Source organism: Pan troglodytes, chromosome 10 (assembly GCF_028858775.2).
Source record: "Pan troglodytes isolate AG18354 chromosome 10, NHGRI_mPanTro3-v2.0_pri, whole genome shotgun sequence".
Taxonomy (NCBI): Eukaryota; Metazoa; Chordata; class Mammalia; order Primates; family Hominidae; genus Pan; species Pan troglodytes.
Genome location: NC_072408.2, coordinates 12562409 through 12692569, shown reverse-complemented (window position 1 = coordinate 12692569; position 130161 = coordinate 12562409). Strand labels below are relative to the sequence as shown.

Sequence of the window (130161 nt, the reverse complement as noted above, 5' to 3'; positions counted from 1 at the left end):
GCTCGGATTTTGCATCAAAACTTATCCACAGAGTGATTTTCTCTGGCCTCAATTCCTGGGCAGAATTGACCTTCTAAATCCTCCTCCTGAGACAGCAAAGACTGACTTGGCCTTTTCTGGGCCTCAGTTTTCTCATGGATAAAATGGAAGTAACTATAGTACTTACCTTTTCGGTTGGGAGGGGAGAGGGATGGTTTTACTTACTTTGAAGAAGGAAAAACAAATGCTCAGAGAAGGGAAGTGAGTGGTCCAAATTGTTTTCTTTTTCTTAGAGAAGCAATGGGATTTGATGTTCATGTCCTGAATTCCAAGAGTGATATTGTTTGAGCTATATGATAGACTTGCCCATTCACTTATTTTACAAAATAAGATGTTTATAAACATTAGCAGAATGAATGTGAACACTTAGGGATTCATTCCACAAACATTTATTACGTAGATGACAAAAGCAAGGTACTGTTCAAATACTTAACATATGGTAGCACACCAGCCAGCCAAGCAAGACCCCTGCCTTTAGGGATCTCATCATGGCAACGAACAAGTAAATAAACAAATACATGGTATAATACAGGGCAGTGGTAAGTGCTATGAAGAAAACTAGAGCAGGGCAAAGGGCTAGAAAGTGAAGGATGTTGTGGGGTAGTGGTGATGGTGGCTATTTTAGCTCTGGTGGTCAAGGAAGTTCTTTCTAAAGAGGTGAAACATGAGCAAAGCTTGAAATGCCATAAAAAAATGGTCCATGAAAAGGTCTCGGTCAGGAGGGTAACAGGCACCAGTGCAAAGGCACTAAGGTAGGAATGTCTGGTGAATGTAAAGAAAAGCAATACTGCCCATGTGACTAGAGCAGGGTTAGAGAGGTGGTCAGGGCCAAGTCATCTGGGGCCTTTGATTTTATGTTAAGTGTGATGGGAAGATAGCGGAGGGTTTATGATCTAAGGATTAACCTAATCTGACTTATGTTTGAACAGGATCTTTCTGCCTGCTGGTTAGAATAGAAGGTGGGAGAGAAGGATGGAAGCAAAAAGACCAGTTACCAATTTTTTTGCAAAAGAATAGGTGAGAGGTGCTGATGGCTTGCACTGGGATGGTGGAGGTGGAGGTGGAGGTGGAGGTGGTGCGAATTGGCGGGATTCTGTGTATGTTGTGGGGGTAATGCTACAGGATTTGCTATGGATAAGATATGTATAGAACTAGGTGAATGAAGGTATATCATGTATAGAGGTGAGTAAGACAGAAGGATGCAGTTGGGGACAAGACTGGAAATCATGTTTGGCTTTGAATATTAATAGTACTTGCAAAGAGAAATGTAATTTGAGTAAAACTTGAAGAACTATAAATACATAAGTAATATAAACATCACCCTAATTGATTTTTCTAATTGTTGATCATTGATTAATCTGGTTTTACCTCCTGACTTTTAGAAGAAAGAACTGAATTCAAATCTAATGATTTATTGGCATATACTTGTAGCGGTATTTTGCACCTTCAGGATTATGAACTAGTAAGTTCCTTCAGGGCAGGGATTCATTATTTATCTTTGTCATCTCCTGGGCTTAGCTGATGCCTGCTTGGTTTACAATAGACTTCTAATAAATGTTAATTTATTAGAGAAAAATAAAGTACTTGCACAAGAAAACAGGGTCAATCCTTAGCAAAATTATGAGTGTGGGTGTGCCTGGGGGCTCTGCTTCCAATCCCTGCTTAGTTCCGGTGACCTCACGGAGGCCTCTCCTGGAACACTCTGTCAGGTCTGCATTCCCACAAAGCCTCCTTCCCAGCCCCATAAAGGTCATTCCTGCACCCGATTTCCACTTCACCTATCATGCCACTGAGACAGGAGGTAGGATGTGTGCTCCTCTATATGACATGTACTATGTGTGATGTAATTCAGAAGACCAAGTCTTTGGGCCACGGTTCAGATACCATGGCTGGCCCAAGTAGCTGACACATTATGGCACCCAGTTTTAGAGAGACCCTGAAAAATAAAATTCTCTCATGTAAGCGATTGCCTGTATGCTTCTATACACAGGGCCGGACTTACAGGAGGGAAGAGATATTTTTAAGACATAAACTAGGCAGTACAGAGGCAGAAAGGGCAGACCACGTGCAAGGATGCTCAAGAAGGCAAACTAAGATGTGGGCTGTCCTGGGGGTAGATCCAGGGTGTATTGTCAATTAGCCATTGCCGTGTAACAAACCATCCTGAAACAATCGGTGATCGTGACTCAGGAGTCTGTGGGTCAGCTGCACACTTCTGCTGATCTGAGCCAGGCCCGCAGATCTTGGCTGGGCTTGGCTGGGACTCATTCGTATGTCTGGGGCTCAGTTGGCTAATATGGTTGTTAATCTAGTATGGTGTTGGCTGGGTCAGCTGGCACTGCTCCATGTGTCTCATCCTCCCACAGGCTAGCCTCGGTGTTCCTTCATGGCAGCTACAGGGGTCCGGGAAAGAGAGAAGGGTTGGGCAAGGCCTCTTGAGACCTGGGCTCCACACCTACACCTTGATACTTTTAGTGCATTCTTTTGGCTAAAGCAGTCAGAAAGCCAATCCAAATTTCAGGTGTTAGGGGATAGGCTCCAGCTCTTGCTGAGACGAGTGTGAACTCAAAAGGCGAAGGACTAGCATGCAGGAGTGGAGAACTGGGCCATTTCTGTAGTCTGTTTACTCTGGGGAACAACCCTGCGTTTCCACTCTTGATATCTAAGGTCCTCATGATGCATTGTAGTGGCATAGTCCAGGGGAAGGATGACAAGGGGACAAGCAGACAAGGGCCTGGGTGCTAGAAGGAGGCCCTCTTCTTCCTGCCCTTCCCAGGAATGCTTGGCCACACGCTGTCCCATTGGAGGGGAAGGCAGTTCCTTTGTGGGTGTCACTGGGGGGTGGGCATCAGAAGCTCACAGCCTTTTAGAGCTGGCATGGACCTGGACAACAGCCAGCACCATCTCCTCCTCCCTTTACAGAAAACTGAGCCCCAGAGAAGGGAAGTGACTAGTTCAAGGTCACAGAGCTACTGTTGGCTCCAGGGGGATCCAGAGGGATAGGAAGCGTTTCTTTTTGACTTTTAAAATGTAAAATGACAACCTTTCCAAAGGCAAAGGAGCAAGTCAAACTCATTAGGTTTTAGGAAAACATTTTAAAAATGAGGGAGGGATTTCAGGAGCAGACAGATTAGGGATATGATTTACAAAGGTATCAAAAACCGAGGTCAGGGATGTTGGGAGGCCATTCCTGTGTCTCCAAGCTGCCTGGCAGCAACCATAATGGGCTTTGGTCTCAAGGCGCTTATCTATGGGCAGGTTGTCCTTGAGGGAAGGAAAATTGGAATTCTTTTTCTTTGCTGGTCCAGATTCTTCTCCTCAATCTCCCTTCTGCTCCAGCATGCTATGTTTTCTCCATCTCTTCATTAAAGAAAATGCATAAGCCAGGTCTTAAACATCATTCATTTATTCCAACTAATAAAATATACGTATTGAATGCACACTCTCGGTTGGGCACTCTTCTCTGTGCAGGTAACAGTGCAGCCAAAAGAACAGACACAGACTCTGCTCTTAAGGGACTTTGCATTTTCATGAGCAGAGCTCATCCATCAGTGAGCACAAAAATATCAGGCGAAGAGGATCGCCAGGAAGGGGTTACAGCAGGACAGTGACGTAGTGCCTGGGGAACTACGCTGGGTGGTCAGAGAAGGCATCCTTGGAGAGGTGACCCTTAAAATTGCAAGTGGAAAGACAGGGAGGCGATGGCCAGGTGTAATCTGAGGAGGTGCCTAGTGCAAAAGCCTCCCTGAGCCAACCCGGGAGGGGGTCCTGTCTGCAGCACAGCCTAGCTTGTCACCTTTAACACATAGCAGGTTTTGCTCTCCAAACAAAGAGTTTTTAAAAAACGCTTTTTCCTATTTGAAAACAGACTGTCAGAGTTGGCTCAGAACCCATTTGCTGGGCTGACAAGGGAATAAACACTCAGGCCCTTTCATCTCGATGGCCTTAAGTGGAGCCAGCGCCCTGGTGTGTGGGGCAAGAAAGATTTGAACCCTGGAACCGCATCCAATTTCCCCCAAACCCCAGTAACAAGATCTCGTAGACTTGACAAGCGGGCCCTGTCCCCACTTCCCTCTGGCCTCCCCTCATTCTCCTACCCGCACCGTCCCTGCCCCCTGGAATTCATGGGCAGAACAGCTGCGCTGGGGGCTCAGTTTTCAATGAAACAATAAAATACTCCTGCGTGTCCCTAAGAGTATGGCATTTATGACTGGGGTGGGCTGGCTTCCCTTCGCAGACGCCCCCTCCCCAGTTCCCAGACTCACCAACCCAGACGCCCACATGTCCCGCAGCCGTCCTTAAGCCTCTGGGAACTGCAGCATGGGTGCCTCAGGAGGTCCTTGCCCAGAACACAGTCCTGGAGGAAAAACAAATGCACGTCCAGTGCGGGGATCACCTTTGCCAAGCGCATGCGAGTGCACATCTGCGTCGAGGGCCATGCAGCACAGCACCCTCCCGGAACCCCCTCCTCCCCCCATGCACACAGCTGCCTGGGGGCACTGTCTGCTCTCTTGTTCAAGGACAGGAACATTGTCTCTGGCTCGGGGAGGAAAGCTAGCGGGTGTGGCCCACATCCCCATCAGCACTGCACCCCCACCCCTGCCCTCGGGCTCTTGTCTAACAGGCCACGAGGTCCTTGACTTTATAAGTTTCTCTTTTGCACAGCGCGTACATTTGGGCACTAAGCCTGGTCCCCCTGGGCTGCTTTCCAGGGGCCAGATAGGAACTTCCGTGCCTAGGGGGCCAAACCTTGCAAGCTTCCACGTGGGGGCGCAGCGTGCCAGCCGACGGTTCCGCGTCACCAGGCACCCAGCACAGAGTTTGTGCAGTTATTTTGCACATTTCATTTAATTTTGTCCTTACTGTTTTATAAAGATGAGTGGAAAGCTGGAGTAGAAAGCACAGATCTCATGAACTTAATATAAATGAGACAAAGATAGGAGTCCTTAGGCACGCCCAAGGAAGACCAAAGAAGCCACAATCAGATGCTCACCAGAATTAAGCTGTGTTCAGATGCATGCCAGGCACGTTCGCACCTTAGGGCCCTGTACCCAGAATGCCCTTTCCTTGATTTCCACGCGGCTCATCCCTCACCTCCTTTCCAAGTCATTGCTCAAATCTTAGTGTATCAATGAGGCTTTCCCTGATCCTCCTGTTTTAAATTGCAACCTGCACTCTACCCTCCACCTGCATTCTGGATCTTCTCTCTTCGGCTCTGCTTTTTTCTCCCTTTTTTTCCTCCCCATAGCACTTATCACCATCTAACATTTATGATGTGAAGTTTTCATTATCCATCTCCTTCTATTATTAGATTGTGCACCCCACGAGGGATATATTCTGAATACCTGGAATGGTGTCTGGTACCTAGGAGGTGCTCAACAGATATCTGTTGAGTGACTGCATGTTGAATTGTAGCAGAAGTAAATGAATGAATATGTTCAAAATATGGTTAGTATATTGCAAAAATTATGCATAAAATGTGGATATAATTACGATTTTACAACCTTTTTTTAGCTCTCTGGGAAAATACACCCCTATGCCATATAAATCTCTGGTTGTGCTTTTGAACATTTGCTTTTGGCTCACAATTCGAGAAACACACTAGCCATGGTTAGCAGGGAACAGCTTTTGGACAAGCTGAGCCCAGGGTTACAGGAGACACAGGATATGGGCAGAGTTCAAGGCAGGGCAGTGAAATCTAGAGAGGCTTCTCGGAAGAAGCAGTGTGACCTGTCCTTCTTGTGATTGACATTTGGCACACCCCAGGGCAGATTTTGCCAGATTTAGCAGGGAAAGCCTGGGAATTGCAGCCAGGGTCTGTCTAGAATACTCTCTAGGTGTTTGCTAGCTGACCTTTGAGGCAGGTAAAGCCGCCTCATACACTGCAAGGAAGGCGTTGGAGCCAGAGGAAACCCTCTCTGATGGGAAACAGGAGACAAGACATCTGGCTCTTTCCCAGGCCAGAGGAGCAGAGGGTGCAGCTCCCAGTGAGGCCTGGAGAAGAAAGGAAGGGAGGAGTTCCTGGCATAAGGACAGGGCCCTTGCCCCCTCCCAGTTTCCTCCAGTTCTGTGCATCAAACCCTTAATAAACCCTGTTCCCTTTCCCGTAGTGAGCAGTTATGAAGTGCTAGGCCCTGTACAAGCACTTGAGCAGCAACGACTCAATTCCCACAACTCCCACGTGCTGCTCATCACTTTTCCTCTGCTCTACTGATACATAATGGGAAGAACGGAGGGGTGAGTTTGTCCCGGGACTATGGTTGGAGGGAGTCAGTGTCAGAGCCCAGCTGTTTGGTTCTGGTGCTCACACTCTTAACCACTGCCAAGCCCAGGAAGGCCCCAGGCCATGCTGGGGGGCCCAGTGGGATTCCTCTCACCCACCTCTAAGGATTCCATCACCCTACATTCCATCCCAGAATGCAGAGGTTCTGTGGGGAGTGGGTAACAGAAAATAAACCCTTTAGGACCAAAGTGGTAAAAAGACAAACAAAAACAGCTTACATGCAAAATCAGAGAAAATCTTGTTTTGGTGAACCAGATGGCTAGTCGCCCAGAGACAACCTCATCTCGGGTTGAGGAAGTTGTTTCTCTCTTTCTCTACATACAAACAGAAAATGTGCATAATTTCACCTTATTCTCACCTTAGTCTCAGAACTTTGCTGTGGCCTGGGACCATGGACCTGAAGAGTGGGTGTCGCTGGCTGGGATGAGTGTGTACAGCTGGAAGTATCTGTTGGTTCAGTTCTTCTGAGCCCCACCTCCAACCTTGACCAGGGTTGACTCGCCACAAAGCTAATGGAGCTTCAGCTTCAGGTTTCTTCACTTGCCCCTGTCCTTCCAAAGACTGCAAGGCATCCTAGCAAGGTATTCACGTGGTTATTATACGGTTTTAACAGTTCTGTGGAAGTAAGGTTAAAATTATTCTCATATGAAGAAATAAATTGTAACAAAAAATCTTAGATCATACTAAAAGTATTAGTTCATTAAGAGGAAGACATACATTTCCAATCTTTATGATACATTTCCAATGGAAGTAATAAGTAGGCTCTTGGATTATAATATAACCCAATTAAAAGAAAGGGATGAATTATAAGCTCACGTCAGAAAAAAGATTTTCCTTTTTTTGCTGACTCAACATAAAATCAGAACATTGACCAGGATAGCATAACTATGGTGCAGACATTGGTGACCGACTGGTTAATGAGTGTTGGCAATTCAAAGAGCATTTAAGATTAGTCACTGCATTAATAGATAATGAAAATGTCCTGACATTTATCAGCCGATCTATGAAAGAAACTTGATAGACATTTTCCCAAATTTGGTACCAATTCTGAAAATGTATGTGATGTTACCGCTGATAAGTTGTGAACTTCAGACTTTTCCATATTGGAAAAAAATCTGATCAACCATGTTACAAGAGAAGTTAAATTATCTTTCTCTTCTCTCTATGGAAAAGAATATTATAAAACTATTGTCACATATGAAGATTATTCAGCCAAAAATATGGGAAGTAAAGTATGACAGACAGTTAATGCAGCTATGAATATCATGTTATTCTTCCATATTTCCAGATTTTTCAGTGGTATCTATCAGCTTTTGAGGTTTATAATTGGTTGTGATTTATTTTATCTCTAGGTATTTGTACTGGTTTGCTGGGGTTGCCTTATCAAAGCCCTACAGACTGGGAGCTTAAACAACAAGAATTTATTGTCTCACAGTTCTGCAGGCTGAAGTCTGAGATCAAGGTGTTGGCAGGGCTGGTTTCTAAGGGATCTGAGGGAAGGCTCTGTTCTAGGCTTCTTGCCTTGGCTTGCAGATGGCCATCTTCTCCCTGTGTTACCACATCGTCGCCTCTCTGTGTTTGTCTCTGTCCTAACCTCCTTTTTCTTATAAAGACATGAATCCTATTGGATTAGGGCCCACTCTTACAATCTCGTTCTAACGACTTCTTCAAAGACCCTACCTGCAAATACAGTCACATTCTGAGTAGTGGGGGGAGGGCTCTGACATACTCATTTTGGAGAAACACAATTTCAGCCCATCACGGTATCCAATCTAGTATTTTGTTTAAAAAGAGGAGTCCACAATTTTTGTTTGCTTGTTTCAAGCACCAGAAAATTTAGACCTAGACACATGGGTATCTCTTTTGTTCTTAAAATCACCTATTCTGAAATTTACAGTCTCTCGTCTACAAGAAATCTTTCCAATTCAACACACGTTATTGAGGGCCTACTGTGTGCTAGGCATTGCTGAGCCTGGGGCTTCACAAGGAAAGCTAGGGATGGTGAGTGCAGGCCGCGAAGCCCCAGGAAGGTGCGGGGCCACTTCATGGGTATGGGACCTGGGCGGCCCCACTGGGTGCTGTGTGTAGAAGAACCCTGAGCTTGGGCTTTAATGTTTGCTGCCACCATTTTGAAATTCTCCATCATTTATGAACAAGGGACCCTGCCTGCATTTGCATTTTGGGACCTGCAAATTATATAGCTGGTCCTGAGGAGGGGAATTGATTCAACTTCTAGTTACAGCCCAAGTTAGCCATAGAAGGCTTTTCCTTCAGAGAAAGGGAGGGCCAGCAGGAAGAGGAACAGTATGTGACGAGACATGCAGGCAAGAGTCAGGGAGCACTGCTCACGTGTCATCTAGCGCTCTCTCCCTCTACTGAGGGAAAGGAAACATGCTCTTCATGGAGAGCACTCTGAGGTTCGAGCACTGAAGCTGGAGTGCGTGGATTTGAATGCCAGCTCTCTTGTTTCCCAGCTGTGCCTTCAGGCAAGTTACTGACTCTCCCTAGAGTCCAGCATCCTCATCTGTAAGGGAGGAAAGTTGTACATTCAAGACTCAGGATTGGTAGGTGTGCGTCACTTTTGAGTCACAGTAAGGAGAAGCAGTTGTGTGGGCTAAAGATTGTGGTCAGAAAAGGATCCCTGGAGGATGGGGAACAGCCCATGCTGAGGCTTGGAAGTGGGGATGTGCAGGTCATGTATGAGAAATATGGAGAAAGGCAGTGGGGCTGTTCTCAGTGTCGGTGAGGGAGAAACAGCTGGAAAAGAGGCTGGGGCTACTTTGTCAATGACCCCAAGTGCCCAGCCAGGAAGCCAGGACTGTATGTAGACAGTGGGGAACTCCTGAAAGCATTGGGCTGGGGCCTGATGAAAGTGGTCTTTGATGAAAATCCCTGTGTGGGAATGTTCTCATTCAGCTCCTTTAGAAAGTCAGGTCTGGAGAGAGGAAAGTCAGCTATGCCGGGGCCTCCTGAAGGATGGGTGAGATCCCACCTCCAGCCCCACCAGGCGTGCAACACAAAGGCCCACAGAGGGCAGCAAGGAACCTTGTGCTCCTAAGGCCAGCAGCCCTGTTCTGTCTTCCCAGCCGCCTCAGGAATTGCAGTGTTGTTGCCAATTATGGTTGCTGGCCTGCAACAGGGCCTGTGGGGCTTGGAGGCTGAGCAAGGCCGCAAGACCCACCCTGGGGATGCTGACTTCATGGGGGTTGACAGTCACATTGACACGAAGCAGGGTTTGTGTCAAAAGTTCAGGAGGAAGCGTGACAGGATAAGAGGGAGAGGAAGCAATGTGGACAGCTCAATTATCCTGGGACCAAGATCCAGCATCTGGATTTCCAGCTGCAAAAGACCAGAAGGGACCGGAGCTGGTCCTTCCACCAGGGCAAGGGGATGAGTGAATGCTCAAGGTGGTTCTGAGTGTTGAGTCCCACCCAGATGAGGGGGAGGAGTGATGAAGCTGCCCCACCTTCTCCAAACCTGCCTTTCAACGCAGCAGCATGCCTGTCCAGGTCTCTCCCTTCCATCTGACTTTGAGCATGTCCATTCTCCAGAGGAGACGTCACAGAGGATCCTGAGGTCTGCACTGGAGCTGCCACATCTTCTCCCTTGTCTTCAGGCAGACCTGGATTGGTGTGGCCACAAACAAGCAGCAAGTGTAGATAACGCAGCACACCAGAGGGTGGAGAGAGAAGCTCACAGCCCTTCTGGACAGAAGAACCACTGGTGCCTATGGTGACCTGTCTATGAAAGGCCACTCTCCCGGGTCACTCCTGCATGGCCCAGGCTTCTTCTCTTTTGCAAGACTAAGTCCAAGCTATCTAGCACGGCACATGAGCCTCTGTGTGCTGACGCTTGCTCTCTTCACTCTTTAAGTTCCAACAATATAAACATATTTGTTGGCTCCCTTGTACTTTGCAGTATCTGGAATATCTTTCTCTTATTTCCTTGCAGGCATCATTAGCTCCAGGGATACTTACCCTCCCCTGCCCCGCTTAGGTGAGGCAAAGAACCCCCTATCTGTGCCCTAATAGCAAGCCTTCATGAAGGGAATTAAAGCATCAATCACATTGTATTATAACTGTTTGTGTCTCTCTCTCCAGGAGACTGGGCTGCAATCTGTATGCCCAAAGGGAAGGGTGGGAAGGTCTGACACACAGCTGGTGCCCAGGAAGAAGGAAATGGATGTGGCCCAGAGATGCCTGACTCACGTGAGCTCATGCAGTGACACTGGGGTTCTAGGATTCACGTCCATGGCACTTGCTGGGCACCAGGCTCCTGCTTGTCTACATGACATTTCTCTCAGCTCTCGCTATCCTGCAGTGGCTGATGGGGTCTGTGGGCAGTCAGCAAATTATAGAGTCCAGTGGCAATCAGCTCACCCAGTCTTCACCAGGGGCTGGCACAGACTGGGCGCATGAGAAGCTGAACTGAAAGGACGAGAGCAGGGGGCACTGCCCTACCCAGTGGTAAGGGCAAGCCTGCACCCTGCCGAGGCCACTGTCTGCCAGAGCACCAGGAGGATGCAAGGTTGATGTTGCAAAGGAAACCCATAGAAATCAATAGTCTTCTGCTTCGCGACCTCCTTTCCCATCCAGTTGGTGCCATGCTTTTGGAGCAGAGGGTATTTTTGCAAGCATTTAAGAAAAGTTCCAGATTTAGCCTGGACTTAAAAGTCAAAAGTCCTAGAACTGACTTGGGCTACAGTGTAATGAATTTTGGCAAGAAAGCAAGAAAGTTCCCTAGAAGTGGAGGTGTCATGAGCAGCAAGGTATTGCATGTGTCTGCACAGTGGGGCCAGCGGGCCATTTCCTCCTCTGGGGACTATAGGCACAGACCCTGTCTCTCAGGGGGAGGAGGCCAATGTTATTGAGCACTTCCTAGATGCCAAGCATTGTGCCAACGGCCTTACGTGTTTGTCCTCCATCCTGACAACCTCCTTGTGCAGTAGGCAGACCGGATGTCAGGCTGGAAGGTGGGCCAGTTAGCAATCATTGCTCTCCAAAACCCTTAAGTGATCTCTTACTACCTGGCTGCCCTGGCCCTTCCCCTGGAGACCTCAGGAATTCCTTATGAAGGCCCAGAGGAGGCACCCCAGGACCTGCTATAGCCTACCATGCTCTGCTGGTGTCCAGGTCACTTGTTCCAGCTACAGACAATGTAACTGTCACCCCTGGAGATAGATATTATTATCCCCATTTCATAGTGAACTTGAGAAGGAATGAAACCAGGGAACTTGCCCCAGGTCACATGATTATCAGTGGTGGGATCAGGGTTCAAACCTGGGTCTGCCTAACTTTGGCCACTGCGTCGCAACATCACAATATGCTTACTCCATGGATTAACAATATGTGAATGCAACCTCCTCCAGAGGTTGAGGGTCTGATAGCCATGAATTAAGCCTTCCATGTGCACAAATCCAGGTTTCTGAGAAGTCCCTGGGAATGTAGAGGCACGTGCTGGCAGATGCCAGGGGAGTTCTGCAGGGCACTTGCAGAAGCTCTTCTGCTGGCCCAGGGGAGGTGTCTGAACACCTCACATCACTCACTCCTGTGGTTTCATGTACAAGGGTGTCTCTTGTGGCAGTGTGGCATAATGGAGGGAGTTCTGGACTGGAGGACAGATCTGGTTCTCATTCCAGCTCTGCCCCACATATAAGCTGTGTGGCCTTGGCTGGGTTACTTAACCTCTCTGAAGTCAAGCTGGCTTAGTAGGTTGGGTTTGGAGGTGGTTCTAGTGGCCTTTTGGGGGGATTCTCGGAACCCCGTCTGTACAATCTGTACTTGACTGTACAGATTCTGTACTTGACTGTACAGATTCTGTACTTGACTCCCCTTCTGTACAATCGCAAAGCTCTCATCCTTGCCACTCATTCTTAAGGTAGCCGGGGTGAGATCCCAGGATACATTTTGTCAAATTAGAAATGTTTTTATATCCTATTTTAAAGAAGAAAAACTGATGGAGGGTTGTAGAGTACAAATGACTCAATTATAGTCCCAAGAAAAGTCCCAAGAGTAGTTTTCTTGATGCATGCCTAAGATGAAAAGAAAGTGCCCTTGGGGTGCCAGAGGCAGAAACCCAGCCCTGGGTTGGGCAAACCTCCCCACCTCTCCTTGTTGGGGAGCTGCCAGCAAGAGCCAGAGGCGCTGGAATTCAGAGGGAGTGGCCCTGCCCATCACCTGCTCCCCACCACCCCAGCCCCCGGGCCTTTTGGCATCTGGAGGGGAATCAGAGGGCCCACCCCTGACAGCAGGACAGAGTGACTGCATCTTGTTCCTCTGGAGTGAAACAGGTTTGACGGGGTGAAAAGTCCCTGGAGAGACAGAAGCAATACTCTGCGTAATGCCCGCCTCTGTTATGGGGAGAATGTGGTGTAACGTCTAAGGTCTCCTATAAAACATGTTACCTAGTGCTGAAGAACAGAGAAATAATTTGTGGATTGGGCCCTGTGTGTGCTACTGCTGAAACTTGGCTTTTGATTTTTGGCTAAAAATCCTCTGCTTTAATGACAACCATTAATTGCTCAGAGTTTATGAAAATGTGTTTGACTTCCCTTAGGCATACTGAGATTTCATGCCTCGAATTTCACAGGAGCAAGCATTTCAACCATGAAAATATACAGCATGCAACACCAGCACCGCTCTCGCCCAGCCCCCCTCACTCATTCTCTACCCTTTTACTGTATTGTATTTCTTCTAGGCAGTTACCACCACCTAAATCATTTTATCTACACATTTGCTTGTTTCTTTCTTCTTCTTCTTTTTTTTTTCCTGTCATACCCTCTACAAGGTAAGCTCCATTAAGGCATGAGCCTCATCTGCCCATGTTTGTCATCGTACTAATCAATACCTGAGAAGAGAGCTGGTGCATAGTAGGTTTTGATATAAATTAGTTGAACGAATGCATGGCTGAGTGGATGAATGACAGCTCAATCAAGACATGATGTTCTTAATCTAAGAAGTATAAGCACAGCCCTGGTTCATGATCCTGTATTTTGTTTCCCATAACTACACTTAAAAGTCTTCTTTCAGTTTGAGTCCTTTCCCCAGCGTTTTGCCAATGGAATAATGGAGCCACCAATCTTTGGACTAGAACAGACATCATGATTCTATACTGCTGAGCCTCTTGCCTGCCCTGACTCTCCATGGATGTCTAAAGAAGTAAACAGCAACCAACCTCCCTCCTCGCTAATCCATTCTCCCTGGGGCTTGACTCCAGTCCTTCTTCCTGTTGTAATCCCTGTTTATGAAGGGGATTCATTCACTCATTTGTACAACAAACATTATTGAGTGCCTACTGATGGCATAGGCATTGTGCTCAGCATTTGGGATAAAGTTCTGACAAAATTCGGCATGACTTAGGGACTCATGTAGATGACAGCCAAATGGGGCAACAGGGCAAACAAGAATGACACAAATAATCCCACAGCTGTAATTTCAGTTGTGTTATGTGATAGGATCATATAAATTGTGAGGAAGGGTCGACCATAAGTAACTCAGGAGGAGGCGTCGGGAAAGATCCCCTGAGGAAAAGGAAGGCTGAGCAGGTGGGAATCAGACAAACAGAGCCTAGCAGGAAAGAAGAGCATTTAAGGCAGAGGGAACTCCTGCCCGAAAGCTCTGCAGCAGAAAGGTGTTTGCCCACTTCCAGGATTTTCTTAAGAAGAAGGAATCTTTTTTCCTAATAGACCAAGAGGCTTTCAAGGAGTCAAATTAACAACTGAGAAAAGTTCTAGCCCAGAAAATACAACCACAATAAGTTCTTTTTTTGACAAGAATCTTTAGATCTCAGCTTCCCAATAGCTGGCTTTTTCCTTTAAAATACAACCTGAAATGTCTCTGATGGTGGTGTCTGAAGCTGGCTGCTAAGGCCTACGGCCATGCTGTGACACTTATCTGAAGATGCAGATGGTGTGAGTCTCAAAATGGTCATTTCTTTCTCCTCAGCAATCTCCAAGCATTTTTCCCCCCCAACTTCCAAAGTGATCAAGTGGGTGAGCACATAACCCTTCTGAAATGGAGGCCAGACCCATAGATCCCCATTGGGAGTCCAGATTCCCACACCCTGATTCGCTGATGAGCTTATGATTTGGGCTTCCACTGAGCTTAGACTAGAACCATTTGTACATGGAGAGGCTCACCTATGCTGGATTACTTCCAAATGAACAAGAGGTGTTTTTTCATAATTTCAAGCATACTTCTATCTTAATAACCAGCTGTCTATTGGATACCATTACTTTGATGTCCTCTGAGAACCTCACACCCAGTGCCTATAGTTCCTATATAGTTCCTGTCTTCCAATCCACTGTCTTGCTGTCTTCTTGCATTTGATTTAGAACCATCATGATTCGAGAAGTGCTAGAGTCATCTTCCTAATGCCTTCCTCTTTCGCCTTCCACATCTACTTGGTTACCTAATCTTGTTGACTGCATCTCAAAAATGCTTTTCTAATCCAATATATCTCCTTACTCCTATTGTCTTCTCTTTAGTCTAGGCCCTCACTTGTGATCAATCTGATCAGTCTGTCCCCAGTCCATCCATCAGTTATACTGCCACCAAAATTATCTTCTTAAAAAATGCCGGAAAAAAAAACCCTTATTGACTCCTCATTGATGAATGAATCAGTGATTCTCCAAGTGTGTAGCAGCTGCAGTATCCCTGGGAACTTGCTAGAAATGCAGATTCTCTGCCCCCACCCCAGACGTGATGAATCAGAAACTCAGGTGATGGGCCCCCCACCCCCCGCAATCGGTTTGAACAAGCCCTCCATGTGACTCTCGTGCAAGCTCAATTTAGGAGATCCCAAACAATCAAATCCAACTTCATAGCTGTTCCCCTCAGCCTTGAATTACTTGGTCTCAAATTCCCCTTTTCCACAGTCCTAAAGTCCTCATCACCCCAAACCTTTCACTTTTCTTTGCATACATTAGGCCCTTTCCCCATTCTGCACTTTTCCCCGAGGCTGTTCCTGTCTAGAATATTCTCGCCATCTTTCCCTACCAAATTCCTACTCATCCATGAATAGCCAGCTAAGAGGTCACCTCCTCATGGAGGCTTTCCTTGACTGCCTCAGGCGAGCATTTAGTTAGTTGAGCTTTGGTTGACAACCTAGTTATAGCTATTTTGTCTGTAGATGTGGCTTTAACATTGGAAGGGGCTTTCTATTATATAGTAAGAGCTGTTTCAAATTAGAGCAAGCTGCCTGGTGAGGGAGAAGTGGTTATCAAGAGGCCATGGGAATTGTCTAAGCGGCTATCCCTTAAGGTCCCGTCTTTTCTACTCATTACTCCTCCAGGAGTGATGGCTTCTCATGTGCAGAGCCCATAGAGTTGAGAAGAAAGCCTGGAGCCTAGTAGGGACTAGACAATTTTTTTTAAAACAGTATCAATGAATAAAAATAGATCTCTGCCTTGTAAGGAAGGATAGGTTACTGGATCTCAAAGATTTTGTCCAAATTTGAAATTTCTGCCTTCTATCTATTTGCAAAATCCCCAAAGGGATATTCCAGATGTGCTGATCCTTATATTTTAGGCAGAAGCAAAACCACCTTCCCCCTAGCACAGTGATTCTTCAGTCATTAGGTGGCGAATGAAGGGTTTGGGATAAGAGACCCACTCCTCCTCCCTAACCTCCTGAAAATGTCTGCTGCAGTAAGCCAGTTACCCATGAGTCTGGCATCTCCCTCAGGTAGAACAATTGTCGGTATCACTGCGGCATTGAACCTATGATCTCTTCCTGTGTGCCAAGTGCATGTCACCCTCCTCGCTCCCTCCAGCCCATTGCAGTTCAGCTGTCAGGGCCCTCTGAAGCACTTAAGTGTCCTCTTCTCCACTGCTGTCTTACTCACATAGTTAAGAGCATGTGCTTCCAAGCCATGTAGACCTCTTGGGTTCCTATCTGTGCATTTCCTTTTACCAGCTGTACAACTTTAGGCCAAAGTCCTCAGTCAAAAGTCCTCAACTGCACAAAACGGTTAAATCTACCAGGGTTGTCACTGCGTACCCATGGAGATGTGTACACAGTGCCTAACTTGGAAGAAGCAGCCACCAATAAGAATGTTTATTATTATTTATTCCTTGGTCTGATCTCATCTCCACCCCTAATCCCAGCACCAGCTTTGAATGCTTTTCCACCAAGTCAGAGAGCCCACAAACCCAGCTCCTTCTGTTTAGGCTGCTTGGAGTCTGCTGGATGCCTTTTCTGTCTATAAATCCTCCACCCCATCAGCCTGTTTTCAAGCCCCAAGAATGTTCACTTTCCATATGCTCCCCAGCTGGCCACCAGTGCAATCTCCTAGAGGTCAACCTTGTGTTCAGGAGCATTCTTTTGCAGCCATTACCTTTCCTTAAAAAAATGCAATGCCTCTCTGGTTAGGATATCAAAGCAGTCATGCACACACACACACGCATGCATGCCCACCCATTTGTATGTCTCACGTGAAAATCATCAAACTCATTAGGCTGTGTTTCACAATTTCCCAATAAACGTTCACGTTTTCTTGCCACAGAGACTTCTATAATTCACCTGGCAACGGCATTACTGAACTCTGCAACAATTCAACCCAGCCCAACTCATTGGTGGTAGCCAGTTCCTAGGAGAAAAGGCTTCTGACATCCTTGGAGTTTTCCCCTTCTCCACACTTCATTGCTTCTCCCATCCCTGGCCCCTACAACAGGCATATTTGTGCTTGTTTCATTGGCCTGCCATACCCTGCAACCAAACATAGGTTGAGGATTGTAGGAAACAAACCCATAGTCCCTCGGAGTGCTTCTAACCTGCTCTGTGGCTCTGCCCATTCAAGCTGGGCCAATCTCCATCTGAACCAAACAGAAACCCAGGGGGCTATGTCAGCACAGAGACGTCTGCATCTCAGCTTGCTGTGAAACAAGTGTGCTTTTTGAGAAGCCCACTCGCCCACTGTAACGTGGGCAGAGCATATGTGAGGAGTTTGGGTCTCCTTAGATTTGGGGGTGGGGTCTTTGAGAAAGAAGGTTAGGCTGGAGAAGTTTCCAGCTGAATCCATCTTCAGTGACTGCGGCTGTTCCTGGTTGTGGTCTTCAGTGACTGCGGCTGTTCCTAGTTGTGGAACAGAGCATGTGCGAGGCCCTGGGGCCAGGGCTGTGGAGGGTGGAGTGTTTGTTGTGGACAGTTGGCTGCTCCCCAGGCTTCAGAGCACCCTCACTGAGGCAGAGCCTATGGTGCAGCTGAGCAGGGCAGGAGGTCAGCGAGGCAAAGCCAGGCTTCACCGAGGACCTGGCATTGGCTTTGCCAGGTCCTTCAGAGTTTGAAGCCTGGGCAGGGGGTGCGTCTTCCTGGTGAAGCCAGACAAATCTCCAGGTAGCAATAAACTGACTACACAGCCTTCATTCCTGAACACATGTTCAAAAGCGATAAAATAAATGCAGATGGCTTCTCCAAGCCTCAGTAGAGGATTTTTACATTGACTAAATGAACTATAAAGCACATATAGACACACATGTGCTCACACACAACACAGGAAAGGGAACAGCAACAGAAAAGTCCTCAGAAATACCAAACCCTAAAACACCAACACCAGCCTGGAGGAAGCATTGTTGAACACGAGAGAGAGACAGAGACTGAGAGGCAGAAACACAAGAGAAAAGCCGTGCTATAATTTGCAAGGAGGAAACAAAAGATGCATGCACACTCACACACTTACACATGTACACATCAGAGAAGCATGTCGGCAGAACTTCTAGCAAAAAGTGACATTTCACTGCCTGGAAGGGTTAGAAATACCTTCCCTGGTTTGTCAACTGAGGATTAAAGGCCTTGTCAGTAAGACTGGGCCAGTAGTTTGGTTGAAGAGACCTGCAGAAAGGAAATGGGCAAATCCCACCCTAAGGTCCACCTCCCGTAAAGTCCATGATTAATACATGTTAATTATGACTAATCCTCCACTACGGAGCTTGGAAAGTCCCACCAAAATTACAGAATGAGGGATCCTGCAAACCTTGCAAACATCATCATCAACACTGAAGGAGGCTTCTTATGTGCCAGGAAATGGATGATTTTATTAGATTGCCAAACAGTCTTATGAAGTAGCCACTATCCCCACTTTACAGACAAGTAGACAAAGGCTCAGAGAGACTAGGTAATAAGCTCAAGGTTGCAGTCTGTAAGAGGGGAGAATTTTAGAGTCTCACATGTGGCAGAAAGGAGTCCCATCAACAGGCAACAGAGCTTCTCACCCTAGCATTCATTAAGGAAGTGAAGATTATCCATCTGGACTCTGCCCCTCTCTGCAATAGAATCTCATGATGTTGAAAGCCCCAGTTAGGACAAGGGAATTATTTAAGGCCATGCAGCTATTGGCAATAAAGTTGGCCCACAACCCATTTTCTCCTGTGCACTCAAGTTCTTCACACTGCAATATACCTCTGCTTAATGAAGCCCCTGCAAGAAACTAAGCACTAAGGGAAGATAAGGAGAGAGTGGAGTTTTTCCAGGAGCCAGATACTAGCCCTCCAAGCCTCTCCTATCTCAGAGATGGGTTTAATCTTCAACTAACCCCAATGGCAAATGTGTACATTAGATAGAAACAGGCCTCCTATCCACCTCGAGAAGGCTCTGCCCTGGGCCCAGAGCTAACACGTTGACTCTGGCAGCATCTGAATAAAGTTACTGACATGGAACCGGGTATTGCCGCATTGCCCTGGCCTTCCGAATGAGTGAGGCTGAGCCGTCAGATGGCCTGCAGCCCAGAGTTCCTTTTGGGAATATTTCTGTCTCATCCCCAAGTCTCTTCTCCTCAGAGCTGCACCTGCCCAGAAGCATGCTACTCCAGACTTGCTCTGGACAAGCCAGCAAACTCCTTGCATTCCAGGCAGAGCTCAGGACTCAGCTCTACTCCTTAGGGTCAGTGCCCCGCAAGGCTGGGTTCTGGGGTCCTGTCACTGAAGACCACCTCCCTAATAAACCAGACCACCTTCTACCATTCAGAAGTTCCAGAAGAGGACCTTAAAGGCACCTCAACTGTAGGCCTGAGGATAGAAAGAAAGGCCATATGATAGGCAGGTGAGGGAGCATTTGCGGCAACTCAACAGGTTTCTCCAACTTTCTAGAATCCACTGTTAACCAGGGCCATAAAACTGCTTCTTTACATTCTTGTGTTGCTCCTGCAGTGCTGGCTAAACAATTGAGACTCAAGCTTTATAGACATGCGTCAGCTGCAGTATCCCTCAGCCTGCTGTTTTAGGGGTGGAGGGCTTACTAGAAGCCCAGGGAAATGGTCACTTTGAAATGACGAGCTCCTGATAACTGGGCTTGGGCTAGTCCTAAGACTCTCCTTGTCCTATCAGCTGGTTTATTGTGTTCTTGATGAAGGCTCAGTGAAACAATAGGACAAAAGGTTCCCATGCAGAGGGCTGTGCTTTTCATATATCTAGGACTATAATACCCACTCTGAAATGTGATGCTGCTATGTGGGAGAGGGAGAGACTAGTGCCGAGGGTTCAAGACTGTGCCATCATTGCCACGTAGATTACAATCTTCACTCTGCCACTTACTTACTAAAGACCATGGGCTAGTTGAACCCACCAGCCTCAGTTTCCTCACCTGTAAACTGGAGATGATACTGGCTCCCTCAAAGATTTGTGACAATTAATGGTGGCAGGGTTTGAATATGCCTGGCCCATGATGGGCACATGGTCAATTCCTTATTTCCTTCCCCCATATTTTAGGCATCCAAGATCAAGTGCAGTGTCATGATGTTCCTAACTAAGGCTACTGCTATTTGCTGAGTCTATTTCAAAAGTTCATGTCCCATAAAGGACACATTCCATACAGGTGTGTGCTAAGGAGATGTCAGTGTGTAGGACAGGTGGGCCCTAATGAATGCAGGGCAATCCAGGTTGGGCAGAGGGCGGGGCTTCAGGGCAGTGCTGGATTAGCGGACACCTTGTACCTCCGCCAAGATGGGAGATGAGCATCGTTATGTTCCAACCCCAAGAGGATAAGCTGCTTCTCAATGGGAAATGGGCATCAACAAACTCCTTGATGGACATCCCTGGTGTCCCCTCAGTCCTGCCTGGGCATGACAGGTGAGGCCATCACCACAATGACCCCTTGGCTGTCATGGACTCCTGTTGGGACTCAGAAGGCACCAAGAAGTTCCCTTCCATTTCGGCATTTTACATCTCGGGGGGATGGAAGGGAATGGGTGAGGGACTAACATTCTTGAATGCCTGCGCTATGCTAGAAAGTTTCAGGGGTTATAACCTTCCTCGGACGTAGGCAAGGACCGCTGTCTGACTCTGACCCTAGGAAGCACAGGCTCGGAGAGTCTCTAAAACCTGGACAAGCTCACAGGGGAGGAGCTGGAACTTGAACCCAGGTCCGACTCCAAAGCCCTAGCACTTTCCAACTCTGCTCACAGCTCTAGAAGGGGCTGGCAGATGAGGAGGGGTGGTCACAGGCTGAGAGTCGGCCATAAATAAATTTATCCTCTATGTATAGATGATTCATGATCCATTTCAGTTTGCTTCTGGGTAGTCATGCAATTATTTTGTTACAAATAGTTTTAAAAAATTCCTATGTGCCTAAAAAGATGAAAGCACTTGCAAAAAGCAAAACAAAAACCAAAGCCAAAACAAAAAAATTCAACCCTTAAACAACCCCAAACCCCAAAACAACAAATGTGCTGCAAAGAAACTTCCAAAACTAAAATTGCCAGGGTCGTTGTTATTGTTCCAGGACCATAACATTGGAGCAAATCATAATTCTAATTTTCCAAGCTAACAGCAGAGAATTTGGTATAGAACTTGCTGGCCAGAGCTACAGGGTATCATTTTCAGTGGAGGCCATAACAGTTCTTTTAATTCATTAACCCAACATTAAATGTACCAGAAGAGGGATATAACTGTGTTTATACACAACTCTGACATCATCTGATTTTAACAAGTTTACTAAAACGACAGTCATGGCCTTGACAATACTGAATGCAAAATACTGGTGTACACAGATTTTACAGAGTGACTCCTGAGAGCCGGATCACAAAACAAGTTTTAACAGATGGGAGAGGCCTGAGGGAAGGCAAGCACACTGATTTTATTGAGAAAAAAGCTTATATACTGTAGGGTTGCTGAAGTTTAATAAATAAAGGTCAACTTATAATATATAAAAACAATATAAACATTTATATGCTACATGCATATCATATAATTTAAAGTAATAATTTATATATGGGGAGAGATGCCAATTCATGTTCTTCCGATTTTTCTCGACAAGGCACACACACAGGACGTGTCTATCCGTATCCACCGCCAGCCCACGAGTTTATTGTTTTCTGAAGTCAGTGCTCGGACGTAGGTTTGGGATGTTTTGCACTGAGAGTTCCAGTGTTTATCATCAATACCCCTGCAACCGTTTTTGACTGGCCTGGCTTCCTTACATCGCGTTTCATAAAAATATTGTTTGACGGGAGAGTTGCCCGTTTTGATCTCCCCCAGCACCGTGACCTGGTGTCCCCGAATGTCGATGGCCGATGACTTGTCGGTCACCCACAGACTCTCACTGTCACATACCGAGTACTCCCCTCGGTGACTCTTATGCTCCGCGTACCGTTTCCGCCGTGATGTTCTGTTCGCCACCACGGGGTTGCCCACGTAATCCTCCATAAGATACAAGGGCGGGGGCTCCAAGGGGGTGCTGTCGCTCAGCAGGACCCGCGGTGAGTTGTAGCGTCTCTGTTGTCGCAGCAGTTCGGTGTCCATTGCAATCACTGGCTGGAATTCTGACTTGGCGGGCTCCCCCCGCTCCGGCTCTCGGGGAGCCTCAGCTTTGGGCAGGGTGCTCTGGTAATTTTCCTTAACGTCCACCATCTGCTTGGAGAGCTTGTTTTTCAAAATATCTGCCTGGATCAGCTTAATAATCAGGGAATTGAGTGAGTCTTCTGGCAAACTCCTTTGATCCATGTTGTTACCTTGGATGCCACGGAGATAAGCGAGAAATATCACATAAAACAAGATGGACATCACCTTGTTCACCTGTAAGATCTGAAAAGGAAACACAGGTGTTAAGAGCAGGCTGTGGCAGCTGAGTCTGTGTTATTCTGGCACCAGCTACCTGAGGCTGAGTAGCCCTGGGAGGGCACGAGAGAGGGTACCGCCCCCCAGGTAAGCAACGCAACTCCCCTCTGGACATTCTGAAGAGGTGATTTCTTTCCCCCACCCCCGGGAAATACTGAGAATGCACTCCAGGTCTGCTGACTCTGCTTTTTGCACGGGTTGTATTTACATTCGATGTCTGCTTTATCCTGCAGTCTCTGCTTGTGGGTGGACGATGTCCTACCGCTTCTTTAAACATCCCTTGAGCCTGCAAAGACGCATGGTTCACTCTACCTTGGCAAAGCATGAAAACTTCAAACCTGAGAATTGTAAACATGGAGTAACTTCCCTTCAGCAGCAGCAGCGGTGGCCTTGTAATTGTCTCAAGAAAGAGTTCGACTGCTCCCTAGCTGCAGCCCCTGGAACACACTGAGGCTGAGGACTGGTTCAGTTGCCCCCATATTGCAGTGTCAGATGTGGGGTCATCCCTGGCCAGGCCGCAGCTGGAACGGTCTATTCTCCTGCCCTTGGAAATGAACATGTAGGGCCACTACCCACTCCGTGAGAGGGCCTACGTTCCAGGGTGCTCTGCCGAGCTTTCTGATAGACTCGCATCACCAACTGATCTGCTCCATCCCCGGGGACCCTCTCCACAAAACGCAGCTCTGCCACAGCACTACTTGTAGAAGACAGAGATGCAGAATAACCACCTTACATAAATGGGCTGGACTTGCCCAGAATAGAAGAGTCATTGTTGATTCACTTGCCTCCTTTAGATTTTTAACATTTCTGCTACAAAATGTTCCTTTTAGTGGTTATGCTTCTTCTAATTCTACTATTTCCTTGTTGAAATGGCATTTCAACCCATCCATGCTCTCATTCTGTTGCCATAGTAGAAGCTTAACACCGGACTCCGGTGGCGTCCTGGTGGAATTACAGTGCTGATCTCAAGACACCTTTATTGCTAGTGTCTCCCTCACTAGAGCAAAGCCCAGATCTTCTGAGGGTAGCACTGGAAGGAGATGCTCCAGGTGGAGAGGGGCAGCTGAGCTAGTGATCCCCCAATTCGTCCACCTCCTTGAGATATTCACTCCTTAATCACCATCGCTGCCACCTCACTGGCTCCCAGGGGGGTACATCATTTCCTCTTTAAAGTTCTGTCCAAACATGGAAAATAAAAACTCTTCCCCTGGTTCACCTTTGGTATTTTCGGAAAGACTTTACTAAGTCCAGGGGGAAAATAGAGAGGAAATAAACAAAGCCGACACAAGAAACAGAAAAGCAGTCCTGCTAACCAGCACCTATGTCTGAGCCTGCCAGTGCTCACTCGCTCCCAGGACTCACAGACAGCCTCTTTCCCAGCTTGTCTGAAATACTGCTGGCCCACTTGTCCCTAGAGGTCAACAACAGTGAGGCACTCTGCTCATACTGCCTCCTCTTGCTGCTGTGATAAGGAGACCATCTTCTTTCCATGGGAACTAGTCTTTGGGAAAACTGACTCCTTCAAGGTCAAAGCCAAGAGAGGGATTCTAGCTTTGCTGCTCACCCTTAGAGATGACTCTAAGGAATTGTACTATCCTAGGAAAATGGTTCCTCTACAGCATAAGGAATCTCCCTCCTATTCTGCATACAAATGACATTTTCTCCAATATTACAGGCCCAACAAAATGCGACTTGAACAATACAAAAAATATGGCATACAACTAGGATTACATTCCCTACTCCCCTCAAAAAGAATAATACAGCTGCAATAAAATCATTTAGGACTGACAGTCTATTGAAAAACAATTTATTAAACCTCCCAAAAGCTCAGCCACTGTAAGCTAAGAGTGCACACAATATCCGCTCTTAAGGAAATAAATCAAGTATGGTTAGTGAAGGGAGGTCCCAGGTAGAATAAGAGTCAAGGTACAGATTAGTGAGGTAATGACCAGGATGAACTGAGAGGGAGAATGCTGGCTGATGCTGATGGATTGAGGAGGAAAAAGTAGGAGTCTTTATGGGTGGTGGCTGGAATATGGAACCAAAGTTTATTAGAAGTAGATAAGCCATATAAAGAGGCCATCTCATCTTATTCCTTCATCTTATAGATGAGGACAATCTAAATGCAGTTTAAAGAAGAGGAGAAAGGCCGGGTACGGTGGCTCACGCCTGTAATCCCAGCACTTTGGGAGGCCAAGGCGGGTGGATCACGAGGTCAGGAGATCAAGACCATCCTGGCTAACAAGGTGAAACCCCGTCTAAAAAAAAAATACAAAAATTAGCCAGGCACGGTGGCAGCCTGTAGTCCCAGCTACTCGGGAGGCTGAGGCAGGAGAATGGTGTGAACCCGAGAGGCAGAGCTTGCAGTGAGCCAACATCACGCCACTGCACTCCAGCCTGGGTGACAGAGCAAGACTCCATCTCAAAAAAAAAAAAAAAAAAAAAAAAAAAAAGAAGAAGAGGAGAGACCCACAGGAAAGTGAGAGGGGTTCTCTGCACTCTGGCCCTCACCTCCCTTTTCCATGTGATGACTGGGCTCACAGGCCTCTTGCTCCAACCCCATTCACTACTCACTGCTACTCAAATCACGACCCATGTGCACTGCCTCTCCTGTTGAAATTTCACCCGTTTTTCAGTGCCTGGTTCCAAAGCTGACCTTTCTACAATGCTCCCCCAAGATCCCAACGGTAGCACCTGCCACTTCCTTGCAACCCCAGCCTGCTCTCCCAGTGGCTGACCATTTCTTTCTTACTTGCCATGATACTTTGTAATAAGTAGTGGGAGTAAGTCATCTGCAGGCTGGTGAGTGTTTCTAAACTCTTTAGAAGGCTGTCTTAAAGCCCTGCAGGCTTCCTGTGGACTCCATTTTAATAATCGACTTCTAGCTTTTTTCGTAGAGAGCAAGTCCAAGAATGTTGCTAACAGAACTCCCCAAAACACAGAGGTTTGCAGCTGGAAAGGACCCTAGACAACCTCCTCATTTATACAGATAAGGGAACGGAGGCCTGCAGTTGTGGTGAAGTGAGCTGTCTAAGGTCAGACTGCTAAACAATGGCAGAGAGTGACGGGGGCATTTGGTTCGTAGGCTCAACAAAAATCACATGGCTTGTGCACCATGAAGTTATCGTGAGGGGTAAACAATGAAATCCACATGGAAGCACCTAGTATAGCATCAGGCACAGAGTGAGCACACTAGAAATGTTAGAGAACATGAAGCTGAATGGCCTGTGGCCACGGGAGATGGTGCACACCTGCCCTTGACGCACACGGGCGAGGGACCCAGCGTCTGGAGAGCTCCCTCCTCTACATCTGGCTCACAGCAATCTGTACCAACATGGTCCTCACAAGGCTTTCCCCCAGATGCCATGGTGCCCGACTGCTTGGATCTCAGACCAGTTACACTGGTTGTGGGAGAAGAAAGGAATATTATGAACTGGAAGCCCAGAGAACAGACAAATGACGAAAACAAACACGGGCAAGGGAGAGGTGGTGTTTCTGAATTTGCTGGGGGCAAGAATAGATGCATTCTGATCTCTGGTCACTTTTTGGCCACCAATACCTTCATTTCTCACTCCATGTCTGGGGTGGGAGTCCCCCAGTGGGCCAGTTCCCTGGAGTGGGGAATGGAAACAGGAAGGCAGTGCCAGCTCCATCCGGGCAAGGCACAGCAGCGAGTTCTTCTATTTAGGGGGATGTCTATGCTCTTTCTCTAGGGGTCCCTGTCATCTGCAGAGAGCTTCATTTAAGCAATTGTCATATTGTGCTATTATTGTTGGTGTGCCTTATGTCTATGCTCTTTCTCTAGGGGTCCCTGTCATCTGCAGAGAGCTTCATTTAAGCAATTGTCATATTGTGCTATTATTGTTGGTGTGCCTTCTCTTTGATGACAGGGACCATGTCCTTTCCATCCACACATCCTTGACTCCCAGCATAGGGCTGGACATGCTGCGGAGTTTCAATGTCTATTTACTGAATGAGCGCCTGCTACGATCGAGACCTACCCAAGGCACCACTTACTGGCTGGAGAGCCTGCATGGGCTTTTGCCAAGCCTGGTTTTGGAAGCCAATCAACTCTGCCTTCTTTTCCCAAAGAAAATACAGGCCCTGGCTCTGAAGTCGGCCATGGTCCCCAGGCTCTTCTTGGCTATAATTAGAAAAAGACCTGTTAAAGACCTTAGTAAACCCCCTTTCTACACTCTCCCCAGTGCCCATTTCCCCTGCTCAGAGTTTTCCAAGATCCTGACCGACGTGCATGTGCGATTTTCCTCACTTAGAAACGCTTTCCCACATATGGTGTTTTCTCAGTCCCTGGAGCAACATTCCTACAAGGTTTCACCATCCCTCAAAATACTCAAAAGAGAGCAATTTCTGATTCCTTCTTTTGGGCTCAGTTTACAGCATCCACAGAGGGTTTGGGGGTATTCAAGAAGCAGCTGACATGGAAAAGGAAGCTGGGGTAGACAGTGGCACAGAATCTGAGCCCCCAGCAACCTGCGTCTGCCCTGTCACATGCAGAGACTGGGCTGCAGCCTTCATCCAATTCACCTCTCCGGGACCAGCTTCCCTACACAGGAGCACCTCCTGACCGTGTACCTAAAGACGCCTCTTGCTGCACATGTGTGAAGTAAATTTTTAGACTGCTTAGGGGTGAGATCACCAAGAATAAAAATGCAAAGTGCCAGGTACTGGCTTACATAAATCTTAAATCCTAGTAACAACCGTCCTGAAGTATGTACTATTATATTTCCCATTTTGAATGGGGAAACCAAGGCAAAGAGGGGTTCCACAACCAGCTAACAAGCAACAGAGCCAGGATTTGCACCTTCTGGCTCTAGAGCTCATGTTATTAATGATGACACTCGGCTGCCTCTCCGTCTGTCCTTGCTCTTAAACATTCTAGAGAGTTTACTTCCAGGGGAAGCCCAAGCTCCAAGCCTGGAGCCAGGACGGCTGCTGTCAGCAGGCTGTGCCCTTCCCCAAGAAGCCTCAGCTCTAAGCAGAGTTTGCAGAGATTTGAGGCCATCAATCCTGTGTCCTCCTCCCTGTATTCCCTATGAAAGCATTCCCCACAAAAGTAAACACAGTCCAATTCCCTCACCCTAGTCCCTCCTGGGCCTGATGCTCTCCAGTGCAGCCCATCTGCAGGTCACCTGTGCCTGCAGAGGCCCTGTGCTGTAGTGGACAGAACACGGAGTGCACCATCTCACATCCTGGGTTTGAGACCAGCGCTGGAAATCTGGGTGACTTACAAAGAAAGCAGAAAGGCTCTGTTTTAGCTTTCCTCAGAGAGGAGTCATGAGAGCAGAGGTGAAAGCAATTTTTAATTTGCCAAATTTTTAATATGCAAATTCAAGAGATTTCATTATTTCTGGTAGAGCCATATTCTCTGGAGGCAATTGCATTCTCTGGCTGGGGTCAAAGAGGACGCTGGCCAGCTGTGTCCAGAAGGGCCTGATTCTTTGGAGAATTTCTTCGGCTATGACATGGTCTCTGACTAATGCTACAGGCTCAGGAGACATCCTGCCAGATAACCCTAATGTCTTGTTCAGGGACTGGAAAGGGAGAGAGGTGGGAAAGTGATAGATTTAAAGTAGAATTACAAAAGGGAAAGGAATGTGGTGGAAATATTAAACTAAGGCCATATATAAAAGACTGGCTATGCTTGTTCCCCAAATCTTAATTGAAAAATTAATTCACACTGGCTTTTCTCTGAACATAGGTCTTGAGGCCTCAAAATTAGTCAGTGGGGCCACACGATGATGTTCTGACCCATGACAAAGCTGAGAGCTGGGAGAGAGAGATCCTGGTGGAGCCTCTGCTGGGGATTGGTCTGGTTTTGGTTAATCTCTTTATTAATGATCCGGAAGCAGGAGGGAGGAAAAAGTGGCAGATTAATTAAAATGCACAGATGACGCTCAAAGGGAAGGTGCTGCAGACACCAGTGAGGACAGACCAATTAGGCTGAAGCACCCCTGGGGGTTGGCAACCTGGAAATAGCATGATTAGATTCAAACTAAAACATGTAGGTTAACTCACCGGGGGTACAATGGATCCAAAACCAACAAGGGAGGGAAATGCTTGGAAAGGGATGAAGGGAGAGGGTGACTTGGAATTGCTACAAGGAGTAAATGAGAAATGAGCTCACATGAATAAAGCTGTGTGGGTTTCCACGGCACCTTCTTCCCTGCTAGCTCTGCGTCCTCCACCTCATTCACTTTAGCACACCTCTCGGGTAGTGGCAACCATGAAACTCCCTGTCTTATGGAGCACAAAAAAGACATAAATTGAGGGACAGAGCCAAGATCAGAAAGCAGGCCAGAGATGGTCCCCAAAACATGCTGACGCACATGCTCTAAAGTCACGGGAAACTAGAAGCAGTCAGTGAGCTAGAGAAGAAACAGCTAGTCTCTCTGTCGGTATTTGGTGAGGCCTCATTAGACAATCCCTGAACTCAGGACAGGTCTGTATCTATGCAGTGTCAAACCAGGTGAGAGAAGGGGCAGGGAAGTGGATTCCTATCCTGTTCTTTAAGATATCTAATTCTACTGTTGTTCCTCTCCTTAAAACTTAGCACTTAAAACTCAGGGCTCTGAAACTGACTAACACACATGGTCAATCCTCGGCCCAAGATCTGAAACAGGACAAGACACTCAATTTTCAGAAGATGCTGGCTTCTCAGCAGAAATGAGGCAAGACATGGTCAACAGTGAAGGCATACTCTAGGATAAAATAAAATAAAACAGAGAACCTCAGAAGACTGACTTGCCTCCCTAAGAAAGGAAGTACTGAAACTGGTCCTTCTGAAGGCCAGAAAGTGAGGAACAGGGACCCCTGAACAGACAAGAAACCTATACCCCAAAAGAAAGCTAAGTGGACCGAGATGGAGATAGAAAGCTGTGAGTTTCCTTTGCACAGCTGTTAGGAGAGGAATTTCACATTGTTCAAAGCATACCCTCCTCTGGCCCCGAGGCCGTGAAAGATGGAAGGCATGGCCCACGTCAAAACAGTGTGTGCCAGCCGCTCCAGGGAGGAAGGTAGGACAGTTATTCCCCAGGCCAAGGAAGCCTCTGGCTTAGCCCCGTCTTGGCAAAGAGAGATCTTAAAGGAGCTTGGTATGCCGACACAAGCCCCAGGAAACTCAGGTTTGCTTTATCCTTTGCATATCACAAACTCCCATGTCATGGAAGGAGGGTGGACTAGGAAGGATCTGCAGAGAAAATCTGAGTCAATCCAGCTACTAGCCATCATGGTGTTATCCTGCATTTAGTGGTATTTGTTTTGGTAATTCACACTCATCCACCACTGTGCATACAGGTGTGCATGCATGGGTTTGTGTGCCTACACACACACACACATACACACACATACACACACACACCACGTAACTACCTGAGGTGAGGATGGGCTCTAGTTGAACTATTTTCAAATTTTTGAATTTTGAAAAATTTGAAACTATTTTCAAATTATTGAATCATTTAACGTTCAGAAACATTTCAATTTTGGTATCATTTTCTGTGTCTGGATTACTCCAATCTCTAAGTGTGAAAACACACAAGGGGAAGTTGCTTCAGCCACATAGGCAGCTGAAGGTACAGCTGGAATTAAAGAATAACTTTGACCTCAGATAATAGCTGCCCAAGTCAATGTTTTTGTTTTAAATTTACGCTTATGTTCGAGTTGAGTTTATGGTCAAGTGTATATGTTGTCTGCAAAATGCTATACAACTGTAAGTGATACCATTACAAGGTAGGGGCTGCTGAGTAATTGATTTTCAATAATTCTAATTAATAATAATGATGATAATGATGAAAGTATTTATGTTATCCACCCCGACAAGCATGAGTCTCAAAATGGCAGAATAAAGAAGTTGGCTTCCTCTTCTTCCTCTTGAGGGTTGAAGGCTAAGGGAAATCCCAAAGCATGCCTTCCATTCAATTCTTACTTTGGTTGCCTCTTCCAAACCAAGACCACAGCTGGCTTGGCAATGGCCAAACCTTTTTTGTGTGCATCAACCATAGCAGCAAGTCGGGGATAAACTCAAACCATACTGATTTGGCCCCCAGAGGACTTGGCTGCAGAAAGTGTGGTCAGATGGCAGGCTGACTCCTTTAGACTTGGCCAGCAGGCCTGTGTCAAATATGGCCCCTCATGTCTCCCTGCTGCCACACAGACAACCGCCTTTCACAAGGATGAGGTATATTGACTGGCGGTCTGCGGCTATATTGATTGGCGGTCTGGTCTGGATCCCTTCTCCAGAAAACCATGGTGTCTGAAGACTGACAGCTGGGACTGTCTTTTGCTCCTCCAGGTGTCTCTCCCCTCTGTTCCCTGTGGCTGCCATCATGCTCTTGAGTACTTTTACAGACTAGGGAACTGAGGCAGAAGAAACGTGTCTGGTGCTTTTCTGAGTCTCTTCTCACCCACTCATGTAGTGATGCGGGGATGTGCACACAGGAAGAAAACCAATCTTCCATCAAAACTGGAGTGTGTGGTAGGCACTTAATAAACACTATGACTCCAGCCCCAAACACTCTAGTGACTCTGGGCAGCTGGGCAAGACTGAAAAACCAACCCAGAGCTTGTCCTCTGAAAGCAATTTTGGCACAAACACTCTGAACCCCAGGCTGTCTTTAATCACAGACACAAGTCATAATAATCGCTTGTAATAACAGCTCACATTTATTGAGCCTCCCCATATGCTAGACTGTGTGGAACACTTCACATGGATGATCTCAATTAATCTTTGTGGATACGATTATTATCCCCACTTTTCAGCCAAGGAAACTGAGGCTCAGAAGGATTAAGTACTTTTTCTTAAGAAGACACATCAATTGAGAGGCAGAGCCAGGGAACAAACCCCGGTCTCTGTGATCCCACAGGCCTAACTCTTAGCTAATACTGTGGAATATCTCTCAATTTCACTCCAAAGTCTAAGGCACCTGCCACTTCATTGCAGTAAACTAGGTAGCAAGCAGCATGCTGGTATATTAATGTTTCTTTCTTTGTAGAGTAAGAGACATTCAAGACAGATCCTCTGAAACATAAAGGGGAAATTTCCAGTCTAAGGCTTGCGTCACCAATTCACAGTAGCTGAAGAACGTATCTATGTGATATGGCGCTAGTGGGATCAATTGTTTATGGTTTAGTTTCTCCAAATGTAAAATATTCCTTTCCTCGTTTCTCATTTGATGGTAAAAAACAACCAAGAACCCAAAGACTCATTTTTAAAAATGGCTGGAGCGTTGAAGGTGGAACAGATTTCTGATTCTTTTGTTTTCACAGATTGCAGCACATTTGCAGCTGATGATGAGAAACAAAATAATGTAGGCTCTTGGCACATCCCCTGTTTTGATCTGTTAATAAAAACCAACTCTGCCACTAATGAGCTTTGTGGCCACGGGACAATCACTGTGCATCTTGGGGGCTCAGTTCCTGAGCAGTGTTTCTCCAGAGGGGTGCTACTGGGATTTCAAACAGGACAGTTTTTTATTGTTAAGTTTAATCCCCCACGCATGCAACGCAGGCCCCCACCTACTAAATATCCATCGTGACCCCAGTCATGGTGACAACTGAAAAAAAGGACCCACACGTTTCCAAATGCCATCTGTGGAGACCCCTCAGTTATGAATCACATAACACGATGCTGGGGAATTAATTGTTTTATGATCGTTGGCCCTTTTACAATGTAATCAATGCTAAGGAATCCTTCTGCTAAAAAACTGCACACGTGCCCATAAAGAAAAAATATTTTAAAAAATTTCAGGGTGATTCAAAGAGTCCATAAAAATCATCCTAGTGTCCCACAGATTTTAGGTTTAGAATTCTTGAACTAAAGATTTTCAAAGGTTCTTTCTAGTTGACATACCCTATGCTTCTATTAACCTGTGCCAACCCTAAGTCATTTCTTCTCCAGACCAAATAGAGAAGAAATGATTATTATCAGCCTAATTTTCTGGTCCTCTCTGTTTCTCTGTGTCTCTGTGAAGCCCAGGGTGCCAGGAACTGGCATCCAACTCTATTAGGATTGTGGTACAATGGAAAGGTTATGGGGGGAAGTGACTTGCCCAAAACCAATCAATCAATCAGTACAAGAGCTGGAACCAAGCCCAGCCCTCCAGATGACCAGCCCTACGCTGCTCATCCACAGTCACACACAGAGCAGTCAGTGTATTTAAGGACACATGGAGGGAAGCCTGCCCACACCTACCAATAGGGTTTCCTGGGGGAGGCACAGGGGTCCCAGGTGAACCTGACCAACACAGCATGTCTGACACTATGTGTGAAGCCTGAGGCCCCAGCAGCCCTACTCAGCCCATGGAGGCAGACTCTTTCCCTTCTTCCTTTCACAAGTGTCTGTGTAGCACCATCTATTGGCATCCACCTTCCTCATGGACACCAGGAATCAGAGCATTTTCCTTTCTGTCCATAAACCTGCAGTCACTCTGGGTGACTTCACTTCCAACCTGATGGCTTTTTCATTCCTTGGTCTCCATGTTCCTGCACATCCTCAAGACCTGTGTTCTCCATGATGTTTGAAAACACAAATGCGATTCCTCAAAGACCTAAGCAATTCCTCAAAGACCTAAAAACAGAAATACCATTCAACCCAGCAATCCCATTACTGGGTGTATACCCAAAGGACTATAAATCATTCTTTCATAAAGACACATATGCACATATATGTTCACTGCAGCACTACTGACAACAGTGAAGACATAGAATCAACCTAAATGCCCAACAATAATAGACTACAGGAGATGAGCCGTCATCTTGTAATGTCACCAAGGTCATTCCATTAAATTTGCTCAGAAGGGCCTGATTCAGTACCTGGATGAGGAATCTACAGTGGATCTCTAGGACGATTACTGATGTTTACCAACTACTCGGGGCTGGAACCCTGAAGAACACGGGAGTGGCCTGGCACCGCTGGTCTCCTGAAGGTGTGCGCCAGCGGAGGGTCTGCAAGCCCCACGGGTCGGACTGCAAAGTGGTGAAACAGAAAGGTGAAGCCACCCACTGCTCATGGAGACTTCAAGTAAGTGGGTGAGTGAGTGCCAGAGAGAGAGAGAGAGATAGAGAGAGAGAGACTGGGAGAGAGAGAAAGAGATAGAGATACAGAGACAGAGAGAGGCTGAGACAGAGAAAGGAAGAGACAGAGAGAGACTGAGGGAGAGGGAGAGAGAGATGGAGGGATAGAGAACAAAGAGAAAGAGAAAGGATAAAAAGAGAAAGAGACAGAGATATAGAGACTGAGAGAGATAAACAGAGACATAAAGACAGAAAGAGACTGAGACAGAGAAACAGAGATAGGGAGAGAGGGGGACAAAGATACAGAACCGAGAGAGGGAGACAGAAACAGAGATGCAGAAAGACAGAAAAAAAAAAAAACCCACACAGAGAGAAAGACAGAGGGAGAGACAGAGAGATAAAGAGAAAGGAGGAGAGATAGAGACAGAGATTGAAAAAAAAGAGCGATACAGAGAGAAACAGAGAGAGGGAGAGGCAGAGAGACAGAGAAGAGAGGAGAGAGACACGGAGTGAGGGAGACAGAGAGAGAGACAGTGAGTGGGGAGGAGGAGAGAGACACAGTGGAAAGGGGGGTCTCTTTCTTGTACAGGGGGTTTCAGCTGAGCCCAAGACACTGGGCGGTGGCTCTTCTACCTGGTTGGGGAAAATTGGAAAGGTACCAGAGAAGGACCCTCTGAAGCCAGCATTGCTGCAGGTCCAGAGGGCATGTGCACTTCCATTCACATTAGAGACCGCTCCACCCTGCCACCATCTCCAAAGCCAGTGACCTCCCTGCACTAACCTACCTTTCTTTCTACTGCCAGGGAAGTGAACATGCGGGTGCTATCGATGCAGCAGGTGGCCAAGAGCCAGCACCATGGGAAAGACGAAGGCACGGGCACTCAGTATCACACAGCGCTTCCTGGCTCAGGAAGAGGCTCTCAGAACAGGCCGTGATCACACTGGCCACCTGTACCTTGTCCCAAGAGGGGTGGCAGTGCCTGGCACCCTGGCCAACACAGGCTGGGACAGGAGGGCTACAAGCGACAGGCCAGTACCCGTCTTGTGGGAAACAAGTCAGGCAGTGTGTGTGTGTGCGCGCTCGTGTACGCATGAGCACACAACATGTGTCTATGTGTGTCTGTGTGTGAGTGTGCGTTGTATGTCTCTATGTGTGTAGTGCCTGTGTATGACTGCAGATGTGTCTGTGTGTAGTGTGTGTATGCATGCATGTATGCCTGCGAGTGTGTCTGTGTGTAGTGTGTGTATGCATGCATGTATGCCTGCGAGTGTGTCTGTTTCTCTGCGTGTGTGTGTGCTGTGTGCATATCTACGTGTGTGGTGTCTGTGTAAGCCCGTGGGTGTGTCTGTGTGTTGTGTATATGTATGCATGTGTGATGTCTGTGTATGTATGTTTTTGTGTGTGCATGTGCATGTGTGTAGTATGCATGTGTGTGCGTGTGTCTCTGTATGTGTGTGGTGTATATGTCTAGGTGTGAGTGTGTCTCTGTATGGTGTGCATATGTGTGTGGTGTTATTCTGTGTGTGTGTGTGTGTGGTGTTATTCTGCTTGTGTGGTGTATGTCTATACGTGTGTGCATGTGTGTATTCTGTGAGTATATCTGTGAGTGTGTCTGTTTGGTGTATGTGTGTGCATGTGTGTGTATGTCTGTGTGTCTGTATGTGTGTGGTGTTATTCTGTGTGGTGCATGTATGTATGTGTGTGTGTGCATATATATATTCTGTGAATGTGTCTGTGTGTGTGCATGTGTGTGTGGTATTCTGTGTATCTGTGTGGTGTGACTGTGTGTGCATGTGTGTTATGTTATTGTGTGTGTGATGTATGTATGCATGTGTGCATGTGTGTGTGGTGTTATTCTGTGTGTGGTGTGTGTATGTCTGTGTGTGTGCATGTGTGGTGTTACTCTGTGTGTTTGTGGTGTGTGTATGCGCGTGTGTGTGGTGTTATTCTGTGTGTGTGCGCATGTGTGGGTGGTGTTATTCCGTGTGTGGTGTGTGTATGTCTGTGTGTGCATGTTTCTGGTGTTATTCTGTGTGTGTGGTGTGTGTATGTTTATGTGTGCACGTGTGTGTCACGCTATTCTGTGTGTGTCTGTGGTGTATGTGCATGTGTGTATCGTGTTATTCTGTGTGTGTGGTGTTATTCTGTGTGTATGTGGTGTGTGTATGTGCATGTGTGTGTGGTGTTATGTCTGTGTCTGGTGTGTGTGTGCGTGTGTGGTGTTATTCTGTGTGTGTGTGCATGTGTGTGTGGTGTTATTCTGTGTGTATGTGGTGTGTGTATGTGCATGTGTGTGTGGTGTTATTTCTGTGTCTGTGGTGTGTGTGTGGTGTTATTCTGTTTGTATGTGCATGTATGTGTGGTGTTATTCTGTGTGTGTCTGTGCTGCATGTATGTCTGTGTATGTGTGCATGTAGGTGTGGTGTTATTCTGTGTGCATCTGTTTGGTGTGTGTGTCTGCGTGTGTATGTACATGTGTGCGTGGTGTGCTGGGCAAGGGATGCTGAGAAGGGGAGATGCCAAAAAGCAGAAGGGATCAAGAGCCTGCGTCTACTCCCAGGCTCCCCTTTGGCCACTGTGAGTCCCTGGGCAAGTCTGTTTTTCACTCCCAGTCCGGCATCAAATTGCTCCTCCAGCAAGCGCAGGAACCGGAGTAAATCATCCAGAGACCATCCCGGCGCTAGCAGCCTGCTAGTCCACAGGCGTCTAAAGCCAGGCAGGGCTCTCGCTCTCTGGGTCCCTTTCAGCACAGAGGAGCGAGCCAGCTCTGCGGGTCCTCCCTACCCTGCCACCCACACCCCCAGTGAGGTGCACGTGGAGTCAGGCACAGTGCTCCAGTGGCCTTCCTGGGTCCCCATGAACTGGAAACATGTGAGGACAGGCAGGGGAGAAGCCGTGAGATGGAAGGAGAAACTCTGGGTCAAGTTTGCATTTCTCATTATTTCTCCAACCCTTCTCAAATTCCTTTTGTTTAGAAACCTCCTTGAGTTTCTGAAGGCTTCCCCCTCCCCCACCCCACCCCCTGAAAAACTCTAGGAGCTCCTCCAGCCTGTAACCCTTCCGGATAACACGTTCCATATGTCGGTCACTCTCGGCATGAAACGTTTGCACTCACTTTTCTGGTCACCTCCTCCGTGGTCTCCCCACACTGCCTCTCCCCAGAGTGGCCCCACCAACCCCTTCTGTAGCCCTCTGTTCAAGAAGCAGGGACTGGGATCAGGTTGGAGGGTCCTTTGGTCTCCCTCCCGGGTCAGCTCCCATGCAAGATTCCTGCCGGTTCGCCTCCCGAGTGCCCCAGAGTGCGCCTGCCTTTGCTCCAGCCCGCCCGCCGCCAACAGCTGCAAGGAGACCCCCCTTTAAGCACTGGGGCTAATTGAGCAGGGCTCGGACTGAGCTTGCCACTTTATTTGCTTAGAGCAAGCTTTTACAGCAAGGCAACACAGCATTCTATTGTCTTCCTTTCCCACCCAGCTCCCCCTCCTCCCGAGGCTACCCACTGTGGTAAATAAAGGCCGGTGGGATTGTTTTTCCACCCTAACTTCCAATGTTCCCGTTGCGAATGCAAACAGGCATTCTGGCCTTCCTTGCTTGACCCTCACCCCAGGCGCCACCCCCTCCACCCTCCTGATGCATCTTTTGATGAGTGAATTTGATGCTGGAAAACCACACAGAGCACAACCCCATGCAAGGTTTTGTGGGTTTCCCGAAAGAGGAAAAAGGTGGCGTTCAACAGCTCTGGAGGGGCTGCACTGGAAGAGCTGAAGATGACTTTGAATTGATCAAGGGAGCCTGAGAACTACTTATAGTTCTTTTTCCTTGAGACCACAGGAGTCCTTAAAGGCCTCAGACTCCCAGGGATGCTCCAGGGATCAAATAGAGGCCTCCTTGAAACAGGTAATGAGGCAAGCCCACGACCCAACACTGAAGGCAAGAGCAAGTGGGAAAACATGAGGCCTAGAGGCCAGTCTGAGAGCAGCAAGGCTTTCCCAAAAGACACGGAGAGACCTGTCTGGAACATATATGGCTAGGCCATCGGCTATCTTGAAGGACAGAAGGATGAGAGATTGAGCACCTACTATGTGCCAAGGACTGGAATTTAAAACTTACATCTCCAGCTTTTTGGGGAGAGATGGAGTTAGGAAAACTATAAAGAGAGGCTTTTGCTATGTTAAAGCCAAGAAATCCAGGGCACAGAGTAGGTGAGGGATGGGCTAAAAGTTGTTACTGCTAGATGTAAAACTACAAGCAGAATCCCTGCTTCCCGACTCCTGATCCTGCAGTCTTCCTAAAAGATAGCCTTCTCTATGTTCAAAGTCCTAGAGCCCAGCAGGGTGGACCACATGCCTGTGATCACCAGGTAAGTGGAGCTCCTTCATCCGGCTGTAAACCTAAGGGAGAGCCCTCATATCTACAAAATGCAGACCATGCTGTATCAGTATCTGTGAGATACTCTAACAGTATCTGTGATGCACTGGTTTACACAAAGTAGATCATTTCCAAAGCGGAACCACCTCTGGCTGCAAGAATGTCCTCTTGACTAGGGAGATGGACGGGTCCATTATTAGCCCAAGTTCTGCATCCACTTCTCTCTAATTCTAACCGGAGGGAAGCTTCACCAGCCTCAACCACTATCTCCTCTCTCCGGCAAATCTTGGCTCTATTTAGGATTGTATTCTGGAGATCAAACAAGTTAGGCAAAATTGTATCTAAAACAATCCTTTTTCAACAAGACTGGTATTAAGAAAATGACAACAATAATGAAGGAAAGCACGTTTGATGATGAGTTTGGATGATGCATGAGGGCTAATGAGACAACTGAACTAATGTAATTGAGGTATCTGACTTCAGAAGCTCTGATTGTGCTGACGGGCTTGGCAAGGAACCCTGCAATTTGGCACTAACGAATGGATTAACACGGAGGATCAGCTGGAATCCAACATTGTGTAGAAATGTGCCCTGACACTGTGCCGGGCACATACAGTAGGGGACAATGAGGACCTGATGAGCTGAAACAGAAAAAGATTAGAGCCCTCCTAAAAGGCAACAGACGAGCTCTTCTGCCCCTGGACCCATGTGCAAAATGTTAAAGTCGTTTATTTGAAGATTTATTCCAGTTTACTACTAAAAATGCTGTAGTGTTTCCAGACATGCAGTCTAAATGACCAGATTAAAACTGGGTTTAATAGAGGAAACTCCAAAAAGTTCCTTCAAGACCTGAGGGTCTGTGATCCTAAGCTGATTTTGAAAAGGCTAAATGCTGCCCCACGGGGAGGCCTATCGGGCCGCAGGCCCGTATGAGCCACGAGTGACCCTCACCACAATGCGAAGTGAGTCACATGGCTGCTGGGGCGGGGATCCCTGCCGACTGTAGTCAGACGGAAGGGTCTGGACATTCTTTTTATACTGGCATTGATTCAGAATGTGAAACTTTTGATCCTATAACATGATACATTTTAATTCCTCCTGGTGATGTTAATAATGTAGTTGGCTGATGCCACACGAACAGAATTTACAATGCATGGATGCTTCCAAGAAAAAGAGGAAGTAATAACTGTAGTCTTGCAGGTGGACCTCGTTTTGCACTCTATTTAGGCTTCTGCAAAACGTTGAATGCAAATCAATGTTTGTGAACTGAACTGCATTTTAAAGATACTAGGAGGGTTTGCAATGAAAAAATCTTATTGTGGATTCCTACGGAAAGCAGTAAATAACCACTTTTCAATTAAAAGCACAGGGAGTAAGGGTTACTCCTCCATTAGCTCTTCAAGTATTTGGGTGTCCTGTTAATGTGCATTATATCCTACAGCTAATTCCCCAGAAAGTGAGAAATCTGGAATAAGAAAAGAGGCAGGAAAATATCTGTGCTGGAACTTCCCTTTTTTGCAGTCCTGTGTCCTAAACAATGCCATCCTAAATTCTCATTATATGTGATACATTAATCTTCTCAAACATCCCAATAAAGAAGGAAATGGAGGGAAGAGGGGCAAGCAGAAATCATGCACTCCATACTTAGTGAAGGCTCACGAATAATTATAGCATCGATAGTGATGATAACTCACTTTGTCAGTACTTACTCTCTGGCAAGAACTGTGCTAAGAACCCTGCAATCACAACCTGACTTCATTCTACAATAACCCTATGACGCAGATCCTGTAGTTCACAACTTACCTGAACCCTGCGTATTATCTCATACCCTCCGTGAGATCTGGGCAAACATCCAATGATTAAACATGTTAATATTTCCACTGCAAAATTATATTCACTGAAGTGAAATAAAGACTAGCTCTATTCAGGTTAGGTTTTATAGCCAAATGAATTTGCTGTCACTTTAAGAAACGACTCTGGGTTTTCAGGGCTTTTTGGGTTTCGGAATTATAAAGAAGAGACTGGGGATGTGTATTATTCCACTTCATAAATAAGGATAGCCTGCTTGAGATCATACCATGGCAATACTATAGCTCAGCTTAGCGGAGCTGGGATTCAAACCCAGGCATGTCTGATATCAAAACCCACGTTCTCAAACACTAGGGCCATGCTGCTCATCTTCCCCACCCTGGGGAAACTAGAGAATAAAAACTCCCTACAATGGTTTTCTGAGAAGGCCAAATTAAACTGTGATTACAGACACCCTTTTTCATCTTTATTTTTTCCTTAAATAATTTTTCCTAGAGAGATGTTTTTTCCTTATTATAAAAGTAATATAATGAACTTATTGAAGAAAAATTTTAAAATACAAAAATATATCATCTATCAGCTCCCACAGGTATCATTATGGAATATTTGTGCCCAACCTTTTAAAAATAAATCAAAAAATCTCTATGCATTATAGGCGAGATGGTTTAATATACATCATTCTGTAACTTTCTTATTTCACTTACTATTACAATCTAGGCTTTCTCTCCTTATATTACAATTCTACCTAAACAAAATCTTGATGGCCACATAATATTCTATCACGTTAATTTGCCATAATTTACTGGATGACACCCCCTTGTTGGACATTTACTATTTTGAATCCTCTGCTCCCATAAACAGTGCTGCAATAAGTATCTCCATGTGCAGAGCTTACTACGGGTGTGCTATTCTCATGATCCACCACTCCAGCCACTTCCTTACCCTCTGGCCACATCTGCCCTGTGCAGCTCCAACCTCAGATCGGTTTATACATCTATTCTCCCAGCAGACACGCAGGCTGCTAAAGACGGGGAAACGCGGACTATGAACTACTCGGTGCCCAGCAAATTGATGTTCTCAAGGGTCTGCTCTGCTCAGCCCTTACTGTAGATCAACAATTTGCTCTTTTTCTCATTTCAGGTCTTCCCTCCCCTCACAGCTGCTCCTATCTCCTCAAGCCTCTTGGAACATCATACAGAGAATCCTGCTTCCTGCTGCACAGAGTCCTTCAGGTAGGAGCTCCCTCAGCTGTCTAACTCTACCTGCGAATCTCCTTAGATGTATACTCTGAGGAGACCAGATACTTTATCACCTAAACTTTCAAAAGTGAAAAGGGGTGTAAGCAATAATTTTGTTGGGGTAATGGTTGCACGGTAGGACTGCTCTGGGTCAACCAGGAAGTGTGATTACTGTGAGTATAACCAGAATTTCTTCTGAGTGGCAGGGCTGACCTTATCATACTTGCTCTCTAACAGGCCCTATACTGACACTCTGGGACCCACACCCATTTCCTCAGAAACCTTCTTCCATCAGGGCCTCCATCCCAGGCGTATTTTCTCTTTTCTTTTCTTTTCTTTTCTTGTCTTCTCTTTTCTTTCTTTCCTTCCTTCCTTCTTTCTTTCTTTCTTTCTTTCTTTCTTTCTTTCTTTCTTTCTTTCTTTCTTTCTTTCTTCTTTTTTCTTTTTTGAGGCAGAGTCTCATTCTGTCACTCAGTCTAGAGTGCAGGGGCATAATCACAGCTCACTGCAGCCCCGACCTCTCGGGCTCAGGTGATGCCTCCCACCTCAGCCTTCCAAGTAGCTAGGAATACAGGAATGCGCCACAAGCCCAGCTATTTTTTTGTATTTTTTGTAGAGATGGGGTTTTGCCATGTTGCACAGGCTGGTCTCAAACTCCTGGGCTCAAGTGATCCTCCCACCATAGCCTCCCAAAGTGCTGGGATTACAGGTGTGAGCCACCATGCCTGGCCCAGACATATTTCAACCTACCCCTCCATAAAGGTTTTCCTTCCTCTGTAGATAATGTTCAGATGTTGCCAGTATTAGAGAAATGAAATAAAATAGTTGTCATCTAACTTTGTAACTATCTGATCCCAGCCACATGCTGTCTCCCAGAGAGCAGAATTCCCTATGTCCATCATCCCCACCTGCACCACGTCCCTAAAAAAACAGCCCCACCTAGAATAGCATTCTTCATTTCAACGTCAGGCAGGTGTGCCACAGCCCCTCCTCCCTCATGCTCTCTGAATCACTGGACACTCCGATCCCTCCTCCAGACGGCACCTCTCTTGGTCTTCCTCCTACCACCACCAGCACTTCCCTTGCATTCTTTCCATATTCTTCTCCAACATTCTGCTTTCCCTTCTCATCTGAGGATATGACTGTGCAATCTCATCCACCCTGCTGATATGTAGATACGTCTATGCTCACATCTCCAGGCACAGACCTCCATCCTATACTCCAAACCCATAGACATCCATGGGACATGTGTGGCCTACTAGACATCTCCACCTGAACTGCAGAGGAATCTCAAGGGTGCTATATCCAAAGCTGAAGTCACCATCCTCCCCCAAACCCTGCTCCTCCTCCAGCCTCTCGGATTTTCTCTCTTGGGAAAAGGCAGCACCAGAAATCATGTTTGAGTCCTCTTTCTTCCTTTCTTCCCTGCCCCCACATTGAACTGATCTTTAATAATTCCAGTTGACTCTGCCTCCTCCTATTTCTCAAAATCCACCCTCCTTTTCTCTATAGTCCATGCTACCTCTTTTGCCTGGATTACTTCAATAGACTCTTAAATGGTTTCCGAGACCCTATTTTGCCCTCTCCCAGCCTTCCCTATCATTTCTTCCCCGCACTGGAATGGAATTGGGTCATTCCTCAGCTGGAGAAATTTCTGTTCTTCTCTATAACCTCCAAGATCAAGCTAAAATTCCTCAGCATTGTCTGCCCTTCATCATCTGGCTCCTGGGTGCCTCACTTGCCAGCCTCATCTCTTGCCAGCCCTCCTCTCCCTGTGCACAGCAGCCTCAGCGAGGGACCTGGGTTTTCCAAACACACCATGTATACTCTCACCTCTGCCAGGGCTCCCCTGACAACTCCCTGTGCCAGGAAGGCAATTTCTCCCTTTCCTTCCCTGGCTAACTACTATTTGACTGTCTGACCCTGCTCATACATCACGTCTCTGAGAAAGACTTCTCAGCACTTACCGCATTCTTTTACAACCATCGTTTTTCTTGCCTGTCTGCTCCACTTAACTGTGTGCTCTCTTTTGATGTGTTTTGATATCCTTAGCACCTGCAATGGTGCCTGGCTCATGGTAGGTACTCCATAAAAGATTCCTAGAAACAAAGTCACTGGATCAAAGGGATGAAGCTCTTAAGAAGCCTGAAATATGCTTTTGTCCTGGCATCATTATTGTCAGCTCACCCTTTCACTCTCGAGTGTCCCACTTTGGATAATAAATTCCATGCTCTCTCTTCTCTGAAGGCCTTCCATATGGATACCTGTACCCTTTAAAGATATTTATTCAGAGCCAAGAGCAATAGACCAACTAGGGTGAATCAGAAGGGGACTGAAGATGCGCATGTGAGGCTGAGAGAGGTAGGAGGAGTTTCTGGGTGTCCTGAAGATGATGGATGACATGGGTGATCTCACACAAAACTGCATGTCAGCAACTGCAAAGGAAGGATTCAGATGCCAAAGGGAAAAATAAAAATCTCAATTCCAGCAGCCCTTGCCCACTGCCCAGAATGGCATGGTTGCCTCTCTTTGGGAAGGAGAGGCAAGAAGGAAGGCAGCTCAGTAGGACATGGAGAAGGATAGCTGCACTAGGATGGTAAGGGACTTGCCCAGAATTCAGAAGCCCCTCTGGCCTGAGTCTCCTCTCTCTCACACTCCACCTACTAGACGATGATTCTCCCAGCAGGGCTTCCTGGCCCTACAGCTCTAACATACGATCAGCACTGGATTGGAAATTTTTAGGAATAAGAGAGAATGCATAAGACTGGAGAACCTGCAAATAAAAGCAAGTAGGAGTTAACATCTAGGGGACTTGTAAAAACTAGGGCAGGGACAAAATGCCCCTTAGCCACCTCTGTGAAGGCAACGTCTAAGCATGGACAAGGCTCTGGGAGGGCTTCCTACCATGTCAGGGAACTCAGTGTAGCTCTAGGTAACTACTGGATTTCAAGTTCCTGAGGGCAGGGCCCACATTTCCTTGCTATCTGCAGCTCCAGTGCCTAATGCGGTCCTAGCACAAGTTGCACGATTATGTGTGTGGAGTGGAAAGAATGTACTTCCTAGGGATGTACAAGGATCTGAGGAGGGCTGGGCAGGCAAAAGCCAACGAGAAAAGAGGCATAGGTCTCTCACAGTGGCAGAAAGAGAGGATAGCAGTCTGAGGCTTAAGTTCAGGTCTATGGGTGGGAGGAGATGTTTTTAGCAAGACCATTTAGAGACGGGCCAGGAGCTGTTTTTGAACTAAACAAGACGGGAACTCTGCTGCTGGAGCCTTTCAAGAATATATCTAGCTTGCCAGTAAAACTCAGAGAAAGTGCTCTTCTGGCCCAAAGAAAAATAATGCTGGAGAATTTTTTCCCCTTAGGAAATTCACTGAATAATGGCTCTCGGGATAAATTGACACAGGCGTCAACATAGATATCTATGATCATTGGTTCCCTAGATCAATGCAAAAAGGCTAGCTCTGAGGCCAGCTCCTGCGAATCAGTGGTCTCTGACCCTGCCACGTCCCTCTGCCACAGCTTTCTCCCTCAGCATCACCCTCCCAGGAACACTGAGCCCAGCGGGGAGAAGACAGGTGCAAATGAGAAGAGAGACCAGCAGTGGCAGTCAAGCCAGCCTTGAAAACCCTCCTTGTCACCCGGCATTGTGAGGGATCAGCACATGTCCCCACTTGAGGCAGGCCCAGGCTGGAGTAACAGAAGCTCTGACCCAGAAAGAGGGACAGAGAGTAAGTGACCACTGGAGGGAGAAAGTGAGGGTGGCAGTGGAGGTCCCGAATGTCATATAATTCCTGACATTTATACTGTTCGTTGTATTTTGAAGTTGATCATGATAGCCCAATTCATTTCAATATGAGGACGAATATTTTCTTTATTTTAAATGTAAGAAAACTGAATCTCACGAAGGGTAAATAATTTTTCTAATGACAAACAGCCAGTAGGTGACAGAGCTAGAATTAAGCCTGCCATTCTATGATTTCTGTTCTGTTTCCCAAATGCTCATGCGCACGAGCTGCCTGCTTATACTTTCCCTTCCCGTCACACCAACCACTGCCCTTCTTTCACCCAACAAGCCTTGAGATTCTTATCCATTCCATGAGGGTAATGTCAGTGTGTAGGAATGTCAAATCATTCCCATTAATAAATTTAAAAACAAAGCTTTACGGAGCCTAATTACACAGAGATGGTAACCTTACCATTGGCCAAATACACTTCTTGCCAGGTGATGCTTTCTTGGCCAGGACCTCAGACTGCACAGTTATCAAAATGAAACCAAGTAAAAATGGATGGTGTGCAGAAGAAGGTCTTGGGGCTGCCAGGCTTGCTTTCTATGTTGAACATAAGACATCTCTGCATGAGACTCGCAGGCATGATGCACATGTGGGAGATTTGATTCTCCTCTCTCTGCAAGCCCTTTTATCACCCACCAAGAAAGAAAACTTCCAGGATGCCTGAAGCCCACTTTCTACTTTCTGCTAGGAAGAGATCTGTCTCTGGGAGACAGATATGCACGAGGAGATCTGTCCCTGACTTCTACAGAGATCCAGAAGGAAATGCCCAGTGAGCAAAGTCAAGCCACTGTCCAGAAGTCTTCCCCTCTATACAAACATCCTCATGTCAAGTTCTCACTGTTCTTCACTGCCCTCCATCCAGAACCCTTTTCTTATCTCCAAAGAAGAGCCCCTAAACGCACAGACACAGAAAGAGATGCCTGCAATAAACAGCCAGCACCGAAGCTGCCTCTCCTGAGACGCTCCAGGTAAGGGCCTGGCTCCCCTCAGCAATCCCTGCTCCAGTGCATCCAGCCATCTCCTCAAAATCTTCTTGCAATGTCAGTTCCTTTGTTTGATGTATTCTTGGAGGGAACAGAATATCTGTGCTTTAATATTATTTTGTACATTTCGACATAGTATTGGTTTCCCAAACTCACACAGTGCTTCTGTGTGACAGATAAGGGAACTGAAGCCTGACAAGGAAAATGACATTTCTAAGGTCACCCACTAGTTGACGCTAGGAGAAATATGAATCCAGGTCTCCGGGCCCCCTGTGGATTGCTGTTTCTAAAGGCCGTCTGTTCCACATTAATAGCCCTTGAAATAGTCTATAAAAACCAGAGGAATTTCTAGTGTTAGAAGAGACCCAAAAGTCGGTGAGCCCATGTTTCTCAACAGAAATCACACTGTGGACAAATAAACTATTTCAAATGTTTATTGTAAGATCTAGTAGTAGGGGAGAAGAGAGGAGACCAGTAATGCAGAAAATGAATGGAAACTTGCATTGCCAAAAGGAAGGGTGGGAAGGAAAGGAGCTCAAAGCAGGTGTTGACAACATGTGCAACTTCTGCGGGTATCAGTGGCTGAGAGACATACATATGTATTTCAAAATAATAGACTTTATCAGAAATCATCTGGGCCACACATTTGTCTTATGAGCAGTATTTTATAGTAGAGAGCCTGCAGGCTGGGTGGCATGTTCCACACATGCATTTGACTTCATAGATAAGGGGAATGCTCTGTCTTCTGGTCTTACAGCTCTGCTGGACAGGTATGGGCGGGCCGAGCAGAGGGGAAGGAGACACAGTGCTGAATCCCACGTGAAGCTGCCACAGCAGAGATCTGGGAGAAGGCAGGGGGCACGCTCACCCAGGGACAGGAAATGAAGAGGAGGGCATGGCCCCCTGCCCTGCAGCCATGGGAAGAAGAGGTGGCAGGGGAGACTTAGCAACAGGAACTACACGGATGGCTCACTCGGGTTACAGCCAGGACTGCAAGTGGAATGCCCCAGGAACATGGATGTCCCCACTTCTGCCTCAGCATTCAGACTGCGACACAGGATTCAGGAATCAAACTTCAGCGTGAGGGGGTGTTTTCCTGCTGCAAAACGTGGATGTTCTACACACTCCTTCCTGGAGCTTGTGGCAGTTACTCCAGCTTCCTGCTCTTGGCGGAGATGAGAGAGAACTCCTGTCCTCATATCAGAGAAAGGGAAGAATCCCAGCTGTATAACTTCTTCTCATTCAAACCTCTAGGCCAGAAGTCTCTCTTAAAATGAGCTCAGGAGGCCGAGTGCAGTGGCTCACGCCTGTAATCCCAGCACTTTGGGAGGCCGAGGCGGGTGGATCACGAGGTCAGGAGATCAAGACCATCATGGCTAACACTGTGAATCCCCATCTCTACTAAAAATACAAAAAATTAGCCAGGCATGGTGGCGGGCACCTGTAGTCCCAGCTACTCAGGAGGCTGAGGCAGGAGAATGGTGTGAACCCAGGAGGCGGAGCTTGCAGTGAGCTGAGATCACGCCATTGCACTCTAGCCTGGGTGACAGAGCAAGACTACATCTCAAAAACCAAACCAAAACAAAACAAAATACAAACAAACAATGAGCTCAGGAAAAAGTAACAGTGTCAAAGGGAAACAGGGTCCCTCTCCCTCTTTTTTTGTATCAATACAGGGAATCTTACTGAATCAAATATGTGGGTAACTAAAAAAACGGTGGATGCCATGAGTCTAAAATTATCCCCAAATAAAACAATTAAATGTTAAAAAATACATATTTCAAAAATTGTTGTTATTTTGAAATGTGAAAGAGAGACACATTCCCTAAGATCTGTGACCTTTGAGGAAGGTTTGGTCAGTGTTTCTACATTTTTTCTTCATTCGGCTTCGCTGGTCAGGGTTAGTTCTAGATTAATCATGAATTGTTACGTCCATATGTCACCTATATTTAAGTGAAGCTGTGCAATTTTCCCCATTAGGCTGTGCACTGTGACAATCACAGTGCCCTGGAGACTGTCCACCGGCCCCATCATGGTGACCTGGGCCCGTAAAGATGCCTGCCAGTGCAGTTCTGTCTTTCTCATGGGACTCTACGCAGGCCACCTTTCTGCCCCCACTTCTCTCCCTTCGCAGCAGGTGTCTAAGCTCTGCCGCCACCCTTCCAAACCCTCCCCTTCTAGTCTGCTGGTTGGTAAAATGGCTCTCATGTCATTATGGTCTGACTTCTCCTGACTTCAGTGTTCAATGAATACAATTACATTTTTGGAATTCACAAAAACCCTTTTCTCTCTTAAGTGCCCAGCTCTGGCAATTAAAAGCTACAACTTGCCATAATTTTCTGTTACAGATTTATAAGACGGATTCAGCAACTTCTTCCTCTTTTTTTTTTTTTTTTTTTTTTTTTTTTTTTTTTTGAGACAGGATCTCACTCTGTCTCCTAGGCAGGAGTTCAATGGCACAATCACGGCTCACTGCAGCCTCGACCCCCTAGGCTCAAGCGATCCTCCCACCTCAGCCTCCCGAGTAGCTGGGACTATAGGTGTGCAACCCCAAGCCAGGCTAATGTTTCTATTTTTAATGAAGATGGGGTTTTGCCATGTTGCCCAGGCTGGTCTCTTACTCCTGGGCTAAAGCGATCCACCTGCCTCGGGCTCCCAAGGTGCTGGGACTACAGGTGTGAGCCACCATGTCCAGCCGCTTTCTCTGTTCAAGGTGGTATCCCGCCTCCCCTCTGAGTGATGAGTGTTGATGACCCACTTGGTGGGGGGAGATCATCCCTATCCCCCAGCAGAGTGTCCTGTGTCACTACATCCCAGCATAAGCGGGGCAGCATTGGCGTCAGGCTGGTAGAATTCAGTGTGTGGTGAGTGTCCTGAGAGGCTACCATTAAGCTCTAAGCTACCATTTTTTAGTTTACAACCATATTGTCTTTATAGCCTCCATCAGAGCTTTCCCTGGGCTGCCTCGTATCTTTTCTTTCAAATAGGAGAAAGGACTCGTAACAGCATAGGCATGAAGACTGAAGAGAAAACGCCTTGGTACTGGTGAGGAGTGTATCATATGGAGAAGCAAATGCCCCCTCGCTGGATACAACTCCATTACCTGCCCTCATTTGATAACTAGTTTTTGGCCCAGAATTAGATAGCTGTTCTTGAAAAGTAAAAAAAAGGCCCTAGTGTTCTCAGAATGAATCCAGTTTAGGTGATATGCATTAAGATACTGATTTGGAGGAAGATAAAAAGTAATTACAGGCACGGTGGAAAACATCTCTCTCTTTCAATACATCATATCCATACATCCTGTGTAATATATACACATATATATGAGCACTTAAGTGTGTATATATAAAACAGCCTGAGGAGGTGGAGGACACAGCATGAATCACACAACCAAATCAAGGCAGAGTTGATAGCATCGAACAGACTGTGATTATGTTGATTGAAACCAGATTTAAAGGACCTGGGGAATTTGTTTGGGAACAGAGAACAGGACCAAAATATTCCCTCAGAGAGGAAATCTCATCAGAGGGAAAATGTGGGGGGTGGAAGGGCAGGCATGGTAGGGAGGTGGGGAGTGGTGCTTCAGGACAGAGTTTGGGGAAAGGGAATGAGAATTATTCTCTCTCCACTTTCAAGGGTGTCCAAGGAGTACAGCACGATAAATCCAGGGGAGACGCTGATGGCACAAAGGGAAGGAGGGAGGAGAACAGGACAGGCAGCTGAGGAGGGCTGATGTGTCTGTGCTGCAGTACTGGGAAATACATTCACTCCGATTTGGAAATTGAACAGTGAAACATACCTCATCTTTGTCGGAATTCAAGGATGGGCGTTCATCATGTGTAGGTTTGAAAGAGGTAAGATTAATGGACAGGTCTAACAGGATGCATCAAAAGAATCTCTTTAGACACAGCCATGTGAGGAGGGGTGAGAGGAGGAGATGGAAACATCTGGCATTTGGCCGATCCCTTGGAGAAGAAACTGGCACATTCAGAATCCCACCCTCGTGAGCTAGCCAAAGCCACTGGCAGCTGTAGGAAGCACAGCCTTTCTGAGTGGCATGACTAAATCTCTCAGATACAGCATGAGGCCACACTCACCTGGGGGATCCCCATGTATGTGTTTTGAAATGACAGCGGCATTTAAAAAACAATAATCACAGAGAAGCAAGATTTTAGCATTCAGAGGAACTCTCAGCTTTCACTTTAGAGCTGAAGAAACCATGGTCCCAAAAGTGCAGGGGAGCTGCCCAAGCCACACAGCCAGTTAATGCTCAAGCTGGAACTGGCTTTTGTGCCTCCAATTAAATAACAGTTTCTACCTGTTTTATCTTTCAAAATTTCTGCTGCTTTTGTAACAAATTTGTAACCCTTAATCAATCAACGAAATAATAAAAGACACTCAAGGGAATATGTCCTAAGAACAGGTAAGTTAGATATGGGGAGGAACACCAAGCACTCTAAAGACGTCTGCCTCCCAGGCACTAAGATGTCCACATCTGGGGAATCACTTCTCTTTTAATGCAATGCTATCATTCCCATCACTGACCTGTGGGCAGGACAGAAGAAGAGGTCTGATAAAGATCACAGAAATCAGCTCTTAAAATTTCCCTCCCATTGCCCCAAAAAGCGAGCTTGGCAAGCCCCCGACTTTTTTTTTTTTTTTTTTTTGAGACGGAGTCTCGCTCTGTTGCACAGGTTGGAGTGCAGTGGCATGATCTCGGCTCATTGCAACCTTCACTTCCTGGGTTCAAGCAATTCTCTGCCTCAGCCTCCCGAGTAGCTGGGATTACCGGCGCCTGCCACTACGCCTGGCTAATTTTTGTATTTTTAGTAGAGACGGGGTTTCACCATCTTGGCCAGGCTGGTCTTGAACTCCTGACCTTGTGATCCAACCGCCCTGGCCTCCCAAGTGTTGGAATTACAGGCGTGAGCCACTGCACCCGGCCAAGCACCCGACTTTTTAAGGGTATGAGGGAGAATTCATAGGGTTAGCAGGTCCCTGTTGCTTTCTCCCTTCCCTCACCCCTCCCATAAACAACACTAACAAGTACACAGAGTTCAGATTTGACAGTCAGTCTCAGGGCAGATGGCTGTCAGTCCCCCCTCCCCGGGAAACCCAGCCTACAGCATTTCTTGCCTGTTCATTTTGAAGTGGAGGAATTTTCATTTTCAAGTTTGAACAGGAAATTCTACTCAGGAAAGAATATAAAAAGCAAATAGTATTTTGGTGAGTAGGCAGTACTTTCTGGATATATTTCTTTACCACATTTGAGCAGATTTCGAGTTCCCATTTCCCCTCTTATCCCTTTGCTTGTCCCGCCCTCAAGCATGAGTGTTTGCACACACATGCCACTTCTGCAATGAAATGATGGCTAGGAAAGTCTGGATCAAAAGAAGAATTTATCAGAAGAATTATGAGGGAACAAGAACTTGTTGTAGAAGACACCCTTGGGGCTGGCAGGACATTTTTATAGCATTATCCTTGCAGGCTGGTTTTAGAACTCGACTGTACAAAATGGGACAGGCTGTAGTTCCATTTATACTGAGTTTACCTCTGGAAACAGCACATAAGCAGAATGCCAATAGCTGCTCTCACCACAGTGCATCTCACTGTAGGATGCAGCAGACAGACTTGGGTTAGCCGTTTAGGAAGAAGTTCCTAAATGACACTGAGAGGTCATGGAGCTGGCCTCTCCCAAGGATGGATGTAAAGCTCTGATGAGATGAGAAGCTGGAGGCAGCTCAGCCTGAAGACTGTGCCAAGGGCTGCATGATGCCCACACATCCCTTCCAGGTTCCTTTTCTGGCCATCTTGGTCTGATATTCTTCAGGGAGGCTGAGACACATTGGGCACGAGTGAGGCTGAAAGTTGGGGGACTTGCCTTTTAGTCCCAGCTCTACCACTTACAAGTTGGGTGGTCTTGAGCAATTCCTATCAGCTCTCTGAGGCTCGATGGGGAGCTATAAAGAGAAGTTTCTGGTGGAAATGTTTCCTGGGTAGCTACTCCTGGTACATGGTTCCATTAGACAGGCACGGATGCTGCAGTAAGATAGATGCCAAGTCCTTGGTGGAGCTGCTACTGCTATGGTTTCCCTGATGGAAGAGCTCAGTAGGATCCCTGGCCTGGAACTCAGAGGATCCAGTTCCACCAGGTGAGCTGGACAGCACAATGTGGTGGGGATGGGGGCCTGGAAATCAGAGAAGCTCAAAGCCTTGCGTGGCCATCAGCAGTCTGATTGTGAGCCACATGATTTCTGTAAGCCTCAGGTTTGCGGAATGTAAAATCAGGCTACAGTTATGAGGAATAAATGAGGCATTTCATGATATATGCCTGCTGTGCACACTGCTTGGCAGATGGGAGGCATCCAATAAATAGTAGTTCTCTTCATTTAGGAAAGTCCTACCTTTGACCTCAATTTCCCACTGGTAAACTTCTGGGGAATAAACTACCTTCTCTCTGCTACACGTGAATGCTGTGCAGATGAAATAACACAAACACACGTTGTCGTGGTGTTACTACCTGAGAATCCAGATATAAAAAACCTCATTCTCAGCAGCAGGAATCATTCCAGATCAAAGGTGTGTCAGCTGCCCTATTCTAGGCAACAGCCTGCAGCCAAAGTTCTCTATTGCCTTGAATCGGGCTCTCCCTGAAGCTGTCCCCAACAATCCAGCCCACAGTGGCCTCTCCCAGCTCCAGAACCTACTGCTCTGGGGAGGAGGATGCTTCTCCCATGAAGTGGGGAGAAGCCCTGGACTGAGGGCAGGAGATGTGAGGGCAGGAGATGTGAGCTTGGACATATGGATTCACCTCTCTGAGCCTCAGCCTCCACATCTGGAAATAAAGAGATAACACCACCTGACCTGCCTGCCTTAGGTGGCTCTTTTCAGTCTCTGGTGATAAAATGTGAGTCTTAAATGGATGCTGAAGAGAAGAATGAAGAAGACGACAATGATGTCATTTCACCTGTGAATGACTTGCCTTCCTAATGAGGCTGCCAGTTGTTCAGGTGCTGAGAAGTGAAGATCTTAACATAGTCCGGCTTATATTCTTCATCTCTACCCCCCAACCCTGGGATGTAAACACCTATATCAAGCACATAGGATACTCAATAAATTCATATAATCATAATTTACTCACGTAATACTGAATTCATATGAATTCATGTAAGTGCAAGTAAGAGAGAACATGGTCACCCTGAGCCGTGATGACACAGAATCTTCTCTAGATCAGAGGTTCTGAAGCTTGGCCCTGCATCACACTCACCTTCAGCAGTTAGTATGCAGATTCTCAGGCCCCACCCAGGCTCACTGGATCATCATCATCAAGGGATGGGGCTCAGGAATCTGTGGAGATGCTCCTCAACCTATGACCCCTCCTAAGTTGAAAACACTGTAAGTCAAAAGTACATTTTTGATTGACAGTATCTTCAATTAATGATGGGTTTATTTCACATAACCTCATTGTAGGTTGAGAAGCATACTGAATGCCCGTCACTTTTGCACCATTATAAAGTTGAAAAATTGAAAGTCCAACCACTGTTAAGTTGGGGGCTGTCTGCATTCTAAAAAGTTCTTCCACAGTGACTCTGATAAGCATCAGGTCTGGAAACCACTTCCCTGTCTTCCTGTTAGCCTTGGATTGGCAGGCATCTCTACCCCACATAAGCCCAGCACAATGTCTAGCACACGAACCAGTCAAAAGTGTTTGCTGAACTGAGCTGAAATTCCAAGTTGGTGGTCCTGCAGTATAGAATCTGTTGGGGCCTCTCAGATAGGAAGGAACAGTCACGCTGTCTACCTGCATCCCTTTCCAGGGAGTTAGTTACACCAGTGTAAAGGGTACTGGGCCAGTGCAGAAAAACAGACAAAGCACAGCTCAAGCCAAGTCCAGAATTGGCCCCCTGGCTTTTATTTTCAGGTGGAAACAAATACCACTTTATTCCCACTCCCATTTCAAAGAGGAATGATAAAGAAATAAAAATAAATCACTTATTTCTTTCATTATTATGCCAAGACATAATTCAACCTCCTAATTTCATAGATATGAAAACTGAGGCCCAGAGAGAGGCAGTTGCTTATCTAAGGTCACACAGCAAGTTGGTAACCCAGTAGTGTGGTATAATGGAAAGAAGGCCGAACCATCTATGCAGTTATCTAAGTATTCTGCAGACACCATACTGGGGTCATTTTAGTACCGGGAAGCACCAGACTTCTGCCTCTAAAACCTAATTTCATCATAAAGAAGAGTCCTTCTTCTTAGGCCACATCCTTTACATAAATCCATCCTTAATAATTTGCACCCTTCAGTGCTCTTTTTCTCCATATCCTCATTCTTGTGGTTCCTTCTGTCTGTGCCTCCTACCGCTCACCCCCAACCATCTCTGCCTATCCACCTATAACCCTGCTGCAGGACTGATCTCAAATGCCACAAAGGCTACCTCCTCCACGAAGCCTTTTGTTATCTGCCACCTTCGAACTCCCTGGATATTTTCATGATCTCTTTTGTAGCTCTTCTATTTTACCTTGTCGTTTGTGTATTTGTTTACCTCTCATGACAGTTTCTAAGCTGTGTGAGGGCAGAGATTATGTTTATACTGTTGGACAGAAAAAAGATAGTTGATTCAGAAGGCACTATATGTATAATTTGAGAAAGGCATTTTGAAGTCACTAATATCTCAGGATGTATGAAATCATGATTTTAAGGATTTGATTTGCTCAAAACATGTTCTCTGGTGTTGCTGCTCTGAAAATAACCCTTTACTAGTCTGGAGGCAGGGTCCAATGCTAGTCTAATATTGTCTTGAAGAAGGCATCCCCTGGGATGCCCTGCAGACCACTTTCCAGTCTTCCAACCCTGGATTGAGGTAATCTATGGTGAAACCTTTTCCAAAGAAGCCCGTCCTCCTGCCTGCAAATCATCCTAGCTTTCTGTCATCTCCATCAGTGAGAAACATTCTGAAAAGAGTCATATAAAGAGCTCTACCAAGACGTCTTCCCTGGCTCTCTTCAGTCACAGTGAAGCTGCTCTGGAGAACCAAAAAGCTAAGGCAGGCCTGGCCTTGGCACATGGCTATGCATGCAGTGTGCGCAAAAAGAACATCCATCATGTCATAATACATGGGTGTTAACTCTGTCCTTCCAGGGTAACAAGGAAGCATTATATTAGTTCAGGAAAGAGAGATTTAATAAGCATCTTAAGAATGTGAAGTTAAAGTCAGGTAGAATTAGAGGGTCCAGCTGTTCTCCATCTGCCTTCACTGAGGATGTTAAAAGAAGCAAAGGTGAATGGAATCCTATCTATTGTTCCGTAGCTGGGGTGTGGCATGATGTGTCCATGCCGCTGCAAATTCATACTTGGCTATCACTTGCTGGGTGCTTACAATGCACCAAGTACTATTCTAGGAACCATCACACAAATTATCTTACATGTTATATGTTATCTTACTTAATCCTTACCTCGAGCCTCTGTGGTAAGCATTATTTCTTATTATAGAGGAGAAAGCTGAGGTTAGAGAATTATTAAAATTAATTATTATTAAGTAGTAGGTCAGTAACTTGAATTCAGGTATTCTGACTCTAATCCTAATGTTCTTCCCATTAAACTAGAGATGGCAAATTGGTAATCCAAGTTCTAAATCAAAGTAATTGGTATATAGCTACTTAGAGACCTATGTGGAGGATTAAAAAACCTTTGAAACTCAATGAGAGAGAGTGCTGTGATTGACTAGTGATGTCTGCTGTAGGCAAAGGCATGATGGTGGAAAAGAATGTTGTAATTGATTAGTGATGACTACTGTAGGAAAAGATGTGAGAATGGCAGCACAGTTGCTGTATTTATTTGTCATCCCTGCACTAAGACATAATTCAATGAAAGAACAGGCTGTCCTGTGACAACATTTTACCACAAATTCAGTTTTCTACCACATTCTTTTAAAATTTCCCCATACACATCATACACATAACCCTTGGACATTTTCAACATTCTCTAGTTTTCTTTTCCAAGTCTTACGAGTTCTTCACATTTCTTTTTAAATAGCTATTCCAAAATAAGAGTCGTGGATCAGCATGGTTTATGCCACAGGTTTCCCTTCTAAGGGCTTCTTCCTGTAGGCTGCCCCAGTTCAACCTTCCTCATTATCCAGAGAGCTCCTTTGGGGACAGAAAACCTTCTCAACACATAGAGAGGGCACATTTTATATGACCCTTGAATACGCTTCCCTGGGACAATCATTATTGACAGAGGGCTGTTGCTGATGGAGCATGAAGAATGAAGTCAAGGAGAGGCAGGTGTATGAGGACATGGTGGGAGGGTGGTAAGGAGATGGGGATTGGCTTGGGGGTCAAAAGGCAGAAAGTAGGCAGCTGAGAAGCTGCTTTCAGGGTTTAGGCAGGCCGGTGCAGCCTGTTTTGAGCAGAGAGCTGAGGAGAGCACAGAGAACATGGAGAATGACCAACAGCCCATGTAGTCAACCATTTAAAAACTAATAATAAAAGGAAAGAATAAGGGAAAAAATCTCTTCTTCACTTTAAGTCTGCTGTCTTAATCATCTAAGTCATCTGGATGTTTTGCTGCATGGAGGACTGACCACAGCTGAGAACCTAGAGACCAGATCCTACCCAGGGCCTCCTTTAAAGCGATTAAACTCGAATCAGACTATGCTGCACCTCCTGACAGCACAGACGTCATGCTTGGAGCAGCAACCCTGGGAAATGCTCATTGGGCAAATCAAGACCTTAAAAAATAATTATGGTTCGCACATCCTGAAGCAATAATGACTTCAAAACTCCCTTCACATGTGATTTATACATAAGTATAGTTCTCCCTTGAACCTTCCCCCCCAATCCCACTCTGCACACTCCACCCAAAACCAAGTGGTTAGAAAGTCAATATTCATAGGCCCTGCTAAAAGGCCCAGATGGAAAAACCCTGATCTGTATCAGGAGGAAAAGAACTGCTAACACCACCTGCCATTAAAATTCTCATACACCCAATTGTGCATAAATGCGAATGTGTGTGTGTGTGTTCCAAGATGTTCAAAGAAAAAAGTAGAAAAATTAATTAAGCCTACACCTCTCTGCCAAGGAATCAAATGCTCTCTGGGGCCTGGTATTAAGGGAAAGAAATGCAGTCTTACAGAGCTGCTGGTTCTGATCCAGTTTATTGTGGAAAGAGGGGAGAATGAGGTTAAATCTGGGATGGGGGCTCTGCTATTGACCTAGCTGGTTTTATTTTTGTTATCCCTGGGAAGGTGTCCCAGGTGGTGAAAGGGAATGTTCATTAAATGGATACCTATTCTATGCCAAGCAGTGGCACACATAGAACTAGAAAGGAACAGACAGAGATGGAGAAATTCCTTGGATGACTGGCCTTGTGGTGATAAAAGGATGAAAGCAAAGTTTCCATGGAAGAAACTTAAAATGCATATTGCTAAGTGAAAGGAGCCAGTCTGAAAAGACTACGCACTGTATTATTCCAACTACTGTGATATTCTGAAAAAGGTGATACTCTAGGCAGTCAAAAGACTGGTGGCTGCCAGGGATTGGTGGCAGAGGAGGGAGGAGGGATGGGCAGGTGGAGCACAGGAGAGTTTTAGGGCAGTGAAACTATTCTGTATGCTATAATGGTGGATACATAACATTATGCATTTGTCATAACCCATAAAACTGTATAACACAAAGAATAAACCTTAATGTAAACTATAGACGAGTTAATAATGATGGGCTAATATTTGCTTATTAACTGCAACAAATGTACTGCACTAATGCAACATGCTAATAATGGAGAAAACTGGGGAGTGAGGAGGAGGAGTTATATGGTAACTCTGTAATAGCTGGTTAATTTTTCTGCAAACTTAAAACTGTTCTAAAAATTGAAGACTATTAATTTTAAAAAATGAAAGAAGACTAGCTCTGCCTCTGTGAAGCCCCAGTGGGAGGGTGGTGAGGTGGGACCAGGAAAAGGGAAAAGGCCAGAGGACAATCTGGCCCTTTAGGACAATTTGCAAATGAGGACAAGCATCTGGAATGGCAAATCAGATATTTTTTCAACGTCAGACTTAAAGGCATGAATCAAAAGCACAGATCTCACATGCTAGAGAAGAAAGAACTGGAGACCAGAGACCCCAAAGAGAAAACAATTGAAGGAACGCAGCCCCTCAAAGGTCCTGCTGATAAAATGTGCTCTGGGACCAAGGCCTTTTCCGGGAAACAACAGCCACAGCACCTTGATAACCTGCGTCTAGGACATCCGCTAAGCTCTGGCCTTTTCTCTCTCGTATTGCAACTGCAGGTGTAAAGAAATGGAAATGAAATTTCACAGCCAGGCAATGATGCAATATGCACGTTCCTCCCTGAAGATAATTGAAATAAGAAAACAGCACAAGAGAAGACGAAATCTGCTTATAAGACCCCTGGGAAATAGCCTCTTGCTGGGGTGTGAAGGGAAGGAGGGAGTGCAGTGTGTCACTCTAGCAGGGGAGCAATGGCAACATCTTTGAGAGTGAAGGACAGATGTGTCTTTAACTGGGGACCTGGGGACAGACACTGAGCCTTGAGCTTCCCAAGCCCTCTTCTCACTCTTCTGTTGGCAAGAATTGGCTGCCTCTGAGTATAGGGGTTTCCAAGAAACTTTATCAGGGTCAAGGAGGAAGGGTGTGGTTGGCCTCCATCGTCTGACGTCATCTCATTTGAGAATCCAGAAGAGGAAGAGAAGATGAGCTCTCAGTACAGAAAGAACAGGTTTCAGTGAGCCAAACCAGGCATTACCTTTGGGAGGAAGGAGAACACAACTGCAGTGCTCACCAGGGGAAAAATGGAGACAGAAAGGAAAGCCAATCAGCAAAGAGTAAGCTCCAGGCTTCATTGTTACAGTCAAACCTGCCTGGCCCCCAGTTCTAGGGCGAGTGGGATTTTCCATGGCACGTCAAGAGTCTAAACTAAAGAGTGAGTTACCATCCTATAAAATAGAAGAAGGGTTTGGGCATGCCTATGTGAGTGAGCAAGGTTGTCTGTCAGTGTGCGTGTGCACGTGTGTGTGTGTGTGTGTGTATGTGTGCTTGCTTTCCCTACTTACTGGTCACAGAGAAATGAGGACCAGTTTGTCTACCTGCCAAAATCATTTCAGAGCTTGTTTAAAGGACTTCCAAAGAAGGAATAAGCTCCGTGTGGGAAGGCATTAAACCTCATTCAACTTTTTGCCTGGTTGCGTGGCATGGGATAAACATTTGCCAAAGTGAATGAGTGTTAGTCACCTGTTCTGGGAATTCATAGTGCCACCCCAAGGAAGTTTTTTCCTTAATCCCAGCTCTGATCTTTGATCTTATTCCAGATTTCTGCTAGGCAAACACCTTTTGTTTTCACTTATTCATTCATTCATCAACTTTTTATTGGCTGCTTATTATAAGCCAGACACTGTCACGTGTGGTTTGGAATGCTACTAGGAACAAGTGGGAATTGTTCCTGCCTTCAAGAAGTCCAGAGTCTCCTGAGAAAGGTGTTGAATCAGGAACTACAATAAGGAATGCTGGGTGCTGAGGATGCTGCAGCATGCAATGGGAGTGTGTGATAGGGAGCCCCAGAATGCGACAGAGGACTAGGGACAGCCTCCCAGAGGCGGTCATGCTCAAGTGGCCACTGCTGCATACTAACAGTCAGGCAAGAAAGGCGTGGTGGCAGGGAAGAGGAGAGCTGCAGTAGTGGGAGCAAATACCCAGGTGCTGTGGCTCAGAGGCCAGAAGGTGCATTGTGCATTCTGGGAAACAAAAACAGCAAAACCCAGGATGGCTGGTGCATGGGGTATGAGTGAGAGAGAGGTGGGGAGAGTGTGAACAGTGTTGAAAAAACAAGGACTCAGAGGCACTGGAGAGCCATTATAAGATTTCAAGTAGAAAAATGACCCAATTAGCTTTGCAAAGTATGGAGGATGGCAAGAGACGATGGTGGTTTTGATTAGCGTAGTGGCAGTGGTGACGAGGAGATCTGGACAAACTCCAGAGGCATTATGAGAGTTAGAATGATGAGGACTTGGAGGCTGCCCGATCCTGCGGATGACAGAGAGACAAGCTGAGGTGACTTCCAAGTCTCTGGACCACACACTAGAGTCACAGGTGGTTCCATTTATTAAGGTGAAAGACAATGGAGAAGACTCACTGGAGTTGGGAAAGTTTGGGGCACAAAAGGAGCCCCTATTCAGTTTAGCATACACTGAGTTTAGGAGCCTACAAAGTCATTTGGGGTATCTATAGGGAAGCTGGATATATGGGTCTGAAGCTAACACAAAGTAATTGTGCATTTGAGATATAAGATATAAGAGACCTGGGACACTTAGAATAGGCTATGGAGAGTGTATGGAGAGAGGAGAGCCCAGGTCAGATAAAGGAGCAAAAGTCAGCTAAGGAAAGCATGCAGAAACAGCCACAGAGGTAGGACAAAAACCAGGATGCCGTGGTATCCTACCAAGGAAAGAGGGTTTCAAGAAAGAAGACATCATGGAAGGGCCAGGCAAGGCAAAGCCAGAGAAGGGTCTGTGATAAGGCGATGGTAGAAGCCAGATTGCAAGGGGTTTAAGCATTGAACAGGAAATGAGGAAATGGAGCCTTCACTAAAGAAGTTAGGTGTGAAGAGGAGGACACAGTCAAGGTAGGAGCTGGAATGGAGGAACACAGGAACATCAGTGGCCACCAGTCACAGAACCCTGAAACTTCCTGGCAATGACAAGATTCGGTTAGTTTCTAACTTCTGACCATGCATACCTCAAATCCTAATATGCATGACTTTATACAGTTGCTGCTCTTTCTGGAATGCAAAACACTTCCTGTTTCCTCTTTGTTCTCGTTTTATCCTGTGCAGCAAAAGGAGCGAGATGTTATGTTCTTCCTCTTGTGGGTGAGCAAACCCAGGCACAGACCATGTCTGCTCTGTGAACCTGTGGACCTGGGGACGGGCAGTGGAGATGGGAGGCCGCTCTGCAGGCCCCCTGCCTCCCTCAGCACCTCTCTCATACCTGCCACTGCGGGCCACTCAGCACACTCATGGTAGCTACACAGCAGTCATTTAGGGACTCTGGGTCAACTCGGGCCCAAATCACTTGACCTACGGGAGCTTGCTCTGCTTCCCTGTCTATTCCAGGAAGCCTGGTAAAAGCCTTGGCAAATATCAGAGCCCAGAAACAGAATCTGGTCCTTGTCATCCCATCTGTGCTGAACCGTGGGAGGGAATCTTACACAAACCTCCCCTCCCAGAGCCAGACACTCAGCAGAGCTCTGACCCCGAGTGCCTGCTCCAGGGGCTGGGGGTGGGGGTGGGGGTGGAAGAGGACCCCCAGAGCTCACAATCAGGGCTGCAAACAGAATGCAGACCCTTTCTCTCCTCTGTCCCTAGAGCTCTCTGAGGAGCCAGGTCCACCGTGCCTGAGGTGGTTAGGTGCCGTCGGCCCCACAAGTGGGGATGGATTAAATATTCTTGACTGGGTTCCAACTGGGTCTGAGGGGTACACGGCTCTCAGGGTCCCACTGATTTCTGGGGTGAGTAAAGGAAGCTAAAGGCCGCTGCAAAAATCACAAAAGGAGGCTACCATCCATTTATTTTTCACTCATCAATCAATGCGATTCTCTGTGATTCTCAAAAGGGCTGTCACTGCCCTACTAAAGGGCATTTGGAAACGTGTCAAGGTGTTTCTGGTTGCCATGGTGACCGGAAGGGGATGATGCCACTCGCATTTAAAGCTTGCAGTGCATCCTGTACCACTAAGAACCATCCCAGCCCAAGTGACCAGTGCTCCTGCTAAGGAAAGCTCAACCTCAGCGAAAGCTCAACCTCAGCTGACGACTGACAGCCCACCATTGACTGGAGGTCCAGACATGCTTGGAGGAAGAAGTCACAGACAAGCAAACATTTGCCTCTCCTGCCCCAAACATGCCCTCCTTTTTCTCTAGTGGCCCACACAGCTGTGAGGGTTATCTGGGCTGGGGTGGACGATCATGACCCCCAGCCTGCCAGAGAATGTCTTGCTTTCTCAGACTCTGTGGACTGCCTGATTCTAACCACTGACCCTCACTCCTGACACTTCTCCCTGTGCATCCCTCACCATCCATGAAAGGCACTTCAGCCAAAAGAAGGATAGAGCCAGCTCCCTGCAAGGCAGCATCTTGGAGTCAGCAGCATGTTCCCGATCAGCTGCTGTGTGCCCCGAGCAAGACATGAACTTCTCTGAGCCACACCTCCTTTCCATTGTCCCCAGCACCCATCTACACAGGCAATAGACCTTTGTCTCTCACTGTCGAGGGTGCAGGTGGGCTATCCTGGAGGATATGAACAGGAATTGGGGCCCCTTCAATCACAGGGGTTGTGTGTGTGTGTGTGTGTGTGTGTGTGTGTGTGTGGTGTGTGTGTGTTGGGGAGGGGTTACAGAGGCCAGATGGATAGGGGGCTGTGGGCTCTGTTAGGACAGGACTCCTGGAGTCCAAGGGGAGGCCAGGCCCAGGCACTTCTGCCCTAAGCCCTGACTTGCATGCATCGTCCTCCTGCCTCCTGGACAGCTCACAACACCTAACCCAGGCAGTCATGGGTTATGCTCAAGAAGCTTGGCATAAGCCTCCCAGAGCTGACAACGATCGAAGACAGATGTATGCCATCGTCAAAGAATACTAATGGGGATCATGAAAAGGAGTAGCACGCTTGCGTGTGCAGAGAGACAGGATCTGGGAGGGGAGCAGTGGAGGCTGTTTCAAGAGCGCAGGCAGGCAGCAGATGCGTGCCGCATGACCCTGTGGGCAGGACAGCCCCATTGGAAGATGTTTCCACAAGAACAGGGGCTGTGCTCACTGCAGGAGGCCGGAGCTCAGTGCTCCCATTTGCTCCACACGTTAGGCTCCTGCTGAGAATGATATTCTGGCCAGGAAGGGATCCTAGAGAGCACCCATCCACCTCCCAATCTTGCCTACAGAGAAACTGAGGCCTGGAGAAGGTAAATACCTAGGCCACAGACATGCAGCCTCATGGCAGGGCCAGGGCAAGAACTCCTGGCTGCCAAGCAGCCTTCTGCACCTCCCCACCAATGTGCCGCTCTGCTCGCTATACTTTCCTGTCCTCTCTGCCTTCCTAGGCCCTCTGCTTTCCAAGACCCTCCATCTACTCCCCCTTTTCCTTGCCGCTGTCCTCCTTGCTTTCCATGCACAGCTCCCAGAGATTCCCAAATTGTTGTAAGAGCAAGGCAGGCATTGTGCTAAAAACATAAAAAGCTGAATTGAGCCAAGGAAAATGAGATGCTTTCCTCCCTGGTTGTTATTGTTGCTGGTGTGGACAGAGACCCCACATGGGGGCCCTGCCCCTAGGCCTCCTCACCCCAAAGAGAACTGACTATGTGTTAGCACACAGCTCACCCTGCACTCTGTGGGTGTTTGGAGGAGTTACAGGTGCCCGACATCTTTCCTTCCCATTATGGGTTGAATTGTGTCTACCACCAAGATATGCTGGAGTCCTAACCCCTTAGTACTTGAGAACATGACCTTATTTGGAAATACGGTCTTTACAGAGGTAACCAAGTTAAAATGAGATTATTAGGGTAGAACTTAATCCAATTGGGCTGACATCCTTATAAAAAGGGACATCTGAACACAGACATGCACAGAGGGAAGACAGTGTGAGACAAAGGAGAAAGCCATATGAAGACACAGGATTTGACAGATGCATCTATAAGCCAAAAAATGCCAGAGGCTACCAGAGGCTAGGAGAAGGCGTGGGGCAGCTGCTTCCCTGGGCCTTCAGATGAAACACGGCCCTGACCGCAACCTTGATCTTGGACTTCTGGCCTCCAGAACTGTGAGGCAATACATTTCTGTTGTGCTAAGCCACCCAGTTTGTGGTGCTTTGTTATGGCAGCCCCAGGAGACTCATACACTTCCCAACTCTCAGGGGTAGTCTTAGGCTACCTGCCATGCCCAAGGGCCTCACTCTGTTGTCTACAGGAGACAATGGAAGGTTGTGTTTTTGTTAACCTGCCACAGAGCACAAGCCAAATCATGTATACCTTGGATCAAAAGAGCTCCTGGAATGTGTCTGGGAAACTCAAACTCTGCCCTACACAGTTCTCCAACATCTTCCTCCCACCTCCCCCTCACTAAGCCCTTCAGAAAGTCTTGGTTGCTGGGCCATTCCTGGTCTGCTGGGCCAGGGAGACCTTCACGACAGATGGCCCCTGTCTGTGGTCAGCTGGCAAAAAGATCCTGAACAAGTGGGAAGCATGAAGGAGCATGAGACTAGGCAAATGCGAGAAGAAAATCCTCTCATTACCCAAAACATCTGTTGGAAGAATAAATACAGCTAAACATGGATCAAAGAGATTTCTAAGCAAGAGAGAACAGTTTTACAATGCAGCGCACAGATAAAGCCAACTGGAAAAGCTGCCGACCAGGTTCCAGTTCTTCCCAACTGGAACAAATAAACTGATAAGGAGAAAGAGTCCAACAGGGATGGGAAAGAGAAGTGTGCGTATGTGGGCAGATCTGGAAGCCAGAGGAAAGCCTACACTCTGTGAAACAGCAATATTCTTAGGGAAGGGGAGGCAGGAGGGTAGGAAACACTGAAGGTGAAGAGAGAGCTGGTATCAGGGACTGGAAAAAAGTCTTTGCAGTAAGTCACACATACATCACAGTGCTAAATATGCTTGCAACTGGCTTTGAGAGTCAAAACAATAGGAAAATAGGTATCAAAAATGTTCATCATGGTTATTAATTTATTCTTTTCAAAATTAATTTAATACACCATGTATTAAATGCTCCATATATGCCAGGCATTGTTCTAAGCATTCTACATGTGTTCGGTCATACAATCCTTATATAATACCATAAGGCAGTTACATTATTATCCCCATTTTACAGATGAGAAATTTGAGGATGATGGATGTGTAAAGGATCTTACTCAGTCACCTGGCCAGCAAGTGATGGAGCTGGGATTCACAGCCAAGTCAGCCCGGCTTCTGCCTTACGGTTCTTTCCCACTGCACTACATGAGATGTGCACTTAGCTGTAAGGTCGGGGTGGGGAGTAGGAAGAGAAAATAGGAGAAGACCAATCCGAAAATTAGACCAAGAAAGCACATATGCTTAGAGGATCAGCTAATGAAGCAAAGGGGAGGTGACAGTCTTTCTCATAATCCTGAGTGCTCTTCCCAAGGCTGCCCTAGGTGGGGGGATGCGTGAGTACACACAGGCCAGCCAGTGTGCCTTTCCGCTATCCTGTGGTAACCATCAGCCCCGGCTCCCCACTCAGAGTTGTCAGGGCTTTCAAGAATAACCATCTTTCTTTAAAATGTTAACATCTTCAAGCTTGGAAAGGTAACGTCTGGAAATCTATTCTGAGAGAATAGCCAGATATGTGTATTCAAATGTATGTAAAAGGATGGCAACTGTAGTATAAAAAGTGTGACCAAAATGAAAATGTGCCACAGAAGCAAAATGGTTAAAGAGTGGTACGTGATGGAATATTATGCAGTGAAAAGTCATCTTATGCAAGAATAATTAAAGACATGGAGAGGGCCAGGCGCGGTGGCTCACGCCTGTCATTCCAGCACTTTGGGAAGCCGAGGCAGGTGGATCACGAGGTCAAAAGATCGAGACCATCCTGGGCTGACATGGTGAAACCCCGTCTCTACTAAAAATACAAAAATTAGCTGGGCGTGGTGGCGGGCGCCTGTAGTCCCAGCTACTCGGGAGGCTGAGGCAGGAGAATCACTTGAACCCGGGAGGCGGAGGTTGCAGTGAGCTGAGATTGCGCCACTGCACTCCAGCCCAGCAAGAGAGTGAGACTCCGTGAAAAAAAAAAAAAAGACATGGGGAGATACGTACAATGCAATAATGACTGGAAAATGCCAGGTAAAAACTGTTTATGTTGTATGGTGAGCCCCTTATTTATAAAAGGGAGCTGGGCATGGTCGCTCACACCTGTAATCCCAGCACTTTGGGAGGCTGAGGTGATAGGATTGCTTCGGGCCAGGAGTTTGAGACCATCCTGAGTAACATAGTGAGAGCCGGTCTTCACAAAAATTGAAAAATTAGCCAGGAATGGTGATGCATGCCTGCAGTCCTAACTACACAGGAGGCTGAGGTAAGAGGATCGCTTGAACCCAGAAATTGGAGGTTGCAGTGAACCATGATTGCCACGCCACCGCACGCGAGTCTAGAAGACAAAGTAAGACCCTGTCTCTACAAATTACATTAAAGTAAAAAAACAAAAATAAAGGAAATACACATATACAGACACAGAAACAAAGACACACAAACACACGCACACACAGAGAAAGAATGTCAAAGGGTATTGATGGTATTTCTGGTCATTGTTTTGCTCTTTTCTTTCCCCATTTTCTTAACTCTCTATGTTTAACATACATTAGAACAGATATCTACTTCTGTAAATACACAGAGAAACAATGTCAAAGGGTATTGATGGTATTTCTGGTCATTGTTTTACTCTTTATTCTTTCCCCATTTTCTTAACTCTCTATGTTGAACATACATTAGAACAGATATTTACTTCATAATCAGAAAGAATGCTGTGTGTCATCACTACTTCTAGAAGGACCCCCAAAGACTTAGCTGTCATCTTTCCACTTCCCACTGGCTGGGTGAAAGAGTGTGGTACTTCTGGCAGCCTCAGTCAGTTCTGCAGTACTTCTTTGGTTTTAAGCTTAGTCTAGGCAAAGCCAAAAATCTTGAATTAAGGAAGCAAATGCTTTGTGTTTCAGATTAGATTAAAAGAACTAAATATATTAACTATACCTGCTGATTTAAAGGCCGTGGTTAGGAGGCACAGTAGGATGAGGCTACCATGCAGAGGGGTACAATCCCATAAGGTAGTTCATTATATTATCCCCATTTTACAGATGAGAAACTTGAGGTAGCTTACTGCAGCCATGCTTAAAATTACAGCAAGAAGGTGTAAGGCACTGGAGAGGGATTGAAGAGAAGGAAAATGATTTAAAAATAAACAAGAAGGTAGTGTGGGATAGTGGTTAGGGCTGTCTGGACTCTGGAATCAGAAAAGAGTCATCCTAAGCTTGGTGCCACCACTTCCTAGACATTTAACCTTGGATGAGTTACTCAGTCATTTGAAAAACCTTTACTAAGTAACTACCAGGTGCCATGCAATAGTCCAGGTGCTGGAGATACAGCAATGAAGCAAGGATACAAAAAGTCCTGTCCTCATAGAATTTACATTATAATAGAAAAATCAGATCATACATTATAAAAATAAGTACAACATAGTTTCTCAGATGATCTTAGGTGCAATGTAGAAAATGTGTGGAAGTTTCAGTTGCTTTGTCTGCAAAAATGAGATAATAAAATTGCTATTTCATTGAGTACTGTGAGGATTCCTGAGATCACGTACAGAGGGCTGAGCACCGTTCCCAGTCCAATAACTATTAATCATGACCATTATTTTGAGAAGAAGAAGGCCAAATCTATTCTTGTTGTCTGAGTGACAATGCAGGGAAATTTTAAGAAATGGCTGCAACCATTCAGAAGTTGCAGAGGCAATGTGATAGGGAAAAATTAAACCAATAGCACTGTAGCAGGGTCTTGAGTTTCCTAATGGCTAAAACAAGGAGCAAAATTCTCTTCACTTTAGGGTTTATCCAACCCTACAAGAAGTCAGAGAAATCCCCAAACATTTCTATCACTTAATAAAGGTAATATCTGCTCCTCTGGTATCTCCACTCCAGGATGGAATTTAACAAGGTACTAAGTCTGGGTTTCACCTGTTTCCATGCTGCTCCACCATGATTTCCTCTGCCATGTTTCTCTAAGGTGGTCTAGACACCAAACTGTGTTCTTGGAGAGGCCCAGAGGAACAGCTGTCTGTTGCTCTTCTAAATCCACGTATTTTGGACCATCTGGGAGTCAAGAGATTAGTTAAGGTACTGGAGTGGAGCCCGAATACAGACCCCAATGCAGAGTCCAACCGAGGCTTTGGGGACAAACCCCAGAATGCAAGCTACCTCTGATCCTTGCCCCAACCACTAGGCCAGTGGCCAATGATTCTCCAGGGGAAGGCAGAAAAAACAATGATACCCTGGTTAAGCGGAAGAAAAAACTTCCCAGAAGTCATGGTTTATAAGCCTTGGATTCCTGCCTCCTGGAGAAGAAGAAATCATCAGAGGCTAAGAAAGGGCACAAAGAGAGATATGTGTATATTCGTATGTACATGAGCCAGCAAATGCATGTGCAAGAATGTTCTAAGTGACTAAATGCAGGACTGAAATCAGATGGATTATCCTGGGGTTTCACAAACCAGTAGCTTACTACTGGAGGACCTCAGAGGGGCTAAGTCATTTGTCTGCACTTGACACCAAAGAGGATGGCTTGTTAGCACTTTTCTTACTCCCGCAAGGCCAGGTTTGGCAGAGCTCTGTAAACTCGGGAGTCAGGAATGTTAGGGGTTTTCTCTGAAGCCCTGTCCATACTCTGGGTAAGTCGTTTCTTTGCTAGGGCTGGGATGGCAGCAAAATAGCAAAACCCATACCAAATACTAAATTCAGAGAAATCGTTTGGGAAGGCTGGTTCTCAAGCACTACAACCTGCAAAACGTAGAACCCCAAGAGATGAAGCACAGTGTTAAACAAAGAACAGGGGAAGTTTCCAAAAAGTTCAAAGAACAAACTGAAAGCAGAGAAAAAGGAGAAGAGCCATGAGAGTGAGCAATAGGCTCTTTCTCCCAAAACCTCGATGTCCTGGGAGGGGCTGAGGGAAGCTGCCTCGAGACAGAGCTCCTATTAACGCTCTGTGTACACTCCCTCCCTTTCAGGCGTACTGGTCAAGTTCTCGACACTCCACGCTTGTTTCCACCCCTGTGCTGTCTGTGCTATCCCTATCCCTTCAAATTGCTTACCTGATCCAGGGCTCTCCTCAATCATCCATCAGAAGTCTTAGGAACTCCAGGTACCCTCTGTGTGTTACATTCCATGGCCCTAGTCATTTCCATCTTGAGTGATATTCAGTAGGGGTTGTCTTATTTCCCTACACGTACTATAAGTTCTTGGAGGTGAGGAACCGTGCATTTTTGTATTCCTGTCCAGCACAGAACACAATACCTTACCATATCAAGAACTCAGAAGTGCGTTGCCGAATGAGTGGCTTTTTTAGAAACAGAGTTTATGCCCATTAAGTCACTGGGCAGAGTTCATTTTTCACATTAGATAAATGAAGCATGCTGAACATTCTATTTTTCTTTCTCTTGTGCTTCTAGTAATAGCACACATAGTTCTCTCAGAAACTGTAAAGTAAGTCAGCTCTTTCTGGCAGGCTTAGGAATCCAAGAACAATGGGATAGCTTCCTTCTGGGGCTTTGATTGCTCCTTCTTCCATCGTATCTTTCTTTCTCTCACTTTCCACCACTCATCCACTAGCAAGTCCTTCCAGCCCTACTCCCAAAACAATGTAACAAAAAGTACATTTAAAATAAAATTATAACTGTCTGGGTTTGACAATAAGAAGGGGGACTTTCATTGGCTAGAAGCTGTGAGAAATTCCTGAAAGAAGGTAAACATTCAGGACACGAGAGCCCAGATAAAAAGCTAAAGCCAAGCACGGAAGCCACATCCGAGGCATGTCGGAGAATCTGTCACAGAAGACAAACTGGCAATAAGAATTAGCAACCACCCAACTCAGGAAAGCCAGCACCATGAAAAGGAACAGCAAATTCCACCAATAGAAAAGCCCAAGCCTAAAGAAGAGGTGAAAACAGCAATCAGAAAGGAGCGTGAGTATTTAATAATCTCAAAGACATAAAGCACCATATCTACAAAATGGGAATATGGATGTTTCAAGGGTATTTTCATAAATGAAGTAAACAAAAAAGGCAGGGGACATTGTGGTAGGCGAATCTATTAGATTTGCAACCAGATCCATTCTCATGTAAGAGGAGGAGCTCTGTTTCACAGATACAGGTGCAAGTGTGTGCAGAGAGTTCATCAAGAGCAGCCGGGGGCGAAGTAGGTGACTGGGTTGGCAGAAGTGTGGGCAACCCATACTGAAATAAACCCAGGTTTCCTGGACACCATTTTTACTGTGCAGTGCATGCCCATGTCCCTCACTAAGCTACCCTGAGTCTCTTATCCCAAGATGACATTATCAGAAATAAGTAGACAGATACATTGTTATTCTTTCAAGCCAGCGCTGTAACATTTCTTCCCATGTCTTATGGTGCTTCCTCAAGGTTCCCAGAAACAATGTTTCGGGAACACCTAGGTATGGCAGTGTCTTGTCAGGGAACATTATCCCAGCCTGACTTGGAGAAGAGCCGTCTTCCCAACAGAGCAATGTGCTATTCGCTTAGGAATGTACCAGTTGAAACCATAATATATATTTGTAGTTTACAGATTTACAGCTTGCCAAGCACGATCCTATGCATCATCTCACCTGAAACCCCACATTGTGTTAAGTAGGTAGGGTTTATTATCCCACTTTGCAAAGAGGAAACTAAGGCTTTGAGAGGTTGTGCGTACAGTGATTGACAGAAATAGAACTAGAACTTGGTTCCTCCTGCTTAAAGGTTAGTTCTCTATTTCGTTGTAATGATGCCTAGCTTTAAGGCAGAAATAGCCTGAAGAACATTTTTCCTTAAATGTGCATAATCCCACAGGGGAATTATTGAAGGATCACTCTTAACTCCTCCTTCAGTCATTGTACCTAACAGTCCTTAACATGATAGTAAACTTTTTACTCAATTCACGCTTTCTTGCAAACATGTTCTAGATTAGACTTTGAAAAACAATAAATTGCCCAGTGTCCATACATAAATGCTTCTGTTCATCACCCTTCTCCCTCCTGGAAATATTACTGTCCCTTAATCAAAAACCAAAAGCTATAGCTGAAGGTGATGCTGTATATTTGGGGTGGGATGGGGTGATGGTGGCAGGTATGCATAGCCAAGAGAGACTTACTTACATGATAGACACAGAGATAGGCCTGTGTTTTCCTGCTTCCACTGCTCTCGGCAGGGCTTGTCTCCGTGATGTACAGTTCAGGTAGCAGTACTTGGTGCAGAAGAAGCCTGTCTCCACCCCGCTGCCCACCTCTGCAGATCATGGTTGTCTCACTACCCGGCCTGCTCTCTCCGGCTACCATCCGGTTCTCGCATCAGGTCGGCGTGGCTCATTCCAAGCATTATGTTGCTAAACTACACGTAGGTCACTCAGCAGTCTGGAGAATCCCAAGTCCAAAGCTCTTACCGAAGCATGCACTTAGCAATGGGTGCTAGACATCCGGCTCCAGCATGCCTGACAGCATACATAGTAATATCTTTTGCAAAAGTTGTAAATGAGAAACCCAGGGATTGCAATGATTCCATATGGTCCACTCTACAATTTGGGAGTATATGGTTGGAAACTTAACTTTTTCAGGTCTTGTTTTTTTTAGCCTCCTTCTCTGAACCTCTACTCCCTGGCTGTCCTGCAAGCCATGGCTTCCTAACAGGGAAATGGCAAGGAAGAGAACTACTATTTTCTCAATATAAAGGCCTGTTGGTTAAAGCATGTCCTCAGGTTGGGCCTCCTGGAAGGACCAGCCCAAGATTGCTGAATCCCACAGAACAGAGGGGATAGGCGCTTTCCTTCCCATTGAGCCATCAGTGCCAGAAATCAGCAGCCCTGATCATAGCTAACCCTGGAGGAGGGTATCTGGCTGATATGCAAATTACTGGGGAGAACCAGTGTAGGAAGTCTGATCATTCCAATATCACAAACCACTTTGCATTATGAATGCATTATGCAAACTGCGCCCTCAAGTCTGGTATAATATCTGCCTCTGTGAGTTGTTGTGCCCTCAAGCCTGGTATAATATCTGCCTCTGTGAGTTGTTGGGGGAACTAAGGAGATGACACATATAAATAGGTGCCTGTAAGCCTGGTATATCTGCCTGGTATAATATCTGGTTCTGGGAGCTGTCAGGGGAACTACGATGACACATATAAATAGGTGTCTGCACCTTGTTACTGCCCTATGGATGCTGGTCTTTCTCCTTGCTGTTCCCCATCATTCATCCTCAATACACCCTTCAGCAGATGAGAGATGGTGAGTGTTTTAGAATCTACTAAGAACCTGTCTTATCCTCCTAGTGTCCAATTTCTCAGGCAAATGCTGGATTTTTAGGGGATAGGAGGCCTTAGCCCAAATCAGTTGAACATCCTTAGAAGAACTTCCTTAACTAAGTGAGGAGTTCTCAGCAAACTGAGGTGAGGATGGGACAGATATCATGGCAAAGCCGCCAAAAGGCAGGGAGGAGAGCAGAGTAGATTAGCAGTGTCAGCTAGTGGTTCTCAACGTGGCTGCACATTGCATTCACCTCGTGAGCTTCTGTCCCAACCCTAGACATTCAAATTTAATTGGCCTGAATGACATCCTGAGCAATCACTGTTAGCAAAAGTTAAAAGATCTCAAAATGCAAAGTGAGATTGGAATAGTCAGGACATGGGAGAGCAAAGACACTAGAGGTCCTCTTTGGCTCCCTTTGGCTTTGCCAAGGAGTATTCCCACTCCCCAAGCAACTGGATGGCATGCCGGCTGTCCATCTGGGTCTCTGCCGCACACACTTTCCTTATACATGCTAAGCAATGTGGCCTTGAAAGAAATTATCCAGATATCCACTACTGACAAAAAAAATGTTCAGTAGCACTTGGTAATTTTCAGGAGACTTTAAAACTTTAAACACACACACACACACACACACACACACACACACACACACATCATTTAATCCACAGGAATCATCTATGGGTGGATCTGACGTCCAGAAATCTGGGACCTCTTCATATGCCCAAGAAACTTTATCATCTGTCCCTATTCCACGATGAGCCTATGAAAAGGTCTTCCATGCAAGCAGCCCTCTCTGGAGCAAGTCATTGCCACAGTTTCAGATTTTCTGGGATGTAATTTCAAAAGCCATCCTCTTTTTTGATCCTGAATGAAATCAAATTAGGGTGGAAATGCATAGAACAGGGAAAAAGTTTCAGAAGTCCTTCCCACTATCAACCACCCTAAAATATCAGATATTTTAATCCATGTGTCCAGAGACATTCTAATCAATGCATTACTCCCTGGCCTCCCAGGCTGAGATATTCGCCCCTGGAGCCACTACTGGTCAAAGTAACCAGAGATCAAATCAGGCTTGCTGCGTTCCCTCTGCATCTCATTCATTCGTTTGCTCATTCATTAATTCTTCCATCAATCCAACCATCAGCCATTCCTTTCTTCATTGAACAACTCTTTATTCAGAGCCACATTGCAGCCGGAGGGATCTTTTTAAAAACAAAAGCTTAATTGTGCCCTCAGAGTTTTCCATAGTTCCCATGCGCCTGGGAAAAAAAAAATAAGCTCCCAGTTGGCTCCCGCCCACCTCTCCACCACACTGGGTATGGGATAGGTGGGATGTTCTCTGTTCATCCCCTCCCTGGGCTTCTTTCAGTTCTTTAAGTCCCTGCTTTCTCTCACCTTGGGGTCTCCTCCCACGGAACTTCTCTACCTGTAACTCTCCTCTACCCCATCTCCTCCTACTTTCACCAGTGATTACAAAACACATCTCAGGTCACCAGGAAGTTTCCTAGTTACTTCCCAGGGTTGTTTGGCTCCATATCTGTTGCTGGGGACTCCTGCTCTCTCTCCACATTTGTTGGTTTGGGGAGAATCTCCCTTTTATCTCTGTCCCAGCCCCTGCTCACGCTCTCTTTCTGTGGACAACAGTCACAGACATCAGCATACCACAGGAAAACACATAATCGACAATTGGAAACTTACTCCTATTCCTCAACATATTTTTTTGTCTTTGTCCAAAAGCTGACCGTCTCTAATGGCTCTATCCTTGACTGTGCCTCTGTCGAGCAGTCCCCAAAAGAACTAAGGAGACTTGCTGTAGACAGACAGTAACTTTATACAGCTGCCCCAAAAGAAGATGTAAACATGGAAGAGGGAATGGGAAGATGTATTCTTGATTCAGACAAGAGCCAAAAAGTAAAAGGGAAATGTCAGAGGATTACAGTGACGAGCTGAGGTCTCTCAACCTGTAACCCAATCCAAATTCAACTTGATTTCCTAGGCATGCTAATAGACCACAGTCTAAAATATCTTTCTCTCTTGTACTCTCTCTCTTGCCTCTCCTCTCTCCCTTTCTTTTTTTTCTCTCTCTCTCTCATGCACACACACACATCAAAAGGCAAGAATATGCAATAAACACACTGGAGGTTTCCTTGGTGGTGGTTTAAATGCTAAGAAAGACAGAGAAAAAGAGACAAGGAGTAAAAGAGTTATAGAAAACAATCTTTTCCTCATTTTAATCCACAGCTACCAAAGGTCTCAAATACTCAAAGAAAACCTCCATAAAAACAATCATGGAATGAATTCTAATGTGAAGGAATCTTAGATTTGAGCTATGAACAATGCTAGAATACTAATACAATTTCTTTTGGGGTAGCTATCTTGGACACAAAGCACCATGCACATATATTTTTGGAAGGAAAGTCCAGGAAAGCTCTGGAGAGGAGTAGCATGCAGAGGTTGCATGGAACATTTCCCCCCTTTGTATTTTAACAGCACCCAAAACTCCCCTGGGGAAATTCTCTCTCTCCTGCTGCATGTGGGGTCATCAGCACAGGGCCCTGCATCCAGGTATCCTTCCTGCATGGGATCCAATTGACTCTATTGCTCTTGACAAGCTGGAAACCAGGAAACCACCTCCCACTGCATCCAAGAGTGGTACATGATGCAGGGTCGGGGATGGAGGGGCCCTTACATGACAAGAAGACCAACAGCCTTGCTTTGAAGATGCGGAACCCAAGGCCCTGGGTCACAGGGAAGGACTGCCAGAAGCTGGGCTAGACCTCAGGCCCTCCAGGTTCCTGAGTTTCCAGTTCATAGCCTGTCCCACAACATCGCGCAGCTCTTAGAAGCCTCTTCCTAAACACTGGGATTGCTAAAAGGAGACCCATATTGGTCTTTCCCAAATCCCCCAGCCTATAAGGGCTCCTCCTTCCTCCAAACTCCCAAAACCTCTGTAGTCCCTACCACCCAGATGCCTCTTACCAAATATCTACTGCCACATCCTGTAGTCTGCTTCTCTGCAAATCTACCCTGTATTCCCAAGTAGACTGCAAGGCTGTTGAAGGTAAGGCCTTGCTTTGTATCTCTTGGTATCCCACACGGCACCTCGCACAGCGGCTAGCAAGACTCAGTGGCAGCAGAGTGGCCCCTTACAATAATACTTTGTAAACAGATACGGAAACCATCTGACAGATGTGCTATGTTTTCTAAAGGCTCCCTTCTAAATTCTAAAAAAATTACTAAATAGGACTCCATGTCTGTTTCTCCTGGTGTCCGGATCTATTAAAAACAGGATGAGAAAAAATAAATGCCTCCTTGAGCAGGAGGGACTCAGGACAGAAGTGGACAGTAGATGGCAGTCTGTTCCTGTGTCAGAAGTGGTCACAGAGACAATACATGCTGTATAATTAGAAAGGAAGTAGAAGCACAGCTTAGGGGCCTGAGGTGGACTCACCCCCACCATGCCACGAGCAGGGATACTTCTGAGAAGTACCCTGGTGAGCATGCACACCTACACCTCCCCAAGCCCCAACACCTGTACAACATGCGTGTTCCCCCGACTCTCCCCACAAGGACCAAGGGCTCCCATCACAATGGTCTCTGAGCATCCATCACCCTAGCCCTGGGAATTCAGGGACAAGAAAACCACTGTCATGTGGAAGTGGAGACCATTCCTGGACCCTCCAGCTTGCTCCTGAGCCAAGAGGATTCTCAATCATGGTTTGTACTAAAAAACAACACCTGAAGTGGGAACCCTGTATTCCATCTTCCTTGCTTCCCTTGTTCTCCCTGGAGCACTATGATTGTAACCTGACTGCCTCCTTCACCGGTTTCCAGACCCCAAGGCCAGCAGCACTACATTCATCTCTGCATCTTCCCCAACATTTAGCACGTGACCACCAACAGAATGCTTAATGAATAATCTGTACACGTGTGTTTTGAGTTGCTTTCCGAGTGTCTAACGAGGAGTTATCCTAATGCGTATGCAATGACACCCAATTCCCTGTGACCAAGAGCCCCAATTTGCAGGAGAACTAAGCAGGCTAAGACGTGGGGAAGAAAGGTCTCTAAAAGGGAGTAAGAACAGCCTTTTCTGGCCACCAAGCACTGAGCATTCATGACCTTAGCCTTGGGACAGGCCAAAAGGGGGATAAAGGTAACACTGTTTTGAAGCCCTGGCAAGGTGCACTGCCTCTCTGAGCCAAGTTCCTGGCACTGTCAAATCGCTACTGCACATTCTGAGCTCACAATGACCGGTCACGCATTCATTCACTCAACACATTCCTGTGGCTGTCGCTATTCAAGGTGGGGGACACAAAAATGAAAACAACAGATCCCTTTCTCTGTGAAGTTCATATTCTAGGAATGCAAATTAAACACAGGCTGCTAAGTGGCATCAGGAGGCTGGGAAGGGAGCCCCAGGCTCTCTGGGGAAATGCAGGGAGGCTTCCCAGGTTAAGCAAATATGTGAAGGAGGATTTTAATATCATTGATGATGATGGAGGGGTAAGCATTTGAAGCACAATATTTCTACAGAATATATCCTCCAATGCTATCTCCGATTCAAGAATAAACGTATCAGTTGTACAGAACATTTCCCTCTATATTTAGGCCATTTGAGGTATCCCCTTCTCCATCCGCGCATTTGTCCAGATTTTTCTACTAGCTCCCAATTCTCACAATTTAATTAATGATAAGTCAAGAAAGACCTTAGAGATAATCAAAGTCAGTAGCTCTTAATAGATGAGGAAGTGAGACCTAGTGTGGCTCGGGGACTTCCCAAAATTGTAGTTAGCCTCTGTTGGAGTTAGAGGCGGGGTCTGATCTCTCTGCAGAGTTTGGGATCTCTCTGATTTAGCTTATTGAATTCAGCTACCCACAGACAACTTTAATCCCACATAAACCTCTCGCATACTCCCAACTTCCAATCCAAGATCCACCACGAATCTGGCAAGCTTGTTTCTTCAGTGCTTCATAAACATGCACTCATCCATATGTTCAATGACTTATCTGGCATCACATAACTTAATTTCCTCCTCCACCCCCTCCAAATCACTCTATGTAAGTCCTCTAGGCCAGCAGGGTTACCTGAAAATCCCAGGCATGGGCCACAGTGTGGGGCCGAGGGAGCAGCGGAGTCATGGAAGATGTGATCTGTCACGCTGGTAGGGTCCTTGTGACCCTCTAGTGAGTCCAACTCCTCCCTTTTCCAGGAAAAGAGGCCCACGGAGGGAAAGTGATTTGCTTAAAGTCACACAGCTAGTCTGGGCTCTCTGCAGGGAGACTGTGGCAAGCTATTTAAGGTAGCCAGGTGGGTGTTAGGAGGACTGGGCTTCTTCCCCACCATGGGACACACCTGTTGGGAAAGCAGGTGATTTCTAGAGCTGTGTCTTCCTCTTGAACCCAGTGGAAGTACCTTATGAACCATTAGAAGCAGGTCCTCTAGACGTGGGATGAAACTAATCTCAGACTGAGAACTCGAAACAAACTCCCTGAGGGATCACTTAGAGCCAGAGAAGGATATTTTTAAATGCTGGGGTCTTAGATCTAGAAACAGAGGGAAGGGGGAAGTAAATTGCAAGAACCTGGCTATCAGTTTTTAAAAGGCTATATACTCCATATAAAGAAAAAAATTATCACCCTACACATGAAAAGTTATTTTAAGCAAAGTAAATACATAATTTTTGAGTACCTATGGTATAATAGGCATTAGGTTAGTGTTCAACATTGATTTGTACATGCAAATATCTTTAAGCAACAGAACAAAGTCACCTGTCCTTAACTGTCTTGATGATGTATATGTGGTAGTGATGGTGGGGAAATCAGTGGAGGAAGAAGGAATGAGCCTTTAGTCACAATCTTCAAACAGGGCAACATCCACCCCAAGAACCTGTTTGGCTTCTCTACTTCTGGTACTGCCCAGAGAATGGTGTGCAGTGGCAAATCCTCAGCTGGAGGGCTCTACAGCTGCTCTGCTCTGCACCAAACACAGCCTGGGGACCTCAGTCTTTAGCAGTGACCCCTGCCCCCCAACCTCCCAGCAAGAAACCTACCTTAACTTTGGCCCCAGTCTAAATGGTGTGAGTTCCCTAGCCTATCAAAGAAAGCCATCTTCCAAATTCTAAAGATACCTCATGCTCTCCATTCATATTCTTTTTCACTTTGATTCTGTGCAATTCCAGGACTCAAGAATGCTGGGACCTACCACCTCTCGTGGGCGTGTGGATCAAAACCAGATGTCCAGCTCCAATTTTATAGAGTTTACAAGGAGGCAATTGTGGCTTAAATCAATATCCGTATTCTGTAAGGGCAGATTCCCTTGTCAACAGAACAAGAGGTAAAGGGAGAGGGCCAATGGAAGCTGAGACAGATCTGACACATGCTTGCCAGCAGGTGGCTAGAAAACCTAAACATTTGTCTTGCACATGACAAGGAGGCTTCCGGGGGCGGGGAGCAGGTTACCCTATGGGGTGACCAACTTTGCAGAAGAAGATGGACCCAGCTCCCATCTGGATGACATCACAGAACATAAAAAACAGAATCTGACTAGCAGGTGATGGGCTTGGGATGCCACAGACTTCAGGCTGGAAAGCCAAGAACATCAGCATACCCCTTAACCTCACATAACCTCAGTACCCCCATCTGTAAATGAGATTATTTTGAGTACTGAGATAATGCCATGTAATAGCTGTAAAAATGCCTGGCACCCAGTAAGTACTCAAATATTAACTGTCATCATCATCATCATCCATCATCTTAAAGATGGATGCTTACCTTGGTCAGAGACATTGCCACTGAAAGACATTCACTGGGAAGCTGAATCATTAGCATCAGACCTACCAGAAAGCCAAATCCCACCCCTTTCAGCTCTGCACACCCTGTGTAGGCTAAGCCAATGTTTAGAGCATTCTTGGCCAAAAGGAAACACTCTGGCAAATTTTTTGCACGCCTTTCTGCCTTTGACTCAGCCATTCCCCAAAGATAAAAACAGGAGCTCGTTAAGGGCGTGCCAGGGTGCACTCCAAGTGAGGTAATTAGCACTGATTAGGTAGGAGGATGTGGCTACTGTGGAATCCTACAGTGGCAGGGCTGGACTGGGACTGGGAGATCTTCTAGTTCAAGCCCTTCATTTACAGATGGCAAAGTCATGTCCTAGAGAGAATGTCCAGGGTCACACAGTAGCAGCTAATTAGTGACAGAGCCCAGTCACTGAACCTGGTCCTTCACTTCTAAGTCAGGCAGCTACCTGCTGCCTCAGGCTACTGAAGGTCACCCTGGCCTGGGCTCTTGTTAGCTACTGTTTCCTCCAAAATCTCTGGCCTTGAATGTTGGAGAACCTTAAATCTTCCAAAAAATCTCTGACTGAACAAACCCACAAAATAAATGGGGCTCAACAAATGTCTTCTCTGGAGATGTTACTAAAAAGTGAGCAATCACAACAGACCACACGAAATTTCACGTCAAAATCTGTTCTGTTTCAATGACATCACGGTCAGTCATAGGTTTGTCCTGTGAGGACAACCAAAGCTGCAGCAAGCTCTCCGTAGTTCCCAATTAATCCTATTTGAGAAGGACCATGGCACAGATGAGGACATGAAGAGCAAATGCATTCTGACCATGTGGGGGTGTGTGCAACCTCTAGCCTCTCAGTATTTTTAGGTAAAACAAAAGACTGAGTTATGGAAAACTATTAACAACAACAAAAAATACTGTAACGCTCTGGGGCCATCTACATATGTTCTCACAGGTTCTAAAATGAGTCCTCTGAAAGACTTTTTTTTTTTTGTCCAGCCTCAATCTTGTTAGAAATCCATCCAGGCAAGAATGAGGTAATATCTACACTGGCGTCATACTTCAAAGTTCAACATGCCCATATAAAAACGATCTGAAGGAAGGTGCCCTCAACTTTTTTCTCAGGCTGGCCCACCTGTAAGAAGCAATCCAATGACAATCCAATCTGAGCCAAGCATCCAGATACCTGCCACCCATAACATAAGCTCTACAAATGCCCCCTGTCTACCCAGGGCAGCTCCTACGCTCACATGTCCCCCAGCACGCACGCACGCACATCCTGTGCTCTCCTCTTACTCCACACACGCCTGTCCACGCACAAAGTACATCCACAGACCTTATCAGCAGCACCACACGGGGCTTAGGCTTGTCTCCAGTACAAGATTTGGTCCTTTTCCAACAAACTCAATTTTAAATAAAACTAAATCTAAAACCCTAGCAACGGTCATTAGTTCAACATCCCCAACGCCAGAAACTGCCTGCCTCGTTAAAGAGTAAAACAGCAGCGGGTGAGGCTTGAGGCAGGGTGGTGGGCTCTAAAGATCTTCTGTGTCAGCCTGCATCCCCTCTCTCACTTCCAGGCAATGCACAGACTTACATTCCCTCCAGTTGGGGTGGGAGTGCTGTAACTGCTCGGGAAAAGGTCTGGAGAAGCTTGTAGCAGAAGCCGCCTGCTCCGTCAGGCATCCTGAATGTAGGGAAAGAGGAGAGGCCTGAACATCTGATACATCTGGGAGTGGAAGTGAAGAGATGGGAAATGTTATGTAATTAAACTCTGCTGGCCTGTCCCGCCTGGGGAATGTGAGACCCATCAGCAGTGACCTCTTCCAATCAACTTAATTGGCCCAATCTCGCCAAGAAAAGCAACAGAATTAGTTTAGTGCCTCTTGGAAATAGCTTAGCTCCTGACTATTTATGGCCACTGAACTCAAGGATGGGAGCCTGACTCTGAGCCAGGAGTTGACAGCATGTACTGACTTCTGGGAGGAATCGGAGGTTTCAGTGTGTTTCCATGCCCCTCTACGTCTCCATCTTCATCTCTGGGGAAAGTGGCTGTACCCAACTTGCTGCACTGGGCACAAAGAATTTCAAAGACCCAAAGCCCAGGCTTTCCTCTTACCAGGCAGGCTAGACTTTGCTCTTCTTTTATTCAAATGGTGCCTATGTCAAGGGCAATTATTATTTTTGCTGTTCTCCAAGTCACATTTCTTTTGGTGCTGTGGTCTGCATAGCTGATGTTAAAAAATAAAGAAATGTCTGTCTCTGATCATTAATAACATTGATTCTTAGACTACCTTTCCTCTGAATAGCTCAAAGATCTTAAAGATTTCCATCATCTATAATCTAGGCTTGGCTGCCTCCAGCTTCTGGATGAGTAAACTGAGGCAGTTATAAAAAGTTTTGTTTACACAACGAGTGGGCAGTAGAGATGCTGTGGGCATCATGATTGCTGATTAAGTTGCATTGTAAAGAGAAAGGGGTCCAGATCCTATTTTCACCATGACCTACATACGTGCTAGTACCTGTATTTAATTACATTTCATCTTTGTATAGCTGTATACAACTAAACACACCAAGTTTTGATGGGGGAAAAGAGGAGTGAACTTTCCTCCTCCTTGAGTCATTATATTGCCCCTTTACAAAAAGAGAAACAGAAGAGTTATAGAGATTAAAAAGGTCCCCAAAGTCACACTTTTCCCAAGTGGTAGAACTGGACTAGAACTAAGACATTCCCAATCCAGTCTTGCACTTCACCACCCTGCCCTCAGAAATATCTGCCCCGGATCTTCTGACCAATAGTCAAGCCCTATATAAACTATCTCTTACACAGATGAGTTTCCCTCTCAAAAATAAGGTAGACCCTTAAAATGGCACAGCTGTAACTTCATGAATTCAAAAATGTCATGAGTCAAATAAAGTCCTCCCAAACATATGCCCAACGGTGGTCAGAACCTAATCAAATGGGGATCCCCATCGTCTGCTCCAGACAGGCAGATGTGTGCATCACAAAAGCACAGCCTTCACTCTGTTCCTATCCAGTTGCCTCACTAGTCATCTCAGGGTATGGACCCGATCAACGACACCTTTGTCTCATTCCCCAAAGTCTACGGCCCTTCTTTTGTGTACACCTTTTTTCGCTAAAGATGCACATCTGAGTATCCAAGACAATTTTTATCCTTCCCCAGACACACAGAATTCCTGCAAAAACACATACTGGCACCCCCTTCACAAGAGCCAGAATATCCACCCCTCCTATCCACCTCGCTAGTTTTCTCCCAGTTACGTTACTCCAGGCCAAAGTGCATGTGCACGCACCTGCACGCACACCCACCCCCCCAACACACACTCGGGTTAGCTTTACACTCGTAGCCCAGAAAACATCAAAGATGAACAAACGCTCCCAGTCCATCTCTTCCCTGATCATGACTTCACCATTCTCCAGCTCCACATAACAAGTGTCATTCCAGCTATGAAGGAGGCTCTGTGTACTCTTAGAAACTCAATCCTCAAAGGGATCTGGACCTGCATTCTGACCTGAAGTGCAGCACCCTCCAATTCCCAGCCCACACCCCACACAAGAAACAACAACACCGTCCAGCTCCCTACCCAATACACAAAAGTCTACATCATCCCTCTCTTTATGCCCCACTTTTTACAAAACCAGAGATATATTTCAAGTCAGCTTCCCTTTGGCCCCCAAGATCCATAAACATCTCTAGAAACTGAATTATAGACCTTGAAGAAACCTCAACAAGCGTCGAGCTCTGTCTATTTCTGGCAAAATTGCATCAGTTTTACTGAGCCTGGAGAAGGAATTTTTCCAGGGCAGTGTGCCATGCCCCAGTACCCAGCAATGGGCTGAGCATCCAGTAGGCACTCCATTAGCTTTAATTGATTATCAATATGAACTGGTGATAGTGAATTCTCCTATTACATAAGAAACCCATTACAAAACATTATACAACATGCATCCCTGACACCAGGCACGGATAGTGCATTCCTCTACTTACTTCAGTCTTATGCACACATCTCTTCCTGTTCCCACCCAGTGCCAATGCACAAGGACTTTTCCCCTTAAATGTACATCCCTCATTCTAAGCCTCCTCCAATTCTCTTCTCTCTGGGGAGGAAGGAGGGGGGAGGCAAACACCAACTCCAACCCGGTGTCCTTCCCTGCAAATGCTTTGTCTTTCCATAAAGAGGATCTGAGCTCACACTTTTCTACCCCCTACATGCCCTAGTACCATTCCAGCCAAATTTCCCAGTGCACCCTCATGAAGTTCAAACCCGGTGCTCCTCAGATAATCTTTCCCCACCCCCCACACACATCCCTTTGGTAATCCTCAGGCGCCCAACCTTTCACATGCATCCACCTTCCCCTCACACACACAGCCGCCCTCCTACACCACACCCACTCCATGTGTTTGTGCAGGCATGCACAAGCCATCTGTCTTCAACAGGCTGCACCTCTCCTCCTGCTCTGACACCCTTCATAGGCACAGATTTCGCATTAGCTACACCTATGTTCCTGCAAGCTCTTGTCTCCCGCTAAGCACACAGATGCCCATCCGACAGACTCCCCAGAAACACACACCTCCCAGGCACCAAAGAGGGATAGGACTCCAGCTTTTTTGCCACCTTCCCCTACACACACACACACACACACACACACACACACACACACTTTGGAAAAACATCCCCATCCCTCCCTGACCACTCACTCAATGGTCACAATCTCACTCCATAGATAAGCATATCCCATTCACACACAACCAAACCCTCTAAGTCCAGCTACACTCCAGTCCTCACCAACACAAAATCCCACACACTCTCCCTAGGGGAAATACCCCAGACTTTCTATCTCCCTTCAACACTGTCTACCGGAGCCTGCATTATTTTCCAACCCCCTTACCTCCTAACACGATACCTAAGTCTGCGTGTTTGCGCCCAAGGCAGAGGGGGTTGGAGTTTATCCTCCACATTCTACCTCTCAGCTTTCTTTGTGTGACATGTCAGAAAGGAATTGAGGGCAGGCGGGAGGCAGGCTGAGTATGCTGGAGAACTTCTGAGTGTTGTGAAAACAGGACCGCTGGAAAAGTCTCCTCTATGTTACAACTTTCTCCCATCCTGACGTTTAGGACAGAGCGCTTCCACGTTCTCCTCGCTCGCTGTTTTGCGGGGTAGGAGCGGGCACCTCTTTATTTAAAAAGCAGGTCGCTCAGTGCACTCCATAATCAGCTGAGTTACAAACATCAGGCTCCAGGAGAAACACCCACCCCTTCCAGGCTCCCCTCCCCTCTCAGCAGGCCCCCGCCCCCACCTCTTCACACACATAAACAAGTCCACAGGCGCACAGTCTCCCGAGCTCTCCAGCTCTGAGCCCGGCGCTCCCGGGAGCAACCTCCGTTCGGACTCAGAACCCGCCGCCCGCCGCCAGAGGCCGAGGCCAGACGATCTTTTCGGTGTTTCCCCCACCGGCAATCCCACCCCAGCCTCGATGCCAGCAAAAGGGATCCTTTCTAGTCCACAGCCCCGACACCGTCGGACGCAGGGGTCTCAGTGCCGTGCATCTGAAGCGCAGACGACGAATGAACGCAGCAGCCAAACTCCCGCAAAGAAGCAGCGCCTCCTGGACGCGCACCCACTCCCGCGGAGAGCAACAAGCAGAATCCTACTCCCCCATCCCATGCCCTCGGCCCTCGCCCCTCGCCCCTCCTGTCCCTAACCTTCAACTCCCAAGCGTCCCAAATTTCATGAGGAGCATCCACCACTGAGTACAGCTCTGGGGCAATGGGGCAGTTCGGTCCGTCGTGGGACCTTTAAACTCCGATCTGGCTGGCTGCGCGGGTGCCCAGGTCTCCCGGCCTCCCACGCCACCGCTCAAAGTCCGAGAACAGGCTGGACGATACCGCAAGGAGATCCCCGGGGATGGCCGGGCCCGGGTGCCCGCCGCTCCCCGGAGGGGTCCCAGATGTGCGGGCTGCGTACGGAGCTCCAACATCTGCGCAAAGGCCCAGGGTGGGGTGGCCACCGGGTGGGCGCTGGCCAAGAGGAGCCCGGGGCGCGAGGTCTTTTCTGAAAAAACCCTTTCGGGGAACTCCAACGCAGGTACGCGGCGCGCGGCAGTGAGTCCCAACTCCCAAAACTGGAACGCGAGGTTCCGGGTCCTGAGCTGCGCGTCCCCTCCCCCCAGCCCACGCCCGGGCCAGAGTGGTGCTGGGGCGAGCTGAGAATCAGGCTCAGCGGCCGGCAGAGTGCAGGGCGTGTGCAGGGGAGCTGCCGCGGCACCTCCCCGCCCGGAGTTCTGTCTGCCACCCCCTTTTGTTATAGGATGCGCTAGGAGCTTTCTCGGAGGAGCAGGCGGGTCGGTTGGGGGTGGTGGGTGGTTGATTCTGTTGAATCTCTTTCCTGCTCTTTCGTCGTCCCCATTTCCCCTCGCCTGCCCCTACCCTTTCCAATCCAGGTCCCTTAAACCTGATCACTTTCCCAGATTGAGGGAAGCTTCTTGGGCAGCCGAGGGACAAGAGGGGAGGAGGTGGAGAAGGGTGTCCGTGTCCGTGTGTGTGTGTGTGTGTGTGTGTGTAGGGGGGTGGCTGCGGTTGCGCTTCGGCCTGAGCAGATCCCAGCGCAAACTTTGGGGAAGACACAAGCCCGGGAAAGTGAGTGAGCGCGGCGCGATGGGGGTGGGGCGGGATGCGGATCTGGGGCCCCCCGCACCAGTCCACTGGAAAATCCCTCCCCACGTGGACCCCCATCCCCAAACCTGCCCACCCAAGGTGCCCGCCGCCTCCCCTTACCGTGGCAAAAGTAACCATGGCATCCGTGTGGCCGTTTCCAGGGACGTCGACATGAAGAGAAAGGTGGACGCGAGCTCGGTCATTCAAAGTCTCCCCCACCCCGCCGCAGCCACTACCCAGCAGGGGAAAAAGGAGAGGAAGAAAGAAAGGAGAGAGAAGAAAGTAGTTGCGCCGGGCTGCGTCGCGGGGCGGTGCGCGGAGCTGTTCGGAAGGGAGAGGAGCTTCAACTCTGAGTCCCGTGAACAGAATCTGCGCGGTTATAACCAGCCAACCCGGCCAGATGGCTCCGCGCTCAGCGCCTTAACCCCTTCCGCGCCGCGCCGCCCTCCCCCGCCAGCCCGCGCCGCGCCGCGCACGCCCGCGCCCCAGAGCCCCTCCGACCTCACTTCGGGACCCGTGGCGGGGAAGGGGTCATTTCTCCTGGCCCCTCTTGAAAAACAAAACCAAACCAAACAACAACAGCAACAAAAACTTCCAAATCTGTAGTATTCTTCAGTAACCCCCACCCCTGAGTTCCCTTTTGGAGATCCAGGAAAAAACGAAACATTAAATGTATCGTAACAGGTTACATGTTAGTGTCTTCAGGCTTTCTTAGTTGTTCTTTTTCTTGAAATTTTTCTTTTTGATCTTTTTTCTTTCAAGATTTTCTTTACAAGGCATTAGGGCCTTTTCCTGCCTTTTTCCTCAGGAGGATCAGGTCTGAGGCGTAAACTCCTCCTCCAAACCTTAGACCCTTCCAGCTCCAGATCTCTCCCCACCCCCTACCAAGCCCACCCGCCACTCCTCCCCCCACCCCACAGCACGAACACGCCCAAGGACAATCGCTCCCCGGCGAACTCGCCGCTCCCGGGGACCCGCACCCAGGACGCTGTGTCGGCGGTCAAGGGAGGTCAAGGTAGAGGGGCGTGGGGGCGGGTGGTCCGAGGGACTAGGGAGGGGCTGTGTGTGCGCGCGCGTGTTTGCGGGAGCTTGAGTGTGGAAGGGAGAGGGAGATGGATCGCAGCCTCCCATTTCACCCATCCTCCAACTTCTAAACCCCTTCCTTCCAAACTAGGATGGGGCCCTGCAGCTAATCACTCGCCCAGCACCCACCAGTCTGCACGCGGGGACAGCGCGAGAAGCAGGAAAGGCGAGCAACAAACAAACCTCTTCGTGGCGCCCCGAAAGTAATGACGCTCACTTCCCCACCGGTGGATTCATTCGAGGAGAGGATAGGGGGAGGGGGTCAAAATCTCTTATTTGGAGATAATTTTAGCTGCCCGTTAGACCTCACTTGCTCCGAGCCGTTCTCTCTAAATTTACCAAGTTAAGTCATCTTGATTTCGCCCATTTGCCATCGAGAGAAGGGGGGAAAAATACCACCTAGTGATCAACGAGAAATCGAGAGCCCGGGAGCAGAGTTTTGCCCTCTTGCCCCCTTCCCGAGTCCTTGCGTGGTGGACCTCCGCTCCAAGCCCCTCATCCCTTCCTCCCTGCCACTTCAGCCGCTCCTCACATCATCTCCTGCCAGGACCTTTTGACTCACGCGCGACTGGGAAGGGTAGCGAGTATCCCGTTTCCTCCCTGCCCTGTCGTTCGAGGTGTCTAATAAGCAAGCCGTTCCGTGTTTCGGTTAGGGCCCAGGTTCAAAAAATCCAAATACCTTGAAATTGCTTGAGAATTTGGTTAAACATCGGAACTGCACCCACCAGTTCAGGACCAACCGGCCGCAGAGAGTAGCTGGGGGGTTGGATGGGGAGGTGGGAAGGGAGGGGGGAGTCTGGGGCTGCGTACTAGATAGATTGTACCTGCCTCATCATTATCCTGGCTGATGGGGGTTGCCACATCGAAAACCGCCAGAAGCGCCCACCGAGGCCCAGGGGCGTCACCTCCTGCGGTCCCTCGCAAGGGTAGGGTCGTCCTTCAGTGGCTCCCCTCGTGCCAAAATATCGACGTCTTCCTCAGGGCCAGAAGAGGCTGCCGAGTCGTTCCCTCCACCCCGCCACACAGCACCATGAAGGTTTGGATTGGGCGTGCTCTGTCGGGTTCTGCTTTTCTCCCTCTCATCTGGCCCGCCTCCCTGCCCTCCCCCACTTCCCGCACTTGCCCCCCTCCTCCAGCTTCTCGCCCTGGTCAAAGGAGGGATTCAGGCCCCAGTTTCAGATCCACTGGCAGAGTTCTTTTCTCAAGCTCCAGGTCCTCTGGGAACCTGAAGATTGCAAGGAAAGAGGTGGTTGGCTCCTGCTGCAGCAGGGAAGGGGTTAAATACATGTGCGGGCTGATCTGCAGGCAGCTCCCAGGTCCCTGGCAGTCTGGAGGGAGGAGGGGAAGGGGGGCAAACAAACTTGAAAAATCAGAAGAAAGGAAGGAGAAGAAAAGGCAGCAAGCAGTGCGTTTAGGACTTGGATTTGTTCTGCAGATGCCTTGCACTGGCTGGCCGCGTCATTTTGCCAGGACTTTCGGGGATCCCAGAAAGAGTTTGTATTATTTCCAACTCCAAGGGGTTTTGTCCTAAGCTGGTGGGTCTGTCTTTGCTTGCAATCAACAGGCCTTGTAATATGAGAGGTGACACCTTAATCTTGCCAAATATGTGCTGTGTCTTTGTGGAGAGAGGGTAGGAGGGACTGAGGGAAGGAGGGAGGAAGAGGGAGAGACCCAGACAGGGGCAGAGGGTGAAAGATGCACTTTTTCTCAGAAGGATTGGCTTCCCAAAGGGAGAGCCTCAGCCCTTTTCCGAGTAGAAGACCTCTTTGAGACAGTCTACCTTGAGCACCGCCAACTGCCTTTTCCTTTACTGTTTTTCTTTAGACTTCAGACCTAAAGATCTCTTCCCTCTAAGACTAGGGACTGACCCCCCAGCTCTCTGTTGTGGCTTCCATGGGAGTGGCAAGGTGCGGAATGAAGAAGATGGGAAGAAAAAAAGAATTAGAAAGGTGTATTTTTAAGAAGACAGAATAAAAAGATCATTCTCTACTATGTAGAGCCATTTTTAAACTAGAATATTGTGACTTCTAAGTAAATCCGTGTTTCTAAATAGAGATTTTTCTTTTCTATAGAAATACCATTGGTATGGATAGCAAAAGCAAAGATCAGGACTGGAAAGTAAGCTGGCTGCGAGCTTGTGCCCTGTACATAGGCCTGGTTAAGGAAGCATCCAGGATGAGATCTTTTAGGATTCTCTAGGTAGGTGCTCCTCTCCAAGTTGACTTCGTGGCCATGACTTTGGCTGTCCATCTGTCGACTGTATTTTTAGGTTGCTGAACTTTCTTCTTCTCCCTGCTGCATCTGAGAGTAAGGCCCTGACTCCTGGAAGTGATTTCTGAGAGCAGGAATCAGATCTTGTTTTTGAAAACCCCCTTTAAAACTCTCTCCTAAAGCAATTTCCAGAGCGTGCCTTCTGGTTACCCTTATCTTTTGCAATAGCACCACTCTGTGGTTGGAACACTGAACAGAAACAAAACGGCAACGTGGGATTGAATTTTGCCTTTATCTTGTGAAAACAGCACTTATCTCCCTATGTTTGAGCTCAGTGGACTGAATGCTGGTGGTGGGGGCTCAGCGTGCGGTGAGGGAGGGGGTCTTGTGAAGTGGCAGTATGTGGTTAATTCATTGTGACATGTTGACCCAGGAAATGAGAGAAGTGGACCGAATGGCCTCCAAGGACCCTTTCCGTGTCAAAGACAAGCTTGTTTTTTTTCCCCATGATCACGTAGCTAGCCTTGAATGTCTGTCCTCTTCCACTGCTTTTCTTTTTCTCTCTTTTGAGGTTACTAAAATAAACACCACACTTCTCACTGATCCTGAAGTATTTGCAAGTTGCATCTTCTGCTGCTGGAGGGCGCTGTGGGGAGGTCTTGCCCTACCCCCTCCATCCCCGCCCCCATCCACCCAGACAGCTGCTAGAGCTGATGGAGTCTGGAAGTCTTCGTTTTTCAAACAATTAAAGTGAATGCAAAAGGTGTTTGCACAGGGACTGGGAGCTTAAGGGTCAGGAAAGGCGGCTTCATGCTACCTTTGTGCCTCCACACTTGAAAGATTCCTGGCTGCCCACCCGTTACTATATACTGGCAACAGCATTATTCACCAAGAGCTACAGGCTGTCAAGCCATATAGCAATTCCTCTCAGATGACCTGGAGTCACCTGTGAGACATTATTCTTTTCTTTCAATTTGCATGCACTTGTCCACAGAAACTGAGTGGCTTGTTTATGTTTATTTAACAAGCCCAGGTCTTCCCCCAAATTTCTGTCATTTTAAGAAAGCACAGCTTTGCTCTAAGGACTAGCATTGATCTCTCTACACAGAATACAGACATCAGAGATAAACTTCTATCAGCCCCTATGTCCCCCACTCCGCATTTAATAACTGAGGAAACTCAGAATAACAAAAAACAAAAACAAAAACATAATAACAGACCACGACCTAGAATTTACTGCCAGAGTAGATTTTGGTGCCTGAGAAAAGCAGGTTCCCCTCTACCTTCTCCACTCAGTAGCCATGTGCTTTTGTACAGGTTTCTTAACTTCTTAGAACCCATCTGCAATTGGTGAAGACAACACCAATCTCATAGAAGTAATATGAGGACCAAAGGAACTAATTAATTTAAAACATTCAACACAGTGCCTGGCACAATGTGAATGCCAGTCCCAATCTGCTAGTCCTTACACAGGAAACACTGTCACACCACTGGAGGAATGAGCTATCTTTAGAAAGAAGCTTAGCTCTGGGATGGCCTGTGTATTATTATTTGTATGCCACTACACATTTCATCAATGTAATTTTATGGATGTATATTTTCCCCTTTGGACAAATACAGAAATAAATCAGCAGAATGAAGTAGTGGACATATTTAGAATTTATATAGCTTCCCAACGTGGACCTCAACGTGCATGAAAGACAGAATTGAAGGATTTCAAAATCTCGTCTTATTCATTCTCTGCCTTTCACCCAGAACCACCTCATCATTTAAAAGGAAATTCCACCATATCCTTCAACTCTTAACAGATTGCCTTGTATATTATTGGTTTGTTGTTATTGCTAATTATGTTCTAGGGCTTACATTGAACAATATAATGAATTGCATTGAACAACGGTGAATCAACTTATTTTGTGACATGGCATACATATTCATAATTATGTTTCAAGAAATTACCCGTAATGATAGAGGGAAGGTATGTATTCCTACCACACAGGTGGATGTAGAAATCATAATAAAGTCTCCTATTTCACCAGTCATGACATGAATTCCTAACCACCCTATAAATTAACTTTATGCTGCACCAAACTCCACTCATAAAAAAATGACATTAAGGTTTCCTAGGTAACTAATGCATTTCCAAAGGGAATAGGTCTCAGGAGACAAAGAGGGCAGGGAAAAGGGTGGGGAGGGGAAGTGAAGAAAAGAGAAAAAAACATCCGATGAGACCCACGTGACATAAACAAAATATTTCACGGGGAAGAACCCATAAAGTTTTACTGCCGGGGTCTGACACAGATATGGCATAGCCATTAATTCCATCTTTGGATGATAAAATACTCGATAGACTATCCCTCTCATCACGTATGCTGGCATTTCATATTTCAGATCCAGTTCTACAAATCTTGAGAGGGATTTGACCCTTCCATTCATCTGCTAAGCTGCGTCCACTCAGCAGCCAGCTGACTCTTGTGCCCTCCACCAAATGTTGAGATGAATGTGAAAAACAGGGTTGATTTGCATGTTTCAGAATATACAGATGCTTTTGATCACTGTGGACTCTTAAAATTTTGGAGCGGATCTGTTAGCCTTAGCAGAAGGCTGGGGCCTGAGAATTGAATTATGGGAATGGAGGTTTGGTTTGCAACCCCTCAACTCAGTGGCATTTTCGCTGCAGCTTTCTTCATTTGGAGGAGGGTCTGGATGCAAAAGAACATCTTGAATGCTTTGGACGAAAATGGCAAGTTGTAGGTGGAGCTTAAGGCTGAAATTTACACTGTAGGAACAGAGAAATTCTGACACGCAATGCAATCCAGAGAATTATCCTGGGTTAGAGACAGGGAGATAGGGAAACGAGATCCAGAGTCTTGTCACTGTTTTGTGAACTCAGGGAAGTAACTAAACTTTTCAGTTTCTTGGTTTTACCATGTGTAAAGGTACTTAACCTCATTTTCTTTCATGACTGTGAATATAAATAAGAAAACAAAGAACACACTAATGTGAATACAGTTAGAAATTTTGTATTATCTGATTTCTTCTATTTTCAGTAGCCCCAGAGTGACATCTGTGAGTGAAGTCTCCAACTGGTTACAAGACACAGCCAGGTGACTCCTATATTCAAAGTGTGGCAAGTTTCCCTGCGAGTCCCATGGCTGACGTGCTCCTACCCATTAGCACTGGGCAGTCAATGTAGAGTAAAGCCTGCCTTTTGCACTTTCCCTGACCTGCTGGAGAAAGGACACAGGACACAAATTCATGGCTAGAAAGCCAACTGGAAAACTAGAACTGTTTCCATCACACAATGTCTTCCATTGGGTTTGAAGTCATTTTAGGCTTTAACTCTGTAGGGGGACTTGGAGTGGCACTAGGGATTAGAAAAGCATTCTGGCCACACCCTGCATTTACCACTTTTACTGGTAGTAAGGGGCAGGGAATGTCTGGGAAGTAAATGCCTAGCAACTCAAGGTGCAGCCTTTGCAGGGATTTGAGACCAAGCAAGATGGGAACCTAGGTCTCCTTACTCCTAATTGAGACCCATCCAGGCTAGCCGTGCCTAAGAGCAATGCGTGATGAAATGCCCCTCGAGTACTCACCTCCTATACACCTGCCCCCAGGGGATCCTGCAAATGTCACTTCATCCATCTTCCTGCCCCCAAGACCAGCCCTCACCTTCCACCGATAGGTACAAAGCAGGTGAGGTGGGGTGCGGGGCAAAGAAGGTTCATCCTAATCTCCTCGTGTTTCCTTGAAAATATTCCTCTCTCTACTCAGCAGTTCAGAAAAACTGAAGAAAGAGAATGAGTCACTGAGTTTTTACTTTAAAGACCCTCTGTCCAGTGTTCCCATGAAACATTAAAAAGAGGTATTAGTTCTTGGAGGGGCTAGAAAATATGAGTTCCAGTTAAAATAAGCTTACATACCACTACTATCTCCAACACACACAAACATATACAGACAGACACACCCCATGCAGCCAACCCATCGGATGATTTGCTATATTTACCAGTCAGTTCGCTGACGGTTCTGCTCCTGTCCCCACCCTGAAAGCAGGCTGTCGTCAGGCCCCAGTTCAGAATGCAAATAATGCTCAAAAAGCCAAGGGTGCCCATGCTGGGCTCTCCTCTGTTCAAACCACAAACTCCCAGCACAGGAGGGAGGGAACGTTAGCACGTGGAAACTTTCTCTACAGATAATAGCAATAGGTAACATTTATTGAGTACTTACTGAGCATTGGGTACTTAATAATCTTAGCATTATAGGCCAGGCACTGTTTTAAGCAACATGTGCATGTGTGTGTATATGTATATATAAAGGTATCTATACACACACATGCAAACACATATGTGTGTGCATACAGATACATATACATATATATACATAAACCAACACACACACACGTACATATAGATATCTATATCTATACCTATATCTGTATTATCCATGCCAGCATACATATCTATGTCTGTAGCTATACAAGCATGCACACATGCACTGGTTTTAGCACTAGACTAAGAGGCAGAAACCTGGTTCATGTCTGAGCTCCTCTGTGTGATCTTAGGCAAGTTACGTATCTTCTCCTAGGCTTCAATTTATTAAATATGTCAAGTGGAAATAATAATGGCACCTACTTTGTAGGCTTTTTTGTAAGGACTCATGATATATAGGTAGGTGCTATTATTAGCTCCACTTTACAGATTAAGAAAATCGAGGTATAAAAAGTTTATATAACTTGGCCAAGGATACATAGGTAGTGAATGGGTGGCAAACAGAGGTTTGAACCCCAGCTGTCTGTCCCTCTGCACCATCTAACCTTGATAGAGTGACATTTTTCTCTTTATACATATGAAGAAACTGAGTCATAGGAGGAGATAAGCCACTTGCCTAAGATTACACAGAGGAGCTCAGACATGAGGCAGGTCTCTTGTTCCTTAGTCCAGTGCCAAGACCTGCAGTAGGAAGGTTGCAACACCCACAGAGCCAGCCCTCCTGGACCCCAGGTTGTCCTAGGGCATGAAACGAGGAAGGAAATGGAGACTGAAAGTAGGATAGGATCAGGTGAAACCATAGGCCTTTGTGTGCCCTAGGTGTGCACACCTTTCTAGGTGAATGTAGCTCACACCAGGACACTCACTTGGCACATGGAAGAAGAACTGATTCCAACACCCACCCATCTCTTCAGCTGGTTCCTTCATGCAGACATAACCTATGTAACTCTTTATGACAGCCTTGGGTACGAGAGCTCCCACAAGCAGACAAAGCCACTCAGTGCCAGGTTGTTAAGAAATTTGTCCAAGGGAACAGGCCATTGGCTTTGCTCCAGAGATTAAAAGGCCGCTAATTAAAACTACCAGGGTTTGCAATATCAAGATATACAGGAAAAAAGTTGAGCCTTGAGTCTCTAGTAAGTATTAACTCTGTAAATGCCTGCTCAGAAACTACAGGATGTTGGATTAGAACATTATGGGCAATTGATGTTCTGTTACCTATGTTTCATTTGAATCCCATCCAGGCACAAATGTCTACTCATGCAGATGTCTCTTCCTTTAACACAGACATAGACTTAACTGTCATTTAGACCTCAGACTCCAAAGGCAAGCCAGCGTTCAAAACCTGCCATTTAATGAGTTTTAAAATCTGGAGCTGCTGTCAAGATAGTATCTATGGGCATCGGATTTGCTTTTTTTTTTTGAGATGGAGTCTCTCTCTGCCGCCCCAGCTGGAGTGCAATGGCGCTATCTCTGCTCACTGCAAGCTCCGCCTCCCGGGTTCACGCCATTCTCCTGCCTCAGCCTCCCCAGTAGCTGGGACTACAGGCGCCCACCACCAGGCCTGGCTAATTTTTTGTATTTTTAGTAGAGACGGGGTTTCACCGTGTTAGCCAGGATGGTCTCGATCTCCTGACCTCGTGATCCGCCCGCCTCGGCCTCCCAAAGTCCTGGGATTACAGGCGGGAGCCACTGCGCCCAGCCCGGATTTGCATTTTACTACTCCAGCATATCTGCCTCTGCCTCCAAACAAAGATTAGAAAATTCCATTGGTCCTTTTCTCACTATATAAAATAATTTTCATCAGAAGTTTTCAACAATGAGTCCAAAAGCTAGAAATTAGTTCCATTGGAGTGAGTAGAGAGAATAACTTTACAAATGATGACAACTATTATCTTTCCACCTACGTTCATCTCTCCTAACTGACTGTATGGATACCTTAAAAATAAAGCAAATAAAAGAGGTGCACAAGAAAGTTGCAGATAACCTTCTAGACATAAGAAATTAATGAACTAAAAACAATGATTTTGCCCATGGTTAGAAAAGAGTCTGTGGTTAAGTTGAGAATGAAATCACAACTGGTAGGAGATGCCCAGTGTGAACTCTGGTCCACACCCCATATCTCAAGTTGGAAAACAGACTAGCTGCCAGGTAGACGCAATGAATGAATGACATGCGTTCAATGGGGGGTAACTCAGATTCCCCTAGTCAATCCCCTCATTTTACAGAGGACGTAATTGTAACCCAGGAAAATGAGCACACCTGCCAGAGACCACACAGACAATCAGACTCATCAGTGAGAGTGTGGAGCCCACTCACCTGATTCCCAGGATGCTGCTGTTTGTCTACTGTGTTCATACAGCCCCCAAGAAATAGGCACATCTGCTTTCCTTCTGGAAGCGTTTCATTTCCCTCCAATTCCTCCCTTCCATTTCTTCTTTCCTCTCTTTCTTATTTCAGTGTATTTTAATATTTCCTTTATTTTGTTCCTGTTGTGAACAACTGGTCACACAAGGGAAAATTAACTTAAAATGAAGAAGGCAAGGTTTTAGTAGGAGCTAGAAAAGAATTTTAATCACAGGTGAGATTAAAAGACAGTTTTAAAAAGTGTAATTACTACTTTCTTATTTCTGATGACATAAGGTTGGTCTTTTCTGAAGAAACAGGATTAAATAGATGAACTCTATCTCTTTTTCAATAATATTATTATAGATGACCTTTTAAGGTTCCCAACTGAGGAAATCTTTTTTCTCCATATCTTTCTTGCTTTTTTATCTTCTTTGCTTTGTAGTAAAGATAATGAAAGGATCTATTTTGCTGAGGAAATGTTTCTTTGATATAACTTTTTTTTTTTTTTGAGACGGATTCATCTCACTCTGTTGCCCACATTGGAGTGCAGTGGCATGATCTTGGCTCACTGTACCCTCCACCTCCTGGATTAAAGATATTCTCGTGCCTTAGTCTCCCGAGTAGCTGGGATTACAGGCGTGAACCACCATGCCCGACTAATTTTTTGTATTTTTCTTCTTTTTTTTCTTTGTAGAGATGAAGTTTTGCCACGTTAGCCGGGCTAGTCTCAAACTCCTGGCCTCAAGTGATCTGGCCGCCTTGGCCTCCCAAAGTGCTGGGATTATAGGCGTGAGTCACTGCGCCTGGCCCCCAGAACTTTTAATTTTAATTTTCCTGTGATAAAGCTATCAGTAAGTCCTGGGATAAATTCTTAACTCTTGTATCTACCTGCTAATTACTTTTTCATAAACAAACTGACACCAATATCTAGCATTAGCATTGTGGATCCCAGGAGCCTAGGAACATCCAAATCAAATCGGAGTAGAAAAGATCCAGGTATCTATAGGGTCATGAAGTAAATGGAAAGTGTGACTAATCTGCAAGATTCCAAGGAGTAAAGCTAGGATTGATGGATGGAATTTACAGGGGTGCAGATTTCAAGTTAAGACAAAGTTGATGGTTCTGATATACAGAATTTCCAAAAATAGAATCCTTTGCCTCCACAGCTGAGGAGCTGTTCTCTGTCACTGGATGAGCTTAGGTATGAGACCACTTTGAAACATTGTTGTTTAGGGGTTTCAGATTTGGACAGGTGGTAGTCAAGATTCCTTCCAAACATGAGATTGCACATATCAGTGATCTGGTCACTTTAGCAAGTATGTACTTTCCCAAAGCATAATGTTTCTGCCACTGACATGGAAAACTATTTTTGGTGGTACATGGATAAACATTTTACATTTTAATAGTTGTATTTAATTTGTTTTACTTTATCAAGTTTATTTATGGAGATACAAAAATTCATTTAAAAATATATTTATTAGGGATTCTTACTTATGGTTATACAGGCCAATTTGTAATATATCAATTCTTCCAACAGAAACGCCTTAAAAAGCTGGAAAAAAATTTTTTTGAGACAGGGTCTCCCTGTGTCACCCAGGCTGGAGTGCAGTGATGCAATCGTGGCTCTCTGCATCCTCAACCTCCTGGGCTCAAGTGATCCTCCCACTTCAGCCTCCTGAGTAGCTGGTTCCCCAGGTGCATGCCACCGCATCCAGCTAATTTTTTTGTATTTCCATATTTTTCAGGCTGCTCTTGAACTCATGAGCTCAAGTAATATGCCCCTCAGCCTCCCAAAGTGCTGGGATTACAGGTGTGAGTCATCATGCTCAGCCTGGAAACAATATCTTTAAAAACCATGCGAAGGTTCCACTTATAGTACAGCTGAGTGAGCTCTTCTAGACCAATTCTCTTTCAAACAAAAACTATATGCTGGGGCCCAAAAGTGAACAAATGCAGGCAGGTTCTGGAGGGGAGTTGGCTTTTCAAAGCAGGGAGGGGTATAGAGATGATTTTATTGCTTTAAAAATATTTTTTAGCTTGAGGGCAGACCACAGTTGGTACCACATGAGAGAACAAAAACTTACAGATATAGAAGGAGAAATAGACAATTTACAATAAAGCTTGACATTTTAATAGCTCTCTTTAGGAAGTTAGTAGAAAAAAAAATCAAAATATCAGTTAAGGTAAAGACAACACTATTGACCACCTTGACTTAATCACTATTTGTAGAATAGTAATTAAATGTGGCATACACTTTATTATCAAGGACCCCTGGTATATATTTACCAAGATAGACCATATGCTGGGCCACAAAACAAGCCCCAGTACATTGAAAAAATGAAATCACACAGAGTATATTCTCTGACTACAATGGAGTTAAATTACATATCAATGAGAACAAGAGATCCAGAAATCCCAACGTAATTGGAAATTAAACAACACATTTAGGCATTACATAGGTGAAAGAAGAATTCACATAGGAAATTAGAAAATATCCTGACCTGTATGATAATGAAAATACAGTATATCTAAATCTATGGGATTCAGGTGAAGCATGGTAGCTCATGCCTGTAATCCTAGAGCTTTGAGAGGTCGAGGTGGGATGACTGCTTGAGGTCAGAGTTCAAGACCAGCCTGGGCCATGTGGTGAGACCCTGTCTCCACAAAAAAAGAAAAGAAAAATCTATGTGATCCAGCTAAAGCAGTGCTTAGAGGAAAAGTTTTAGCTTTCAATGCTTATAAATATAAAAGAACAGAGCAAACCAAAAGCAAGTAGAGCAAAGAAATAACAAAGATATGAAATTAATGAAATAGAAAATAGGAACTAAAATTTGTTCTTTAGATAGATCAACAAAATTGATAGTCTCCTAGCTAGACTGGTCTACAAATATGAAGGAGAAAAAACTTAGCAATAAAAGATCTAAAACCTCAGATCCTACAGAGGTTAAAAGGAAAACAGGACTTTCATGAAAAATTTCAGGCAAGAAATTTGACAAATTAGGTGGAATGGAAGCATAATTTGAAAAATACAACTTACACTTATGCATGATCAAGTAGAAAATCTGAATAGCCTTTATCTATTAGAAAAAACTAATTTATCATCAAAAACTTTCCCATTAATTGAACAGTAGAAAAAGATGTTTTCACTGTTGAATTCTGCCAAAAATTTAAGGAAGAAATAGCATTAGTCTTGAAACAACTCCCATGTTGTTATATGTGGCGAGTATAATCCTAATACCAAAACCTGGCAAAGAGACAAAGACATTACTCTCCTTAAGAAAAATAAGTAAAAAATAAAGTTGCAGACCAACATCTTTATAAACAAATGCTGAAATTCTATATTTGTCTGTTCTCACAATGCTAATAAAGACATACCTGAGACTGACTGGGTAATTTATAAAGGAAAGAGGTTTAATTGACTCACAGTTCCACATGGCTGGGGAGGCCTCACAATCATGGTGGAAGTTGAATGAGGAGCATAGTCACGTCTTACATGGCAACAGGCATGAGAGCATGTGCAGGGGAACTCCCATTTATAAAACCATCAGATCTCATGAGACTTATTCACTATCATGGGAACAGCATGAGAAAATCCCACCTCCATTATTCAATTACCTCCCACTAGGTCCCTCCCACCACATATAGGGATTATGGAAGCTACAATTCAAGATGAGATTTGGGAGGGGACACAACCGAACTGTATCACAAAATATTCATGAATATCATGAATAGAATATACATATATATATAGACCAAGTTGGGTTTATCCCAGCAACGCAGTCAGTTAACATTGAAAATCAATCAATGTAGTTCACCCTATTGATAGGATAAGGGTGAAAAATCATAGAATCTTTTCAACAGATTCAGGAAAAGCATTTGATAATATTCAGTACCTATTCATGATACACACACACACACACACACACACACACACACACAGAGCAAAGCAGGATGCAAAGGGAACTTCCACAATCTGATAAAAGGTGCAATCTGATAAAAAGCATCCATAAAACTGACATAATATTTACTAGTGAAATGTTGAATTCATTGCCCCTAAGATCAGAAACAGGGCAAAGGATACAAATATCTCAGGTATCCCTCAAAGGAGAATGAGTAAACAAGCTGTCGTGTATTTGTATAATAGAATATTCCTTAAAATGAAATAGGAATAAACTATGGATACATAGAGTACTATGGATGAACTTCAAAAATGTTATGTTGAGTTAAAGAAGACTTACAAAAAATTATACATTTTATGTGATTCCATTTTATGAAGTTTTACAATAGGCAAAACTAACCTATTGTACAAAAAATTATAATAACAGTTGCCTCTGTGGGGATGGGGCAGGAGTGAGGAATAATGGGAAAGAAGCACTAGGGGACTTCCTGGAATGATAGAGGCTTGGATTGTACAGCGTATACCCTTGTCTGTCTATGTTCATTTAAGATTCATGCAAATTGTTTATTTAAATTTTGTATCTAATGAAAAATATTTGTAAAGCAATGTAAAACACTAGTTAATGAAATGCAGGCTGAAAGATTTAAAAGGGAATGTCCTCATGTCCTTAATGTATTTTGAAATTCATCAAAAAGTAAGATTAATTGACAGATGGACAGAGGGACAGATAGAGGGAGAGACATATAATAAGTCAATCAGGATGAAATTTAAATTATAGAATCTGATCTGTGGGTATAAGGCTGTTCACTGTAACACACTTTAACCTATTTTTTATATCTGAAAGTTCCCATAATAAAATGGTGAGTAAAAAGGAAAACATACTTTTGAAGTAATTCATCCATAGCAGCATGAATAAGTGAGGATAAGATCCCAGAGAAAAGGGGAAGTACAGAGGAGTGAGACTGATCTTCAGCTCCATGTTCCTATTGAGGCATATGCTGATTTGTAAGTGGAAGCTGAGAGGATAAAAAATGGAGATGAACTTTTAGTAATCTTTCCAGGCTTCAGAGACAAAAATTGGATCTCAAGATTCACTGAGGCAGAAGGGCTTTCCATTTGGATTGTTTGGCTGCAAACAATCAAATGGCTACTTCTTAGGAGTAAGAGAGAACCAAAAATAGAATCACTTTTGCAATAATAAAAAAAATTTTTCAATCAACTCAATCAATAGGTTTAAGATGATTTTTTCTTAGCCTGACAGAAGAAAAGGAAAGATGGAGAAAGAGTATACCATGCATCAAGTTATTTGTACAATGCTCCATACAGTATCTCCATCATTCAATAATAAATTATGAGGAAATATGTCCAAATGATTGAGAAACAAATGAAAAAAATCAGACAATAGAAAGAAAATCCAAGAATATCCATATATGGAAGTTATTAGACACAGACTTTTAAATAACTAATCACTATGTTCAATATATACATAGCAAAAGGAATAATTTCATGAAAGACTAACAATATATTTAAAAGACTCAAATGTAAATGTTAGAACTAAAAACCTACAACAAACTTAAGAATTCAGGTTAAATGCAACTGAAGAGATTAGTAGGCCGGAAGATAGATTAGTAGAAAATATCTAGGCAGAAATGTGGAGTGAAAAATAATGGAAAATGCATAAAAGAATGTGAGACATATGATACATAAAAAAGTTATAATACATATATAATTAGCATTCCAGGAAAAAAGGGAGAGAATAATGAGTAGCAATCAGTGAAGAGATAATGTGAAGAATTTTTGAAAATTGATGAAAGATACTAACCCAGATTTTCAAGAAGCTCAGCATGCCTGAAACAGGATAAATAGATAGAAAACCACACTAAATCTGATGAGTCACAATAAATCTGCTGAAAATAAAGACAAAACCAAAAAAAAAAATTACCAGAGGGAAAAAAACACATTACTTTCAATTGCAACAAGACTAATGACTTTTTAACAGAAATTGTGGAAGTCAAAAGACAAGAGAATGTCAAAGTGCAAAAGAAAATAACTGTTAATTTCAAATTCTTCATCCAGTAAAATGTTCTTTAAAAATATCTCAAATAAAGTTATTTTCAGATCATTAAAATTTGAGGTAACTTTTATTGGAAGATGTGCACTAAAGGAAATATTACAAAGAGTTATTCCTGCATAAGAAAAATAATTTAATATAAAAGTATGGAAATGAGAAATAAAGCAACAGAAAGCAACAGAAAGGTTAAATATGTGGCAAATATGCATGAATATTAACTTTACAAAATCACTAAATATATTGTAGAATTAATTAATGACAGAAATAGCACAAAAGGCAGTAATTTGTAAGTAGGAAAAGGAGTCTAAGGACCTTTCATTCTTTGGGAAGTAATAAAAATACTAATATATAGTAGACTTAAAAAATTCAAGGTAGCATGTTGTAGTCTCTGTGATAACCACAAAATAAATGGTAAAAGAATGTTTATTTAAGATGCTAATGTGGGAGATGAGAAAATATTAATTAATTCCACAGAAGGCCAGAAAAGAGTGAGAATTGAATATGGTACAGATGAAGCACATACAAAATCAATAATAAAGTAGTAGAGAATTAAACCCAAATATATTAGTTATGTATATATTACTGAATAAATATAAAGAAATAAAGTAATTAAATAACTCAATTAAAGCATACAAACTGAGTTTTTAAAAAGACTACTACATGGTCATTACATAAAGAAAGGTTGAAGGCAAGAGGTTTGTAAAACATATACCATTAAAACATAAATTTAAAAAGGTGGTACAACTATACTGATACAGGTAAAATCAATAGTAAGACAAATCTCATTACTAGAAATGAAGACTATTTAATAACAATAAGTTTCAATACACTTAAAATCTAAATATGCATCTACCTAGTAACATGCATACGTTTTACATATATGATATAATAGACACACATTCAAGAATAGGAAAATCCCTAATGATAGTGGGGGATTTTAATATACACTTCTCTGTAACTAACAGATCAAGTAGAAAAAAATTAATAACATTATAAAATATTTGTACAATATGATAAATAAAGTTGAACTTATTGATGACAAATATTTAAAATACTGCAACTTCTATGGACTAACCTAAGGTGCCCTCAAATTCATATGTTGAATTCCTAACACCCAATGTGATGGTACTTGGAGATGAGGCCTTTGGGAGTTAATTAGGGGCTATGGTTTGAATTTTCCCACCAAAACTCACGTTGATATTTAATTGTCATTGTAATAGTATTGGGAAGTGGATCCATTAAAAGGTGATTAGCTCATGAGAGCTCCTCCCTCAGGGATGGATTAATGCTGTTATCCTGGGAGTGAAATAGTTATCACAGGAATGGATTTCTGATGAAAAGATAACTTAGACTTGCTTGCTAGGTGTTGCTTTTCTGCCATGGAATGATCCTCACCAGATACTGGTGCCTGCTCTTGGATTTCCAAGCTTCCAGAATCATAAACCAAATTAACTTCTTGTCTACATAAATTACCAAGTCTGTGATATTTTGTTCTAGCAGCAAAAAGTGGACTGATGGAGACATTATGTTTAGATGACCTTATGAGGGGGGGCCCTTGGAACCGTATTAGTGCCCTTGTAAGAAGAGACAACAGAGACCTCGCACTCCTTTCTCTCTTGCTCGCTCTCTCACTCTCGCTCTCTCTTGCTGTCTCACTCTCGCTCTCTCTCTCGGCTATGTGAGCAAACAAGAACACTCTCCCCAAAACCTGACCATGCTGGCACCCTGATCTGAGACTTTGAGTCTCCAGAACTGTGAGAAAATAAATTTCTGTTTCTTAAGCCACCCAGTCTATGGTACTTTGTTATGGCAGCCCAAGCTGACTAATATAGAATCTCACAATCATTTTCAAGTGCACAAGTGACAATTAATAGAACTGACCGCACACTGGTTCATAAAGCAAGCATCAAAACTTTTCTACAGTTTAAAATCATATAAAATATTTAATTTGACTACAGTTGAGTTAAACTAAGCAATCAAATTCCTAAGTGTTTGGATATTAAGCAATACATTTTTATATAATGCATAAGTTAAAGAATTACAAGGTAAATAACATTTCATACTGGGTGATAATGAAATATGATATAAAAAAACTTGTGACATACAACTAAAACCATGATTAAAGAAAATGGTATGTCCTTGAATGTATATATTAGAAAAAAATAAAAGCTAAAAATTATTTAACTAAATACCATCTCAAAAAGTTAGCAAATTGGCCAGGCACAGTGTAATCCTAGCACTTTGGGAGGCTGAGGTGGGAGGATTGCTTGGACTCAGGAGTTCAAGGTTGCAGTGAGTGATGATCATGTCACAGCATTCCAGTCTGGGCAATAGAGCAAGATTCTGTCCTCATCACACAAAAAAATTTAGCAAATAAAGAACTTATTGAATGCAAAGAAAACAACAGTAAGGAAACACTGCACAGAAGAGCAGAAATTAATGAAAGAGAAAACAAACAGCATAGAGGAATTCACAAATTTTAACATTTTTCAGATGTCTTTATAAATGACTAATATAATTGATATTAAATATAATTGATCTTGGCAATGCTAATCAATAAAAATATAGAAGGCACAAATTAACAATATCAGGAATAAAAAAAGGGGAATCACAGATCCTAAAGACTTTAAATAAGGATATATAAAAGGATACTGGGAACAAAATTATATCATATTTAAAAATGTGTATAAAGTGTACAAATTCCTAGAAAACAACCATTAATTCTTAAAAATGACATAAATTACTTTTAAGGAAATTGAGTCTGTAATTAAAATCCTCTTGAAATAAATTCCCTAGCCTAGATAACTTCCCCAATGAATTCTTGTAAGTATTTAATGAAGAAATAACATCAGCCTTACACACAGTCTATTAGGGAATAAAATGAGGGAATACATTCCAAATTATTTATGAAGCTAAAACCTGTAAAACATACAAGAAGAGAAAATTACATACCAGTCTCTCTTATAAATGTAGTTGCAAAATTTTTCATTATTAGTAGGCAAAATCCGAGACACAAGAAAGAATAAAATAATGTTCAATTTGTGTTTATTCCAGAAATGCATGATTGATTGAACATTGAAAAAATCAGTTTAATTCAGCACATGAAGAGCACAAAAGAAAGCAAGCATATGATCATCTTAATAGATGCAGAAAAATTATTTGGTGAAATTCAATTCTCATTTATGATAAAACTAGCAAACTCAGCAAATTAAAAACAGAAAAAAGTCTCCCAAGTCTGATAAAGTGTATCTACTCTCTCTCACACACACACACACACACACATACATACCACCTCCCACACAACACCTACAAACCTACAGCAAACATCTTACTTAAAGATGAAGTATTGGGAGCTTTTGTCTTGAGAACGGTAACAAGACAAGGACATCGGCTAACCTAGAGATCCTAGTCAGGATGAAAAGGCAAAATAAATGAAATATTAGTTGGTGCAAAAGTAATTAAAAATAATGGCAAAACCCGCAATTACTTTTGCACCAACCTATATGATAAATTGGTTGAAAAGGAAGAAATAATCTTGCCATTATTCATGGATATAAAGCTGTCAAAAGAATCTCCTGATAATGTATTTAGAGAGTGAATTTAGTAAGATCACTGCATACAAAGTAATCACACAAAAATCAGCTTTATTTATTAGCAGCAAATGATTAGAAAATTAAATCTAAAAATATGCCATTTCAACAGAATAAAAACATTTTGTATCTAAGAATAATGTTAATGAAGTACAGCACCTCTACCTGGAAGAGTACAAAGTATTATTTAAAGAAATCAAAGAAGATAAATAAGAGATACAACATGTTCATAAATTGGAAGACTCAATATCTTAAATACGTCAGTTCTTCCCAAACTGATTTATGCATTCATTACAATGCCAAACAAAAATCACAGGAAGGTTTTTGTATGTGTATGTGCATTGAGGTATGAAATTGATGAGCCAATTCTAAAATTTATACTATTAAATTTATTCTGAAAACCACCAAGTTAAGCCAAGTCGATCTTGTAAAATAGCAAAGTTATGTGACTTTCACTACCCGATATTCTGCATCAATATGAAGCTACATTGATTAAGACTGTGGCATTTGCACAAGAATAGGCTAATAGACTAATGGACCAGTGTAAGGAATCCAGAGCAAACACATAGTATGTGGGCACTTACGACTCTGCAGAGAAAGGGGAAAGGATACATTTTTAAACTAAATTGGGTTGAGTAAAGTATATATCCCACGTGAAAAAATATGAATCTTGCTCCTACCTCACCCTATATACAGAAACTAACTACAGGTGAATGGTAAACCTAAATGTAAGAGGTAAAATAATAAAGCATATATAACATATTGGGAAAATTTACTTATGACCCTGAGATAAGAGAATATTTCTTAGGATAAAAGGAAAGCACTAAACATAAAAAGATTGACAAACTGGACTGTATTAACTTAAAGATGTTTATATAAAGGTACCTACCATTAAGAAAGTGAAAGAGTAATTCCCAAAGTGAGAGAAGCTATTTGCAATACATGTTATAAACCAAGGGCTTGTGTCCAGAGCATATAAATAACTACTACAAATAAATCAGAAAAAAGTAAGATGATCCAGCAAAAAAAAGGGGGTGGGCAAAAGACTTGAACCAGCACTTCACTAAATAGAATTATCTAAATATAAAGCTGCTCTACCTCAATAGCCAAAATGGGAATGCAAATTAAAACTACAATGCAATACACTTGCACCCAAATCAGAATGGCTAAAAATAAAAAGACTGACAATAGCAAGTGTTGATAAAGATGTAGAGCAACTGGAACTGTCATGCACTACTGGTGTGAATATAAATTGGCACAGCATTTTAGAAAACTATTTTATCAGTATTTATTAAAGCTGAACATACACTTATCTTTGACACAGCAATCCCTTCCAAAATATATTCTCAACAGAAATATGTTATACTTCCACACAAAAAATATGCAAAAAATGTTTGTAGTAGCAGTATTTCGGAAAAAATCTAAACGCTCTCAACTGTAGAATGAATGAATACATTGCAGTGTATTCATACAATGGAATACTCTACAGCAAATGAGTTAATGAATTACTGCTGCATGCAACAAACTTAGATAAATCCGACTACCAATATGTTGAAACAGAAAAGCCAGGCACAAAAGATTACATAATATCTAACTTAAAAAAGCCAGGTGTGGTGGCACATGCCTGTAGTCCTAGCTACTCAGGAAGCTGAGGTAGGGCGATCATTTGAGGCCAGGGCTTTGAGGCTACAGTGCACTATGATTACGGTGGCCACTGCACTCCAGCCTGCACCACATAGTGAGACGCTATATTATATATAATACATATCTATGTGTGTGTGTATATATGTGTGTGTATATACAAACATGCATATATACATGTACATATACACACATGCATATATACACATATTAAAAACAGAAATATGTATACATACAAGTATGTGTGTGTATATATATATGCATGCAAAGATATACATATATACAATTTCATTTTTAATAAATTTCTATAAGAAGCCAAACTAGTCTGTGGTTTTTGAAGTTATGACAGTGATTACCTTTGAAGAGGAGAAAAGAGGTGTTTAGAGGGAGGTAGAATAAGGACTTCTCGGGTACTGGTACTCATTTCTTGATCTGGGTGATAGTTACATAGGAATGTTTACTTTTTGAAGATTTACCAAGTAATACATTTGTGATTGGGGTACCTCTCTGCATGACTATTAGACTTCAACAATTTGTTAATAAAAGAAAATGTTCCTTTAATTAAGTAAAACGGGAGATATGTATATCTGGGAAAACCACTATGTGGTTTGCAAAGGACATAAGTTTGGGAAATATCGGACTTCTAGCAAGTTATGTTCTGCATAGCCCAGAAAGATGCCTATTTTCCCAGAGATATGCATATTTGGGAAAATCACTATGTGGTTTGCAAAAATCAAACATTTGGGAAATATTGACCTTCTAGCAACTTATGTTCTACATAGCCCATGTTTTTTTCTGCATCTTTTTGGTGTCCAGTTAGGCTGGGGACAAAGAGAGCCTGTCCTGACTCTAGTTATCTCCTGCTCCTCACATGTTGCCCTTAGGGCCATATCACAGTTTAGAAAGCATCTTGTCCAAACCCTCTAACTTCACAAGCAGGAGAAGTTTCAAATAATGTTACATGTCTCCCATCTCTAAATCTAGCCTTCATTCCAGTTGATTTCCAATAAAGCTTGGTGGCTTTAGCGTATAACCCCATCCTGCTCCCACAAAATACCTCCCACACTCCCTCTTGGATGACCTCTATCCTGAAATGGGCTAATAGATGTGAGAGAACATAGGATGATTTAAAAAAAAAAAAAAGAGGAAAAAAAAGGAAAACAACGGCTATAGAACCAAACAAACTTGTTTGGAATCTTAACATTTTTAAGCCAGTTTCCAGCTGGAGAACTTGGGCAAGATCTTTAATAGCATGTAATTGCTTCTCTGAGCCGATGTTTCCTCATCTGTAAAATAAATTGCTGTGATGATTAAATAGGATAAAAGTTGTGAGGCCCTTGGTAGTGTGCCTGCAATGTGGGCACCACAAAGCTATGAGCTCTGCAATGTCTTAATATTTAATTGCTTCAGCTGAAGGATTAGGAGGGAAGAGGTGATCTCAAGGTATATTGTGTGTCTCAGGCACAGTGTAATTAATTATTCACCACACACCAGGCAGATGATATCATCATGTGATGGGAAGGGCAAAGTTGACTTTCTTGAGAACATCTTTAATATATCCTTTATGGAGCCTGTAGTTGAAAAATGTTTGTTGAATTAAGTTCATGCAAAGGCATTGTCTCCAGAAGTCCCCTGATAAAAAGATATCAACTCATACGGGTAGCTCATTTGTGCTCATTAACACATATCAGTTTATCAGATTGACTAGGGCAGGAAAGGAAGGTACAGGCTGTTGAAAAGAGGCGGTTATCCTGATTAGAGATGCCTGTCTGGATGATGTCCCCCAAGAGCCATATGTGAGCAGGAGAGAGAGTTTTGCCTAACAGTGAAGAACACAAATTCTGGAGTGCTACTTTGGGTTCAAATCATTTTAGCAGCTATGCAAATTTAGAGGAATTACTGAACTCTTCTGTGACTCTGTTTACACATCTATAAAATAAATACGATGATGATAATACTAGTACCTGTTTTATAAGGTTTTGTGAGTATTGAATGAATTAGTATGCTAAAGTACTTTGAAACAGCACCTGCCATAAAATGAGTGCTTCACGAATTGCAGTTATTACTATGTTGAAGAACTAGGATGGGTGAAGGGAATGTCAGAGAGGAGGGTATAGGGACCGTTCTAAGCAATATCTATGAGAATTGTGTTTTCTTCTATTTCTGGTTCCTTACTTAAATAGTGCTCTTGAATAAAATTGTTCAAAATTGTGTTATTGTTTAGCCCAAATCCGTTGCACCATTGATAACTGTTTCATCTGATATGCCATTCAGGGTTTAGAAAAGTAATCCAGTAAAATGGAAAGAGCCCAGGACTAGGATCAGAAGACAGAGGTTTTAAAATTGTCTCCATCATGGATACAATATGTAATACTCATTAAGCCACTTTCCTTGTGTGAGATTCATTTTTTTATCAGCAAGATGAGGGCGCTATCTAGATAATCTCTGAATTCCTTCAGGTTCTAAAATCTTACAGTCCTTTTTAATTTGCCAGTCGGTTTCAGGTTCTGAGATGAAGCATGTGTTGGAGACATGCTGTGACTACATGATATTGCCAGCTGACCTCAGGAGACATCTTTCCTGTTCTTTGTCCTGTGATCTTGAGTGAATAACTAGAACTTTCTGATCTCTTGACAAACAGATAGTGAGGGGGGTTTTCACGGGTGTGTCTATGGTGCAATAAATAGATTCCAAATTTTTCTACTGGTGGCCTCCATGGGAGAATAGGCGGAGTCAAGAGGACACGAGGCACTTTCTAAATTCAAATCTCCTGGCTCTACTAAACCACTAAGTGAATTATCATTTATGATCTTAGACAATTGTTTATAATCTTTGAAATATCATGAAAAATGGATTAAATATTGGATATGGCCAAATGTTTTAGTTTCCAAAACAGGAGAGAAAGATGACTTTGGGATACTATAGATTAAATGGAATATTCTAGAATTCAATATTAAATATTATTTAATATTCTAGAATATTATAAAACATTGAATATTAGAATATGTAGTATCTATAAAATATTTAAATATGCTGAGGCCATTTATAATGAGAAAAAGTTACAAACACTACTAATTTATGCCTATATTTTAGAATAGATCATTGAATTGGTGATTCTGAATTTTTAGACTGGAAAGTGATGGTCTCTAGGGTCTAGGAAGCATTCACTGAAAACATGTCACAGAAGCTGCACTGGCCAATAGGGAATTTGACTGTCTCAGTAGGTTGAAGTCAACCTGTAGTCAGGTCACAAGGGAAATTTACAGAGAGCTGCATCCACATTCCACACTTTTCATCAATGACTTGGATTTCTCCATTCTTGGAAATATTTGTTCATATAATAAATGATAGAAATAACATTCAGAAGTTGGAGATTTGTAAAGCTGGGTAAAAGTTAGCAATATCAAATTAAAAATGAAAGAAAAAGACAAAAACTTCAAGTCTTGTGTTTAGATTCAAAAGACCATGCGGCCAGATTAAGGATGCAGTGATGTGGCTTAACAGTGAGCAGTTCTGCAGGAGTGAGCAGAGGTTCAGTGGAATGCAGACAGAGGCAAAGATGGAGAGGCTTCTGTGCAGAAGCAAATGCAACCTGAGACTGCACTGGAAGAAATCTAGATTCCATTTGGAGAAAGTGAATCCCGGGGAACCGCACTGGTCAGACGTGTTGGAGGTAGGGAGAGATGGAATTGGCAGAGGTCCTTAAAGCCTGCAGTCTCTCACAACCAATGAATGAAAGGGTCCCCATGAGTCTCAGGGCAGAGTTTCATCTCCCTGTCTTGGCTATGAGTGCAGGAGTTTCCTTTTCTCTCTACTGGACAGTTTATCTTGTACATAATTATACCCAGAGCACCACCCCATTAGAATGATAAATAAACACCACTGAAATTAGCCCAATTTATTGAGTAGTTCCTTTAAAAGCATTTTAGCAGCAGCTGAAAAAAAGCTGTGGAAGCTAGCTGCTTTATTACCCAAGGGACGTGCTCAAGGGTCTTTTTACACTCACAGGATGAAGATGGATTCTGCAGGGAAGTCATATCTCTCTCTGAGGTAGCATCAAGGAGGGGAGAACTGTGGCTTATCAAAGAGATGAGAGAGGCTGGTAGTTAAGAGCTGGGCTCTGTGGGTCAAATCCAGCACAGGGACAAAGAGCAGCTCAAGGCCTTAGCAGCTGGGTGATCTTGGGTTTCTCTGTGTTTCTGTTTCCTTGTCTGTAAAACGCAGAGCATGCTTACAATAATAGTACCTACCTCATAGAGGTGTTATGAGTATTAAATGAGCTAATATGTTAAAGTGCATAGAAACAGCTGGCCTTGATCTAGTCACTTAATCTTTCTGATCTTTGATTTTCTCGTCTGTAAAATCGGGATGATCCATGTTACCTACTTTTAGAGTTTGCTGTGAAGCCGAAGTAAAATCATGTATAAAGTTCTTCCCATAGTGTCTTGGCACTTTGTAAGAACTTGATAGAGATTAGCCAGAGGAAACCATAAGATTTCTGTAGTCTTTTGGCCTATATATCCTATTCTAAAATGAGTTTCCTGATTTGATGCCAAGATCCAAAAATGTCATCATGCTTTACACAGAATAGTGACTGACTTTATTACATCCATTAACTGAGAATTTTCATGATGACAGAAAGGTACAAATTCAAATCATTCTTTTAAATGGATGCTTATTTCGATAATCCTAACACGTACATCCACCTAAAAAGTGATAGCCCATGTATGTACACAACATATGTGTCTGTGGAATTCCTCAATGCTGGCTCAGTAAAAATACAAATGCAGCAATCTGTGGGCATCTTTCCGCGTGCTTAGGTGCAGTGGGGACGTGCTCTGCTCCCGTGCCTCTGGGAAAATCAGGACGGATGGGCTCTGCAACGGTGTCTCCTCCCATTCAGATATCCAGGCTTTTGCTTCACTTACTGTCAAGGATTTTCTCTCTTCTCTTTCTCTCCTTACAAAACTTACCCCCAGAACCCTTGCTAGAGTAGCAAGGAGTGAGGAATTGGACATGGGCTTTGCATTGCAATGGCTCACCCCTTGCTGTCTGTGTGAACTTGAGCAACTCATGTCACCTCAGCTTCTTAACTTACAAAAAGATCCTTTCAGAATTAACTTAACTTACAAAAAGATCCTTTCAGAATTAAATAATATATATGAAATACTTAACATGATGCCTGGTCATCAACAGATACAAACTGTTTTACTCTTCTCTTTCCTCTCCCGTTATTGATCTTCATTTGCCCTTCTATACCCTTACAGTGCTCAAATCCAGCAAATTTTATACAATTGCTAGTTAATAGATGTTTGAGTGATTTAATGGATTGGCTGCCAGTTCTGTGTTTTCATAGCTTTTGGATGCTTGGTTATCGTAAATGTTTGAGCTGAAGTTCCAGGTACCCGTGCAGGTCAATGAGCCATATAATTTGTCCTAGGATCTTGGTAGATGATCACACCACATACAACATGACATCCTCTGTCAGAAGATGACAGGCAGTCAGGTGTGGCTCTTTCTCTGGAGTCATTGGTTCATAGTTCCAATGAGGTATCTATTATGCAGTACTTTAACTCATCCATTTGTATTTGCCTGGTCCCTACCAGATAGCAAGAGATTTTGCTGGACCAGGTTATAACCACCTGTGTAGCATCAATGCCTATCATCAGCTTGACACATACAAGGTGCTTGACAAATACTGAGTGAGGGAATGAAAAGCTTTAAGAAAAAAAATCAAGTTAAGTGGGCCTTCTTGAACTGGGAACATTCTCTGCTCTGCCATCTGTAGAAGACAGGTTTTTGCTCCCAGTGGTGGAGAAGCCCCCTCTGATCCAGCGGGTGAGACCCACCTTGACTCACCTCTTAAGTCATCCCCAGTACCCATTTTCAGGACTTGGTCTTGACATTCAGAACTGGACACACCAGATAGTTAGCAGAAGGCACATGTTTTTCTTCCAAGAATACGTAATGAGAAAGAGAAGCTATAGCTCACTTTTCTAAGAATTAATTAAGTTATCCAACAGCTAACATGGCCACCAAGTTTCCCCACATATCTTCCGGGAGCTTCTGATGTCATTCCTTTCTTCCCTCAGTATGGTTTCAGTTCAAGTACAAGGGAAACCAATGGCATTGTGCTGGCATTCACAAAAAGGGTCTGGCCAATGACCTTCCCTTGAGTCTGACTTGACTGGCATTTATCTGTTCCGAGAGATTAAAAGGGCATTGGAAGTCTTTTTGGGATGCCCCAAGCCTTTGCGGTGAGGGCAACCTCTACCCCCGACCCTGTGGCTTCCTCACTGTTCCACAATGCCCCAAACCTCTGCAGTCATTTCGTAAGTGGAATCCCCGAGTCTCTGCCTTCTCTGGTCCATTCTTCACACAGCCACCTACAATCATATGCCTTTAAAAAGGACTACTTGCCACTGGAGGCCTGTAGGATGAAATCCAGATCCTTAGCACATATGTCCAGCCTTTTATACTCCAGGTCCAACCCACCTTTTCTCTCCTCTCCTAACCCTCCCCCATAAGACAACACCTTACACACACAACTTTTTCACTAGGATCTTCCCATGCCTGTGCTTTTGCTTCATCTGTTCCCTCTGCCTAGAATTCTCTTTGCATGTTAAACCTCTACAGAACCTGAAATTGTAGAGGTTTCCCCATACACCTGAGAGAAGGTCAAGTCATCAGACTTGTAGGAAGTACCTAGTGTGACCAAAAGTGCTTCAACTGTGATTCAGCTTGTTGGACCTTTAAACAAATTGAGGCTTTTTTTCATGTGAGTTGGATTAAGATGCCTGTTTTATCATCAGTAAAGGGAGGTGACTTGCTGTTCTGGGCTGAACTGTGTCTCCCCCAAATTTATATGTTGAAGTCCCAACCCATAGTAGTTCAGAAAGTGACTGCATTTGGAGAAAGTGCCTTTAAAGAGGTGACTAAGTTAAAATTAGCCCTTAGAATGGTCCCTAATCCAGTCTAATTAGTGTCTTTATAAGAAGAGGAAATTTGAACTCACAGAGAGACACGACGGATGCACGCACATGGAGAAAAAAGGCCACGTGAGGACACAGCGAGAAGGAGGCCATCTGCAAGCCAAGGAGAGAGGCCTCAGAAGAGACGAAACCTGCTGACACCTTGCGCTACGGCTTCTCCCCTGCAGAATTGTGAGAAATAAATTTCTATTGTCTAAGTCACACAGTCTACAGTGTGTTGTTACGGCTGTCCTAGCAAATGAATAGTCTACCAAGAGGGAAAATTTTATTCATCTTTAAGTTCTTAGCATTTGGAGTTTCTTGGAACAGAAGATAATCAATAAGTGTGTATTCAATGACACAGGGTATCTGGGACTGGCATTATCCAAGGGGAGTTGGATGTAGGTAACACATTCTGAGTAAAAGGAGGCATCTAGCCATAGAGGAGATCTAGGAAATTCCTGAGAGTGTAGGGCACTAATAAAATCCTAGGGGGTTCAAGGCATTGCTGTGCATCCCCACCAGCCTGGCATATGCTGAGCTACCCTCTGAAGAGCTCCCTTCTCTCCTGAAGTTCTCCCTATCACGTTGAGATGACAGTGAGTTTCAGGAGTGTGGGCTTGGTTTTCCTTTATCATGAAGAAGTTAGAGGTGGTCTCCTTTTTTTCATGTCAAATTTATTAGTATAACCTCCACCCCACATACCATCTTCTATCCCTCAAAATAGGACATTCTTCTCTAGTGAAATAATATGCCAGCAACAAAGACAAATGGAGAGCAGCAAGAAAAAGAACTGGGGTGGGGGCGGGTGGTGGCTGTGAATTGTTTTCTCTCTTTCCCATATAAATATAGTAATAGAAAGTTCGAATGCATAATAGTGCTTTGGGTAAAGATCCCAGCCCATTTTTAGGGGAAGAGTGAGGACTCTGCTGCTTTTTCCTTAGCCAACTTCTACTAGAGGGAAAATTTATCTTGGAGCCAAATTATGCCCAGGGTGACCTTTTCCCTCTCTTTCTCCTCAAACCACAACATTTTCAGATTGTTTTCTGGGGTTAACTTTCCCGTTTCACACTACCTGTTGTAATGTTCCTTCACCTACATTCTTATCCCATTTTCACGTGCATAATCTTGTGGGCTCCTCTAACTTATACTCCTGGATATTTAAAAAATATATTCACAGAGCTTTTGTTTTAAGATATCACTGTCCAGCTTAGTGTCTGATGCCCAATAGGGTTCTATAAATGTTTGTGTACTATATGAATGAAAGATGGATATTAAGCTTTTCTTCCCTACCCCCACCCTGTTCATACATGCACACACACACACACACACACACACACACACACACCCCTTGACTAGCTCTCTGTACACAACCTTGGTTGATTGTGGGTGAAGAGCCTGCCAACCTGGCTCAGTCTGCAACTTTAAGACACAGGGGAAAACAGTGAATTGTGATGCTCCCAGGGAACTTAGAAGGTCAAACACTGAATGATAGAACTGGAGAGAAATTAAGGCCATTCCCCACTACTGACAGAGCCAGAATGGAATCAAGGCCTCTTGACTTCAGTTCTGTTTAAGCACTGGCAGCCCAGCCATCATTTGAGCCTGCCTGCTTAGGGAGGCTGGTTTGCTAGCTTGCTCAGCGATTCCGAGATCTATTTAACACGCTTTGAATAAATTCTACAAAAGGTTGGGGGAAGAGGAAATATAGAAGTAGAGCAGACCACAGGCAAGATGGTAACAATGACTGGCCCTCCTAAAGCTCTGTTGGGCAGCCTGGCTGGGCAACTTCTCTCAAATAGCCTCCTTCCCTGTGCACATACATGCATGTGTGCACACAAGTAATTCTCCATTCTTTACTCTTTTCTTGATAGCACACCAGGCTCAATGGGCTGCCAAGCTTTCACTTGTCTGACAGGGTGTCTTCACTCACATTTGTCTTTATGCAGGGTCTCATGCTCTGTACTGCTAATTCTTTGTCAGTTGTATCAGAACTGCCCCATCTCAGTTCTTGTCATGTCAATTGCTCCTATTCCAGGAAAAAAACCATTATCGGCACAAGAAATGAATGGCAGCATGCCAAGTATTGCCAGAGGCTAATGGGGAAGAGATTATTTTAAGGGGAAGGGGCCCTCTTAGAATATACCACAGGTGTTTCCTGCATTTTAAGCCGGCTCTGCTGGGCACATCGGGTGGCAGGCAGCCTGCTGCAGAATTTCCATCTCACTAAGAGTTCAGAGAGAAGACTGATTAGACCTACATCTTTAGCATGGCAAAAGGAACATCCCGTCTACTTTGGAAAACACATTCTCTTCTAGATCTATGCAGTTGCAACATTTAAGTATGCATCAATCTGATCATTTCATATTCAGTCAATAACTCACTTAGATGCTGGTTTGTGGTTTCTTAGTGTGCAATTCTTCAAGAGAGCAAGACTGTACCTCCACTTCTCCTTAAGGGTATTGAGACTAATTATCTCAACCCTTCATAAGCTCTCTGGAGTTGATGACAGCTGGTCTGCTAAAGTAAATTGGACAATGCAGCTGATGAATGAAGCAACATTAATTAATGAACAGAGAATGAATAACTTGTGGTAATTCATTCATTCAGCATATATTTACTTGCAAAGCACCTTTGCTTTGTTTTTCTCAAGGAGACTCTGCCATATCCTGTGAAACATAGAAAAGTAAAAATGTGTTATTTTTAGAAATAATGGGCTAGAGAAGCAAGACCAAAAATTAGGCTCCCAATTTTAAGCGTCCTAAGTCAGAGCATGTCACATGTGATGTAGCACGGACATTATATTCCACCTTTATTCTTTGTCACCTTCTTCCATGGGCCCAGGAAGCCCTGCTATTCTTTTGTGTGGCTAATACAGGGATTCCTAAGGTTCCTCCAAATTCATATGTGTCTCAAGCATTAGTTTTAGAATGAATTACTTGGGAACCATTGATTTTGTGGAAAAGCTCAGGCTTTTGAATCAGTAAGACCTGGATTTCAATTTTCTAGTTTGGGCCAATTAGCTCATGTCTGTTAGTCCTGTTTTCCTCATCTATAAAAGGGGGACGATTGTACTTACCTTGAAGGGCTGTAAATAGATGTGTGTGCTTTATGCGACCACAAAGAATGGAATGGAGATATAAAAAATGATTCAAAGAATAAATATACCTCCCTTACAGCAAGTGATAAAAGAGCCCTTCTTGAGAAGCATTTTTGGTTGGAGAAAAACTCAGGCCTGTTGTCTACATAGCTTGAGCTTCTCTGTTTTATGCTTAATCAAAACTCCAAGAAAACTCTGAAGGACTGCACATCTTAGCCAAAGACAACTGTGCACTAACCTCAGTAATCTTCCCCAAATATCCGGCAATTTCCCAGGCCCTCCGGTGAAAGCCTGCTTGGTTTGCATTAATTTAATCAGCCATGCAAAGGAAACAAAGGTGTTGCCTTTGGCTTTGAGGAATTTGTGTTTTGCTGTTTTTAGAAGGGAATACTACCTTATGGAATAATATCAGCGACCGATCATGTAACATTAGACCTGGAAGAGGCCTTGGAGAAAATCCAGTTTAAGCTCAGGCCAGACTTTAAAGAACAGGAGACTAAGACTCAGAGATGGAAGGTACCTTGATCAGAGCTACACCAATGTTGTCGTTGGTGACAGATCACGGGCAACAACCCAGATTTCTAGTTCAAGCTCTATCCTGTATATGTTGCTGCCTTATCTTTTTGGTTCTGGCATGGCAGTTCTGTGGTCTTTGGAATCCAATATGGTGTGAGGTTTGTATTCATCATTTATTTTTAAACAGGGCTGATTTTTCCTATTGCTCTTATTTTAGCCTCTCTTGCTTCAGGTCACATTGAAAGATAGAGATGAGTGAATGGAACCTGTGAATCCAGCTCTCAGTCTGTCATCTGGCTACCTGCACTGGTCCGAATTAACTGCACAGTGGACAATGGTGGGCTTTACTTGGTGCTAGCAAATAGTGATCCTTTTTCCTCACCCCCTTGTCTGGGAGAGTGAGCAGTCCCCGCCTCTCATTTAATAGGGGCTCCATGACATCTTGCTAAAAGATACAAAGGAAGAATGAATGAATAAATGAGTAAGTGAATGAATGAATTCCCATCTATTAGAGTTCCACTCCATTTTCTTTACCCTTACTTCCTTATTTTTTGTTTTCACAGTACCTAGAATCACAGATTTTTAGAACTAGAAAAGAAACTTTCTAGATTACAGGTTTGGAGAGAAAAAGTGCCTGGTCCATGGGAGCAGAGAGACTCAGTGTCAGGGCTGGGCCTGGGTTCCCGGTCCAGGAACTGTTTTTTCTATGACTTTATTTCTCCTGTTCTGGTGTCCTCCCCAGGAAACATCTTCTACCTTAGCCGGAAAATATGTTCTAGGAGCCACTTCACAAGCTCACAGTAAGGTATGCTCCAGGGTGGCATCTGCATCAGAAAAAGCTTAAATAGCTAGAAGAAAGGCAAGTGTGCAAAGCACGGATGATCTCCTTTACTGAGAGACAAACATCTGCCTATTCCTCTAACCAGAAGGGCCACCCCAGCCCAGCTGGGACACATGGTGAGTAGACTCCCTCAGAGTTGCTGAGTACTGGAGCCAAGGAATGAGGTGAAAAGCATCAGCAGCATTCCTCAGTGCATGGCACATTCCAGTTTACTGCTTGCTTTATATGATACTCATAGGTCTGTAAGGTTGGCAGGGTAATACATTACCCATTCTTAAAGATGTGGAAACTGAGACTCAGAAATTAGAATGACTTGGCCAAAGTCTCGTGGTTACTGCGATAGAGTGGGGACTGGTGTCTGATTGATGGGTTTAGGATGAGATAGTAAAGTGGATGCATATTTTCATTTTCCAAAGCTGACATCACAGAGAACAGCCACTACTTTTCACTTTTCACACATTCCTTAACACCATACCGTGTGAGAGAATTTGAGTGAGAGAATTGTGATTCTAATACTGATGCAATCAGTTTTTTTCCTAAGACTCTCAAGAAGAGGCCATAAAAATTGCAGCATTTGCAATAACAAGACAACCTGAGATATAATCTTTTGTATAAGATAAAGTGTTTTCTCTACTTTATAGCAGTCCAGAGGCGAGCGGCTCAGAAGAGCACGGCAGCTTTGCTCCTTGAGGTCGTAGAGGGGCCCAGATTTCTTTCACGTTGTGTCTCCCTCATTCCCTCAGGGGTTGTCCTCCTCTGCATGATAGAAACTTGGTCTTGAGTAAGTCTCTCTTTTAAATAAGAAGTGAAGACAAGCAGTTGCCTTTAACCAAGTGACATAGAAATTGCACCTTTCTTGTTCTTACATTCCATTGGCAAGAACTTCGAGTCGTGGACTATGTCTATGTGCAAATCCTGAGAAATATAGTCTGTAACTATGTGGGAATGTGTCCAGCTAACTTTTGTGTGTGTGCTGACAGTGGGTGGTGGGATAGTGGTGTTGATTATACAACTAAAATAAAGAAAGAAAGTAAATCCTAGGGAGCAGTTAGCAGTCTCTAGCACGATGGTTGAAAAAACAGGTACTGCTCTGAGCCTAATAAGAAAAATAAGAATAGTGTATCTTCATTGACCACACACTGAAGGCCAAATGCGGTGCTAAGTAGTTTAGGAATACTGTTTTATTTAATGCTCAAAAAACCCTGTAACTGGTGTACTATTATTAGTCCTGCTTTACGCATAGGAAAGCTGAGGCTTGGCTCACACAGCTAGTAAGTGACAGAATCAAGACTGGTATTCCAATCTAGCTAACTCCGAAGCCCACAGTCTTAATTTTCACGCTATATTTACTTATTATTTAAAATCTGAATTCAAAACTAATAATTCCTGTTTAACAGGGTGGCTTGGGTAACCTACAAAACTCAAAGAAAGAAAATATCCATTGACTGCTGTTCTTCCACGGTTAAATAGACTTAATCTAGAAAAGGAATCAGAATTGCTGTCCCACTGACTAAACCCATGCAATCCAAAGTGGCATTTATAGACAGTTCATTCATTTACTCATTTATTCATAAAGCAAAACAATGTTTGGCACCCTTGAGGTGGCAGGTCCTAGGCTAATCATTGTGTATTCAATGCTGAGCAGAATAGACATGATCTTTGTCCTCAAGGAGCTTATAAACTAGAGATGAAGTTGGACATTAAATATCTAACAACAACTACTACTACTGCTAATAATAATAATAATCCCACAACTACTAATTGCTATATGGAAAAATCCATCTAAAAAAACAACTGAAAAAGGCACTTCTTTTAAATTGAGTGATCTGGGAAGACTTTTCAGAAGAATTAGGGCTCCAGGGAACAAAGTTTCACAACCACTGTTTTTGAGTTATTTTTGTATACTAAATATTTTAAAATGTGCCTTTATTAAAATTTGTGTATAATTTAGATGTCATAACTAGTACAGATCATATTTCTTCTCAGTGAGTTGAAAGTAGTGCTATTAAAATGATGTTAAAAATATATTTTTTGAAAAGAAGTAGCTTCTTAGCTATGCTATAAAATATGAAAAAGAGGCATGAAAAGAGTATGGGAGGGGGTCTCCAGGCAGAGGGCACAGCCTCTGCAAAGGCCTTGGGGCAGGAGGGACTTGGCATGTTCAAGGCATCATAAAGAGAGACTAGCTGGAGCTTAGTGGGTGGCGGAAGCCAGGAGGAGCTGAGGATATTTGAAAGGCAGAGGTAGGCCGCCTAGGGCCTTGGAGGCTGTATGAAGGAGTTTCATTTTTATCTCACAGCAATGGGACATTTTCAGGAGTGAAACCATCCATTTATATTTTAGTAGGATCTTTCTTGTTGATGTATGGAAAGGAGATAGGGGAAATGCGAGGGTGAAAAGGAAATAAAAGTTAGGGATCTGTTGGCAATAGTTCAAGAAGAAATGATGGTGGCTTGAATTAGGGAAAAGGACCAGTTTAAAGTGATGGATTGGGCTGGGTGTGGTGGCTCATGCCTGTAATAATTCCAGCACTATGGGAGGCCAAGGCAGGCAGATCACTTGAGGTTAGGAGTTCGAGACCAGCCTGGCCAACATGGTGAAACCCCCAACTCTACTAAAAATACAAAATTTAGCTGGGTTTGGTGGTGCATGCCTGTAATTCCAGCTACTTGGGAGGCTGAGGCAGGAGAATGGCTTGAACCTGGGAGGCCGAGGTTGCAGTGAGCCAAGATCGTGCCACTGCACTCCAGCCTGGGTGACAGAACGAGACTCTGTCCCCCAAAAATTAAAAACAAATTAATAAAAAAAATGAGGTAATGAATCAAGGTGATAAGCAAGGGGCTTAGTAAAGATTTCAACAAGTACAGTGGCTAAAAGACAACAGATTTAGGCTGGGCCTGCTCTGGGTGAACATTCTACTCACATGTTGCAAGGGCTCAATGACAAATCCTACATGAGGTGGTGGATCCTTTGGTTAGAGTCAGTTCATCAGATCAACCTGGGGATGCTGGGAACAGAGCATCTCAAACTGCACCTATCAAGAGCCATTGCTAAATCAGGGGAGAGTGATAGTGTCCCCGTGGGAACCAGTGTTAAAGAGAAAACAAGCTAGAAATTACTGTGATGTCATCTGCTTAATCATGAAAGCTAACATGAGCATTTTTTCTATTTCATAATATATGTATGTATATGAATATATTACATCATATATCAATCTAACATAATATTACCATTGTTAATATGAAATTATCTCGTTACTTATAATCAAGTAAAATTGACCATCCAAGAAGTATCTCATGTATACTATGGTTTCATGCACCTTCTGGCACAAAGCCAAACATTCCCAGCTGTGTATGTCCCCTTTTCTGGGAAATATTGTCAATAAATGAAAATTCAAATAGGAATGAGTAGATCGAGCTCCACCATCATCTCGGATCTTGGGTGAGACAGTTTTCCCATCCCTGACACGATGGTAATACTGCCGCATCTATCAAGCCCTCAGTGACCACTGATTCAGTGCCCCACTAATACTGCACATTATTTTACTGGTCATCTGAGTAGGCATTGTCTGTCTCAACAGGAACCACGGTACCTTTCTGCTCCTAAGCTGTCATTACGTGTGCAGAACAAATTAAGCTAAGCAGTTAACAGTAAAGCTGTGATAATATGGTGTGTTCCTGGAACTGACCCAGGACACACATTCACAGGCTAACAGACATGTGCAGGATTCTTGTCTGAGGAGGAAGCTGCCTCCTCAGTCCTGGGCTCCAATTCGTAGAAGGGGGAATGGGAGGCCTGGCTGGGAGGTGACCTTCATTAGCTCTGAACCGGCACTTCTTCCTCTTTCTTTCCCTCCTTAGAGATTTATTTATTCATTTGCCTTGGCATAGTTAATGGGGACTCAGGCTGGAAATGGCGGGTGGCCAGCAGGCTGCCGTCGAAGGAGGGTGTTATATATTGCTTCCTGAAGGGCGACATCTGGGGGAGGGAGGGAGGGCGGAGGGAAGAAGATGGGCGCTGAGTCGGCTCTAATTGAATACCCAGTGAGCAAGATGGATGACCCCCGGTCCCCCACTCCTGAGAGCAATTAGAACATGAAGTAGCAGGAAGAAACATGAGGAAGAAGGCTGGGTGGGGAAGGAGACCAGGAGTCAGGGAGACAAGACCCAGTGGTGTTCAAATCTCAGAGTCAGGCAGATAAGCCAGGCAGCAACAATGGGACTGGTTGGTTGGTGGGGTAGGGCTGCCTCACCTGCCTAAGGGCAAACACACCTGGACGGCAGGATGGCTGGGTGCCATTGGAAAGGCCCTGTGTTTCCAAGTTTGATGATGCATTCAATTCATTATTTAGGTTTAGGATTTTGAGTCCTCTTTGGAAGGCAATATTTTAGGCTGTTGCCATTGTTTTATACCACAGTGTGAATGAGTTGTGGGGAGTGGAGAGGGAGGGTGTTGGGAGCTAGTTAATACTGGGGAAAAGCAAGTCAGGGGATAGGAAAGGAAGGCATAAGAAGGAGTGAAGGGATCAAGGACCCTGAAAACAGATCATTTTATCATCCTAATCCTGGTGCTCTGTGGCTGAATCTGGATGGCTCAGTGCTCTAACAGAAACAGACATGACGCAGGAAGGATGCTCGAGGGAGGTGCAGGGGGGTGTCGAATGGGCATGGGTGGGGAGCAGGGCTAAAGATTTAGGATCAGTATGTAGAAGGCTGGTTCTGGGATAAGGAAGTATCTAAAGTACAGGTTTTTAGAGAAAAATTGATGGAAATTTGATTCAAAAGGAAAATGGGTGAGTGGTGGGCAAAATGTGAACGGTCTTCTACGTTTGTTACAAAGTTTGGATGTGATTTTATAGATCTCTAGGAAGAACCACCAGAGCATTTTGTGAAGGGGGGAAGAGAAGAGGAAGTTGAGAGGGAGGGTGAAGAAAGCCAGCATTTCTTCCATGCCAGCTGTATACCAGCGTTTCATCAAAGCCTGCCATAAACCAGACTCTGGGCCTCACCACATCTGCTCTCCAGAACCCCCTGGGAAGGATGGTCTTACATTCTCCTTTCTTTAGGCAAGAAGAGGCTGTGAGGCTATACAGCTTGCCCAAGGACATTCTGTTGAAAGGTGGTAGAGGTGAGATTCAAACCCAGGTCTCTCTGACTCCAAAACCTGTGTGTTTCTGTGACAAGAGTTGGGGTGTTTTAGTAATACAGAAATTGTCTGCCGATAGGTCATATTTTCTTAATGAGTGTATTAGTGTCCCATGGCTTCCATAATAAATGACCACAAAGTCAGTGGTTTAAAATGACAGAAATGTATTCTCTTACAGTTCTAGAAGCCAGAAGTCTGAAATCAAGGTTTCCTCCTTCTGCTTTTTCCAGCTTCTGGTGGCTTCAGGAACACCTTGATTTGTGGCAGCATAACACCAGTCTCTGCCCCTGTCTTCACATGACCATACCTTATGGACCTGCCTCTTTCTTCTCTCGTAAGGACACCTGCCAATGGAATTGAGGCCCATCCTAATCCAGGATGGTCTCACACTCACATCCTTAACCTTAATGTGTCTATAAAGACCCTTTTGGTAAATAAAGTCACATTCACAGGGACTGAGTTTACATATCTTATAGGGGCCACCATTCAGCTATAGCGAGCTTGGTGAAAATTACATGGAAACCGGAGGCTCTGAGCCATGCTCCCTCCTGTCACTCGCAGAATTCTTATGCTGTGTGGCCAAGGCATCTTCTAGTGCTCCACCATCCATGGTTCTATTGTCTTCTTGTAACTTGCTGTCTTCTTATGGGCTTATTTTCAAGGGAAGGAGAAAGAAGGGATGGTGCTTGTCCTCTATAATGGGGAAATGAGGTCCCACATCTGAAGAGTTATCTTGTGGGTTCACAGTAATATTGGAATTGGACTTCTAGTTGGTGATTCAGAGGTTCCAGCAGTGTGGAACTAGACTTCCAGAGGTTCACAGTAATACTGGAACTAGACTTCCAGCTGGTGGTCCAGAGGTTCCAGTGGTGTGTGTGTTGGGGAAGTGCAGATGAGGGAGGCTGTGATTTCCTTAACATCTGAAACAGCTCCTGGTCCCAGACTATCTAGAAGAGTCATAGCAACGTTTCTTCTGACTGTCGACCAATTTCCTGTTACCCAAATTTTGACCCTGCACCCAGTGGTAAGAGACCTTTAACTTAAAAGACCTTTAGCAAATGTCTACAGTCACATGTCTGCAAGGGAAGAAGAATGTTTGAATAAACTTGGCCAATAAGAAAATTTTGGTTACCGGCCTTAAGAGAGTGAAGGGGGCAACTCTCCCGTATTCCAGGTGTCCCTGGCTGGCTGGTGCAACACTTGTGAATGCTGAGCTGCTGAGGCCTGAAGATTGGCCTTGCCAGCCACTTTCAGGGCTCACCAGTTCTCTTTCAGGGCAGCTGATGTCTTACATAAGTGAACCACCCACACAGGCCCTGAACCCGAGGTTCCAGTGCTGCCCTCCGTACAGCCACAGGGCAGGAGGCACCTCAAGACCCCTGGGAAGTAGTCACTGGGTGGGTCTGGGGGGTGGAGAAGGAGGCACGCATTAGCATGAATGTGCTTTATGTGTCAGGAGAGGGATCTGGGAGTATTTCTGAGGCCCTGAAGGTTCCAAGTGAGATGTTGAACCAGCCCTACCTGTTATAACTTTGAGGAGCTGCTTTTCTGTGCTTGACTCAGATGTCTGACACCTGTTTGCTGGGAAGTGGGAGAAGAACAGGACAGAAATTGGAGCAGAGAAGGGGAATGGGGAGAAGAGGAGAGGAAGGAAGAAGAGGAGAAAGAGAGTGAAAGAAATTGATGAGGGAATAGGACTGGGGGAAAGGCAGAGAAAGACAAATAAAAGGAAGTGAAAGAAGAATGAATGGACAGGAAAAAAGTTATTGGTCCCTGTGTGATGGGAAGCTGGGGTGACTCTTGATTGATTTGTTCATAAGAACAGACTGCTTTGATCATTGCATCCCCCTGACTGGGAGAGGGCTCTTCGAAGCCTTAAGCAGTGAAAAGTGCTTGGTGAAAACGTGGAAAAATGCCTGCTGGAAAGTCTTCATTCCAATAATGATAATAATAATAATAATAATAATAATAATAATAATAGTTAAAAGTAAATTCACCAATTTTGATTTTATGATGACTTTTTAAAATTAGAAATTATTACTTAATAATATTTTTAAAATAGCAAATCTCATCTTCCAAAAAATGTATATTTTTAATGATCCTCCTTTGCAGATGCTCCAAGCCTGGGCTTAAAGAGAGGCTTCTCAGGTATTATACACCAAACAGATACACATCTGCCAAATGAAGATGTCATCATCAATGAGATTCCCTATATTGGTTTTGCGGCCCAAAATTTACAAAGCTCTTTCACATGTACTATGTGACTTAATCCTGTGAGGAAAGATAAAGCAGGTTTTTACTTTTAGCTGGAAAAAAATGTATATCTAAATAAAAACAAGCTATTTCAATCTCTCTACCCAACCACTCCAATTACTGACATTTCTTCAGATGTGTAATAATTATGCATATGGAAGGATGTCTATGCAACGTGAAGAACATTCTGCTTCAAAGCTGCCCAAGAGCAGAAGATGCAGCCTCAGGAATGAAGTTAATCATCAACAACAGCCTATGTTGTGGATTGAACCGAGACTCCCTTATCCAAAAGATATGTCCACATCCTAACTCCCCCGTAGCTGTGAATGTGACCTTATTTGGAAACAGGGTGTTTGCAGATGTGATTAAGTTCAAGATATGGAGATGACATAATCCTGGATTTAGGGAGGGCCCTAAATCCAATGACTGACGACCTTATAAGAATGAGGAGAGGAAGATTTGAGACACAGAAACAGAGAAGGAAGCCATGTGAAAACAGAGGAAGAGACTGGAGTGATGCTGCCATAAACCAAGGAATTTCAGGAGCTACTAGAAGGTGTAGGAGTCAAGGAAGAATTCTCCCTTAGAGCCTTCAGACGGAGCGTGGCTTCTGAAGACTTCTAGCTTCCAGAACTATGGGAAGAAAAACAATTCTGTTGTTTTAAACTGTCAAGTTGGTGGTGATTTCTTGTGGCAGCCACAGGCAATGAATATAGAGGGGTTTAGGCAGGAGATATATGCCCCCTTAGTGAAAACATTTCCTAAGGGACCTGGGGATCAGAAAATAGGTTGTTTGGTAAGTTAACCTTTAAGGTTCTTTCCAATCCTCAGATTTTACAACCCAGAGTATTTTTACACAGCTGCACTGTTGTAATGTTCTGCTTATATATATGATAATTTAATATATGAATTTTGTTTATATGCAATTTCTTATTTTTATCTTTAATGACTATAGGATATGCCATCAAATGAAGGTATCATAATTCTATTAACTCTTTTCCTGCTATTAATGCAAATTGTTTTCATGCAATGCTGCCACAGACCTAATTGCAGATACAACCATCTTTCCTTTGATACCCTAGGACAATGGTTCTCCACTGTGGATGATGTAGCCCTGCAGGGGATATTTGGCAATGTCTGGGGACTTTGATTGTCTTAAGTTTGGAGGAGGTGTTGCTATTGGCATCTAATAGGTAGAGGCCGGAGATGCTTTTAAGCATTCTACAAGGCAGAAGACCTCTCCCACAACAGAGAACTGTCCGATTCAAAATGTCAATCAGTAATGATGAGGCTGAGAAAAACATTCTGTAGAATAAAATCTTGGGAGTGGAATTCTGTGGTCCTTGGGTTTGGCTCTTGATATGTATTGAAGGAATGTAAGCACCTTGGTTACAACAGAGGTCCAGAAAGGTAAAGAGATGTGGCCTAAGAGTAACATGCTAGTGGCAGGGCCAGGGCCACAGCCTTGATCCAAACCTGCAATCCAGTGCTCTCATCATCCCAGCCTGGATGCCTCTTCACAGTCTAAAGCCCAGAAAGCATTCAACAAGGTGTCTCAGGACAAAGAGCCAAGGAAAGATAAACATACCTGAACCGTCAGTGGTGAGGCTCTTGATAACATCGAGGAAATAAAGTTTGTTCCTACTTTGAACAGAACCCCATATCCCTCTGTGACAGGAAGACTACCCAGTGCCTCTCCCTGTCTGCACTGCCCATGAAGGCACTTTAATATGTTCTGGCACATGGTGAGTCTTAACAGACTGTTAGACAATGACTGAGTGATGATCGGTTTAGTAGCTTTCCACAAGCTCTCTTGGGTGTACGATCATTGGCCTGAAATGGTGACGGTTGGAAAATACATTCTTCATGAAGTGTGTCATGGCAGCAAACCTCTGCACTCTCCTCCAACCCCTCTGAGACTCAGGGGTTGAGTCTCGGTGACATGACTGGGGAAGCCCATCCCATCAGTACTCATAGCACAGTGCACGTGTGGGCAACCTGACCATCATCTGGGTGCTCGTTAACAATGCTGATGGATGCATTATAGGTTTAAAATCCATCACCTTCCTGGAGCTCAGAGCTGCGTTTTACATGTGAATAGTTGAGGGGATGCCCCCGCTTCCCTATCACAATTGGGGAAGGACCATGACGTGTTCAATAAAATTGATTTGGGCAAGGCACCATTGCCTGCCAGCAAATGTGATGAAACTGGAATAAAGCACAGGGTAGGGAAGGGGCAAATACTCCTTTAACATAATAAGATGAGGATTATTATCTTGCAAGAATTGAAATTAAATAAAAGGAATACAAATTTCTCATGAAGACCAGACAGAGGTCTTCAGAATGATATTAATTCTCATGAAAGTATAATGTACTGGTTTCAGATTATTTCTGGAGAAAAATGGGCACAGTCCAGAGTAAAGCCTGCTTTGGCCCAATTTCTCTTCCTCTGACCCCCATACTCTGGACGGAGTCCAGAACTCCATCCCCACCTTACCCATCTCACCCTTTTGAGTTGGCCAGCACTGAGATTAGAACGTGTTCCTCCTTTTTACTGAAGCAACAGAAGTGGAGGAATTAGACAAAGTCATTGGGATTTTAAGTGGATGTTTCAGGCATAAGAAGCCTGAAGGGATGGGGGTTCATCACTGGGAAGATGGCACATCCTAGGCAAGAAAAGGGAGGTGAGACACGAAAGGGAGGAGGCTTTAAAGGGAGAGAGCCACAGCAAGTTGGAGAGAAGAGAAAAGAGGAATTGTGCATGGGATGCCTCACTTCTTTGGGAGATACCTAGAGGAGAAGGTAGCAAGGCCAGGGGCTAATAGATGCTTAGAAAATAACTGAAAGATGATCAGTTTAATAGCTTACTGCAGACTATCCTGGGTGTACAGTCATTGGTCTAGAATGGTGAAGGTTGGAAAATGATTTCTGCTTCCCATCCCTTCTCCTAAAGCCAATGAGAGTGACCAGACCCTTCCGGTAGGGAGCTGCTTCATTGAGACCCACAGCACATTCAGTTGGAGGAAGGCAAGGGAATATTTACAGAAATAACAAAATAAAGGAATATCCCTGACATGACCCTCATCCCTAATGGGTCATCTAATAGGGATGAACCACACCCTCTTTGTGGCTTTTGAGGTGGCAGAAGTATCTCAGATGGTGACTCAACTGGAAAAAAAGTAAGTTAAATCCTCAGAATTTGTATCATACTCTATGGAATGGAAAACAAGGATTCTCCATGCAGGTTATATTCCAGATGAGAAAACTGAGATAAGAGAACTAGAGGAGTGTATTGACCACATCTTGGTGAAATAAATAGGATATTACAGGCTCAGTAAATGACCAAGAATCCTGTAACTGTGCTCTTCCCCCATATCTGACTGTCTGTGCTGCTAGGAGGAGGATTATGACCTGCCTGTATGGTCTCTGGGGCTGGAGATTGTCAGGCAGGGGTGCAGCCCTCTGTCCACACAGCCAAGGGAAGTCCCTGAGTGGGATGTGAAGTCCCACTCAGTGCAGCACGTGATATTAATGACCCCAACATGGAATTCACATCACTTACCTTTTCTCCTGCATGTTGGAGTGAAACTGAAAGGGGTTTTGCTCTCAAAAAAAGCCTCAGGAGAGTCTTCAAGAGGCAGTGATAATATAATCAAGGCACATGGCTTCACTGAAAAACAGTTGGGTTGCAATAGAGCAAGTATGAAATGTGCTGTGAATAGAAAGCCCCTATTGTTGGACGCTCAAACAAGGTACACTTGACCCCTTTCAATGAGATTCTTAATATTTTTAAAAGAGCAAAAATATCTTTCCTGCAGCAAAAAACGTTCACAATCCTTTTCTTACCCATCAAAGTTCCATTTAAACTTAACCTTTTCTTTTCTGTTTTACGTATTTTTCAAGAAAGGAATATGTTGACATAAGCCTGAGTTTTCTTGCCTTCTTGTTTTCTTCACTTTTCATTGCTAATTCTGTCCAAAGTAATGGAGGCTGGAAGGTGGATGTGGAGTGTGTAGTCACCATGGTGGTGAGAGGATAGATTATATGGAACACTCAAACATCTAATACGTATGTATTTATTCATGCACTCAACAACTAAAAATAGTGTTTACTCACTTCAAATATGTTTACCGAGAACCTATTATCTGAAGGACCCACAGGTGAACAAGACAGGTTTAATTCACAAGATAAAGTATGTATCCTGATTACTACAATAGGAAGGAAAAAGTTAGTGCCTTAAGATATACATATACAATGACAGAGGATTTGAAAGCATGGAGAGAGAACTTTCAGCTCAAGAGCTCATGAAAGGCTTTGTAGAGTCTTGAGATGGCATTTTTTTGAGCCTAAAGAATAGGTAGGATTCAGGCACGAGGAAGTGGGAAGTAGTAGGGATTATTGGCAAATGAAACTGCATGAACGACTTAGCAAATGGGAATTATAGGTCAAATACTAAAAGAAGTAAATCATATATGTGCTAGTCTGTTCTTGCAGTGCTATAAAGAAATACCTGAATAAAGACAAGAGGTTTATTTGCTCATGGTTCTTCAGGCTGTACAGTAAGCATAGTGGCTTCTAGGGAGGCCTCAGGAAGCTTTCAATCATGGCGGAAGGTGAAGGGAAAGCAGGCAAGTCTTACATGGCCAAAGCGGACATGGTGGCAGGTGCCACACACTTGCAAAAAACCAGATCTCATGAGAGCTCACTATCATGATGATAGCACCAAGGGGCATGGTGTTAAACCATTAGAGACCACCTCCATGATCCAATCATCTCCTACCAGACCTCACCTCCAAACACTGGGGATTACAACTGAACATGAGAATTTGGTGAAGACACAGATCCAAACCATATCAGTATGGGATGAATGAAGTTGAGAAAAAGCGTATGATGAGAAGCAGTGGAAATTATATTTGGAAAGCTATGTTGGTGTCAGATAGCAGGCTGTATTTGGTGTATTACTGTGGCTGCATGGGGGTTGAATCTGATTACAGTAGTACTTCACCCACACTCACAGACAGACACACATAAAATGGTGGAAGTGAGGGAGAAAGAACAGGTATAAGGCTATTTCACTGGCCCAGAATATGAC

General features: G+C 44.7%; 1 protein-coding gene across 1 annotated transcript; it reads right to left on the bottom strand.

Annotated features, from left to right (window-relative positions):
* Positions 1–21228: 21228 nt before the first annotated feature.
* On the bottom strand, positions 21229–85338 carry NTF3 (neurotrophin 3). Its single transcript, XM_016922826.3, has 2 exons — positions 85256–85338; positions 21229–22334 (listed from the first exon to the last, which is right to left on the bottom strand). The coding sequence occupies exons 1-2, from the start codon at positions 85271–85273 to the stop codon at positions 21540–21542; spliced, it is 813 nt and encodes a 270-aa protein (XP_016778315.1). The 5' UTR covers positions 85274–85338; the 3' UTR covers positions 21229–21539.
* Between the last annotated feature and the right edge of the window lie 44823 nt (positions 85339–130161).